Source organism: Apus apus, chromosome 2 (assembly GCF_020740795.1).
Source record: "Apus apus isolate bApuApu2 chromosome 2, bApuApu2.pri.cur, whole genome shotgun sequence".
NCBI lineage: Eukaryota > Metazoa > Chordata > Aves > Apodiformes > Apodidae > Apus > Apus apus.
The window spans coordinates 57,167,709-57,311,887 of record NC_067283.1 but is presented as its reverse complement, the minus strand read 5'-3'; the positions used below and the strand labels follow the sequence as shown (position 1 = coordinate 57,311,887).

The 144,179-nt window shown below is 39.5% G+C and overlaps 2 protein-coding genes across 9 annotated transcripts; one reads left to right on the top strand and one right to left on the bottom strand.

Moving 5' to 3' along the window:
- The first annotated feature begins 25,713 nt into the window (after nt 1-25,713).
- EZH2 (enhancer of zeste 2 polycomb repressive complex 2 subunit) lies at nt 25,714-75,911 on the top strand. 6 transcript variants are annotated; one of them, XM_051611721.1, is made up of 21 exons: nt 25,714-25,796; nt 27,396-27,461; nt 45,771-45,894; nt 46,447-46,548; nt 49,409-49,525; nt 50,908-51,028; nt 53,256-53,399; nt 53,943-54,045; nt 54,597-54,760; nt 61,087-61,178; nt 62,066-62,306; nt 62,702-62,871; nt 63,245-63,339; nt 69,256-69,296; nt 70,416-70,541; nt 70,936-71,114; nt 72,933-73,028; nt 73,649-73,730; nt 74,501-74,581; nt 74,706-74,790; nt 75,574-75,911. In XM_051611721.1, the coding sequence occupies exons 2-21, from the start codon at nt 27,424-27,426 to the stop codon at nt 75,632-75,634; spliced, it is 2,262 nt and encodes a 753-aa protein (XP_051467681.1). In that variant the 5' UTR covers nt 25,714-25,796; nt 27,396-27,423; the 3' UTR covers nt 75,635-75,911. The 6 variants fall into 6 exon arrangements, with proteins under 6 accessions (XP_051467681.1, XP_051467680.1, XP_051467678.1 ...); XM_051611720.1 differs by having other exon boundaries at nt 50,908-51,046; XM_051611718.1 differs by having other exon boundaries at nt 46,447-46,575.
- A 2,511-nt stretch (nt 75,912-78,422) lies between these two features.
- CUL1 (cullin 1) lies at nt 78,423-127,211 on the bottom strand. 3 transcript variants are annotated; one of them, XM_051610511.1, is made up of 23 exons: nt 127,113-127,153; nt 126,180-126,254; nt 113,973-114,266; nt 104,367-104,541; nt 103,014-103,181; nt 101,956-102,006; nt 100,876-100,966; nt 100,024-100,187; nt 96,909-97,071; nt 94,760-94,890; nt 91,802-91,909; nt 91,599-91,705; nt 90,413-90,461; nt 89,737-89,868; nt 89,111-89,228; nt 88,075-88,151; nt 87,304-87,435; nt 85,868-85,960; nt 83,248-83,295; nt 83,076-83,158; nt 80,855-80,960; nt 79,871-79,984; nt 78,423-78,963 (listed from the first exon to the last, which is right to left on the bottom strand). In XM_051610511.1, the coding sequence occupies exons 3-23, from the start codon at nt 114,110-114,112 to the stop codon at nt 78,883-78,885; spliced, it is 2,331 nt and encodes a 776-aa protein (XP_051466471.1). In that variant the 5' UTR covers nt 114,113-114,266; nt 126,180-126,254; nt 127,113-127,153; the 3' UTR covers nt 78,423-78,882. The 3 variants fall into 3 exon arrangements, with proteins under 3 accessions (XP_051466471.1, XP_051466472.1, XP_051466473.1); XM_051610512.1 differs by lacking the exon at nt 126,180-126,254 and having other exon boundaries at nt 127,113-127,211; XM_051610513.1 differs by lacking the exons at nt 126,180-126,254; nt 127,113-127,153 and adding an exon at nt 116,998-117,087.
- Between the last annotated feature and the right edge of the window lie 16,968 nt (nt 127,212-144,179).

Genomic DNA, 144,179 nt, shown 5'->3' with positions numbered 1-144,179 from the left:
TGTATAACATACCCATACCCTCATTACCCTCAATGTCAGGGAGAATTGCATCAAAGAGAAGATAATTTTTTTTACATGTTCATATTACCATACAAATGTTTACATACTGGTTAAAGTGGTCATCTTGGATTTCTGCAGGTACATTCTAACTTTCTGGATTCTGTTAACTTCAAGACTAGGGTTTAAATTGCTGTTCAGCTTTCAGTGATGAGAATTTTTGTATTTTCTGGGAAAAAAATATTTATTTATTTACTTAGTTAATAAAATCTGCTGTCATGTATGCCTTTTTTAGTCACCCTTGCAAAGGTAGAGAAATCAGTCTGCAGTCTTAAGAAATGCATCTTTCAAACAATCACACAGGCATGGCCTCCCCTACAAAATATCTTTCCTGAACACTAGTAAGTCATAGAATCATAGAATGGGTAAGGTTGGAAGGGACCTTAAAGATGATCAGTTTACAACCTCCCTGCTATGAGCAGGGACACCTCACACTAGACCAGGCTGCACAAGCCTCATCCAATCTGGCCTTAAACACCTCCATAAAGGGGGCATCCACAGCCTCCCTGGGCAACCCATTCCAGTGTCTTACTACCTCATGGTGAAGAATTTCTCCCTGATGTCTAACCTACATCTCCCATCTTCCAGTTTAAAACCATTACCCCTTGCCCTATCACTATCTTCTCAGATGAAAAGCCCCTCCCCAGCTTTCCTGTAGGCCCCTTTCAAGTACTGGAAGGCTGCTATAAGGTCTCCCCGGAGCCTTCTCTTCTCTAGTCTGAACAGCCCCAACTCTCTCAGCCTGTCTTCATAGCAGAGGTGCCCCAGCTCTCTGATCATCTTGGTGCCCCTTCTCTGGACCCTCTCCAACAGGTCCATACCTTTCTTGTGCTGAGGGCCCCAGAGCTGTACACAACACTCCAGGTGGGGTCTGACCAGAGCAGAGCAGAGGGGCAGAATCACCTCCCTGAGCCTGCTGGCCACACTTCTTTTGATGCAGCCCAGGATGTGTTTGGCTCTCTGGGCTCCAGCACACACTGGCGGCTCACGTCGAGCTTCTCATCTACTACCACCCCCAGGTCCTTCTCCTCAGAACTGCTCTCCAGCCATTCTCCCCCCAGCCTGTATTTGTGCCTGGGGTTGTGCCCACTCAGGTGCAGGACCTTGCATTTGGCCTTGTTGAACTTCATGAGGTTGGCATTGGCCCACCTCTCCAGCGTGTAAAAGTCCCTCTGGATGGCCTCCCTTCCCTCTGGGGTGTCATCCACACCACACAGCTTGGTATCATCAGCAGACTTGCTGTTTATAGACTCAATCCCACTGTCCATGTCTCCAACAAAGATGTTAAAGAGCACTGGTCCCAGTACTGACACCTGAGGAACACAGTCTTACTAGACAGCAGTGCTTCTGAAGGTTCTTTATACTCTACGCCCTTCCCCACATTTCACCATCACCCATCTGGGTGTAACTTGCATTTTTCTACTGCAGTATTGCCTTTCCAATTCTCCTTGGCTTCTTAAAAGTCTTAGTTTCCTTTGTTCTTTTTTATTCTCTGCAGTTTAGGTAACATTTACTGACTGCCTAAATCTTACCCAGGTGTAAGTACTATTTTTTCCTGTTTGCTTTTATCTAAAGCCATCATCAGTACCCTTCTATATTGAAGGCAGTGAAACATAAAAGTTGTGCTACAAAGCGGGTCATAAAATACCGGTGAAATAACAATTTGCCAGGAAACTGTTGATTAATATTAATAAAAAGCAAAGCTTTTTGGGGAAGGAAGGAAGGAAGGAAGGAAGGAAGGAAGGAAGGAAGGAAGGAAGGAAGGAAGGAAGGAAGGAAGGAAGGAAGGAAGGAAGGAAGGAAGGAAGGAAGGAAGGAAGGAAGGAAGGAAGGAAGGAAGGAAGGAAGGAAAGAAAGAAAGAAAGAAAGAAAGAAAGAAAGAAAGAAAGAAAGAAAGAAAGAAAGAAAGAAAGAAAGAAAGAAAGAAAGAAAGAAAGAAAGAAAGAAAGAAAGAAAGAAAGAAAGAAAGAAAGAAAGAAAGAAAGAAAGGAAGAAAGGAAGAAAGGAAGAAAGGAAGAAAGGAAGAAAGGAAGAAAGGAAGAAAGGAAGAAAGGAAGAAAGGAAGAAAGAAAGAAAGAAAGAAAGAAAGAAAGAAAGAAAGAAAGAAAGAAAGAAAGAAAGAAAGAAAGAAAGAAAGAAAGAAAGAAAGAAAGAAAGAAAGAAAAAGGAAAAGTAGTTAACTGTAACAAATGGCAGAGACTGGTAAAAAAACAAGTCTTTGCAGGGTGTCATACTATATCACCCACTCACAGAAAACACTGTCATGAATTGACTCCAGTGGGATCCATCTGTGTGCTCAAGTGAAGCATGCACTGACCTGTCAATAAGAGATGTTTTGCTTCCCTTGCCGCCAGAGTGCAGAGCTTCTGCAGTGATACCTCGCAGTGACTTAGCTGCAGAGAGCAGCACTGTACAGTCCCTTAGGAACCCTTTGGAATGTCCAGGGAAATTGTATGAATCAGACAACTAGGGTTAATCATTAGGGTATTAGTTTTTTCACATAGCCAGATTCATCATTTCTATTTTTAGATAGCCTCCTTTGTTAACTATCACAGCCCAAGTACCTAGAATAATTTTTATCAATCTTTATTATTTCTGCCAAAAAAAACCACAGAAATTTGGGAAGTCGGTGCCCCTTACACCATAGTGTTTCTTACGCCGTAAGTATTTGCTTTTGTGTTACAGGCAAATGTACCACGTAGTGAACTATCTCCCATTAAAGTTACACCCGGTGGTCAGAACCTACGGTCAGAGAACATAGAAGCTACAGGGTCGCTTGAACTACAGGCTCATAGGCGTGCCCGGCACCTCTTAGGGAAAGCAGATGCCATACATGAATTAAAAAAGACCAGTCAAGGCCAGCAGTGGGGTGGAGGATAGAAAGGTTAGTTTAACTAACAGTAATAATTTCTGTTAACCCACTGCCATCGGACCAGCCGGTGTAACTGCTGCTTTCTCTCTTATATAACTCTTTCTAAATACTGTCTCCCCCAAGTTAGGATGATTTGTTAAAGTAAATCAAGCAAAGAAGATTATTAATCTACAGAATACACTTCATATCATGAACAGTGTTCTCTCCTGTTGCTGCATTTCTTTGGCAGTTCAGATGGCAGAACTTGCTCTTGGATTGCAACAAATTTGCATGATGGGAACTCTAAGCAAATGACTGAGTTGTAAACTGCTGCTGCGCTGTGAAAGCGTTGCTGGAGTTGAGCGACTATTGAGAGAGAAGTGTGTTTAGTTACTGAATTAAAAATTATATCAGGGGCTTTGAAACTGGTGCAGAGAGACGAATTTTGTGGAGCTTGTTCTACTTTCCGACCTCTTCCGCCTAAAATTAAGGAAAAAAAAAACCTCTCGACTCCACAAGCCTGTTGATAAAATGCAGCAGATGGCAGTAACGTACAAAGGAAACATGATCCTTTTCTTATCTCAGGATTACCCTGAGCATACAGACTTCACCCTTCCTCACACTGACTGGCTGACCTAGAGCTGCTCAGTGTTTCTATTTACTGGTCTGGAGTTCGACCCATTTTATTTGTCACTAAGTGTCTTAAATCATGAGTCAGACAGGAAGATACAAAGCTGATTGCCTTGTTCAAAAGAACATCACTGAGATGCCATCAACCTAAATAAATAACCCCAAAAGATATACCTGCTGATACTAAGACACACTTACTTGGAGTGTCATCTTGACGATTTTAGCCATATGCTTAAAGCACCCATGCCAGCAATTAAAAGAGTGATTCAGGTAAATCGAATATTACAGCTTTTAAAAAGCAGTACTTCATGGATTCATGCCCATTTGAAAAAGATAGAGTAGAACAACTGTCCTGCATGCTTTGGGTTACAGAATTTCATCTGATATTTTCTGCAAAAAGTTTAAAATATTCACCTAAAATAGGGCATGCCTTGCTGAGAAACATTAAGTATTACTGACATGGTTCAAGAGATGATGGTATAATTTTTAGCAAGTCTCCAGAATATTTGACTAAAAATGAAGGGCAAAAATAATTATCTGTTTGATGCTGCTCGGGATGCTTCAGGATGGAGATCTCCCGAGTCTTTCCCACTCCTGGCCCTGCTCATTCTCTTTCTGTCTGTTTAATAACTCTGGGCTCCAGCTCACAGCCTGTGTGGTTCGGTCTGGAGCTTTATGTTACAGGCAGAATTTGGCAGAATTAGCAAAACCATGCTGCGTCTGATTCGGAGCCACTGCTGGAATATGTATCAATGCCAGGATCAGGCATGCTTCGTGTTAGTACGTGGGGCTGTGACCTGTGATCAGGGAGTTGTGGCCACCCTGGTGAGTTGGCTGTGGGTGGCAAGAGCCAGCACTGTCAGCAGTGGTGAGCTGCAAGGTGGCTCGGACATGAGTTGTCATAAATCGTGTATTACAGGGCTGATGCATACTCAAATTTCACCTCCCCCATAGCTGCCTTTCAGAGCGCACAGGATTTACCCTGCAAATCGCACACCATCGGTAAGATAATGTGCTTTCAGCTGCAGCAGTGGCTGAAATCGCCTGTAGAGACGTCCCTGTGGCCGGACCCAAGAATGCAGCCATCACCAGTCAGTCTCCAAAAAGATTGTGAGCGTGGCTTTGGGATCAGGATTTAGGAAGAGGCAGGTTAATTGTATACACTTCCCTTTTCTGGCCTTATAGGCCCCATGATTTCATGTGTGTTAAGGATGGAAACAGTTGTGTGTTGGCAAAGCCCATGCAGCAGCTAATGGAGGATACTGAAGCTCCCTTGTTTCTCCCCGATGAATTGGCCCTTGATTTTAACCGTGGGGGCAAAAAATATTCTTTAAAAGAAGAGACAGGTGAGACTCACTGTTAATCACAGCTCTTATTAAAAAATGCACATAAGGAGTTCATTTTTAGTCCCTGTCTCCAGTGGTCCTGTGGCCCAGCTGCAGCTTTTGTTTGTACTTTCCTTTCTCTCAGGAATGCCACGAGCAACCTGTGTTTGGGTAAAGCTCTGTAAAATGCAGAACTCAAGGCAGTACTGGATGCTGCCTTTCTTGAGAAGAACTTTTTTAAAGGAGCAACAATGCTTCCTTCTCCTTTATCAGTGACTAGGAAAGTAAATTAATAACTTTAATAATAACTTTTTACAGGAAAAATTTCTCTTTCTATTTTTCAAATGGCATCTGCATGACAAAATCACTGCAACAGCCAATCCCATTGCAAACAAAAATATAATTTATCATCATTGGACGATAATGGCAACACTCGTACTGAAAGCTGGTGGTGACTAGGTGGCTATGATATGCTAATAGAAACTCTATTGCAGATAAAACTGGAGAATATAGATCTCATTTTCACTAGTGGGTGAAACGCTTTTAAGATCAGATTTGATAAAGCAAAGCTGATCTAGAAAGAGTCTTGCAGAATTCATGCCACTTGACTGCAAAAGTTGTATTTCAGAGGGGAGCCAAAGTCTGGTGTGACTGTTTCAACCCAGAAACTTGAACACAGAAAAGCAAGTATCTTTCCTGCCTGTATGGCATCAGTTCAGATCACTGACAGTTCAGGTCATTGTGGACTGTGGTGCTGTTTTCATAATGAGAAGATGGTGTTTTTAAAATGATTCATACTTTTCATATATCTACACACCTGGTGTTCCCCTCAAGATAAACATATTCTGGAACAAACCTAGTCAGTGAAAAGGAAATTAATTATTTCATTACTTTAACAATAACCTGGAGGCCAGCTCCTTGGCATCCCACCTAATTACTTCATATGACACCTTTTATTCTTAGGGGTTTCTTTGCTTAAAATGTATACTGTCATGTTATTCCCACTTTTAGAGAAAGCAAAATAATTTTCTCTCAGTGTTGTGATGGATGTAAAAGAATACTTTAATCTGTAAAATAAATTGAATCAAATATCATAAAATCCTGTCTTGTTCTTAACTGCATGAATATCTAAGCATTTTTGGAAAATCACCTACAGGTTTCATAGTAACTACAAAAACAGCTCTTTAGCCTTTAAAAGGAAGATGTTACTAGAATTTCTGTATCAAGCACAGAGAAGATATGAAAATTACTATCACAACCTCAATTACAATGGATATGTCCTTAACATAAAATTTAATCCTCCCATTTTTCCCAGCCAACAAGGATATAGACTATGATCTGCTACTGCTAACTGAATGTTTATGTACCCCCATGTTAAGAAAAAAATGTTCTTCCTATATTTTGTGGATTTTGGTCTCAAGCTATGCCTGTCAGTGTCTTTTTATGGCCTGTTTTTTTATTTTTCTGAGTAGTATTACATGAGGCTTTCTCAAAACCCCAAACCAATTATATCAAGAGAGATCTGAGTCAAATTAATAATCTAAATACTCTCAATTTTTGAAAAACAATTCTAAATTTAGGTTTTCCTTTGAATATGGTTAAATAGAAACTATCTGACAGTGATTAGCCATACTTAGTAAGATTAGTAAGATGTTCAGGTCATTCTGTGTGTAAGAAATAAGGCAGTGCTCCATTTCCTCTGCAGATGAATGCAGAGATACTGGAATGGATAATTAGAAGAAATAGTGACTCAAAGAGGGAGAATATATTTTATTAAAAATAGCAAAATACCAAAAGCACAATGAAAAAACAAACAACAACCCAGAGCCTGAAATAAAAAATGTTTACAGTAAAAAAAAAAAAAAAGATCCTAGAGTTGCATATTATTGTATGTAGAAGTATCTTTTCCTGCTCTGTAGGCAGCAGGAAAAGATAATTAAAAATGGGAAACATATTGGATTACACAGGTTTGTTTTGTGGGTATAAAAGGTATGTGTCATGAGGAAATTTTATCTGCTTATTTTATTACTGTTTAAACTGCTTTAGTTTAAATCATGGCATATACTATTTATATAGGCTTAAACAGAATATTAATTAGAAGTGATGGTTAAGCCTGAATATAAATCAAGACGTTAAGTGAGTAGTCTCAGTGGACATTTATAATTAGCATTTGAATGCATAAGTAGATATTAACAACTGCAAGCTACCCAAAGAACTGAAGAAAAATCTATAGTTTTGAGCATGGAGGGGTTTGGATTTTAAATGATTGGATTTACCATGCAACAAATTTGGATAAACATGAATCCTCTCAGCTTTTAGGTCTCCTGAACCCACAGCAAGCAGATTTTCTTAATGTCTGTAAAGACAATGACTGGGTTTTTTTTCCTCAGTCAAAAAAAAAATGAAGCTAGCTAGGATTCCCTTGACCCCAGGATGCTGGATTGCTTTTTACAGATCTCCAGGGAGAGCAGCTGTGCGTGTGCCAAATGCTAGGGAAGCAACACGTTTGAACAGAGCTCTGCTGCCTGCACCCCAGGAGGACCCGAGCAGAGGGGCTGGCAGACACCGGGGCGCTCCCGCCGCCTCGCCCGCTGCCACTGCCAGCAGGGGAAAGAGAACTGAAACGCTAATTTCATTAGGGATCCGCCAGTCTCGGTCTGTGCAGCTCTGCAATGCTAACAGTAGCTGAGGGTCTGGTTTTGTTTGCAGGGCAAGCGTCTAAATTAGAGAGAGAAGAGATACAACACTTTAAAACATGTTTGGAAACAAAGACTTAAGATCCTTTACATTGTCTAAATAACAATATATCATAAATACAGGCTTCTAAAAATAATAAAGCATGAATACAAACAGTTTAACTGCAGCTTTTGTGAAAGTATTTTTCTAACTAGAAACCTGCTTCCAAATAAGTATTTTTACATTGTGCTTTTGCTGGTACTAACAGAACTCAAAACTGAAAACAACATCATTATTAATACAATCCATTGTCATACTGCATAACTTGCAGTAATTTATTGTATATGTTAAAAATACTACTTAGTCCAGAAGTAATATATTATAATACATTATTTGATTTCCCTGCATAAAGCAGTAAAAACCCCCTTACATTAAGCAGCCAATCTGAGCATTTGTATTCTGACATCTAATTAAATGTTTATAAGGAAAAGATATTAAAATTAAACAACAATAAAAAGTGGGGGTAAAATTTAAGTGCAGTGAGCTGTGAATTTTTTCTTCATTATTATTATAATAATTCTTCTTGTTGTTATTTCGTTGGGGTTTGTGAGGAATATTTAGTATTAAAATAATGTAGGAGAATTAAAATAATGTTTAGCTAATAATTATATTCTGCCATCCAAGGTTTATGAAGTGTTTTACAAAAGCTTGCATCATGAACAAATAAAGATAAAGGGGTGTGAATTGCTCCAAAGACCACAATATGGCTGGGAGAGTGAAAAACAAACTCCTCGAATCCTCCTGACTCGTATCCATCTTCTCTTTTGTGTCAGCAATGAAGCAGAGCACCAGCGGGACACAAAAAGGATATGCAGGCTTTACATTTCCAGGAGTGGATTCAAATAGGAGGTAGTGGTGAAAGAGTGCTGGTTCGTTCTTTACTTACAGTCAATAGATGAACTGCTGGTCTTCATAAAACCCATCAGCACCTTGCAGGAGATGTTTGGTATGCACAGACATACTAACAACTAAAGAAAATGAGACCAAAAGCAAAGGCAGCATATTAAATCAGTATAATGTGCCACAAAGTAATCCCCCCAGTGCTAAGATGCTATATTTGGGACAGATGTCTTAAAAGTTATTTTCTAGCTCACCAGGCCTAACACTCTGGTTATCACAAGCACTACATCCTGTAATTTCCATTACAGCCCTAGCTGGGTCCTTTCACCTATTTATGACCTACCTGACATCTGGCCTTCCCCTCCCCATTCTGTGCATTCCTCCCCCCCCGCTTTTCTCTAGTTTTCACTCATTTATACTCAAACGTTTCCATTTCCTTCTTTTCCACATTGGCTTCCCATCTGGGGAACTTGGATGAGGGAGAAATTAATCCCAGAACATTAAACCCTTTAATGTATTTGAGAAACACCAGTTACAAAAATGCTGTAACAAAAAAAAAAAAAACAAAAAAAACCAAACACAACAAAAACCTGGAAACCCCCAGCTACCTAATTAATTCTTAAATGTCTGTTTATACTAGACAAAATTCACCTCAGGTGGCCGTCTTTTTGCATTTTGTACCTGATGTCCCCATTATCTGTGGAGTAGGCTAGACTAGGAGTCTTTCACATTTACCTCAGAAAAGAGACTTCTGATTCATTAAATGCACTAATTTGCTGCTAATGTAAGTAGAATTTTATTCCATCAGTTAAAGACAGTGTTTTTTTCAAATTTATTTGCATTCATACTTTATTAGAAACTGGACTGCTAGTGTATTTAACTTAAAAAAATAAAACATACATGTGAATTTGTGCCACTGTTTTAATAATTTTACATGTAATTGACCCATTTCAGTCATCAGTTAAGCAATACATTATCACTAGCCTTGCATATGTACATAAGCACAAGTACATGTTTTAGTCTAGAGCAGTACTTATCTGTGCCTGCAGGATCTTGGGTTCAACTTAGTCATGCTTTGTCTGATTCTAGCCATTTTCATAATATGTAGTGGATGACTTTAGGTCTTAGTAGATGTCTATGGGTAAAGAAGTTTTTCAATAACTTACATGGAGATACAGACTTCTCCAGCGGGGAAGCTCTTAGCTGAGCAACTCTTGATCAGATAATTGAACCACACCAGACGGTATGTCCTGATATGAGTGGCAAAATTCCAGAACCCATGGACACATAAGAACATGCTTTCTTCTGGTTGTCATCTATGAAAATATGTTTCCCAGTTGTAAAATTTATTCTCTGTGTTTCCCTTTCCATAAAATTCTTGCTCCTAGTTATGTGACATTGATTTTGCCAAAGTTTGGGGCCATTCAGTAGGCTGAAGTTGACAACACACACATAAGGGCTAACAATAAATGTCCTTTTCTACCCACATAACTGTGAAGGAAAACGTTAGAAATAGCCTTTGCCTTAGTTTTCCATATTTTAATGAAAAAACTTGGCACTTCCAACTGAAATAAAAAGGCTTCAAACCAAATTTTCTTAGAACAATCCTACCTGCAGGTAAAGACATATGTGCTGCAGATCCCTTTTAAAGGTGTCACTTCAAGAGTTGTTTCAGGCAGCTACAATCCACAGAAAAGGGGAATGCTGTGGCAAACATGGCACCCATTTAGCAGAGCACTTGAGCCTACACTTAACAGACTATGCAGAGTAAGGACCTGTAACTTTAAGATACCATAACTTGTGCTTTCTATCTGCCACCATTGGTGTATACAGGTGTGCAAGAACGTAACTACTCCTAAAAATAATCTCTGTAACATTAAGAGCCAAGTTTTTTTACTGTCCCTTGCAAATACACATCTTTCCTCTCCTCATCAGTTTGGAACTAGCAGAGATTTACAGGAGGTCTCAGCATCTGAAGCTTGAAGTTTGGGCATGTGAATAAGCTAACAGCTGGCTTTTTTGATACGAGAGGCGAAAGCAACCAAACTTGATTCTGTAACTTAAAAAGAAAATTGAAATGGTAAATACCTCTTTCATCTTTTAACAAAATCTGACAGTCCATAATTCTTTTAATCAGATGCACAGTAAATATTGCTGTAATTTTTCTTTACAGTATATACAACTTGGTAAAATGTCAGAAATGTTGACCTGCTGTATTCTAAACATCTTCAACCCTTTCCAGTCTATTATACATTTAATCTCACATTTTGAATGTGTTTACAATATGTGGTAACAATGTAATAGGTCTTGGTTCCTTGTTGGCCGTTTCAGACCATAATGCAATCTTCAGGCATCTCATTTACTTGTTGGGCCTGACCTGCCATTCTCAAGAGCAGATTGTAAGGATGCTTAGGCAAGCCAGCAAAGGTAATGCGTGAATTCATATACGCAAAATCAGAGAGAACCCCAATTATTAGAAAGGACAATAATCCAATAAAAAACTTGGCGAAAAGCATCAACAATTCTAAAAATGTACCTATCATTAATAAACTGCAGAGTTAAGTACTCCATGAGAGCCTCAGGCAATCTGACCAAATTATAACTTTACAAGTTTTCAATCAGGCTGGTATTTGTAATTTTTGTTTCTTTTAATGATAGATGCTGTTCCTCTCTGCTCTTCCTCGGGTACAAAACTGTGTGTCATATGCACAGGCATGTTAAGCCTTTCAGGAAATGGGTCTAACAGTCCAAAAGCACTGTAAATTATTAGTATATAAAGCAAAATCGTCAAGCGGTAAATATTACTAAAATTATTTTTCTTCATAATCTGGAAGCCATTATTGTGTGCCATGCAAAAATTTTAGATGAGTTTATACTTATGAAAGAGGTGTAGGTATTAGTACAAACCACTTGGCTAATACACCCCTGAAGCACTTGGATGAAATGAAGTGTCATATTCTTAGGACATAAAAGCTCTTACAAAGTATCAAGGAAGACAAATGTTTTACCATGGGTATAGTTTGTTTGTTAGTTTCTAGATTTTGACATTTCACTTGCCTGATCTCCTTCAAAAATAAGGCATTTGGAAACAATCCAGAAAATAATTAGGATTGTTCTGTTTACACAGCACTAAGCTTTTATTGAAGCAAGGCAGATACCAAAAAGTGTGTTAAATTTTGAAAGGTGCTGAGCTAAACTGCTGCATCTATTATTGTTTTCCAGTAAAAAAGCAGGTGTACAGTCCTTTCCAGAGTTTTCCTCAGTATCTTTACTTACAACTCCACTGCTTTCTGTTTATTTAACAAAATAAGTGCTGTAATTAGAAATAAGCTGCCCCTTTATTGCTGGAAGTAATTTCCATTAACAGTAAAATACATGATATGTTTATATGCTTACAGAAAATGTTACAGATATTAAGGAAGGAAAACATGCAATATTTTTTGTTCTTTGAAGTGTTAACATTTTGGTCTAATCCATTTTAGAAGTCAGGCAGACATAATTTCCTAAATTAAGACACTGACATCTTACGAGGTATGATCCCATCTCACAGCCACATGCAGTGCTAAATGAGTCCAAAGTCAAACTGTGATTTCATTATACCATAAACTTGAGTTTAAGACTTACATTAGCACTGGATAGAAACCACAGTAGCTGTGTGATTTGAAACACTGACCCAATATAAGCTCTCCCAGCTGGTTCAAATGTGTGTACAGCCCCAGATGAAGAATTCTGCAGTGCCAGGCCTTAGTGCCAGAGTAGGTACTCTCTGACATGCTCTGACCTTGAGGCACCTTAGAGACCCTCTGTTTTACTGTGGCTGATGCAAAGCCTGCACAGGAAACACACCCGCTGAATAAGAGTGTGCTCTGACTCAGTCAACAGCAATGTGACCATTCATCCGAGTATGCACTCGTGGGGACCTCGCAGTGCCCTGAGGCAACAGCAGTGGCTGAGGTACCCTTGCTTCACCAAAAACAGTCTGCTCAACAGCTGCTTTTCTGAAGATAAAATGGCCATCTTAAGTATTTCTAAGTCTTTGTGCAGGCCCTGTGGGAAGATTTACACACCAGGGGAAAAATATATATATTCATATATACTTACTTTGCATGCAGAGGGGAAAAATCATAAGGCCAACCAAACACAATTTGTCTTGAGAGAAACTCTGCATAACAGATATCTATCTGCTCTTCCCAGCTTTCACTCATTATGACAAAGGGAACTTCAAGGTAACAGAAAATTGGAAAAAGAAAAATCTGTAAAACTGCAGACTTTTTTTTCCAGGCCTAAACTATCTTTATATTGCATATCTAATGTGGCAGTAGAGGTATTTTTTTCTTGATATTTAGTATTGTATATATTTTTTTCAATTTGTATGGTCCTGGGTCTAAGCCTGAGTAGTTTTCAGCCTCCACAGATGATGAGCTCATGCCAAAATTTCAGCTATTCAACAAATGGGACTTAATATTCTTCTGATCCCCTCTTTTATTCTATGGATGGCACACACTTAGGCTTTGTTTTTATTTTAAGTAAATGTTGTTGCAAATTCTAGATGTTTTTCCTTCAAGAAGACAAGATTTTAAGAGGGTCATATTCTTCAAATGAAACAGAATAAATGCTATGGTAGTTGGTAAGTTAGTGTATTCCATAGTCTACACACATCATAAAATAGAATTTACTCCTTTACACACACTTCATATTTTGAAACATAGAGATAATTAAAATAAAGTGCTGCTGTGCCAATTCTTACATTGCTAATCCCATGGGAAATCGTCAGGGCTTGTAATTGTTTTTACAGCTATTGGTTATGGACAATGAATATTGCATGTCCAAATAACAGCTAGTCATGGTTTCCACTTGCTTCTTCAAGTTTTGTTCCTCTTTACTCAGCATCCACGTTAGAAGTTTGAGACTAGCTGTTAATTTGAAGCGTTCCCATTTTCAAGGCAAGCTTATTTGCAAGTTAGCTTGCAAATCCAGCTCTAATATATACGGCTGTTTCTACTAAACAGGTAAAAATTCCATGTTTCTTGGCAGACTTCAACTGGAAGACATGACTGTAAGTAGGTTTTGGGGGCAGCAGTGCAGTGTTAACTCCTCTAACACAACTGAAGATTTTTTGCACATGCTATTTGTATTGGTCCTTTCAGTCAAATTTAATATCCAGTATTAAATTCAGAATAATAATAAAAAATAGTAAAGGTTCAGATGTTTCCTTCCTTAAAAAAAAAAAAAAGAACAGAAGTAGGAAAAGCCCACAAAAGATCTTTTTATGAATATACAATGGCCAAAAATAATTCAAGACAAATTCTTCATCTATTCAGCAGAGTATAAAATATTAGTCATCAATCACATCATAAAAATGCTTTAGTAAGATTGCTAACCACTTACCTCAGGTTATTTATATATTATTTATGTATTTTTGTGTATTATGTATTATTGTGTGTGAAATTTATTCTGTATCACACATTATTTAATGAGTAACATGCTAATTAATACAGACATTTCAGCAGTCCTTAGAAGAGTATACATTTCAAAGCTCCTTCAGCAGAGAGGTGCTGGGAGTCCTCTCTTGGCTAGGAACTTTTGGGCTGTGTTGTTCACTTTGGGCTACAAGTAGAAGATAATTGAAAAGAAATAATCCCACAGCATAGAAATGTTCTCTAATTCACTAATGCAGGATGTTAGCAATGACAAAATGCAAGTATTAAGCTTCTACAGCAATATTAATTTGGTTACAATGTACATCTGGTTTATTTTACAGTACACACTAACAGCAAAAGTATAGCAATCAATTTATTCAGTTAATTTTATTACAGAGTTGTATTTTATTGTTAGGTAAGGATCTAATTATATTTTTCAAAAACAAGTGTGGGCAGCATAGCTGGTTTGTTCCAGATGTTAATATCTTATTCTCAAAACATGGTGAAGCTTCTGCAGTTAGAGACAGAGGCTATAAACTTGAATAAATGTAACAAAGAAAAGAGGACAATAAAGACTGTCTCCATTCAGTGCAGCAGAGCTGACCTAAGAACATAAACTGTTGCATTTCCTGACTTCTTACATTTTAACAGAGTGAGAATTTGTGTATGAATGTAGGGTTTAATGTATTTATTTTTGCATTGAATTTCCTAAGTTTGGTGTGTTTTCAAAAAAGAGGGAGAGCAATGAAAACACAAAGCCTTCTGTTTATGCAGTCTAATGAAGCTGATTTGGTGCTTTTGATGTGGTATTCTCTGTATGGGTAAAGCACACAAGGATAAGTGTTTCTCAACTGTGCAGTTAAAACGAGCCATCTGAACTACCACTGTCCTTTAGACAAAGCTTAAATATCAGGATTAATAAAGTTTATCAGGAAAACACCGTGGATACTATAAACAGCTGAGCTACAGCTCAATTGTCTAAATGTTTTATGTCTAAAATTTACTCAAAGCATGAATCTGAAGCTGTTCGTGCTGGACATTCCTGCAGCATTGTACAAACTGGTTTAAAGATGCAGCTTTTGTAGCAGTTTTCTGGTCCCTTGAGTCTATACACAGAGGATGGCAGCAAAAGCTGGAGAAATAAATGTGGATACTTCCAGTATGTGTCAAAGAGTAGCTGTCAAATGGTAGCAGTTCTTTATTATTGATCCTCTTTCTCTTCACACTCATGGGATCTTCTCAACCGGCGAGAGACACTGTGTGAAAGAGCACTACAAATGAGCACATGATATGCAAAGCATACGCAGTTGACTTCAGTGGCCTGAAGAAGCACAAGGAGGATTCTGAAGCAGTTACATGAAGTATGGGCTAAGAAGGTTGAAAAAGTGCAGCACTTCCATAGGGTAGTCCATTATCCTTAACAAACCCATATACAAAGTATTAATGAGGTTCTACTTTCATGCAGGCACCACTAAAAGGTTGAAGATGAAATATGAAATGAAAAATTCAGATTTTGATTTAATTTTGACTGTTAATCTAGATTAAAGAACAGAGTGCAATCTGATAGCTGCGTGCAGTAGATGCTCTTCAGCTAAGATCCATTATCCATGGTAGACATCGAGCCACAGCCAGACTGTGGCCTTTTCATGATCTGCAGGAATTACATGCAGACAAGCATTTGCTCACTGTGTGGTGTAACTAACATGGCACATTGCCCTTTCTTATCTGAAAAGTCGATCCAGCTCTGGGCAAGGTTTCTCTCTCCACATATTTGGCCACCCAAAGCAAATATGATGATTTAACTCCTTATCTTCTGATACTGTATTTCTATATTGTGTTCACATCTTCCAATATAGGATGTATTTTTAATATAATTTTAGAATTTCACAAATATGAGTATCAGTGACAATTCACTATGGTAAGTTTCCACATCCTGATATGCTAAAGCCTCCTTTTCTCTAGGTATAAAAAGCACTTTGTAAGCATTCATGAATCCTATCCTCATTTTGAAAATGTGAGAATTAGGCACATGGAATTGCAGTTGCCAAACACCACAAAGAAAACCAAAGCAAGAGTAAATCATATCTGTTCCCTTAACCTGGACCATCACACCTCAAGTTCCCAGCAATTAATTCTAAAGAACTAGACTGAAACAGCCCTGAATCCTCTTTTTTGAAACACAACCCATCTCATAGGAATGTTGTTCAGCCTTCACTATTCAGTAGCACTGTTTGGAATTGATAGTCGGAGACTCAGTGTATCAGAAGGACACTGGCCAGTTTTCAGCTCTTTATAAAATGTCTGCTAATGGACATTTTTGGTAGAAACATACGTGTTTTGATTGAAGAGATTGATTATTAGATTTTTGCCATATACTGATCAGTTTAAAACACAGACTGATAAATCTGTTTTCTGTAAAACAGTTTTGCCATTTAAAACATTTTCAAGAATTTTTGCCTTTGTTTATCTCCAGGTTTGATCGTTTCTGTCAGGAGACCTGAATGGAATCTCACCCTGGTTTTACCACTGCATGGATAAGTAGAACAAATCTATGTGACTTCCATCAGAGCAGAAGCCACAAATTTTTACCTTCGGCATTGGCCTTGCACATACATCCGTGACTAATTTTGCTCATAAAGTCAAATAGTTCTTTTAGCCAGGTAGACTCACAAGAATCCCAAAATTTTAACTCTCTTTAAAGCTAGCCACATAGTTTAAGGCATCCAAATCAAGATCAAATACTCTTGGAAAAATGGCAACATATGCAAAACATCAGCATTTTGCTACATTGCAGTTTGTTCACCAAAACACGTCCTTCTCTGGAGGGCTGCCATCCAAAACCTGGAGGATGTAAAAAGCAAAAGATTTCTGCTTTTTAAAGAATGGCAAAATGTTGTCAGATCATAAGATATATGAAAAAATACTGCCAGCTGCTCAATTTACTGAAGTATTCTGAGAGACTGCGGAGCAGATGAGTGGGCAGATTTTGGCTTAGAAACAGAAAATGTCTTCTACTGGAACAATCAGCCGAAATGTGACAAAAAGCCTGAAAAACTGTAGGGTTAATTATGTAATGTGCAAGGAGGCCAGTGGGTCTTCAGGAAAAAAAATAGTAAAATAATTTAATAACTTTTAATACTGTATTTCTTTATTATTCTTTCTGTTCCTTTATATCTATGCATACCTATGATTTGATCAGATTTTAACAGCATAGTGTTGACTCCTGGTCTCCTATGTTTATGCTATTTGAAGAAATAAACTTTTAGGGTGCCAAAATTATTGCTAGCCTTATTAACTAATTTGGGAGCAAAACAGCTGACATAAGAATAACCAAATCTGTTCACATGAAAGTGCAATTAGACAGAAAATAACTTCATTGTCAAATGCTTCAGTTTATATTACACAATTAAATTTGCAATGAACTACAAACAGATTCGGTAATGTCACTTGTAAAGCTAAACCTGGTAGAAGTAATAGTGTACCTTTCAGCCTCCTGATGCCAATGGGCTGAAAGCAGACTGCTGTGGGACAGCTGATTACCCCATCCAGTCACACGAATGCAGCCAAAACCAGACCGTTGTACTTTATCGTTCATATATTTAAATTTGTCTCCAAACTACATAACAAGTTTAACTCTTAGTCTACATATATTCATATTCCAAACATTTGCCTCATTAGTCTCATCAAACAGTGGAAAGACCACACAAATGTCTGGATTGTTCAGCAACCCTGACCCCACTCATTCACACACATGTAATAGCCCTGCCATTCACTCATGCATAGAAATGATCACAAAAGCAAACAATGCTGTGCTCACTCATTCACTTAATTAGTTAGTCACTGTTTCACTCACTTGTCTGACTCAGTCCTTCGTACTTACAGCCTTAGAATCTCATCTTGCTTTCCCAGTGACTAATGCCAATTAAAATTCACCTAAGACCCACACAGATTGAGAAAATAAGAATGACTCCCTCAGTCTGACAGATACTAAACTTCATGAGACAATCCCTCAGTGTGACTTGGGAGTATTTTAAGGTCTAATGTAGGAATTTAGTGCTCCACAGGCCTTGCCTAGCCTTCTTTTTTTCTCCTTTTTACCTTGCTTGCTTTGAAAGCAAAATATGTGATTCTGCCTTTGGTATTATTTATTGAAGTAAGCATTATTGAGAGCAAAATGTGTCCTGTTGCATGTAAGGTTTTAACACTTACATAGTTGTCAGCCTTCATAAAGCATTTCTCAGTATCAGTGTCTGTGCAGACACTAATTTATTTCAACTTTTTTTTTTTTCAGCTACAGTCCAGTTCCTTCATTTATCTTAATTTCATGTTTCATACCCAGCACAAAGGCTTGCAGAGAGGAAAGTGATATGTAACTTTTTAAAATTGTTAAACGAACAACTTTTTTTATTCTATGAGTTTGATACAGATTCAAATTGGTGATTCTTTCTTTTCTGTATCTGACCAGCATATTCAGCTGACACCTAAAATGTAATGTTGTCTGCCCATCTCATCCGAGAATCACAGAATCCTAGGGGTTGGAAGGGACCTCGAAAGATCACCCAGTCCAACCCCCTGCCAGAGCAGGGTCACCCAGAGCACATCACACAGGAACGTGTCCAGGGGGTTTTTGAATGTCTCCAGCCAAGGAGACTCCACAACCTCTCTGGGCAGCCTGTTCCAGTGCTCTGTCACTCTCACAGGAAAGAAGTTTTTCCTCATGTTTACCTGGAACCTCCTGTGCTCCAGTTTGCACCCATTGCCCCTTGTCCTATCACTGGACATCACTGAGAAGAGCCTGGCTCGGTCCTCCTGACACTCACCCTTAACATATTTATAAAGATTGACGAGGTTAGGGTTAGGGGTTAGGGCTAGTGTTTAGGGTTAGGGTTTATGTTTAGGGTTAGGTTAGGGTTAGGATGACCCTCATGACTAAGTTTTGTATCACTGTGTGACAGACCTCAGTCTATTATTTGTACACACACAGAAACCACTGCAATGGTCATCCTTTCTGTCATAAAACACAAAAAACTCTTACCACCCTCTGAATTTAGAAACAGAACATTATTTTCCCAGTAATAGCTTTGTCAAACCAGCAGTAGAGTGATTTTTGTTTTTACCATTTTATCTTCAGAGAATTATGTATGATAAAGAACCACATATTTGGCAGAAGACTGCCAAAGAATTAGAAAACCTTACAGCTAGGAAGGAAACTCATTGCCACAATGTCACAGTGAATGGGTCTGCCCAATCCTTTTTTTTTAAATTTGCATTTATTTGTTTACATTTTCATTGGCTAATAATGGAAAAGAAAAAAAGCAGGGGTGCTGGAAGGACCAGCATCTCAACTTACTACAGGCACTTTGCAAAGATGCAAATAAGGAAGACAAATGAAGCAATATCTTGAGATGTATTGTCCTGAACTTGACAGAAGCTTTTTGCAACCCATGTCCAAGGGATGAAATTTGGAATAAACTATCATTTGAAAAGGCTTCTGAATCATAAGACACAACCCAGAAGCATATTCAAATAGGTTACATACTTTGTACATCTACACAAAGCTTTGTGAAGAACATTTTTTTATTACTTGCATTAGAGGGAGTTTATTTAATATGTGGATTAGCATAATTATATTTTTTTGCTTTCACTGTAAAATCTTTATAATACATTATCTTAAACTGATTTTTTTATTGACAATGTAATTTACTAGTCCTGGCAAGATTTTAGAGATTATCAAATTCACTTTCAATGTGTAGGTATTCCCAGTCTTCTCCCCTAATGGGTGGAAGACCAGGATTTTTTTTTCAGTTTAATGAAGTTTTTGTTGCTAAACAATATTTTCATTTTTACTTTTATGAATTTACTAACCTGTAGCATGTCAGATCATGTGCATATACATATAAGGTAAGAAGCATTGTTATATTTTTTTAGAAAGGTAAGTAGGTTCAGTGTAAATACCTTGAACTATTTTAGATATCAGGATTAGGTAATTCTAGGAGAGAAAAGGACCGCACCTTTACAAAGGAAAAGCTGACAGCAGCCATCCCACAAATATCAGAGAGCATGAGGAGGGACAAATGATACTAAAAATGGAGACATGTGGATGGAAGTGTGTCTACATTTGGAGGTGATACTTCTGCAAGGTGAAATGATGAACAGAAGGGAAGAGATTTCACAGCTGCATTTACTTTTGCAAACAGTCTGACTTATCACTACATGTATATTGTGCTTTACTGTCTAAAGAAGTATCTTCTACAGCTGAACAAGCAGATTTGATTCTAGTCACTGCACTCTATCCATTTGCTACGGCAATTTAGCTATTGCCACTGCATAGTTTTGGCCCCTCAGAAACAGAATATTCAAACAGAGCTCAGGCTTTTAATCTTGGATTTGGCCCAATAGGAGACCATCCATTAACGCTCATTGACTGCCCACTCAAACCATTACATTTGCAGCAAAATGGTCCCCTGTGAGTGGCAAAACCAGCAGTATCATACAGCTGTACTTCCAAATACTCCTGGAAAGGGAGACAGGGCTCTGGAATTCAAGCTCTCAAGCCCATGCTTTTGTAACAATTTTGTTCCACAAGACCATTTAGACATTTAATTCACTTGAATATAACAGTACATACAGGTCAGGTAAGGAATAAAAAGAAAAGAGAATAAATCAAGCAGACAAGGATGGGAAAGTGTTTTTCTCACATGACTTAAGCAGCTTCTGTGACCACAATGTAAACAGAAGTAGGTTCTTCAAAGTGAAACCATTACCTACAGATAGTTTTTGAAGTAAAATGAATTTCTAATAGGAGACAGAAGTCAGTTCCTCCATTTCATAAATTGAAATGGATGATTGCATGCAATAAGCTTTATCTCTGCATGCTAAAAGAAGTTAATAGAAAATCACTTACATTGCTTCTGTTGTATAAAAACAACATTGGAGTTTTCCTTTCAGCAACATTGCTCCTTAGTCAGAAAGATACAGCTCTGTATTTGACACAGAGCCATAGTTTAACTCTTTGCATCACTTTTACTTCCATCTTTATTTCTCTTGCATCTTTTTCTCTCAAAGTGAATTCTTTGGGGTAAAAAAAAACCTCCTTGAACTCAGTATCACAGCACTGAGGTAGCCCAGCATGCTCAGAGCACTAATTACTTAGCATAAAATACCTTTATCATTATACATGAGAAGAGTGAAAGGTTGGGCATCTTTTGGTTACTTGGGGGGTATGCGTGAACTTTTGCAGAGCTAAGAAGCAGCTGCACGTGCTGCTGTTCTGAGCGTCAGATGCAGGCGGCCCCTACATGGCACAGAAGTCTCTGCACTCTCCTGTAACAGCACTCGATGCCATTTTGACCACGTGCAGCAATGCACTGTACTTACTGCCGCAGTTTTCCCCATACACTCAGCCTGTTTAATTTTCATGGCGCTCTGGTGTTAGTACTTTGAGAAAGTAACTCCTGTGCACGTTTCACACGCTGACTGCACATGCCTCCCGACCTTCTGCAGTGATGTGCGTTCCCAGGTCTCGTGACAAGCGCCTCAAGTCAAACGGCAACTACGGCAACGTCTGCTTGCACGACAGGGAAAGAGTCTCCAGCAGGAGCAACTGCAGCTAGCAGGGACCCTTTGAGCATGGTGCTTCTTCTGGAGGCATGCCCTTAGCTGCTGCTCTCTGCTGCTGGCTCTTTCCAGGCCTCAGGCTCTACGCCTGTGGCATGTGAGGTGCCAGACCAGTCGAGGCCACAGCACTGCACTACAAACATGAGAGAAGCAGCAACAAGACATAAGGTTGTGTTTCTTTCAGGGAAACTGGTTTGTAAGCACCACCAGGGTACTAATGGAAAAACATTTAAAAACATAGCTGATGTCAAAACGACTAGTTGCAAAACACAGTCATTAGTGGTTTTAAGCATTTAACACAAAAGAGCTGCTTTTTTAATAATAAGGGAACAAGAGGCCAACTCTTTAAAAAGGGTATGTGCTGACTTCTGCGTAATCATTGCAGTGAGTAACCGTTTAATGTTACAGATTTACTATTTTAGGCTGTACATACATTGCCAGGTATGTAAACATTTTGTAACATCTTACCAAATTCATATGGCCTACAATGCAGAATTTAAGCCACACAACAAGCCATGGTATCAGGAAAAGGATAGGTTGGGAAATAAGTGAGGTCACAATAAACGGAGGTCACATCTGCCAAAGCAGATATGGAATGCTTCCTCCCTCCACCCCAATAAAATGAAATATTAAAAACCAAAACCAACACCAAATAAACAAAGACCATGCTCCTAAATGGCCTGCTGCATGAAATATTATTTGCAGTGCTACCGGCTTTGCCTGTAGGAATAGGCTTAAGGGTGTGCATCCTCCTGCTCTCCCCACCACCACTGAGCAACCAAGCTCAAAAGCAACCAGACTGAACTTTTCGAGGCTGTGTGACTAATAAGTGAAGTCTACCAGCCCATGCCACAGAGGAGACCCACCCAAAAGCTGCACAGAGCTTTGTTACAGCGACATTTTGAAGGACAAGGGCAAGTGACGCTGTGATTGGCAAGTCGCAGTCTTCTCTACGGGAATTGCAGCTGCTCTGTCCCTGCTCAGGGCTGCTTGTGGCAGGGAAGGCCTAAGCTGTGCTTCTCCTTAACTAAGCCAGGAAGACAAGGTGGAAAACTGGCCAACGTTTGCGGTTATTTCCAGCTAAAGCAGTTCTCTGACCGGTCTTCCTTGGTTCCCCCAGCCAGATTCAAGAAATACTTTCTGATTCTGAGTGCAAGGCAACCATTATGCAAGTAATTAATAAAGAATTATTTATGCTGTGGAAATACTACCTTATTTGGGATGTCAAAATATTGAAAAGAAGCCACCTAACTACTCATTTTGCTTTGTAGCACTGTATCTCTTTTTTTCTGTATTCAAATGCCACTTTTTTAAAGGGTGAAAAGAGGTGCATAAGTTCACCGCAATACAACCAATCATAGTTAGGAATATTCTGTTATACTGTTAAATAATTATTTTGAAGCCTAATTTATGTTAGTGATCTAGCACTGACAAATCCTTATTCTACTAGCTATGCATACATAGCCTTTTAGCCACATGCACATATGAACATAAATGTTTCATTTGCATGTTGGAAATGGGGGAAAAGCTCTTCTGCAATGCACTAGCTATAAAAAAGGCAAAAGCTTTCAACAACTGCAGAAGGGTCCAAACCAAATCTGATATGTTTTTCCTTGTAATATAACACATACACATTTTCTGAATGTTAGCTGCTTTTCCCAGAAGCACTATCACATGATGCCATCAGAATTCACTCCTTTCATGATGACTCCTCAAAACAACAGATTTCACAATTATTTCAAAAATTTTTGTACTACTTTTGCCTAAAGATCTGGTCTGATAGTCTCTGCATAAAACAGATCCCTGTTCACATAGGTGTTCTTTAATCAAGAAAATACAGCAGGAAAAGAGAACCATTTGGGTGGAATTACTCTGTGGAAAGAGAAGAGTCTGTATAGAGCTCGTTGCAACATTAAGCTGCAGTGTGCAGAAAAAAACAGCTTCTAAAATTCTCCTGGTTGTTTGAGACAGTCTTAACAACTGATCAGAAAATCGGTGCCTAATGCAGTTCCTCGCTGAGGAGTTCATTGCTGTAAGAGTCTAGAACAGAACCTCAGTAGAAAGGTTGTTTTGCTACAGTGCAAAGGAGAGAAACTCCATTCAAAACACTTTTCGTTTTCTGGTAAGCGTTAGTTTCAGGTAGAAGAGATGAATAATCTTCTGTGGAAGAGAGGGAAACAAAGTGATCTGTGCTGAGGTCTAGTTCACAGGATTCTACAATACAGATTTTTCCACCTTGTGGCTGATTGTACCGCTTATATTAAGTTACCCTTGCTTGTTTAGTGATGATTATTTGTACTTGCTGTCGAAACCTGGATCCCATAAGATGCAACTTTAAAAATCAAAATAAATTACAAATTCTCAGTTGTGAAGGGACTGGGTAGCCATTTTGGTAGTGACAGCCATCTTGGGGCAGAATAGAGTTGAATTTCCAAAAATTATTACTGGTTTGAAAATGTGATAATGTTAAGACAATCTTTCCAATTGCCAGCCACTTCACTAGAACTAGAGAAGGGCTGTGGCAATCTGTCACACTGTGTCGTATAACCAAAGAGGAAATAATTTCTGCTGTGCTTTTTTTTTTTGCTCTTAACTGACAAAACCCCGGAGATTTAAAAAGAAAAATAAGTTATAGTAGAAAACCCTTTTAAAGGCCAAAGGGCCAATCAAGAACACGCATTAGGAGGCATACCCACTCTTTGGGATCTCATTACAAGTTTAACACGCAATGCCATGTTGAGATTTTAAGGACTTACACATATAAAGACAGAGACTATAAAAGCACACAGGCACATCACCCTCGCAGAAAGGAACACCGAGCCTCCTTTGGCATGTAAGCCAACTGCGAGACTTGGGAATGAGGTTCCACTTGGGATTTATTCCCTCCCACGACTTCTATCACTTAGGACCTCATCACATGCACAACTGCTTGTTTTTGGAGCTTCAACTGCGAGGAGGTACATGTGCAAGGGAGAGGGGAGCAGTTAGTTGGTAAGGAAGGACAGTGGGAATAAACTGTGGAAGGGGGGATGCAGCTCATGTTGCAGTGAACCTCAGAAGTAGCCCTGAGAGCAGGACGTGCAGGAAAGGGGCAGGGTCACAAGGAAAGGCCGAAGTACTGCATTAGGAAACTTCTCATCAAACTTTTTCACCCCCGGAGACGAGGAGGGGCTGGAGTGCCTAAAGAGTGTGATGACAGCAGACTAAAGGAGCGTGAACTCTGGAGGTTTAAACACAATCTCAGCAACGAGATTGATGTCCGTGGCTCACAGATTTGAAAGGAGGGAAAACGATAGCAGCCTGAAGAGGCCGGAGACAGCACGTAACAAGCAAGGCGGTCCAAGCCTGAGCTGGAGGGGATAGCTTGCTGCTGCGATTTGTCACCGCTCCCACGACAAGGTAGGGCAGGGTTTTGGCAGCGGAGAAACCCCTCCGGACGCGCAGCGGTGAGGCAGCGAAAGCCGAGCGGAACGGCGGGAGGCACACACACAAAGAGCAGGCAGCTGCCGGCAGAGTCCGGGCAAGCAGAAGTCGAAAGACAACGCGGGTGCCCCACGCAGCCCTGGAAAGTGACTCAGCCAGCCGACATCCGCCGGGGCGGGGGCGGGCGGTGCGGCTCTGCCCGCGGGGCGCCCCGCAGCGCGGCGGGACCAGCGCAGCAGGCGGGGGGCGGCGGCCAAGGGGACCGCCTGCCCGGCTCCCCCGCCGCCCCCCTCCCGCTTCCCGCCTGGCTCCCCCCGCCTCCCCCCCAGCGCTGCCCCCTCCGGCGCGCGGCGGCGGGACTGTTAAAACCGTTAGGGCTCCCACTTTCGAACTGATTCAAACTCGGCCGTGCCGAGCAGCGCGGCCCCTCCCGCCTCCCGCCCTCCCGCCCTCCACGTGGGGCGGCAGCGCGGCTCCCTCCTGCCGGCCCCGCGGGACCAGGCCCCGCCGCCGCCGCTCCGGTGAGGGGGGGGGGGGGCCTGGAAGGCGGGGGGGGCCGGGACCGGCGGGGGTGGGAGGGGGAGAAGCGCGAGCCCCCAGCCCCCCGCGGGCAGCGCGAGAACAAAGAGCTGCCCCCCCTCCCTCCTTCCCCCCCGCACGTGGGGCGCCAGCGCCCGCCCCTCGCCCCGCCCCCCGGCGCCGCTGATTGGCGCGGGGCGCCGCGTCCGTCCAATCGGGGCGGCGCTCGGCGCCGGGCAATGAGCGCGGTGCCGATTGGGCCGCCGCGTTTGGCGCTCGGTCCGGGAGGGTGAATCCGGCAGCGGCTGCGGGCGGCAGCGGCACCGGCGCGGCGCGGGGCTGGCGGCGGCGGCGGCCGGAGGCCGGGGCGGGGGGCGGGTGAGTGAGTGAGCGGGCGGGCGGGCGAGCGACATCTCGCGGGCTCGAGGCGTGGGCGCCGGCTCTTCGTGACCGGCTGCCTTTGTGCTGGGGGGAGGGGAGGAGGGCGCGGGAGAAGGGGAGGGGGCGGCAGGCAGGCAGGCAGGCAGGGAGAGGGGCGATGCCCCCCCGGGAGCCGCCGCCTCCCGTCCCCTTCCTTCCCGCGGGCGCGGCGGGGGGCGGGCGCCCGGCGGCCAGACACGCGCGCTCCCGGCCGGTGACAGCTGGAGGGAGCGACATGGAGCCTGAAGTGCCCTTTGTCTAAGTTGGCTCCGTCCAGCCCGGCCGGCGGTGCCCGTTCCGACCCCCGCAGGGCGGAGCGCAGCCCCCCGGCTTGGGGGGTGGGGGTGGGGGAGCTCGTCGTCCTCCCCCTCCGGGGGTGGGGTTGGCGGGCGGGGGCCCCAGGCTGCGCGGGGAGAGGGAACGTGGAAGACCCGGCGGTTTCCTTCCCCTCCTCCCCGCTGCTGCCGGCGGCGTGCGGCGGCTCCCGGCGCGCTCGGGTGGAAGGGGAGAGGGGTGCGGGTGCGGGTGCGTGGCGTGCGCCGGGCACGGTCCCGGGGCGCCCGGCGGGGAACCCCGCGTCCCCCCCCCGGGGGGCAGAGCAGAGCAGCGCAGCGCAGCGCTGTGCCCCGCCGCGGCGGGCTCCCGGGAGGCTCGGGCAGCTCGGCGCCGGGCTCGGGTGCTCCCGGCCTCCCGGAAGCTGGCGGGGCCAGCCGGGCGGGGAGGTTGAGCGCGGCCCGGGCTGCTCGCCCGCACCTTCTTTCCCCAGAAACCCGCCCTGGTCCGCGGGATCGCCGCCCCTCGGGCTGCCCTCCTGGCCTCGGGAGGGCTTCTGGTGCAGGGAGGGGGTAAATCTGGCTAGCCGTGGCTCCGGTGAACTTCCTTATCCTTAAGGACACCCGTGCGATACCGATTTTCCAGAGCGCCGCAAGAAAGTTTATAGGGAGCTGGAAATGCCGGGGTTTGGATCTTATGTGGCCAAGCGCTGGTATCGGAGCGTTCTCTAAAACCTAGAGTGTCTCTCTGGGGAGGTGTGCAGGAGGGTACTAGGCAGGGCTGTCCCTGAGCAGCAGATGTAGGATGGGATAAAGATGAAGGAGTCGGTGTGTTGTGGCATCACGCGTATTTATTTGACATTAACAGGTATTCGTGGCGATTCAGAAACTGTATTAGCAGAGAAAAGCAGTCTGTCCATAGACGCAGCAGGAACGGGTTAACGAACTTGTACATTGCTAAAGATACTTATTTCTAACTTACAAAGCACTATCCTTATTTTATTGGAGCTAGAGAAAAGTTTTTTAACTATGGAGCTGAAAGTTCAGATTCTTCGTAAGAAAATGTATCGTTTTGAACGAGCTTGTTATATTGTTGCAGGATAGGTTTGTCTTTGTTTAAGTCTAGCAATGAGTTGGGTTCTTACTAATACAGATTTCAGTGAGGATTTACCATCATTCTTAGTGTAATCTTCATTTCTGAATTGGGATTTCCTCATAGATGGGTTAATACTTTTTTTTTTTTTTTTCATCAAAAATTTAAAGGTCATTCTTTGTTTGTCCCCAGTGTCTATATCAAATTGAGAGTCCGGGGAATGTTTATTTGTGGTAACAATAAAGCATCTTCAGAAGGGTGAGTATTACTTGTACACAGTGTGCTATAACTGCTCTCACTTCAGATTATTAAAATGTGAATATATAAGATTTACAGAGTCTTTGAGAAAGCTTGCTTCCAGTATTTTGGGAGTTATGACTCAAAAGTTTTGTGCAACATGTTGAGTGTTTTTAGCTTCAAGAGCTAGTGCTTTATCAAGTACTGGCTTTAAGATTGCTACATCAAAAATGTTACATTGCTTGTTATGGAGTTTACAAAAAAAAAAAAAAAAGGAAGATAGAGAGAGAAAGGAATATTTTTTTTTTTCCTCTGTCTACATGAGGAATGGAAGTAACGAAGTTAAACAACCTGTGGAGAGATCTATGACTGTAAAATGTTCCACAAGACGCCAACGAATATTTTCATCTGGAACTTTGGAAGAATTCAAGATCCTAATTTAGGAAAAAAATAGGGGAAATAATTAATTTTTTCAGAATTTTTTTTTTCTAAATTATGTAATTTCACCTCGAAAAGTGACAGGCATTGAAAATCTGCATTGTCAAAAGGTCACAAAATGTCTTTGCTCAGTTTAAAATAAGTTAAAGCAGTAGTAAGTAGATGTAGGCCAGAGACTTGAGATTCAGGCTATTTTTTTTTTCTTGCTGTGTGAAGATTTAGCTTCTTTAGCTGTGTATATCCTGTGTTCATTTTAATAAGTTCACAGCTATAATTTAAAAATTGAACAGCAATTTTAGATACAGTACTAAATTAACGTGATGGAACAGAGTTATTTTTAAAACTGGTTGCAAAACTGACAAGAGGCATATTTAATAAATTTTTGCTTTGCATTGAATTTGAGCAGAAGTGCAGGGGGAAACTTCAGCATTGGCTGTAATCTGAAAGTTCTGTCATTCTAGTTAGTGCTTATAGATGCAACTTAGCTGACTTCAGAGGTATCTATGAAACCTGAGGGGGATGGAAGTTTTTGCCAGCAGTGATGCTTTACACCTCTGGAAGAGGACCTGGTCTTTGCTAAGCAAGTAGGTTTACAGAGTCAAGTAGGTCATCTTTACAGGATTATCTATCCTAGCAAAATTCAGTTTACCAGTTTTTTGAAAAAGTGGAAGAAATTTACTATGTATTCTAAATGTAATTCTTAATTTGGTGAGGCGTTTGAATAATATGTAAGTTGGAAAGCAAGACCCCTGTTAACTGAAGCATAGGGCAGTAATAGGAGGTTTATTTCAATGTTACAGATGCTACCAACCTTCTGTTCATACTAGCAGTAAGGTCTGTGGAGAGCAGTGCTGGGCTCATTTAAATGGTGTCTGATTGAAGGCAGGATCTATGCTGTCTGTATCTTTAACATGTATGTGTAACTATCTATGCATTTAGCATCTATGGGTATGACTTGTACAACTGTTCTAGTATGCCTAAGTCCCTGGAAGTGTTCAAGGCCAGGTTGGATGTAGCTTTAAGCAGCCTGGTCTAGTGGGAGATGTCCCTGCTTATGCAGGGGTTTGGAACTAGGTGATCTTTAAGGTCCCTTCCAACCCAAACCATTCTAATGATTCTGTGAGTTACTCCAGTACTGACATAGTTTAAGTGAGAACTTCAGTTAAGTGGCTGTGTCTAGGAGGAAGAAAGATGAGACAAAGGAAAACCTTGTATAAAATGGATGCAAAAGAGGGAGAGGTGTTTCTAAGGGGAATGATAAAAATGTTGGTTACATATCAGCAGAGTACTTGGGTTTGCTTTTTAGCTCTGAGTCTATGTTATTTGAGTATATGTCAAATATGAGTATTGTTGAGCTAAAGATTAGAAGGAAGACAATGTAAAGAATTATTAAATAGGTATTCTATCTGTTCTTGCAGAGATCAGTTAAAGAATTTGGGACGATGCTCTGTCTGTTAATGGATGAGGTGAAACTAAAGAGGAGAGGTAGTAGGTTCTATTGAGCTCCAAGCAAGAAACAGTGAAGTTTTCTAAAACATGGTAGTGATGATGCTGCTTTCTGTAACTGATAATAGTAGGTAGTTTGATTGTTAGAGGCTTTGCCTAGTTGCACGCCTAGATTTCCACTAAAATGTGTTAGGTCATGAACTTGAGGTCTGGATCCTCAGCAAACGTGAGAAAGCTACCTTAAATGTTACAGTCAGAAGATGTATTCTGAATTAAACAAATGAAGTAACACTAGTAAACTTCGAAAGAGGCAACTCTTAAGAAAAGTGAAAAGTTTAATTTGCGTAGGATATGGACAAATTAAGCTTCTTTAAAAATATTTTTAAAGAGAAAGGAATTCTTAAATATGTAACTAACAGACTTTTAAATTGTAATTTAAAAAAAATATTGGGAGACAAGAGGATGTCTGTTGATGTCCCCGCTTTGTCTGGAAAAAAAATTGTAAACATCAGCCTACTGGATTAATGTGGGGCACACCCTTATTTTAGGAAACTTCTGGCTACCTGACTGAAGTCTGCGTATAGCTTTTTTTTCAGTAATTTTGCCTCTGCTTTGTTTGTGAAAAAGACTGTTGTCTTGCAACGACTTATAATGCAAGCTGTTCTTCCTTTCTAATGGTAAAATTCGTAGTACTTTTAAGGGGAGAAGGCCATTTTTGGAAATCCAGATAGGTACTGTGCATGTTCTGAATGCTGTGGGTAAAAATAACAATGTAATGATGTGAGTAGATCTGCACAGCAGTGTAATTTGTTTGAAAATGTGTTGTGGTACTTCCAAAGTTTGCTAATTTGGGTTTTTACAAATTCATTAACAAATGAGGTAAAACTGATCCCTTACTGTGTGCAAATAAAGGCTTCCTTCATATGCAATTGCAGAACTTCTTCTGAATTTGCTATTGGTTTTCTTTTTTAATATATGCATATGGTGCCTGCTTAAGTGATGTTGTATGTGTAATTTGCAAGCAAAGAAGTACAAATTGCGGTCCACATCCTGGGCTTTCTAACATGTAAACTGGAAAGAAATCTTTACAGGAGGGTATTATTTCTTTATACTTTTAATTTATTTTTAAATCTAGAACTAGGCCTATTTCCCTTGTCAGTTTTTGTTGTATTTGGCTTCTTCCCATTCTGACTTTTACGTGGTTGGTTCAGTTTTCCCTGCCATGCATTCCTTTTTTCACAGCCTGCATGTTTGATTTAAATCCCAAAGCCATCAGATGTAATTTAAAGAAGCAAAATATTTGAAAGGAAGGAAATTCAAACCATATGACATATAGATAATTTTTTTTTTTTTTTTTTTTTTTTTAATGTGAGCTGGTTTCCTTTCCATGTTTCTTAGTGTGGGGGGGTATGGCAAGCTTTATATCTTTGGTGTGGAGTTGTCTGATTTCAGTTTTTACTGGTAAGATAAAAAAATTCTAGAGGTAGAAATCAGTTTGCTGTTTCTGTCAGAAATCGGGTAGATGTGTTATAGATGCCTGATTTATCTGCAAAAATATACTGTAACAAATCAAGTCACTGAGTTATTATAATCTCCTTTGTAGTGATACAATTTATAACCAGGGACATAATTATGTCCTTTGTGATAACTTTTTCCCGATATGTGTCCACTAGTTTGTGCCATGTATCTAGTGAGTGCTTAGTGCAAAGTTAATTCCACCATTTAACTATTGGAAGAAGAGATTGACGTATGTTGTTTTATTCTTAAAATAGTTTAACTGTTACTGGTGTTCAACCCATCATTACTTCGAAACTGGGAGACACAGTAGGTCCCAAAACCTTATTATTTTTTGTTTTCTTCCATAGCTTAAGGGAGTGGAGATTTTTCACTGGAGGGTGGTGAAGTTATTTGGGTTTATTTGTTGTTTTGGCTTTGCTTTTTGTTTTAAGAGAAATTGTTTCTTATTAATATTCTCCATTAAATTAAGCTTCTGGATCAGTAGTCTCTTTGTTTTTTTCCCCTCTGTAAACAATATTTTATGTAATGTGCTGATGGATTAATCCCTATTTGCCTTATAGAATCAGGGTGCCATACATTAGGCCAAGATAATTTGAGAGCTTTATCGTGAGAGTTGTGTAAATAACTCTTACAGTTGTTTTCGTCTTTTGAAGCTCATTTGGGAATTTTTCGGTTACCAATTCACCTCCAAAATTTACCAGAGTGTTTTACAATAAATTCTGCATACATGGAAGTGTAATGTCTTTCAAAGTTTAGGCGGATTGCCTATGCAGGGAAAGAAATATGGAATAACTGTTATGAAATAACTCAATCCTTGTGTGGTAGGTTTTTTCCAGTATGGGATGTAGGTTGTTGGTTTTTTTTGTGTGTGTGTGTATTTAGCTGAAGAACCTGTGGCTATTTCAGCGTTTTTAGAGTAAAAAAGTAAAAAAGGTGTGTCCACAAAACAAGTTCGGGTGGAATAGTCAGTGCACTTCAAATTCACACCCTAAATTATTTTGCCTGTGGAGGCATGCCTTAAGTGTTCCCAGCAAGTGTTACTTTTTCTGCCAGATTTATCCAGGATATCAAAAAGCTAAATTTTAAGAGATGGAGGGGACAGGCAGCAGAGGTTATTTGAAATGTATGCCAGAGTCACGTTACTTGTTTAAGTGTCTGTGAATGAGTGTGAAGGGAGAAATTTGGAGGTATGCGTTTGAAGAACTCTAAGGTGAAGTTCAAGTTTAATGTGTAAAATTTTTTATGACAAATAGCCAGACTTGGTCTTATGTAAGAAATGTGGGATGGTTTTAATGATGACTTATAGTACGATCAAAATCATGCTTGAAACTTTTTGTTGCTGTTCTGCTGTTGGGAGTTTTAAAATGCTTTGGTTTTTTATTCAAATAGTCTTACTCATGCATGCACATATAGTTAAAAGTATTTATACATGCAGATATCCAAGTAAAAAGTAAATACTTGTATTACCCTGTGCAGTGTTTTGCTGCCGTTGCCCAAACTGAACTGAGATATCATTTGATTAGTTAGTGCCAATTTTGGTTTGATCTTTAATATAGAATACTTGGTTATGATCTTCCTGTTTCTTCTTTACTCCTTGCTCCACCCAAGTGGATGAGTAGTTGAACTTGTTATTTTCATTTCCAAACCAGTGTTTTCCTAAAAGTATCAAATGTTGAAAAGTTCTGGAAGAAGGGAATAATAGAGGGAATTTAGGTAATTATTCTTATTCTTACTCCTTGCATAGTATTCAATAATTATTTCACGTCTGTTTTTCTCTAACTCCTGAAGCTGTAGGGGTACAGAAAAAGGACTTAATTTCTGAATGGAAGAATTCCTTTGAAAGTTGCAGCCTTACATATACAGACTGACTGAACACTTTTAGAATTTTTCTTTTTCTTTCAAGGGTTGTCTGAAAACAATTTATACTACATCACTTCTTTGTTCAACTCCCATTGGTTTAAGGAAATTTGTTGGAAATAAAATTATTTGTATTGAAATCTTATTTTGTTACTATCAGACATAAATTTTTATTTTTCTCTGTTGAAGAGAATGAAACTCTGATAAGTACCCATACTACTGTTTCTTGATGAGTAAATATTCTAAATGAAGGACTCTCTCAAAATGAAATAATGTCAGAACAAAGGCAGTGCACTATGGGGAAAAAACAAGTCATCAAACTCATGCTCTTTTTCTTCTTTATAGGTGGTAGAAAATCTGAAATATAAACTTGTTTTCTAGGACAGTTCTGTTGATGAATCTTACTCAGGTAGGTACTTCATGTTTAACCTATAGGTAGTGCCACAACATTTTAAAATTACTCGGGTATTTAATCAAGACCAAGTGAGTTCTCTCTTATTTTTTCCCTTCTATTTTATTATTTAAATTTTTGAATCAGATTTATTAAAATTATTTTAGATACTAAGAATCACAGACAATTTCAGCTTTATTTTCTGTACTATTTCTGGAAGGTCCAAGTTATTTATAATCTCTGAGTTGCAAAGTTTTTAACATGCTAGCAGCTAGGGTAAGGGATGTTGAATACCTGGTAGTTGCTTTTCTTTGCTAGTTTTCTAACTCAGAAAATTAAAAAAATTCTAATGTAAAAACAGGAAGAATGTAAGTTAAGATTCCTCATGTTTTTCCAGGAAGGAAAAGGGAGTAGGGGAACACTTCCTTCTCAAATATCCAAGAGCTGCTTAGCTCCTCATTCTTCCCTGTCTTTGCTCCTTGTCCTTGGTAAAGAATTGGAGTTTCTAGTATCTGCCTGGTCAGTTTATAGTGGTGGTAGACACTCCTGAAAAGAATATTCAAGCAACATAGTGTTAAACTATCTATGTGAATGAACTGCCAGGGGAGAAAACAAGAAATAAAATACAGTGGGAGGCAAATGAATATTTATTTTGTTAAATCAGATGGGGAACATGATTGAAGAAAATGTGAGTTCTGTGGGCCCTGGAGTTGACTTGTTTCCCTCCTGTCTTGTGTGTCAGTAACTGAACTGCTCTGATTTACTATATGATGTGTTTCAAACAAGTAAGTGGTATGAGTTTCAGTATGCATTGAGCACATCCAGAAATAGATCTGCAGGCTTAGACATTTAGTACTCTCACAAGGAGCTGAAAATTGAGTGTCTTAAGGCTGTACTTCACAGTGCCTTTAGGTGGGGAAAGAGTGGCTAGATGCTCGCTTTTCTTCAGTCAAAAGTAGCAAGGTGTTTTCAACCAGAGGACTTATTTGCTTCTGTCAGTGTCTGGCTGCAAAAAACACTCATGCATGCTGTCAGGAGGGAAATGATAGCACAGTTACAGGAACAACTGTCAGGTAGAAGTGCTTCTTTTTGTAGCAATGCCAGCATACGGTAGGCATGATGTTTGAAAATCAAACCTTTCTGATCCTCCATAGAGTTTTTGTCTTCTGTGATTTGGACAGTAATCAGAAACTGTGTTTGAAGAGGTTAATTTAAGTGTTAAAAACAGACTAGAAACAATAACTGATGAAGGAAGGCAGATGTTGTGATCAGGGCAAGAAGTCAGGAGTGGGGAGGGAAAACAGGGACTCCTACCAAATCTGGAAATTGGACTGAAGATTAGAATTCCCAATATGTAAGATGGAAGCATTCCATAGCAACCCCTAGGGGTAAAATGCAGGACTGTAGCTGTGTATGTAAAGTAGTATGTGTAATTATTACATACTGGAACAGAGGGTAGGTGTGATGGTGACTATTCTGAATTTTGGTTAGCTGCAATGGCATTGCTTGGAAAGGGATCTGCTGCTATCTGTTGGTACATTGGTGTCTGCAGTCCTTAGTAGTGTTTCTCTCTAGTAATTGTTCTTGTTTTTCATTGCTTCTGGTTTTTTATTGTTGTTTGTTTGGGGTTTTTCTTTTTTCCTTTTTTTTTTTTTTTGTTTGTTTGTTTTTTAAATGTGAATTCACACTGCAGCTTTTCATAGTGCCAGGGCACTTGCCTTTCTTCATTAATTTGTTGCAGAAAACACACATGACATGGCTTACAGATAATCAAGTTATGTTTGATTTATGTTTGCCATTTGCATCAGAAGTTACGGTTGAGGATGTATGCAAAATGATGCATCCCCCTTGTTACAGGAAAGCTAAAAATCAGCCATTTGGAGGAAATTCTGATTACATTGATTAGCTCAGATACAAGGTATTGTCTATGTTGTAATAATTTAGTAAACACTCCAACTTGTTTTAGTTTGGGGAATAATACTACAAATAAAAAATAATCATTACAGTTCATAAGTTTGTTTGATAGTAGTACTACTACAATTAAGTAGTTTGGTTGGATTAAACATGACATGAAACTGGACTCTTAGTTCACTGTTATCCATTACTACAGCTGTAAGAGAAAAGGCCGTGTACAGTTATTTAGTTTGTGATAACCATCTTGGTCAAGGTAGCACGTGATGACCAAGTGTAAATCTGCCACAAAATGATTTTTTAAATTATTTAAAAAAATTTTTTTTTACTATTGGCTTAAGGAGCTGCTGGGATAGGAGTGGGAAGGAGTGTATGAACTAACTAGCTGGTGGAGTTGTTAAAGGTGACTGTAACACAAATGTTTCTACCGATTAGAACCATCAGTGGTTACACATCAAACTAAAGAGTTCAGTCTGATTAAGCTCAAGCATTTTAATTCACAGTTTATTGTTCCTTTAATAGGAGTGGTTTTTTTCTGTAGCTGATTGAAAAACCAATAATTTTAGAATGCAATGGTGATTGTTGTCATTATCTGAAATATTAAACTAGAATTTAAAAGACAAGCAAACGCCATAGTGTCAGCTTTAAAAATAGTGTGGTCCTTGGTTTTGAGATGGTGGGCCCAGATCAGAGCTGTATTGACTCACAGAATAGTTTAGGTTGACGGATCTAGAGGTTGTCTAATGCAGTCTCCCACTTTGGCAGGACCAACCTTGAAATTGTCCTTTCCAGACCACTTTGAAAATGTTTTTAGTAATGGAAAATCTAGCACCTAGGGTTCTAGTCTAAGGCAAGTGGATGACATGCTCTCACAGTTGCTGACATTGACAGAGAAGGTCTTTGTGTCTCTTCCATGATCCTTGTTGCATGGTTCCTCTTCTTTGCCAGTTCAGGAGCTTATCAGACCAACATGAGCAACTTTGGCTTCTTGGTCCAATTGGGAAACTGCTTCCCAATTCCTGAGCGCATAAAAGATCTGATTTGATGTAACTGATCACCTTAATCAAATTTATCATAATTGCCATGTAAGTTCTATCTGCAATGCTGAAGTAGTGTTGTTAGACAATGAAGAGAGGAAACATGCCATTTTAAGATCCCACTTCCTTTCCCAGTCCTATTCGAGAAGTACATTAGCATGTATTGGTCATTTGCACCCAAAAGCAAATAGGTAAGTGAATGCCATGCTTAGTTTAAGTTTTGGTTAAGCTGAAATTTTGTTCTTCAAAGTTAAATTCTGTTAGGTAACCATTAATACTCAGTAGCTATTGATTAAGTCAAGGAGAAGGGAGTGCACTGGCCTTGAATTGGACAACTCTGTTCCAATGGAGGCAAATTTTTAAGTTGTTGGTACATAAAAAATTCCCACAATACTGTAGTGACAAATTGCTACTTTTGAAGGGATTCTGCTAGCTGAAACGTATTTTAGTGTTGCAAATGGTAATTGCAAGTAACTAACTGTGTCACAATAATAGGAGCTTAATTGTGATGAGAGTGCTTATGATAAATGCATGCCTATTTATAGCAGCAGACCTTCTGCTTTTGGCACTGCCATATTACCTGGAAAGCCTGCAGCCATCATCAGTTTGTATTGGTTCAAGGGCTGAAGGCAAAATTTTTTTTGTGGTTGTTACCCACACTGCAATTGAATCACAGGCTTTTAATTCTTACGTGCAAGCCAAGGTTTTGCTGTTAACTTGAGGAGGAGGAAGAGGAAGTATTCTGAGACTTTGACATTTGCTTTCACACACATTTTTTCAAAACTCTTTGGTTTGGGGTTATAACATGGGTACATCTGAGGCTGTTGATGGTTCTCCTTATATCAAGCTTGTTAAAATTAGTAGTTTTGTCTTTGGCAATAGCGTGTTATAACAGTTTCCATCTCTTGAGGAATGAAGAACATCCTTGCAGACCATTAGAGTTGATCAGGAGTGTTTCACTAACCTACATTATCCACAACCACTGAAGCCTGTCAAAGTGAGGAAAGACAGATGAGGTGTTTGGAGTTACCTGCTTAGATCAGTTAATGAATCAGTTTTATTTAGATAGTGCCAAATAGAGCTAAATAGATGTTGAGCCTTTGTAGACCAATAGAAGCATCTTGGCAGTTGTTTGCCTGAAGAGCGGCACAGCTGGCATGTCTGACTTAGTAATATGTTTCCTATTTCTGGTCATTAAGAATAATTTTTCTGTACTGGTAAAGCTGAGTGGCAAAGAGACTTGATAAACACTTCTGTTGAAACCTAAACTGCTGCCCTCTCCAATTTCAGTTCTTTGCCTCTTGTGCTGCCGCAGTGTTACCTCCCCTTCTTTTGTATTGATTCGAGAATTCATGTGGCTGCTGAACAAACCAGCCTACGGAGCTGATTTTGTTGAAGAATTGTATTTAAAAACTACATGTGTTTATTTTCTAGACTGTTCAGACAGATATTTTTTTCCCCTGACCTAGTTTGATTAACAGAATCATAAGCACTTAAGCTCTCGCAGTAGAGAAGGCTGAATAAAGTTGGAAATGAGTGACCAGGGGCCACTGATACAGCAGACAGATGATATCTTTTCCAGGTAAAACTGACACCAAATAGCATTTGAGGGAGGTAGTTGAACTGATGGTAGCATTTGATGTAAGTTCTTTCTAAATTTGAACATCCTTTAATGGTTCAAAACTTCAGCATACGGAATAAAAATATGATGTAAATTGTAAAGCATATGTAAGTATTTATAGGTATTTCTTGATTAAAAATAGGTTGACCTGCACTGTAAATTTGAAATAGCACATTTTATAATACAGAGTGGTAGAAAACACAATACAACTATCTCCCATCAATTTCTCTGTGACTAATTCTGTAAAAGAGTAAATGTACTGTAGTTGTTTTTGTAGTGTATTATTAATGAACTATGTTTATCTTACCTAAGTTGTATGTCAGAGCTAGAGATTTTTGTTAGGCAGTCTGGTTTGGTATTTGAAATACCCAAGCTGACAATGGCCTTGGGAATATTTTTCTTCCCATGGAATTGAGGATGTCCTATTTTACATAGATAAGTTTGAAAGAAAAAACATGCTCTATTTTGCTTCCAGAAATCCATGAAGTAGAGTAGCAGACAACTACAGAACTTCTAGGCTTTTGTTGCTATTGTTGTTTTTTGCATATGATGTTGCACAGGTAAAGAGCCCTTTGAGGTGCTGGGAGTGTCGTTCTTCAACCTGCCCCTGCAGCTTGCGTAACTTAATTTGGAAATAGTTAGCAGCTCTGAAATCACAGCAGTGAACAATTTTTCTTACTTAGCCTGAGAGAGTAATATTGTTTCTTAAGCTTTTTTTTTTTTTTAATTAATCTCCTTGTGCTGTTAACAAAAGTTTGGTATAAGTGAAGGAGACAGAGCTGGCAGAATATGCATTAATTTATAATTAGCTTTCAAGTAAGTTTTTTTGAAGTCTGGGAATATATATGTGTTTAATTGATAGTTTATTTTCAGGTGTTTGATTATTGTAATGAGTCTTCTGGAAAATGCTTACTCTGGAAAAGCTTAGGATAGGTTCATAGATAGTATTGTCCTGTTTTGCATTTAGGGTGCAAGTAAAATACTAAAAGTAAATTTTCAAGAGTTTCTGAATAATATAGTTTAATGTAGCTGAAAAATACTCAACTGCAGTTAACAACCATTTCATTGTACTGTGCTGTGTAAAATCCCGTAAGATAAAAGATAATTTGAGGGTTATTATGAGGTGATTTTGGAGAGTTGCAACTTTAGGTCTAAGCTTTCAATACATTGATTTTTAATACTTGAAATGTACTATCTTTTTTTTGTTTTCTAGCAAGTATTGCATTTTTGGAAGGCTTATGGAAAAATTTTGTTAATACTTGCAGTTGTTAAAATTCTACTTTTTGAGTTGAATATGAAAGTTGTCCTAAATTCTCCTCCTTGAACAAAAATTTTTTTTAGTTTGAGGAAAAGCATAGAAGGGTGTGGTGAGGTGTTTTGTTTTCTTCTTGTTTTGTTTGTTTGTTTTTTTTTAACTAAACCCCAAGTTTTGTGGATGCTTCAGGAAGTTAAAGGATTACTTCAGATTGAGTTCAATATATCATAATTTCTCCATCAGTCATCTTGCAGGTGCTCAGGCTGAGAGATTTTTATGCTGTCTGGATCAGATAACAGTTTATAATAAAATCGGGGCCTGTTTGTGGTGTAATTGCTTGCACTAGTTTTTCCTCACTGTTGGCATGAGTTTCTAACAATTCCTTCCTGCTTTATAGTTGTGAACAAGAAGCCAGAGTTGTCAAAGGGATCATCAAACTGATCTGTTTCCAAAAACAATCACAAAACTGAGCTTTTATTTATTGTTGGTCAGTTTAATCCCGTTTACCATGCATGCCTTGAAAAAGTGGCTGTAGTCTAGTGCACTGGCAGTGTTGGGGTGAAAATAAAGTTAGAAAGGATGCCCTGACTGTAAGATGCTTTCACTGCTGAAGAAATTAGTTGGGCGACTACCTTCGTTGTGTAGTATTGAATCTAAGTAAGTTCACGGTACGTGAAGTGACAGCTCGTGAAGCCAACTCAGATGTGAGCTTTGAGCTTACCTGTGCATCCGGTCCGGAGACCTGAGTGGAAGTGCATCTCTGTTCACAGCGCAGTGGGTGTGCTAATGGTGAGGTAGCAGAGGGCTAGAAGCAGCATGGTGTAGGTCATTGAGGAGTGCTGTGCAGTTTAATACCTTCTCTTAGAACTTGTAGTTCTCAGAACCAAACATGAAAGCATTCACATCTGTCTTCATGGAAGCAGTACTTCTTCCGCCTACCTGTTCCTGCCTGTCATGGTTTGGGCCTGACACAACAAAGAACCAGCCATGTGGCCGCTCACTCCAGACCCCCCCCCCAGACTGTGGGATGGGGAGGACAAAGGCCAACTAGAAGCTTATGGGTCCAGACGAAGGACAAAGAGAGTTCCTCACCAATTAAGGTCCTGGACAAAAGAGACTCAACTTGGGGAAAAATAAGTTCACACTAATAAAAAGCCCACAGGACACAGACAACACACAGAGCAGGGCTTGCATATGTTACCCACCCATCCCTTCTTCCCAGGCCCAAATCCCTTTGTTCCCGGTTTCTCTCCCTCCTTCCCCCCAGCGGCACAGGGGGACAGGGGATGGGGTTTAGAGTCAGTTCACAGGCTGGTGGTTCCTGCTGCTCTTTCCTCGTCAGGAAGAAGGATTCCTTACAGTCCTGCCCTGCTTCCCCATGGGGTCCCTCTCATGGGAGAGAATCCTCCACCAACCTCTCCTTCATGAGTCCTTCCCACGAGGTCCGGAGCTGCTCCAGCCTGGGCTTCCCACAGAGTCAGGGGCTGCTTCGGGAACAGCCACCTCCCCTGGCCCCGGGGTCTTCCAAAGCTGCATAATTGGAGTCCACAGGCATCAAATCCTCTGGCCACAAAATCCAAGTCCACTGGCCAAGTTCACCCCTCCTGGTGCCTTCAGGGAATGTTCCACCACGTTCCTCCATGAATGCAGGGGGACAGCTGCCATCTCACCATGGGTTGCAGGGACACTTCTGCTTGGGCACCTTCTTCCTCATAAACCCCTGAAATCTTCACCTCAGCACTGCCTTTCACCTCTCCAGCTCTGCTTTTCTTTCCAACTCCTTGCTCTGCTTGGGTCTCATCTCAGTTCCATTGTATGTTAATGACAGAGGTGCATCTATTTTCCCTCTAATGGCTCCTTGGCTGGGTTTGGAGCAGGGGGAGCTTCTCAGCTTCTGACTGGATCCACCCCTGGGGCCCTTCCCCCACTACCAAAAATCCTGCCAAACCAAAGTAACACACTGCCCTATGGATTACTTTATTCCTTTCTTACTCTTTCATTACTCTAAGCAACAAATATAATATATTTTATTGTTCAGTTTGAGCATTTGCAGTGTTTCTCTTGGGCTTTGCATTCTTCCCCATCCTCACCCTTCTCTCCCACAGCATTGAAACTTTTGGTTAAGAGTGCTTTGAAGTGCAGAATTGTATCAGATAAATCAGATATTTAAATATGTTTAAATTATATTAAGAACCTTTTAAGTGTAGATTAATTCACAAAATAAAACTGAGAAATTATACTGTACACAATATGTTTTAATTAGTATCTCCAAACAGAAACCCTGAGTAAGTGGAATATAACATTGTTACAGTTTAAAATATTATGTAATATTAAGCACAATTACAAACTAATAAACTTCTTTTCAAAGGGCAGACCCTCTCATTTGTTCTCCCATGCTTTTCAGTTTGAAAATTTGCATAAATTTTTTCCCCCTGAAATTTGGCAGGGTAGCCAGAAGAGCTTAAATATAGTCTTTGGACAGCAGTATGACTGCTTGAATAGGTTGCCTAATTTAGAGAATTATCTGTGTGCTTGTCTGTCACTGATGGATATTGCCAAAATGATTGAAGGAAAATAGGACTTTGTCTTTAATTAAGGCTATTTCTATGTTCTGTAGGCAAAACAGGAGCAATTTGAGCTGAATTTTTTCTGCACTTCTGTGCCTCTTATTTGAATCTAGATGTATTGTACACACTTTGGCTGCTGCAAGTATTGCCTGATTTAGACTTATAGGCATGAAATTTCTTTAAAACTTATTGTAAAGAATGTGGATCTTGTATTTAGCTTCATTATGAAATACTTTGGAGGGTTTATTTAAAATGCAGATGTACATGCTAGCATTTTTTTGTTTTTCATTTGTAGCTATGCAAGCATGAGTAGAAAACAAAAATAATATCTCTGCTTGTTTTTGTTTTCTTGATTTTTTTTTTTATTATGTATTTTTTAAATCCATCTTTAGGGGGGTTCAGTATATATCTCATTCCTAATACCATAGTTTAAACTCCTTATTGGTAGAAAACAGGTGTTAGGTTTTTTTTTCACTTTTCTTGTATTTGCTGGTGGTCTGTTTATAATTGCATTGATCTTCTCATTCGTATAGCTATGTAATGTCTAGTTCTGCCCATGCATTTAGATATGCTGTGAAATCTCTATAGCTCAGGGAATTGGGAAGCTGTAGTATTACAAGTGATGTAAAAACTCCGGATGCTGTCGAGTGGGGTGTAGCAATGTTCAGCTGTCTGGGTGGAACAGGCAGCATGGGGTGGGTCACTTCAGCTCTGCAGTACTGTGTTCCGGGAGGGCTGGCTGGGTTAAGTTCAGCTTTGGATCCAAGGTATTAAGCCTTGTATTTAAGTGTGGCACATGCAGCTCTTTGCTTACGGTGGCATCTGGACAATTGTCTGGGCAAGAGTGAGACAGTCCGTCTGCCTTTGGCTGTACCAGGTTGATGCTAGAATCACTTAGGATGTCTCACAGCATTTCCCAGCATTCCTTCTTCTGCAAAGAGGGTGCAGGGAATTATGGCAAGGTTTCTCCCCTGGTGCGATGTCAGGTAAGGTCTGGCAAGGGTGGGTCAGGTTCAGCATGGAAGTAATCGCGCCCTTTGAGAGGTGAGCTTTCTCTAGAAACAGTATAGCTGCTTTAGAGTCCTACTTGCTTTTTGTATCCATTTTGGAGATGAGATAATCTGCCAAGAGAAGAGTTGACTGCTACATAGTTTCTTTCTTTTGGATAAAAGTTCTCAAGGCTGGGTTCTTCAGCCCTTAGATGGTTTCTGTCAAAAAGGGAAAGAGAAATATTTTAAAACAATAGAAGCAGCTAGCAGGATTCAGAAGTCGAAATGGGGACAGAAAAGAGGGATGTAGCCTGGAGGCTCTCTGAATGAGACCATTACACTAAGACAATCAAGAATCATGTTTTTATTTATTAAATGAAAACTGTTTAACATTATGCTGCCTTCTTAAGATGAGCTTAACTGTTATTATATGGGATTTAGCTTGTGTCATTTGTGCTACAGTAGGGAATATTCTGAAACTCCTTCCAATACTTGAAGGGGGCCTACAGTGTGTATTGATAGGATGAGGGGTAATGGTTTTAAGATGAAAGAAGGGAGATTTAGGTTTGACATTAAAATAAATTCTTTAGTGTGAGGGTGGTGAGATGCTGGAACGGGTTGCCCAGAGGAGTTGTGGATGTCACCTCCCTGGAAGTGTTCAAGGCCATGTTGGATGGGGCTCTGAGCCACCTGGTCTGGTAGGAGGTGTCCCTGCCCATCCAACACTAGCCCTTCTATGATTCTATGAAACTTTATCTAAAAAGTTGACTAATTCTGACAAAGTGGTCTTAAAATTCATTAGCTTTTCTGTTCTAGGATCCTGGCTGCAGATTCCATACCACATACTTTAATGAAAGCATAGAGTCTTTTTTTCTTGTTTAGCAAAGTGAAAGCTGTGTAGTTTGTTGCAGCTCAGAGTACTTCTGAATGTGAACAGCAGAAGTGGTGGAAGAAAGTGATTTGGGAAAGGCTTTTCTTACACATAGGTACTAGTGCAAGTGGACCAATAGTAGGCTTGTGACTATCTTCTGTGAGCTGTATTTCAGTTGCATGAAATATGGGAATTCTGTTGGGTTTTTGTTGTTTTTAATCTCATTCTTTATGATTTCCGTATAGATCTGTTTTTAATGAGCAGGTCTTATCTGGCAATGTAATTTTAGTTCAGAAAGCTTTTTTTAGATGTGATTAATTTGTTATTCTCCAGGAAACTAGAATAGGAAGGGCTGTGGTTGATGCAGTATTAGAATAAGTAAAAATTATCTGTGTTTTGTTTTTATGGGATATACTGCTTCACTATTGTCAGATGAGCTTTCATTTAACTTTTGAATTCATTGGTACTTTTTCAGTGTCTTTTGGCTGAACCTTAACTGCGGTAATTTTTATCTTCTGTACTACTTACCAACTGAGGTTCTGTCTTTCTGTTATTTAATGATACTATGTCTAATTTATTTCCAGTTAATACAGTCTTTTTCCATACTTTTGCTTTGCTTAGTTTAGCATGTAATACAGTGCATTTTCTGGATTTCATAATGCTTTTATGCTGTGCTCTAATCAGTATTGTAGTGCACTTGGAATCATTGATTCATTACCATGTTCTAACATGAATGGCCCAAGGTAAATGTAAAAAAAAAAATGTATTTGTAATGTCTTTCTCTTGTAGCCACTGGTGTTGTGGCAAATGCAGGTGGATTCTACTTGCTGCTTTGAGTCATGGAAGCAAAGCATTTTGTGTTTGACACTTTGTTCAATATTTACCTCCCCTGCTGGTTCTGTCGTCCTCTGTCTAGTCAGCTGCTTCCAGCATTATGTGAAACTTCTTATATGCTTTATGTTTTTTCTTCAAAGGATACTTCCTATAATTTGGGTCAGAAATTCTGCCATTTGTTGATTAATTTTCATTCTAAATCTAAAAACTCAACAATTATTTTAATTTTTTTCTTACACAATACAATTTAATGTCTTGCATAAGAGTGGTTGTCAGGCTCTCATAGATTCTTATCTTTTGTTCAGTGTAAATGAAGGCAAAATAGGTTCTGTATTGATTCCTCCTTCCAATCATAATAAATTCTGAAAGAACTCAAATCTGACCTGTACAAAACTCCTGAAAATAGGGCTGAGCCTGCAGTAGCAAAGAGCTTTCAATAACTTGAATAAAGCTGCACTCATGGCTGTAAGGGGAGCTGTGGTGCATGGCTGGGGAGATAGCACTGTGCATTTGAAGACACCTCTATTCATGTTTAACTACCTTGTTAATTAGAAGAGCTGAAATTGTTTTTGTTCAAACTGGTTATGCTTGTTTGAGAATGTATTAACCTTGGGCAATTGGACATTTCAGCATTTCAGTCCATATTGGCTATTGCGAATGCTATTTTGAGCCATTCAGGGAAATACTGTAGATTGTTACAGCACAACTCTTGAGAGGAAGCCAGTCTTCAGTGTAGTGATTTTGTTTCAGAATGCTATCAAAGTTGTCATTGCCAGCCTGGTTGCATCAGACAATCCTTGATTTTGAAAAATGTCAAGCAGATTGGCGTATTCTATCAATGCATTTAGATTATAATGTAAAAATAGAACTTAATTGCCAACAACTTCATTGCCAGTTGTAACATAAAAATTAAGCACTTGGAACTAGGATGGTGATCAGTAAAAGTGGAATCAGAGTCCTGTTTGCAGTCAGCTGGATAGTTTGGATTTTTCTAGAATACTTGAAAAAACTGCAAGGTCTCTTATTGTGGTGTTTTCAAAACTTCTTGTGTTGGAATTTCTAGAACTTTTTGATACTTGAGTTGGCTGGGTAGGAGAACTCTTCTTGGGTTATCTCTTTGCACTTGAAATCAACTCCAGAAGTCTATTCTAGGAGTTGGTATCTTACAAAAGAGGACCACTCCTGCGAGAAGGGAGAGGTTTGTCTGCCATGAATATAGCTGTCCAGAATTTAATTTACTAGACTGCTTGCAAGGATTTCAGTGTGTACCTTGGTAGTGGGAACCTTCATTTGTTCCACTTCACCCCTTTAAATCCATTAGATACCTTTCTGTTTAGAGGCATTAGAAGTGCCTAAAGCAAATGTGAATGGTCCCACTGATTTGTAATTAAAATTACTGTTTTCTGGTGTCTATCACTTAAGTATGTTTTCATTTATTTGTTGTTGGATTGGGATGGTATTGCAAGCATCTGATTGAAAAGAATGAAAGGAATTAGATATGAAAACTATTAAAGGAATGTCTCTATCATACTTAGATTCCTCTGTAAGCAGCGGTGTCAGATTTAGTAATATTAACATGACATTGTCTCTTACAGGATAATCATGGGACAAACCGGAAAAAAATCTGAGAAGGGACCAGTTTGTTGGCGAAAACGTGTGAAATCGGAGTATATGAGATTGAGGCAGCTCAAGAGGTTCCGACGTGCAGATGAAGTAAAGGTATGTCCTCTTTTGGTTCTGTTGCTTGAAAATGATGCAAAAATTGATTTTTTTTTTTTAAGTAAGAGATTTTTTTGCAGTTAACACCTGCAGTAAGAATTTCATTAAATACATAACATACAAAAAACTTGTCTTAACTATGATTTTATAAACAGGTATGATACATTTATATGTGATTGAATCAGGCATTAGTCCTATGTGGGGGGAGAAGATGGGCCATTCTCTACACTAAGTATCAGAAGAGACTGGAGAGCAAGTATGGCAAATTCTTTAGACACATACTCTTTCTAATTCCATTTAGAATTTAATTCCATGCTAAACATCTGAGTCTGTAAACATGAGAGCATGGTTTGAATCAAAGGAAGGAGTAATGAACTATATTGAACCTCACTGACACAAAAACAAGATTTAGGCAGTTGAGTTTTCAGCATTTTTTTTTATCCTGTCTGTTTAATTCTTGTTTAGTAAATGTTATAATGCCTTAAGATGCTAGCAGGTGAATTTGAAGCCTTTAATTTGTTTGTAATCCTTACAATTGTGATTGATTTTTAGAGTATGTTTAATTCCAATCGTCAGAAGATACTGGAAAGAACTGAAATCTTAAATCAAGAATGGAAACAACGTAGGATACAGCCTGTTCACATCATGACTTCTGTGAGCTCATTGCGCGGGACCAGGGAGGTTGGTTAACATGCGTTGTGGTAATTCCACTTACAAGGTTGTTAGCATGTTGTTTTTTTATTACTGGAAGTTTGGCTGTTTTGGTTTTTTTCCCAGCATGACATGACTTGGCAGCTAAATATTTTTTGTATGAGGCTCTTAAAGAATTATTTGATATTTACTTCAATTCTAGGACTTCTGGAAAGCAATAAATATGTAGCAGGCTTCCTAGCTTTGAATAACATGCAAAAGTGAAACTTCTTTATGAAATTACTTGGATCAGCATTTTTAAATCAAACTGTTGTCTCATTGATATTGGGAGTTTTAATATTGCTCCTGTTGGAGTTGACCTTCAGTGGTGCAAATAAGTAGTTACTTTGGTTCTTACTGAGTTAAAGCACATGAAAGCTGTGAACATATCCACTTTAAAAGGTCTTTTTTATATTAATATTTTATATTAATTAAAGTAATTTAACCAGAGAGTTTCTTAAAGGAGTTGGTTGAGTTGATGCACTGTTGTGTTGCACAAGCAGACCAGACACTAAATTTGTGAAAAACACTTCTATGATTGTGATGCAATTTGAACATCTAAACTGGCTTTCATCTTGGTAGCTTGAACAGTGTTTAGGCCTGTTCCAACTTTCTGTGTTCAGTCCAGGTTAATTTATCTTCCTGCTCAGTTGCTCTTTAGGCACTTCTCCAAACTAAGCCAATTTGAAGATGTTATATGTGTAATATTCTGAAAAGCTAACAGTTTTCAGTAGGATGAGAATGAAAAGACTTAACTGTGGATAGGTTAAAAAACCCCAGCAGTTTATCTTAAAGGAACTTGTCAGATTTTCTATCCTTAAAATTTTAGTGTGTGCCAGAGGTGCATTTCTGTGCATGCATGTTCAAATGCAAACATGCAAGGACCTTTGCCTGAGTGTTTTCTTTTACGCATGTTTGAATATGCAATTACTCATGTATACCTTAACACCTATTATATGGCACTGTAGGATCAGAACTTCTGATAATAATTAACAACAGGTACACATCCAATATTCACTTTATTTGTTAGTAAATGGTCATTCCTCTTCCTTCTCCTTTTTTCTCTCTCTCTCTCTTTTTTTTTTTTTTTTTAATTAGCTTGATTCACTATTTTTTTATGCTGATTTTCTGCCTGGATTGATTTCCTGCCTGAATTGATAGAGCACACTAATTACTGCATTCAAATCTGGTCTCAGTCTCACAAATCAGAACTCTCATGCTTGATTTAAGATTGCCATAATTTATAGTGAGAGAAATGAGACAAAGAAATGGTAGGGGTTTTGAAAGATTACACTAAACTATTTTTTTCTTATTATGCTGAATTTCTTCAGAGTTGCATAAGACACTGGCTAGAAGTCTCATGATCTGATTGAAGGGTTTTGTGAGAGCCTTCATGTGTTAGGTGAAGATGACAGGGTATTGCTGATGACATGTTATCTTCAATGGCTAGTCCCGTCAGCATCAACCAGCACCCATAATGTGTCTTATGCTACACTAATAAACATTAAGCTGAGTTCTGTACCAGAAGAGCAGGGCAACATATCTGAGACTTAGTACCAAACACTTAGTCATTTTGACATAGCTCATTTGTCACCCTGAGACTTCTAGTTCCAAAGATAAAATATATTTTTAATTTCTTATTTTTCTTTTAAAATACATTAAAAATATGCTAGATGGCTGCTAGCTAGAAAATTAAACATTAACCTGAAATGGGAATAAAGCCCTAGCATAGGATAGTGTATTGAGTATTGATACACACAGCAGAAGTCTAATTTCTGTTCCTGCAGATTAAAAAGAAAATAAATAAGTCTGACTTGTGTCATGCTACCGGGGTACTGTCTCTGTATACTGTTTGTTACATTACTTTGTGTATTTCTTTAGAAATGTGAAGCTCTGTTCATCTTTCCCTTCTGGAAAGGAGAAAGATCTTTTGTCTCCACTTCCTTTTTTCCTTTCAGGTAGCTATGACAGCTGTTCTAAACTTTGTTTTACCTACCTTCCCTAGCTTTGTATGTTCCTGTCTACTTCTGTTTGTTATTTTTTCAGAGTTCTTCATTCTGCTGTCCAGATATTTGAGAAAAGTTCATTTGTGTCTGTTAACTGTTAAATAGATGCAGGAACAATCTATAAATTGTTGGTATTTCTATGGCATGTTTATCTTTTGGAGGCTACATAAACCCTTGAATCTAAGAAAAAAAAAAAGGCGCCTGTAGCTGAAAAACTCATTGATGTGTCCAGAGCTGCATATTAAGAGTTAATTTTCACTTTTCTGTTGTAAGGCTTGAAGATAGAATAAAGATAAACATACAGTAATGGGGAAACAGGAATTAGCAAGACACATGGAGGATTTATTTCAATAAGATGCCTTGCTGGCATTAAGTAAATTTTAATTTTTTTTTTTAACATGAATAATGGTCGATTTCTACAGTGTATTGATCTGAAGCCAGTGGAATTCAGTTGCTTCTCTGATGGTTTGAGTAGATGCTCTAACATTAGCATAGCAGCAACAGGTACTAAATCTGTTTTGAGATACCAAACATAATTTGTATTGGAGGTTGAATAGTGTGAGTAAAATACAATCACAGCCACTTATTAAGTGGAAAAAACTATCATGATCTACTAGCAAAGGTATTGACATAGAAATAATTCTTCCATCTTTTTTTCCTACTAAACCTGTTCTTGCTTACTATGTCGTTAAAATCTGATCTGATATGGCTAATTTTGACCAACACTTTGAATTTTGTATAGAGTGTTCTGTGATTTATTTTTTTTCTTTTTGTTTGTGATGTAGCTTTGTAAGTGTAACTTCAACCTCTTATTTCAGTGCTCTGTTACCAGTGACATAGATTTTCCAAAACAAGTCATCCCGCTGAAGACTCTCAATGCTGTTGCTTCTGTGCCTATAATGTATTCTTGGTCTCCCCTTCAACAGAATTTTATGGTAAGTTTTAAAAAGTGCTGGGAGAATAAATGCATGGAGAAAAGGGAGGGGTTAATTTTAGAAATCAGCCAGCAAAAATCTGTTGCCCATTACCCTTCCTGTCTTTTTGGTATTGGTAATAAGGCAGTAATAATCAGAAATAGGGCCCCCCAAATAAAATTAAAGAGAGTAACTTTGATTGCAAACTTAAACCTTTGTCCCCAATGAACCTAGGTATCGTAAAACCTTGCTGTAAAGAGACCCTAGGTTTATTTAATTCAGGTGATCAATTGTTCTGTATGGCATTTAACAAATGTAGATTTATTTGAAAGCATATAATCAGTGTAATGACAAATGTTTTCTGAGGGATGTGACAGTTGACCAGTGTTCCTGTAGCAGAACAGTAATTCTCACAGAACAAAGAGAACTTAATCCTGAAATAGTCTCCCTGTGTAATGGTCATTCTTATATAGGAATTGAGTAGAACCTTTTCTTCTGTTTAACTTCACTGTATGGCGAAGCCATAATGTCAGATTTCTGATGTAGGTAATTGACTTATTTGAAAAGCTTGGCTTGTTGGAAGTCTTTGTCATGTCATTTTCTATATGATAACCTTTGATGGCTGGTTATTATGATGATAATTATAGCAAAGTAATTTAAATAACCAGTTTTATCAGCATATATACAGAGTTATTTCACACATTTTTTACTTGCTTTCAATTCACCAGTGTTTGGATACTTTCCACTGCTGCAGAATCATGATCAGCATGAGATTTTACGTTTATTTTCTTAACAATAGAATATTCTTGTAGTATTGGAAGATACAGCTGAGTTTCAAGGTTCATAAATTCTACGAAGAAAACATTTTTGCATTTAATCTATATGCAGACACAAAAAAAGACAGTGGAGTTCAGATTAAGTTGTGAGGCCTGTTTCTGTGCTTACTGTTTGGACAACTTGCATTTAAAGACTTTTTGTATCATATTCTCTTATCTCTGTCAAAGCAATGAAGGGGTGGTTTCTATTGCACACTACTGTGGAAGAGAACCAAGAAAGGGAGAATGGACTTACCAATTGCAAGCTGTTCAATAGCTGTCTTGTGTTTCAATAGTAGTAGTAGTATAGTATTAAAACTGTGTTTCAATAGTAGAAGCTTTGTTGAAACTCCCTGCAGACATTAGTGTTAGGAGCTAGTGTCAGTATTTTGAGCCAGTGGCCACTAGTGCAAAAAATTGTTGAGCAAAGATGAGGGTTTTGTAGTATTTTTCTAGTTAATTGTAAATATGCTAAAGCGGTGAAGTCAGTTAACTGTGATAGACACTTGTAGATTGTGAAAATAACAATGCAAAATAGTCAATTGCAAACACAATTTAAAATTGTTTGGTTGTAACTGTTGTTATTAGGTAGAGGATGAAACTGTTTTACATAACATTCCTTATATGGGAGATGAAGTGCTTGACCAGGATGGTACCTTTATTGAAGAACTGATCAAGAACTATGATGGGAAAGTGCATGGAGACAGAGGTGAGCCCAAACACTCAGGTATACTAATCACTTCTTCCTACATAAATAATTGTTGTCAGTATTGCTTGTTAAGGCCTGATGCTTGATTGTTACAGTAGTATCTCTAGAATCCCTACAGTGTGTAAACATTGGGTATGACAGACCTCCTTATTTGAATATGCTTTGCATTATCATAAGGCTGCAAAGTGTTGAAGTAGTAGTAGGGAGAAACTAAATACATTAACTTTTTCCCTGTACCATACAGTGGTTCATCGTAATGCCTCAGTGCAACCTGGAGAAGTTCTTGGTCTTCAATTTTATGCTCAGAGCTTTGGAATGTAATAGTGTGATGTCCCTTGTGTCCCAGCTAGTAGAAAGTGGCAGAAGAAATATACAAAACTCTGATAATTACAACATTTGCAAATGTGACTTGATAGAATAACCTTTTGTGGGTTTGGGTTTTTTTTTCCTTATTAGCTATTTAAAAATCTCCTTTCTATAAGTCAGCTTATAGAACAAAGTTGTATCCTTCTGTTGGTACGCTATATATACACAAATGTTCTTAGGTGTATTTCACCTCTTACTCTGTGTGGGAGTTGGGCTACATGCAATGACACCTCTCTTGGTTTGCTAAAGTCTCAGTGAAGTAGTAACCTTTCACTTACTGTGTGTGCCCACTCAGAACTGGCTTATGCAAGCCTGAACTTTGCAGTTCTAAAGGTTTCTCTGACTACTGTGCTTATGGCTTCACAGAAATATTACCCAACCCCCTGCCCCCAAATGAGGAATAATTTCTTAAAATTGGTTATATTCCTCTTAGTGCTGGAGTGACTGAGAAAGAGGACTACATTTTGAGTACATTGTGTGCCACTCATGAATGTTAAGCCTGTGACTCAATAATGAATGTTATTCAGTCCTACACTCGTCTTGTTAATATTAGTTCTCAGGATACCTGGTGCCTTTATATTTCATGAGGAACATGAAATGTTTCATGAAGTTTTGACTTTATATATTTTTACAGATTTACTGATTGCTGACATTCTTGTTTGAGAACTGGTAATGTCCAAATAGTGACATTACTAGTAAATGTCTTCTATTATTGATTTAATTTATTACTAGATGAGTCTAGCTTTAAAATTAATAGTTTCATTTTTTTGAGTCCGAAGCTTATGGTAGCAATTACTGTAATTATGGGTCCTTCAAAACCCTATATCAAAAGTAGAAAGACAGCTCTGTAGTCTTCCAATAACTAGTATTCTTGTGTGACTGAAATTAAATGTAAATGCTTTGGAAAACTGTAATCCAGAGGCATTCCCATGTAGGAGTCAGAATTGTAAACTTGCTCTGTAATTGTACCTTTGGGAGAGAAATTCATACTAACCCGTGTGTGTTAAGAGTTCTGTTTAAAATACCCAAATGAAGTACCTGTGTGTTTTCGTTGTCTACATAGGAATAAAACTAATAGCTTCCTTCAAATTATAGTTTGACATCCAACTCCAGTCCAGGTTCAAAAGGATGGTGATAAGCACTATGGTTGCCACACAGTTCATGGTTATTTTTTGAAAAATAACAGCAGTATCTGTCAACACTTAACTATGATTTTCCTCTCCACAGAAATGCCTTATTGTCTGTCTGTGCTGCTCTCTGAATTTCACAGCAGAATATAAGCTAATAAGCAGATATTTGCAACATCCTTCAGTTTTCTCTTGATATATTTTTTTGTATATCACTGTGTTCTTTTTTTTTATCACCTAGCCAGTGGGGTCTATAGTGGGGAAGTGGATGCTATGGAACTACCAACCAAAAATCTTTCTGGAGATTCCCTAGCTGTGCCGGGATAGATTTATAGACTATTTGCATGCATTTCCAGGCTGGCTTAACCCAACCATGTTGGAACTGGGATTTTGGCATAAAATCTCTTAAATAGTTTAGCCAGTAAGTAGAGGTTTTTTGATATTCCAAGATAGAGAGATTTATTTAAGTCTAGTGGTATGAAGCACAGGGAGTCAGGAAAATAAAAATTTCAACCCATTTCTTTCTCCCCTTCCCACTTGTCAGTCTAAGGAATAAATACTGAGTATTTTTAACTCTTCTCAGTTCATACATTGAATTAAAGAGGGAGAAATACAAAACTGTTTTTAATAAATTACAGAATTTGCCATAATTAATTTCGTGTGTAGGAAGGATTACAAATAGTTCATATACACCTTGTGCTATTCTGATCACTCCCAATTTTGCTGAATTTCAGAATGTGGATTTATCAATGATGAAATATTTGTTGAACTGGTCAATGCACTTGGTCAATATAGTGATGATGAAGATGATGATGATGGAGATGACAATCCTGATGAAAGAGATGACAAGCAAAAAGATCGGGAAGGTAACAGGATAGGTATGTCAGTCTGCAGACTTAAAAAATGAAAGCAAAAAACCCCTTTTTGTTAATCACGTGTTACATTTGTTCAAACCCTTCTATGGGATAGTTTTCAGGTCTAAAGTAGCATAATTTTCTTCATAATTGCCATTTAGCAAGAGTTGTCCAGAGAATCCTGTGAAAGCTGCTTTTGCCAATTTTTGTTTATCTGCACAGTGAGACAGTGAAATGCACCAAAAATCAGTCAGATATCTGTCTATTAAATGCTTGGGTACTCCTCAGAAAATGAAATATTATTCTAAGGTAGGCAGAGTTCTGAATTGCCATCTCCATCTGCTGGTGAAATAATGGTTTCTCCAAATTTTACTAGTAGAGTTCTCTCAGCAGGAAAGATCACTTAATGCAGTTTAAGTTGTCTGTGAATTAGAAATAAAAACCTTTGTTTTTTTAATTAGGATTTTTGTGAAGTTCCTCTTTCTCTGAACATCTCCTTAAAGTAGCAAAGGAGCAGAAATAACTTTTTTTTTTCTTGTTTTCTGAATTTTTTTATTTCTTTGTCAGAGAAAGAAAGCCACCCACCTCGGAGATTTCCTTCTGACAAGATATTTGAAGCCATTTCCTCAATGTTTCCAGACAAGGGTACAGCAGAAGAATTGAAAGAGAAGTAAGAAAGTGTTTCTTAGGTTATATTGCTGTGTTGTTTTACGAAACAAAGAATCCTTGACCCTTGCAGCTGGGTTCTGTGACAGTTGTGTAGCTTCCGCAAGTGATACTTAAAGGGGAATTGGCTGTTCCCACCAAGTCAAACAAAACGGAAGTGTTTATTAGCGTGCCTTTCAAACTGTTGGTTTAACAATCCATGTTATCTTTTGGAAGTGGCAAAATACAAGCTTCTGTTAAAAAAAAATAAAATAATAAAAACGTTTCCTTTTTGGAGTTAGTAATAGTGACTAATATATGTGGGGAGATGATGGTCCAGAAAATAAATGCAAACTTTCCTAGCCAATTTTGTATTTGTGTTAATGAGTATGGAATTAATAACATGTCACGTCACAGACAGATTGACCTTTCCAGTTGGCACATATTTCTTTAAATATATATATATTTTTTGTTTGGCACTGGAAATGCAGGGTGGTGCTGGAATAAAAAAATGCTGGTTTGGGGGGTTTTAAAAAAAATGTATTATGCTGAATAAATAACTTATATTTCTTTAAGATATAAAGAACTCACTGAGCAACAGCTTCCTGGAGCTCTTCCTCCTGAGTGCACACCAAACATAGATGGACCAAATGCTAAGTCTGTTCAGAGGGAGCAAAGCCTGCATTCTTTTCACACACTCTTCTGTAGACGCTGTTTTAAATATGATTGCTTCTTACATCGTAAGTACAATTATAATGCACTTGCATACCTCTTACTTTTTGCAAGTCAGGAAACCAAGAAAAGAAGTGTCGTAAGTTACAATGCAGAAGGAAGGAAAGAGAAGAAAAACCAAAAGCAGTAATATCGCTAAAGATTACAAAGAAAAACTTGTCCGTGTTGACATCATTTTGCAGTGACAATTGTAGCTAAAAAACCTGAATGCACCTGTTTGGGGTAGTTTGTTATCCTTTTTGCATTTAGGAGTTCATACAGAATTCCTGGCTTGGACCAACCTGTAACTGTACTTCTCTTTTTATAGACTTAAAGAAAACAACATTGTTTTCTACTGCTGTTTCTGTGTTACAATTTCTCAGTTTGTGCATAGAGAACTGAATATATTTCTCCATAAAAATACCTGGTTATTCATTAGATTTGATTCATTTTCCAGCAGGGAGAATGAATATCCGTGAACAGTTTTATCTTTTATTCTCTTGGGTTACTTACCAGCCACTTAGACCTGGTGATTTGAAGAACTGTTTCAGACAGCTGAATTTTAGAGATTATGGTATTCTTTTCACTAAGCTGCTTCCATGTTGTCCCATTCTTTTGAGGGAAGGATTTAACAAGAGCGTTAGCAACAATGTTAGTTTCCATCTGCAAAGTGTGAATAAGAGATTCTTAAGTGCTACTTGAGACAAGTCTTTCTCTGAGAACACAGTCAAATGTAAAGGGAACCTAACAGTCAAATATGAAGTGGTTTCGACTTGTTGTTGAATACTATGATGCTATCTCTTTCAAATTAAGTTTCTCTTTTAACTGTTCATTTGCATGTTCCACTGTGAGTGTACATGCATGTTCATTTGGAAGTCTTTGTGCTTTGTCAGCAGCTCCTCCTCCACGACACATGCAATCTGACTGTATTTGTACTTCACACTGAAGGCTTTGCACAGTGCTGTTTGGTGTCCTTAGTTGCCTTTCAGTTTGAGGAGGAACTGGAGTTGTTCTCAGATGGGAGCAGGGGGGGAAGCTTTTCCTGTTCCTAGTTTTTGTAGTATTTGTGGCTTTTGGAGATAGGTTTCACTTCATCCTTGTGTTCCGTTGGCAGGCCTTGCTTGAAAATACAAAGAAAGAAGCAAGCAGCTCTTGCTTCTGAATGTTTAAGAGCAATAAGTTTCTTTAGATTTAGCTGCTACCTTGTCAGTCAGCTTCAATACAGTGTGTTCTGTGAAGCTGTAGGTTTTGTTTAGAAGTATCTTAGTTGCCTGTATGACTCATTCCAAAAAGTCCTGTGTGCAGCCTCAGTCTGTAGGACAGGGAAGAATGAAGTTGTATCCTGCCTCTAGGCAAAACTGTTCATCTGCCAGTGGTTTTAGGAGTTCTTTATAGTCTCAATAGTCTAGCAGGCTGTTTTGAGTGTATTTTTGCTTCAAAAAGATTTTGGTTTTTAAGTCAACAAGAAAGCGTTGTCCAGACATCATGAAAATTAACTTTTTCTAGTAGCAACCCAGAAGATTTTAGGTATTTTGCAGCAGTGGTTTTAGCCTGTTTTTCTCACAAATTTTATAAACTTGTAGGAGTTTTCCAGTTAAGATTTAGTTCCTCTAAAATGCACATGTATTTGATTACTTACAGTTTATATAGATTTACCTTTTGTAGTAATTTTTGCAGATTGTTAGAAGTAGAACCAAAAGGATTCACAGACCACATTTAGATAATGACTAATCTGGGGAGCCTGGTATAAACAGTCCACAGTTTTGAGGCACCACCTCTGTGAGTCTTCTTTTCTTCTAGTGCTGTGAAGGATGGGTTCATAGTGGTGTTCATTTTGACATGTTCTTAAGTGCCAGGTTCAGCCAATGACAATAACCTTCAGATGAGAGACAAAATGTTTATGCTAAAAGTTTGGCTAAGGTCTCATTGCTGGTGATTTTTGCTGAGTTCCTTAAACAAGTCAGTATTCTTTCCAAAGTGATGTGTGTTCAAGGCTTCATTTTAAACCATGCCTCATACTTTAAAAGGCCCAAACTATAAGTCGTCTCTTCAGGTTTTCAAGGCCATAGCAGAAAGAAGGAAGAATAACACTTCCACTGTGGAGGCAATCAGGAGGTACCTTTGTGTCAAGATGGGGTGTGAAATTACTGGTTATGAAAATGCTTTTCATGGCAACTTAAAGCAGCACATGCATTGTCACTGATACAAATATATTGGGTACTTGATCGTTGCAAGGAGATCTCCTGAAGCTTGATTTACCGATTCACTCTGTTGCCTCCAGACTGGACACTACTACATTCGTAGTAAACCAATGCTTTGGTCAGCATTCCCTGAAGACACACCCAAATCCCACCTCTATGATGACTGGTCTCTGCTTTGAAAGCATTGCTTTCTTCTGCTTTTGTCTGTAGGAACACCAAGCATGAAGATTGTTTCCTCCCTGTGTCTGTGTGTGTGTCTGGGTAGAGCTAGGAATTTATCTGTTAAAAACTGGGAGTCAGTTGTATGATCTCTTGGCTTTCTGTGAAATTTTAACTCAAAATCCACCAGATGCATTGCAGGCAATAGGTAGCTCATAAAAAAACCCAACAATACCACTCTGGTTACTGGAAGGCTTCACCGGCAATTTTCAGTGTCTCTGCAACAATTTAACAATTTAACTTCAAAAACATTGGATAACGTTTCTACTAGCACCCTAATCAGTTGCCCCTATTGTTCTACCTCATACAGTTGCCAGGCGCTACAGGATTAGGCCTTGGCTTCTGCAGTTGACAATTTTGATAAATGACTTGTAACATGGTGGGTTGCAGTGATCAGATTTGTACTTGGAAAGGCATGAATCTCTGGAGAAGGAATAGAAATGGAAAAAAAATACGGGAATTCTACTAAGTCCATTTTTTATTTTTGTGATTCCCCCTCTTAGATTCCATTTTTGTTAAGATTAGCCTTATTTTATGGACTATCAGATCTTTGTTCTAGAAAATTTGAGTTAAATATTGGACAAGTTATCATTAGATTTTTAACGTGTCAAGTCCCCTTGACGACCTGGCAATCCCTTTATGTGCAGGTGATGACATAACTGAAAAAACTTGTGTACCGACTTCATTTGCTGACAGCAAGGAATTATGCCTAAATGTCTGGACTAACAAAGAGGAAAAATATCAGGTAGGGAGAATTTCCCAAATAGCTTTACTGTGAAGAAAATGTACATTTCAGGCTAAACTGTTGCCTGTGTACTCTCAAAATAAGGAAGCCATGAGAATTAAGCCCACGGGGAATGAGACAGGTAATAAATCTCAAAGACAGAAAACATGTTCAGTGGATCAGTTTTAGAATTACTTTCTTAAGGAAATTAAGGAAGAAATACAGAGTTTAGTTTTTCAGGAAATTCTGCAAAGTCGTCTTTCTTTTTTTTTTTTTTTTTTTTAAATCACTGTTGATATTGGCAAGATTCATAATAGGGCTATACTAACAGTTTTATTCTTGTCTTGGGTCATTTCTTTCTAACAAGCCTCCCCAAAAAAGACCTCACAGCAGTGGTGCTAGATTCTGACTATAGTTGTCAGTACTGCACTATGTTGGGTGTTTTTGAAATAGTGGAATGCAAGATAGGATTTTAATATTAAGTATCATATATAGTGTATTTTTGAGGTCTTGCTCTTTTAAAAAGTCTAACTTTGATTTGTTTCACTTCATTACAAACTAAATCTTCATTATCTGAAGTATTTTTTTTTAAATAAACACTCGTTTTAGGACCTTGCACAAATGAACTTGTGACAGAAATGTTTGCATCTACAAGTGACGTGTATAAAGAATAGTTCTGATTTCTGCACATGGCAGCAATCCGATATGGATCATAGCTTGCAAATGTTTTACTGTTCCTTTGCATTTTTTAAAAATTATTTTCCTTGTGGTATGAAGAGAGCATAAAACTTATGTGGAAAAAAACCACCAAACCTGAATGGATGACTAGTACACTGTGCAAATGTAAAGGTGTCTAGCCCCCCAGTACCGGCTTGTGACAAGGTGCAATGTTGAAAAATATGGGGTTTTTTTCCCCTCTTTTGGGTGTGGAACTCCTGCAATCTCATGTTTCTTAAAAGCTGGAAAAAGATGGAATAACTTGGCATTAAATTGTAAGGTTTCTTTGTTATTATGTCTTTTACATACAGAATGTATGAACACTTCAAGGATATGTGAAACATGAGAAGTGTCATACCACATAAAGGCTTTTAACTGGAATATAGGGGATGATAGAATGCTAATAGCAATAATATGCATAAATTACATTCTTATACCTGCTTGTAAATGTACCTATCTTTATGTCCATATGTGGAACACTGAAGCTTTTTTCTGTTTCCAGATTTATAAAATTTAATATATTTTTCCGGAGAAAGTTATGCAATACTAAGTGATATTTCAATATTGTTTACACCTTTTTAAGAAAGCCTTAGAAGAATACATTGCTCCCCTGAGTTTCCTATGTGCTGCTATCATTAATACAGGCATGACATTATAGAATTTATTATTTGGTTTCCAGTATACCTTCTCTCCTGAAAGGGGAGCATGAAGTGATGGATTCAAGATGGAGTGGTTTCATCAGAGAAGCTCTCTTAAGTGCTTACGACTTGCTGGTCACTCTCCCCACTGGTGCCAAACGGGTGCTTCTGGAGCTATGCTGCAAACCAGATCACTGAAATGAGATTTGCTTTTAAAAGCTTTGTCTGTGAAGATGTATGTGAGCTCTGCCCACATTCTTTAAAAGGGAAGAAGCTACATTTAAAAAGCTCAACCTTGAAAGCACAGTGGACTATTATAGAGAGAAGCCTTGTGCACAGTCTAGAGATAAGTAGGAAAGCCTATGGTGCTGGCTTATTGAAGGAGAAGGATGTGTGTAGTCTTGGTACAGAGCAGCCCTTATGGTTTAATATGGGCAAAAGGGAGGGATTTCTTCTTTCAGCTTGAACATTTGCACTTTTTAATTACTGAATGTTGAAAAACTTAAGTGTAAGTTACAGTTGCCTAACTGCAACTGTGATAAAACTGCAGGGTAAGTGCTTTTGCAGTTTCTGGGACTCATGCCTTTTCAGATGGGCATCTTTTGTAGGGCTTCATGGAGAATTAGGAAACAGCACTGAATAGTGTGTGTGGTTTGGGTTTGTTTTTTTCTTGGCTTTTTTTTTTAAAAAAGAACAACTTGATTGCATTCTCTATTTTTGTTCATTGCACTTGTGCAATGTTAGCACATTTAGGGGGAAAATATATTTATTGGTATCCATTTATCTATATAAAAAACAACAAAAAATGTTCCTTGAGCATGGAGGACTTTTTTTTTTTTAAAGAGAATTGAAAAACTGTTTCAGAAGGCTCCTAACAAAGTGTGGAAACATGAGTGTGAGTTATGGTGAAAGTCTAGCTGTAGGTTTTCCAGGCTTCAATTAAAATAAGGGATATGGAAGGGTTCCCAAGACTTCTAGCAAAAACCAGGAAAGTCAGTCTCTCTGAAAATGTTTTGCTGAGAGGCCGGGATTCCATTGGGAGAGAGTTGGTAGAGATCAGCTCTGGCAAAGGGAATGGGTAGGAAACTGCCATCCTGTTATAACAGTGCTGATGTTGCACCTGCAGCGTACCCAGCTCTGCTCCATTCTGAGTTACTGTTCTGCAACTTACACAGAGTCTGTCAGGCACATGAGCAGACACTTCTGCAAGTTGCAGGCTTAACTGTGGTTGTTCTGATCCATAGTGACTGTGCTATACTAACTTATTTTGACCCTGCAGCTGGGATATAGGAACTGAACTCCTACCACCTGTCAGCTTAGCTGGAGTGCTGATTAATACAGTAGAAATACATGTCCTCACCAATAAAAAATAAATAGATTCATTACCTCTCCAAAGTGTGTGTGTGGGGTTAGATATTTTTTTACAAGATCAGAGTTGCACACCTTAAGCTTATGAATTGAGAGATTATCATGTATTAGTAGAAATCCTGAATAATTCTGTTAAACTTGATAATGGAAGTAAGATCTGTTCTGTTTCTTGGGAAGGGAGATATTGCAAGTCTTCCTCGATACAGGAAACAGATATGATTGTCTTCCCTGATGTAAACGGGCATATACAAACCTTAGCCTCGTACCATTTTTGTGTATTTAAGTGGTAAGTCAATGTTGCTGGATGTGGCTTATTTTATTGTTTTTTGTTTTGTTTTTTCTCTTCCCGTCCCCCCCCCATTTGTTATCATTTTTACTCTAGTTTTAGTAAAGTCTTGGTAAACCTTGTGCTTTGGATACTGTTTGAGGTTAGATACTTAATGTATTTTTATGTTGAAGCTTACAAATGTGATGTTTTGATTCAACAGCATTCCACGCAACTCCTAATACTTATAAACGGAAGAATACAGAAACAGCATTAGATAATAAGCCTTGTGGACCCCACTGTTATCAACATCTGGTAAGATCATGTCATATGTTAGAATTCACTACGTGATAGTACATGTACTTGTGGGCCACTTGCACTGAAGTATGTTATTTGTGCCAAAGAAAAGAGTTAATTTCCAACCATCAAATGGAAGTCTTAAGCAGAAATAACTTTTAGCTCTACTAGGTGTAGCCTGAGATATTTGTAGGTAAGAAATATTACCTTCTAGTAATGTGTTGCTTCTATTGTTCCCATCTAGTCAAAAACCAGAGTCTTAAAGATTTAGCTCTCTCATAAGTTGTATCACAACTAAAATTTATAAAGGTTTTTTTGGTTTGTGAAAGGTGGATTCCATCTAGTATTTGTGCTCTTAAGAAACAACAGGATAGAAATTTAAAAAGTGAAATACTTACTAGTAAAATTTCAAATCTATCTCGTATTTGCCCTACATTTTTCAGTATGAGATGGAATTGGCATACACCTTTCCACTGGAAGAAAATTACAAGTGATTGCATTTTAAAATGCAGAATGCATATTATTTAAGTGCCATGTGCAAGAAGAATTCTTGTATTTTGAAGGGTGGTTTCTGTGGGAATTTTTTTTTTTTTTTTTTTCCCCTGTCATCTAGGAGAACTGAAATTTACTACTGAACTATTTTTCACTTGGCAGCTAAAATGAAGCTGGAAATAAAATACTAACGTAAGCACTTTACAAATGTAGATTTTTTAAATGATAGAATCAAAAGGATTTACATTCACGGTTAGAGTGCCTTTAACTGAAATTTGTGTGTACATGAATAGTTTACAGAACAATGCAAAGTTACACAGTATCTTAAGTAGAACGTGTTCTTCCCCGACCCCTGCCCACAGATGAAAACACTTTTAACTCTTTTACTGAAAATGTTAAAATTTTGTGTTTAGGAAGGTGCAAAGGAGTTTGCAGCTGCCTTGACTGCTGAGCGTATAAAGACACCCCCCAAGCGCCCAGGTGGCCGACGAAGAGGAAGACTTCCCAACAACACCAGCAGACCTAGCACGCCCACAATAAATGTGTTGGAATCAAAAGACACAGATAGTGATAGAGAAGCTGGAACTGAAACTGGAGGAGAAAACAACGATAAAGAAGAAGAAGAAAAGAAAGATGAAACATCTAGTTCCTCTGGTAAGGGTAGACAATGCTTCCTTATTTAATTAGCTGCAGTGCTTGAGAGGATTTAGAAGAAACAAATTGAGCCACAAGATTCTAGAAACCTATGTATTTGGAGTGCATGGAACTGAGTGAAAAGACAGAGTAATAATGAGTGTAATCAAATAGTTCTAAATAAGAAAATGTCCAGATTGTCTCGAGTTATGTATAGAGGTGAAATTTGTGTAATTTCAGTAGCTATTGTTACTTCTTAAGAAATACCTGGTTTATTGTAGCATTTGAATTAAGAAACAACAACAAAAACCTGAGGTATTTTTAATTGCAGTTAATATTTTGACATTTTCAAGGGCTGTGTAAAATTTTTGAAAGATAGCCTTACACTGACCTGTACTCTCAATTATTTATTACAGAAGCAAATTCTAGGTGTCAAACACCAATAAAGATGAAGCCAAATATTGAGCCTCCAGAGAATGTGGAATGGAGTGGTGCAGAAGCCTCAATGTTTAGAGTTCTTATTGGCACCTACTACGACAACTTCTGTGCAATTGCCAGATTGATTGGGACCAAAACATGCAGGCAGGTAAGAAAGGATGCTACTTACTAAGGATGATAGTGTTTTACTTTTAAAACTGAAGTATAGAAATACTAGTATTGATTACTAAAAGAGAAAATTAATTAATTTTCTTGGTTTTCCCAAGAATCCTATGATCCAGAATTCATGCCACAAATATATAAAAGTTAGTTTTAAAGCTGTAATTAAATTTACAGGAGGTTTAAATTAGACTCCCTGTTCCTAAAAGACAAAAAATAATCATCTTTAAATGTATTGAAAAGAGGCTATGACTGGATATAATCTGAGTTGTTGGTTGGAGGAAATCATACTAACTTAGAAAATGAGCAACTTTCTACTAGTGAGAGATTTATCGTGGATGTATTATGGTATCTCTTGTTAGGTGTATGAGTTTAGAGTAAAGGAATCTAGTATTATTGCTCCAGTCCCCGCTGAAGATGTTGATACTCCTCCCAGAAAGAAGAAAAGGAAACACAGGTAAATCTGTTACTAAATAACCTTAGCATAACAATAAATTGGAGATACAGGGGATCAGAACAGAAAGTATTTTGGAGGAAAAGTCATGCATCTCTTTTTCTTTTGCTTCCAAATACAAAATTTGCAGCAATAAAACAACATGGTGTTTTGGTTTCAGACAAAAGTCTTACTGTGCTGGCAAGTGTAACCTTCCACTTCTCTTCCCCTTTCCCTTGTTTTCAGCCTCTTTCACAGACAGACTCTTGTTAGCAGATTCTTGTAAGTGTATTGCTGCAAGTACTCAAAGTAAGTTTAGATTAGTAATACTTAACACAGCGTGTTAGAACATGCAAGATAGTGTGGTCGGGCAATTAATATTACATCTACAGGCATTACAATGGGATTCAATAATGATCATACGATATTTTGTAAATTACAACTCATGGAGCTTTTATGGTGTATTCCATTAAGATTGAGGTGATCAGTAAGCAAAAATGTACAAACTAGTTGGATTGCCTTTTTTTTTTCTTTGAGAGACTGTTCCTTTGTAGCACCCTGGTTTAATTACCAACTAGAACTTCAACTAAAGAGCCAGGTTAACAAGTTATTTGAAGTGAAGCTGCAATGAAGAACAAAATCAAGCTTCTTGCTGGAGCTACAAAGACTATCTGAAACAATTTCTGTTGAAGTAGTAGACTTGGTGACTACTGTCTGTCAGTGAAATGCATTTTTCTTTGAGAATCCTGATCTTTGAAAAATGTGATTCTGCATTGATTATTTTTATTCCCAGGGCTAAGAACATAAAAAGCTGACTGGAAATTAGCAAGCAATAAGTACACTTTTTTCCATAATGTTTGCCATTTCTCCCTTTAACTTACTTTCTCCCAAGTTTGTTCTTCCAGTTCTTCTCCCATAAATTCTTCCTGCTTCTGTGTTAGCTTGCCTAAGTATATTTATTATTTCCACGCTTAGTGAAATTCCTGGTACAGGCTCAATTATACTGTTGATGTGGAGCAGAATGTTTCTGCTTTGTAGCATAGATTTAGCCAATGTGAGCTAGAGAAAGATGCAGTGATCCTCTGGAAGAGATTCTATTCTCAGCAAAGCTATTGATTTCAGGCTTTTGGCACGTTTTTTGGGCATTTGGTGGGTTTGGCTGCTTAGATCTGGAGTTATTAGCCATAGTGCAAGTTTGGAATATGAAGCTGGGAATTAGCTCACTTTCAGATGAATGCAAATTGCTATAAAAATTGTGCCCCTACATCTGTTTGGGAAGAGCAACTGAAAGGCTCAAATGTATTTTGAAACTGAAATGGATTGTTTGGTTACCAGGTTGACACTGTTTTCGAGGAGTTTTGAGACTTCTTTTGGGTTTGAGGTTTTTTTCCAACTAAATAACAGCATATACTGTTACATGGGGTTTCTTGGTGTTTGTTCTTATTAGCTGGCAAAATAAAAACTTTTATGCTAGCCATTTAGTTTTGAAATGTCTTTTAATTCTTTTAACACTCATTGAAAGGAGATACATTTTTATTTGATTTCACAGAATATGTGGCAATCAAGCTGTCTCCATTCTTCTATGTGCAGTAGACTTTTAAAAAGGAAAATAAATCATAGAATGCCAGGTTGGAAGGGACCTCGGGGATCATCCAGTCCAACCTTTAGTCTCCCTACATGCTACTGTAATCTGAACAGTCTCTAAAGATGCCACACAACGAACAATTGGGAAAACCATCTGAAAGTCTTCCTCTGTTTCTTTGACTCACTCCTGAAGTAAATCCAGTCCTAGAGGCAGGAAGGCCCTTCTGTCCTGTTAGCACTCTTCTACCGCAAGGGACTTACTAGTCTGCAGGTTTTCCAGGTGTATGTGTGGTAAACAGCCTATGAGCAAAACCAGCATTCACAAAAGAGAAAAGCAGCAGCTGAAGGCTGATTTTAGTGGCCTCTTGTTACTGGTTCGATAACAGATTTACCTACAGGACTTTGCCTATTTCCATGCAATCTCGGTGCTCTTTAGGCACACTGAGCAACTGACTAGCTGGCAAAAATACTCCTCCCTTGGATAGTAAGAGAGATTCTCTCCCTCCTTCCAGTTTCATTTTTGTTAGATGAGCATAATAAGACTGATCAATGAGAAGACAACACTCTCCTTTATATAGTTGCTTTTTGGAGAGCTAATGTCAGCTTGTATCAGAGATTAACTTGGCAATTTGTGAAAAGTGCTTTGCTGGAGAAGTAACTACTTTGTATAGAAGCTGACAAAAATCTGAATCAAGAATGAATTCAGAAAAGCATGATCATATGCTGGCGGCCACATACTTCAGAACTTCTTACATATATGTTTTTCTTGCATTGCTGGGAGCTGATGCTTTAACTACTCAGCATTCCTTCCTCTGGATTCATAAGGATCTGTTATTGATTGTAGGGCCATGTAATGCTGCTTCTTGATTATTTTTGTTTTCCTTCCCTCCCTCATCCCCTGTTTGGATGTGAGTTTACCTAGTAAACTTTTTTGAAAGTATTTTATTTTTTATAATTTTCTCATTTTCCTCATCCTGTCCCTACCTTTCACTGGAGTGCTGTTCACTGCATATGTTTGAGTAGCTTACAAGGCTCTGCCTGGAGTTCATGGTACCTTTTTATAGGCATTTAAAGTCTCACTGTTGTCAGGCAAAAGGTGCAACTGAGGTGTTGGCACAGATATTCTTCCTGGCTGGAAGGCTGAGACTTACAGTGAGGGGAAGGCAGTAGTTAAGATATGATTAAGGAGACTGAGAAGAAACATTTGAGTGATGCTGGAAAATCGAACACTGCAAAGACTTAACAACACTTTGAGATAATTGGCATGTATTTTGAATTTTCAGTGCTATTTCTGGTAGCAGAGTATCCCTGTGCAGAGAAAGAAATACTAGTGTAGCTTCCAAAGAATGTGTTTGTGCTGTCTGATTAGCCAATACCAGTACCCCCTAAACCACTGGCAACATCTAGTAGGTTGTTAGCAGAGAAGAACGGTATTTTTGACAGCTTCTGTCATAGTCCTCTGGAAACACTTGTTTTCTAAGCTGGCTGCCCTGCAGATATCAGCAACAAATCTACCTGCCTCCTTGGAAATCTGCCACTGAACTTGCAATTTGCTGTTTTTAAATGAATCTTTGAGTCTCAAGCGCTGTCTTGACTTTTTTTCTTTTCCTTGCCTTTGCTTGGGACCAGATCTTGCCTTTTGTTTCTTCTGGAGATAGCACATTATAGGGTAAATAGATAAATTAGTCCACCTTTAGAATGATAATCGTTCAGGCTTCAGCTTTTTGCCATAAGCAGGGCAGCTTGCAGTGCTTCCTCACAATTTTTGAAAGTTACAAGCCAACAAGTATACTATTTGATCGTGCTAATGAAAACATCCTGTCAAATTGGTCAGTGTAGGCAGTTTACTTCATGTTGTCTTCTGTCATTCCCCACAACTCATGCTCATGCTGTATGTCACCAGATCCTTGCTTGCTAGTCTCTCTTCCTCCCGTGACACCAGTCTCTGTTACAAGAGTGGCTACGATGATGCTATTGCCATCGTGACTGCCATATTTAATTTTCTATCCATTTTGAGTTGTTAGTAAAAATGCATTGTTTATAGTGGCAATCTTGCCACTCAGGTGAACTTGTCTATACAGTCTATACGTTCCCAGAGAAACCAGAAACTCTCAGATGGCAACTAGTCAGCAAGTGGCATTTTACTTTTAAAGTATTAGGGTAGTGCTTATCTAAAGAAGTTAACAAACAAACCCATGAAATTATGGTTTAAGAATTCTGTCTGCAGAAAGCTTTTAAGGGTTTGGTATGCTAGTAGGTTCTTATTATCTTGGGCTGAGAGACAAGCTTCTTTGAAAAAAATATTTAAAAAAAAAGGTATATGTTACATTTGCCAAATACCAGCCAGACAAAAAGTAGAGTAGTTTGATGTGCATTAGAGTAATTCAAGCCAAAATTGCACTCTTTCTTTCAGTTATACAGGAACTGTCTTCTTACAAAGAGTCAACATCTCATAATTCAGAAATATATGTTGCTAGCCTTTTTATGTGAGAGTAAGTCACTCGATAGGAATGTCATCTGTTTATTCCAGTGCTCTGTAATGCTGATAGTCTGGGTTTGTTCCCTCCCTTCAACCTCAGTTACTTGGACAAGTCTGCCTCTGTGGGTTTCTAGCTTGTCTGGGTTCTTTCAAATGCTTGTAAGAGAGTTGGCTGTTGAGCACTTTACTGTTAACTCTATTGGTAAAGCTTTGAAAGGGCAATTACATAGAAAATTTTGTTTGCCTAAAGCTGTTGTGTGTCGGGTTGGGGCCAGCACACCATTCAGTTAAAGTGGAAACTTATATTGTGCTTTTATGAAAGAAGTAGCAGCTAAAAATCCTATTTAAGCAGTTACAGCAGGATAATGTTATTCAGAGTGCAAACTGTTGCATTCACTGAAACACAGAACAGCTTTCTAAGTGTTTTGTGCTGTGGATTTTTGAGTACCTGAGTTCATAAATATTTTGAACTGCTAAGTAAATCTGCACAGAAAGTGAGATTGCTGTGTGCAGCTAGCAGTGTCTTGCTTGGCCAAGGACTGCAGCTTCTCTGATGTTCTCTTAACTTTTTATGACCTACTAAGAAAGTCCAAGAAGAACTCTGAAAATCCTTAATCTGAGTTTTTTTTATTACGTTTGTTCACTGAAATGCAAGGGCTAAATTAAACCCATAGAATTGAAAAAAAACCCCTTAAAAAAAAATAATCCATATAATACTGATTTATTCTTTAATTTTAAGACTATTGAAATATAAATCAGGTGTTCCTTTTGGTATCTAAGGTCCAGACAGGTATTTTTGCTTGTATGTGTCCAACAGAGCTATTAATGGAATAGCAGACATTTCCTGCCCCAAGAACTTGCAGTTGTAACTTGCAAAAACTTTTAAAGTGCAGTGATAACCAGAAGCATTCTTAAAAAAAAAAGCACAATACAAAACAACAAAACCAACAGACAAACCATCACACAACAAAACCAGGACTTCTTGCAAATGCAGTGGTTAGCCAGGCTGACGGAGACAGACAAGACTGAAAGAGAACTGTGAAGATATAAGAGAGAGGCATGTAGAGTTTGAAGCAGAAGGGAAGAGGCTTAGCACGGTGCCACCAGTCAGAACAAACTGGGGGAATGTCTGCCTAGCCAGAAGAAATACTGAGGCTGCATCAGTGTGGCTGGAGTAGCAGATCACAGAATCACCAAGGCTGGAAAAGACCTTTAAGATCATCAAGTCCAGCCTATGACCTAACACCACCACAGTGGCTAGACCATGGCACTAAGTGCCACATCCAGCCTTTCCTTGAACACATCCAGGGACAGTGCCTCCACCACTTCCCTGAGTAGTCCATTCCAGATGAAGGGTTACTACCTAGCTGTGATCTGCAGGAGACTACCAGTGAGGAGCTGGGGCCAAGTCCAGTGAAGTAAACAGCTGACCAACCTTTACTCTCTTATATGGACATGTTCCTCCATATCTGCAATTCCGTATCCTTCCTTCTGCTGTTGTTTCTGCCTGCTAGAAGCAGCTCCAGCAGCCTCCCTCTGCTTTGCAGGTGTTCCTTCAAGGCCATTCACATTTAAGCATCTCTATAGCCTGGGCTGGGTGGGAGCTGCTCATCAGGACAACGCTGGGACTAGAGGAATGGTGTGGGGAGGGGGAGGGAGCAACCTGCAGAGTGTTAATCTTGTCAGCTCCAAAAGACTGGGCCAGGGTGGTTCTGCTGCAACCATTTCTGCCTTGTGCTCGGATAGCAGATGTTCATGTTACCAGAAACTTTGACTTTTCAAGTCAAGTGTGGGTGCAAGATGCAGCTACCTTTCACACAGCCCACTGCAGGAGGAGTTCCCGTCAACCTTCTTGTGTTTGTTTTGTGTTTTTGCAGGTTGTGGGCTGCTCATTGCAGAAAGATACAGCTGAAAAAGGGTTAGCATCTTTCCATTCAATTTATGTCCTGAAGTTTTAAGATCCTACTATTGCTTTTTTGGTTTTGTTTTTTTTTGTGTGTTTTGGGGTTTTTTATAATGTTAGGCCATTATATACATTCCATGGGGAGCTAGAGATTATAGGGGAAATAAAAAGAAAAAAAAAAAGTCCTCATTACAGGTATTGTAGGGACAAAAGTTGTACTATTTGGTTTAGGTAACTGGAAGAGCTCTATATAATTCAATAAAAAGGGAAGGAGGCTGAATTTACCATCTTTTCAGTAAGTCGTCATTGAAATACAGATAAAAATGGTACTACTGATAGGAGCTGCAGTAAAAAGCAGTATTGGGTGTTTGTTTTTTTTAAAAAATTATTTTAGAAAATAGCTATCCTAAAATTTGCTGAGAGTGACAGGGACTTCTAGCAACATAAAACACTGATCAGTTTGTGCCTCTCTTCTTTGGTTGCTGATTGCCAACTTGAGCATTTTTATGCGTATGTGCAAACCCAACACAGGCTCAGGAGTATGAACAGCAGATGTAATTTAAATAGTACCAAATTCTCCTAGCTGCTCTATAGGTAATGCTGTAGCCCTGTACCCAATAGTCCCTCCTTGCCTGTAAGATGTTAGTGTTGTCTGTATTGGAAAATTGACTTGGGAAAGCACAGTGGTATAATGACCAGGTATTATATTGCCAGTGTGTCTGTATCAAAGTTGATTGTTGCTCCAGAGTAAAAATTACTTTGGGTATTTAAGCACACGTACTTTGCTGTATAATATCAGCGTTACTCTAGAACATGTTCACACAGGAAATTATACCATTGTAGTTTCGTTTTTCAGTTTTCCACAGTAAACAGGTTTCAGTTCTGAGTACTTGAAGCAGCTGAGTAATGGGAAGAATGAAGTGCACTAGGGAGCAGGCAGCTAACAGTGACCAACACCTAACTACCCTTAACAGTTCTGGTTTGCTGTCTTTTTTGGTTGGGGTTTTTGTTTGGGTTTTTTGGGTTTTCTTAGTTAAATGACTATAAGAGAATTTCTGCTTGTAAGAGTGACTGGAACTTCATATTACTACTTTGCATCTATCAACTTTACATAATGTTGCTATTTTTGTTCAGATGGATCATCGAATCATGTTTACAACTATCAGCCATGTGATCATCCACGCCAGCCTTGTGATAGCTCATGCCCATGTGTAATTGCTCAAAATTTCTGTGAGAAGTTTTGTCAGTGCAGCTCAGAATGTAAGTAAAACATTTAACAGCTATCTATAGTTTTTTTTACTGTTCCAACATTAACTCTGTACTAGCAGTCTGTACTGCAGACAGTGTTTGCAGGTGCAGCAAGTTGTGTCAAATGGTGAGAGAAGGGAGCACATGTTCAGTTTAATTTCACCTTCTTAATTGGCCATAGAATTAAGTCAGAAACAGTCTCCAGACTTAAAATTGAGAAATGCTAAAGTAAAATGAGGCAAGGAAAATTTTCAGTACTTCTAAATGTCCTACACATATTATCAATCAATGGCTTTGATTTTATTTTTTTTTATATATTTTGATATGCTATAATCTGCACTGTCTTAATTTGTCACTGTACTTTTTTCATACCTGCCCTTTTTGTTTTCCATGTATTCCTTTGTAGGCCAAAACAGGTTTCCTGGATGTCGCTGTAAAGCTCAATGCAACACTAAGCAGTGTCCATGTTACCTGGCTGTACGTGAATGTGATCCTGACCTCTGCTTAACGTGTGGAGCAGCTGACCACTGGGATAGCAAAAATGTTTCTTGCAAGAACTGCAGCATTCAGAGAGGATCCAAAAAAGTATGTAGATACCTGTACAGCTACCTGCCTATTGCCTGGGTTTTGAGGAGTTTTTATATTTTCATGCTAAAGAATGGAATGTCTTTGCCTTCGTTGTGTCAAACAGTAAACCAAAACAAAACCCCACAACCAAAAAAGGAGTTATCTTGCTTATGTGCTGCTGTTAAACTCTGTAGGTTTCATGGACTCATAAAATGCTTTGGGTTGGAAGAGACCTTAAAGATCATCTAGTTCCAACCCCCACTACATGGGCAGGGACACTTCCCACTAGACCAGGTTGCTCAAAGCCCCATCCAGCCTGGCCTTGAACACTTCCAGGGAGGGGGCATTCAGAACTTCTCTGGGTAACCTGTGCCAGTGTCTCACCATCCTCACACTAAAGAATTTCTTACTCATGTCTAACCTGTATCTCCCCTCTTCCAGTTTAAAGCCATTATCCCTCATCCTCTCACTATACACCCTGGTAAAAAGTCCCTCCCAGCTTTCCTGTAGCCCCTTCAGGTACTGGCAGGCTGCTGTGAGGTCTCCCTGGAGCCTTCTCTTTTCTAGACTGAACAATCCCAAATCTCTCAGCCTGTCTTCATACAAGAGGTGCTCCAGCCCTCTGATCATCTTTGTGGCCCTCCTCCAGACTCACTCCAACAGCTCTATGTCCTTCTTTTGCTGGGGGATCCAGAACTGGACACAGTACTCCAGGCAGGGTCTCACCAGAGCAGAGGGACAGAATCACCTCCCTTGACCTGCTGGCCACACTTCCTTGGATGCAGCCCAGGACATGCTTGGCTTTCTGGGCTGCCAACACATTGCTGGTTCATGTTGAGCTTCTCATTCAAACAACACCCCCAAGCCCTCTTCCTCAGGGCTGTTCTCAATCCATTCTCCACCCAACCTGTAATTGTTCTTGAGATTGCCACAACCCAGGTGCAGGACCTTGCACTTGGCCTTCTTGAACTTCATGAAGTTGGCATGGGCCCACCTTGCAAGCCTGTCATGGTCCCTCTGGATGGCCTCCCTTCCCTCCAGTGTGTCCACCTCACTACACAGCTTGGTGTCATCAGCAAATTTGCTCAATTCCACTGTCCACGTTGCTGACAAAGATATTAAACATCACCAGTTCCTCTACCAACCCTTGAGGAATGTCATGCATCACTCCTCTCCGTTTGGACACACTGGGTACATTTCAGCATGTACCAAGCCGTGTTTTCTCTGTCAAAGGCAGCAGGGGGTCTCCTTTTCCCCATTCAGGCTTTGCTTGCAATTTGCAAGTAGGCTGCTGTGTTAAAGCGGTGCCTCATCAGTCTTTCCCTAGATCAGCATAAGGAAGTTTGGCTCATAGATACTGGCTATTTTTTCCTTAACTTCTTGACCCTAGTCCACAAACTTGTGTACAGTCCCCCAAAGTTGTATCTAAAGCCCATTCTGCTCTGTTAAATAAATAAATCAATAAATCAAGGTTTATATCTGCTCTGGAACATCTTGTCACAAACTGGTTCAGTTGAATCTGAGCCAGTACTGAGCTCCTGTCTGCGTACCTTTCTAGTTTGAAGTCCTTAGTGTATATATCTTTATCTAACACTCTTGTTTCAAAGTTAAACTAAAATTTTTATTGGTTTTTCAAATACTTCATGTATTGGGATTTTTTTTCTCACATACACAATCTGTAATTTTACTGTGCATTTGATAACTGGAAGTATCCATGTTTGTCTTTTCTCCTGGAGTCCCAGCATACATTTCATTAACAGAATCCCCAAACCAAAAAACAAATCCAAGTCAGGCATGTCTAAACTTTTTTTTTTTTTTCTTCCCCCTCTCCCATAGCACCTGCTATTGGCACCTTCGGATGTGGCAGGCTGGGGAATTTTCATCAAAGATCCTGTTCAGAAGAATGAATTCATCTCTGAATACTGCGGTGAAGTAAGGATGGAGAGCACTTGTTATGTATGAGCTTAATTGGTGAAGTTGTGTGATGGCTGGGGACCAGGAGATTGTCTCTTACATGGTATCATGTTTAGACAGAGGGCTGTGATTGACTGATTTTACAGCTACTGCTGTCAGAGCCTCCAAACCTAGGAGGGACCAGACTGTTGAGATGTCATAAAAATTTTGACATAGGTTCTTGTGACAATGAGAGGCAGGAATGTTATTTTTATCATAGACATACTTTTGATTAAGGTGTGCATGGAATTCTGTGCAAAATCGTTTAGTGTATTACTAACATTCAGTAGGTGCTTTCACTAAATTATATTCTATAGTAATAAACCCTGCATCAGGTATGCAATCTTGATTTTGAGATGAAAAGCAATTCTTTCTACTTTCCTTCTGCTCTGAAAGCTTATTTATTCTAAAAGCAAACCATGGTTGGTTGGTAAATGCAGAATGCTTGCAGAAAAAAAGTACTTAACATTTGGGAATGTTTTCAGTCCCAGAGAACAAAACCCCACCTTTCTTTCAGAATGTCTGGGTTTTTGGACCTTAAACTGCTATGGTTACAAAAGGGAGGAGGTGCTCTGTCTTACAAGTACTATTTCTTTCAGATTATTTCTCAGGATGAGGCAGACAGAAGAGGAAAAGTATATGACAAATACATGTGCAGCTTTCTGTTTAACTTGAATAATGGTATGTATGTACCAGGCACAGTCCTTGCAGCATAAATAAAACGTGTGCTTACCATTTTGTTCAGCCCTGTTTTTCTGCAGGCAGCAGGTAACCTTAAGAAATTTTTCCTTCTGCCCTTCTTTTCCTAGCAATGTTTGGATTCCTAATATTGATAGGTATTGCTTTCTTTTTTTTTAATATATGCTAGTCAACAGAGCCTGTTCCACAAACCAGCAATACAATGAGCTGAGTAGAAGTAGAACTTCATGGAGTAAAATTATGTGCAAGCATTATGTAAAGTACCCTAAAGAATTTAAAAGGCTTGCTAGGAATTGTGTGAAAAAAATTTTACTGTGACTTAAATTAGCAGTAAGTTATGATGGTAATTTTGTGCCAATGGGAGACAAAGCCACACATAGATGCAAGAAAAATACAGACTGCACTGTGTCAAGTATTAAATACCAGAATATATTTGAAAGGAGGAAAAAAAGCTGCTTTATGTCAATGTTTACTTAGCATATTTATGAATCTTGTCCTTGTGGAAAAAGATAGAGAAGCTTCAAATGAGAAACTAAGGTAGTGCTCCTGTGGCAGGAGATAAACAGCACAGTGTGGGGCAGCAGGAGTATTTTGAGTCTTGCAGAACAATAAAGCCATGGCAGAATGATGTGCCAGCTTTTCCATGTGGGAAGCTGAGCAGTTATCTTTTCCAGCTAAAATCCAAGCACAGTAGGTATTAAATGCAGAAATTTGTTGTCATTTGTGTGTTTTGTTTTCTCCCCTCTGCCTAGATTTTGTGGTTGATGCAACACGCAAGGGCAACAAAATTAGATTTGCAAACCATTCAGTAAATCCCAACTGCTATGCAAAAGGTAAGTTTTAAGTTTACTTGCTTTTATGTATGAAATGTTGACATACTTACTTAGAACACACAGTTTATCAGTATTTGTGTTAACATTAGTGCTAACATTAAGTTTTAAAATTTCTTTTAAACAGTTATGATGGTTAATGGTGATCACAGAATAGGAATATTTGCTAAAAGAGCCATTCAGACTGGTGAAGAACTGTTCTTCGATTACAGGTTGGTAGATGGATTTTTAATTTCTTCCTATCATGCTGTGGATGAGCTTTACAGTATTTCTGCCTAGCTCATCATTAATTACTGTGCCTACCTCCTTACCACCTCAGGTCTCAGCAGCTGAGCAGTTCCCTTGCATTTAATTTTTTTTTTAAACCAGATGCCATAACCAGCTGCTTTGCTCAAGTCAGTCTTACTAAGAGCCTTGAAAACCTGGAGTAGCAGTTTGTACAGAGAAAAAAGTTTAATGACAAATGGGGACAGACCTGCACAATTTTTGCAGGCAGACATGCATCTTAAAATTCATGTGACACATTTCCCTAGGCACCAGGGTGGGTTGTCTCTCCCATCATTCAGAAAGGGGCAGGAAGTATTCTTGTGTTATTCCAGAGAAGTGCTTGCTAAGATTGTGTTTGTACTTTCATCTAAACTCATCTCACTTGAAGAAAACTAAGCTGTCTTGTGAGGATACTACATCTACCTTGAGAAATGCAGTTGGCTTCCACCAGCTAAAGTGAACATTAGCATTGTGAGATTCAAGGTGAAAAGTGTGGAATGTTAGTTTCCTTTTGTCTTGGTCAAGCTCCTCTAAAAGGCGGTTCCTGAGTGGTCAGGATTAGTCTGCAGCTGCACATTCACACAAGGAATAATGGCCCCAGCTGAGGAGGAAACTCTGGGAAATCCGAGAGTATTTGAGGCTGTGGGGCTGTGCTGATCTGTCAGAACAATGAAGCTGAAACATTCAGTGTTGCTGTTTTTATTGTTGGTTTTATTTTTTAATTTCAGATATAGCCAAGCTGATGCCCTTAAGTATGTGGGCATCGAAAGAGAAATGGAAATCCCTTGACACCAGCTACCTCTTCTTTTAAACAAACAGCTGCCTTATCTTCAGGAATTTCTAGTACTGTGGGCAATTTTACAAAAAAAAAAAAGATGATGCAATTTGAAATTCTGTATTTGCAAAGTACTGTAACAGTAATTTATAGTAACAAATTAAAAAAAAAAACACCCAACTTTTTATTGCCTTCTCACCAGCTGCAAAGTGTTTTGTACCTATGAACTTTTGCAATAATGTGGTGTGGTACATTTTTCAACCTTGAATAAAGGATACTTGAACTTCTTCATTTTTATTGGCAATGAGTTGGAATTTTGTGTCAGCCAGTTGCAGAAGCAACATGCATTTTGCTTCCAGCTCCATATGTGTCTGCTTCTGTTACTTCTGTTAAGATTGTCTTCACCTGTCTCCATGCTGGAGACACCAGTCAGGCTGACTGTTGAGGTTGAGCATATACCAGCACCTAAGTGAAGCAGTAATGGCCTTGCAGTTTCCATGCACCCTTGGCATGAAGCTACATTCACATACGCTGAAGCGATGGTTGCAGTTTATAGAGACTCCTTTAGCTAACTGCTTATCACAGTATCAGCTGTGCTTCTGGGGTTTTTTTAAGTCTTTCTCTGCTTTTGCTAGGTCTCATCAGTCCTTAGTCCTAACACAGGGTCTAGCCAGTAGCAGGAGAGACACTGAATGGGAGGGGGAAAAGGGTCCTCTCCCCAAAAAAAACAAACCACACACTCAAACCAGAAGAGCTGTTATCTCTGTGACAAACCCTACTTTCAAGACAAATGTGTGGTACAAGGGTTGCTTCTATCTGCCTGTTAGCTTAATGACAACCCAGCAGGTGCCATGAATCTGTTCACTCAGTGTGGCAATGAAGACACATTTGTATCATTTGGTAAGGGAACCTGCAGTGGTTCCAATCAACTGCAGTCCTCAACTGTGGCTTCTCTGAAGCAACACACTGAGGCATGAATACAACAGTAATCACACATTTATATTCTGTATCATCATTTTATCTGTAAGCAACCACTATTTTGCCTACTGGGGCAGTTACTCTCTCTTAAAACATATATATTTTTGTCTAAAAACACACACACACACATATATATATATGTTTTTAGCCAAAATTGTTTCAATTGCAGCTACTTTGTGTTTGGGTCTTGTATGTTTGCTTATAGCTCTGTTCTATGCCAGCTAGACAGAACACCTGCTCCAGTCAAAACAGCTTTGGGGGTGGCGGGAGGGCAGTCCCAGGGACCCAGCATTGCAAAACTGATTTCCAGAAGTCCTGTCAGCAATGCCCCACATGCCCTTCTGCACTGAGGTGGCTCTAACTCACTGGCCCTGTGGAGCAAAGGCCCAAGCTGCACCGCTTGCTTCTAAACACTCAAGTTCAGCAGACAACTGCCACCTTGCTCTGTGGGGGCCTCAGTAAGAACTAAGCATTTATACTCTTCACCTTACTCAAGAAAAAAAAAGTTCAAAAAGTCAAAACTGATTTTCTCCCTGCTTGGGCAAAGACTGGCTTGTCTCTGAAGCTGGATCAACAGCAGATGGGTTTTAAAAATAGAGCTCTGCAAGACAGCACACAAGGCAGCCAAAGCAATCCTGCCTTCAGCAGCACTGGGTTAAGGCTGCCCTGAGAGGCAGCTCAGGGGAGGTTACTTCTGGCTGTCTGCATCTAACAGTAACTCGGCCTGCTTCTCTGTCACTGCACCACTCACATCCTGCTACAACAATCTACTACTACCCACCCAAGAAGGGTTCACAAAAACAAAACAGCATCTTAAAAAAAATAAAACACAAACCGAAACAACAGTACTATTCTTCTAAATTTCAAAAAGCAATTTGGAAATTGAAGAGCAAGATGCTATTACCCATGCTGGCAGTCTTTGGTTCAATTAAGGTTCTTGCAGAATAGGAACAGCAAGCATGCAAAATCTCAAGTGGGGATGAGACTTTTCCCCCAGTTTCCAAACCAGTTTGGATCACATCTAATACTGCTCCATAATTATTTTTTTTTAAACACAAACATTTTTTGTAGGTCAGAGCTCAATTGTAAACATAAAAAATTAGTTTCCCTCAGAGAAAAACAGTATCAACACAAAACCTGGCTCCCTTTTCTTCCTGCCAGAAAAAAAACAACACCTAAACAAATGACAAGTTCTAAGGGAAAAAAAGGGCTTGGCTGCAGAAGTTAGGTTCTTTTCACCATCAAGAACAGAAAATATAAAACATCAAAGCTGAGACCTGTGAGGATTTTACTTGCAGTATGTAGAAAATTAATACTCATTTCACATGTATATGAAGAACACAAATGCAGCCTGGTCAATCAATACATGTGTAGCAACACTCAAGTATTTTAATTCCCATCACAGGTTGCATTTAATGGGAATTAATCTTGAGGAACACATTCAATTTTCTGTTCCAGTCAAAGAAAGGGGCAGCAAGTGTGATGCATTTTATAGCACACTGAACAATATTAAAACCAGCTATGATTTCAATGACCAAGTATTGCCACATACATTCTAAGTATTTTCTACTCTGCATAACTTGTGAAATCATCACAACTTCTTTTCATAGCACAGTCTTTCTTAAAAAAGAAATATGCAGATTTGATGACAGATGACAATTTTTTCATAGAACAAATGTGCTTAAATCACCAGAAATCAAGGAAGAGGAGGAAAAGCAAAACAAATTTCTATTGTCTTTCATAACCATTATACCTTTTATTTACATTTAGAAAGATAAGTCATGAAACTTAAAACAATAAAACCAAATGCAACTTGTACAGAAATCTTTTAAATTTTTTTTTATTTATCACACATTAAAAAATGAAACACACTATACAAATGGTTTTTCATAGCAGATTACACATGGGTCCATTCAGACTTGCTCTCAAAGTGCTGCCAACATTTATAAGTGCTGCCTGTGATGGCAGCTGTTTATCATCTAGCCAATGTATTGATTTAAATGCAGTAGCATGCAACCCTTAAAGGAGAAGGGTTTGATTCCTTTCTGTTCTTAAATTAGGTTAAATGGCATTGGTGTCCATATTTACATACTTGAAATGTATCAATCCTGAGCAGTTCTGATGTAAGTCTGAGACTGGCTGATGGGAGTCCTGGTCTCAGTTATTAAAAAGGGAGGTCCAAATGGCAGCAGGGTGGCTGCTATGAAGTTCTGTCGCTTTCATTCTTTCCATCACATACCTATTTGCTGAGTGTCACACAGTCAAGTAATTGCTAATAAAAATGCTAAGCCAAGTAACTGTAGGTGTCCTTCTCACCATCTACACGTTCCAAGTACTCCTTCTCAATCAGAATGTCAATGCATTTCTGTGGGAGAAACAAACAGAAGCAGTGGGACACTAGCAGAAAAGCCCTCTTTGTGGTCACTACAAACTTCAAATGATTTTGGCCACTGGGTTTCATGCCAAGTAAGAGGATGGCAAGGAGCAAAGGGAACAAACCGTGGCAATTCACTCTCCCCCATTTGTGACCATGTCCAGGTAGAGGGCTTCACTAATGTACCCAACTGAATTACACCCATTTGATGCCATTCCATGGGAGAGACAATCAGTATGCAGCTCAACTTCATGGAAAGACAGCAAGTGCAGAGTCAAAGCAAGATGCAGTGCCTCCTGGAATGTCACTGAAGACAGTGGTTGCAGTAACCAGCTGCAGGCTTCGTGGCCTGACAGGGTGCTTCTCTCTGGTGCCAGTTTATGTAACTGCTCTCCCCTGCCTAGACTTTTTTGCCTCACCTATCCCCTTAGTCATGGATGTAAAAACCATTGGTGGGACCACTAAACAAACTGATGAGGAAATCATGATTAAATACAATGCCCACCTTCCAAACATTTTTATTCTAGTAGAGAATAACTGTTCTATTCAAACTGTTCCACTGAGCTGGTGCACAGGCAGTGATAGTCCCCCCACCAGGAGAGCAGGACCAAGAGGTAAGCCTGAAGCAGAGGCTCCTGCAAGCTGGCACTGATGTGAAAAGATGGAATCAATCAAGTTACTAGTTTACCATTGCCAACATTCGGAACATTCATGTTACTGTAAAAGAAACACAGTACTTCTGTTTAAAATATTTCCCACTTACTTACAACTCCAGAAATCTGTCCTCCCTCATCTCGCCTTCTTAGCTTCCCTTTTTAAGTCAGAAGCATATATTTTTGTCTCTATATATCCTCCTCAACTCCTGGAGTACAAGTTCAGAAATGTGGTTCTCACATACCTTAATTACTGGAACTCGTGGCTTGAACCTTGAGGACAGCTGTGTTAGCACTTCTCCAAGCAGTTGCTGGTGTTTTAGAACCTTCCTCATTTTCATGATCCTCACAATAGCAGCCTGCACAGCAAAATGGGAAAGGTGTGCTTAGGAGTGAGTGGCTTGTCCTTCTGGATAAAGCCTAGCCCACCATCTCTGCTAGTGCAGAAGCACCATCACAGCAAACCTGAGTGCCAGACGGGGAGAAACATGCCTACCAATGGCAGCTACTCACACGGAGTTTAGGAACTTAGATTCTATTCAGCTAGCATGAGAAGTGGTTTTGACACAGGAGTTTTAAGAACTGCTCTGCTTACGGTCAGTCATAACAACAGTACCAACTGGTACAAAGAGCAACATGAAAATACTCAAATAACAGAAAGCCTTCTTTATATATTTAAGTTTAGTATGACATTTTCTTTAAAATTGCATTTGTATTTCCTTCCCCTTTGCTTCTCAAGTGGATTCCAAATGAGCTGATAGAAAAACAATTTTAAGTTTAATACACTGGAACAGGTTGCTTAGAGAAGCTGTGGATGCCCCTCCTTGGAAGTGTTCAAGGCCAGGCTGGGTGGGGTTTTGAGCAACCTGGTCTAGTGGGAGGTCTCCCTGCCCATGCAGGGAAGCTGGAACTAGTTGATCTTTAAGGTCCCTTCCAACCCAAACCATTCTATGAAGCTCATACTACCTCCGTATTGCTAGTCTTCACCAAAAAGAGAGGTCTGGTCAGTGTGTGCATCCAAGAAACCCACACACTCATCAAAATGACCTCAGAGTACATGTGCACAACAGAGTCTTATCGTGCCTTTCTACATCTTGTACGACACACTCCGATCGCCTTTCAGATTACTGTAAATACATCTGTAGCTCCAACATAGTGCACTGCAACAGCAGGCTGTCTTTTAAAGAAAATTAAAGGATTGCAAAGCTGTAATCTGCAATATCAGTCACCTGAATCAGTAGTTTCCTATCTTCCTCTATATTTTTGTGTGTAGTTTCTTGCTCCTGCTTCTGTTCAGTCTTCATTGGCACATTGATGTTTACCCTTAACTTTTTGCTGTAAGGGAAAGAAGTTAAATCAATTAGCCTATATAAAAAACGATTAAACAAAAAAACAACCCCAAACCCAACTCCCCAGGTAAAAGCCACACCACCACAATTTCTTTACCAAAAAAGGGGACTTTGTCTAAAATTTTCAGCAGTGCCAATCTAATTCAACATAAAATAAATAAATAAATAAACCTGCAACCAAAAGCTAAAATACCTTTTTGGTAGTTGTGTATTTTTTGACTCACTGAATACAACCTAGGATTAGGTCAAATTAGTGCTATACAATTACACTATATTTGAAACATTTCTATGTTAAGTGAGAAGCTTCCAGTCAACAAATGGAAGAAAGTCAGTGGAAATATCATCACCTTTTGAATTTACAGACTGGATTCCGACCACAATGTGGAGAAATCTGTTCTGTAAAACAGAATTCTGCCTTTCCCATACTCCCCAGTGCTCACAGCTGTGCTGGGGTGAGAGCCCACATGTGACCTCTAGGGCAGGGCAGTTTAATATTCATAGAATCATAAAATGTTAAGGGTTGGAAGGGACCTCTGGAGATCATCACATTCAACCCCCCTGCCAGAGCAGGACCAAGTGGGGCAGGTCACACAGAAATGCATCCAGATGGGTCTTGAAAGTCTCCAGAGGAGACTCCACAACCTCTCTGGGCAGCCTGTTCCAATGCTGTGTCACCCTTAAAGTAAAGAAGTTTTTTCTCATGCTGAGGTGGAACTTCCTGGGTTTCAGTTTGTGTCCATTGCCCCTTCTCTTATCACACAGCAACACTGAAAAGAGATTGGCCCCTCCTTCTTGACACTCACCCTTCAGATATTTATATACGTTAGTAAGATCCCCTCTCAGTCTTCTCCAGACTAAGCAGCCCCAGGTCTCTCAGCCTTTCCTCATAAGACAGCTGTTCCAGTCCCTTAATCATCCTCGTAGCCTCCGTCGGACTCTCTCAAGTAAATCCCTGTCCCTCTTCAACTGAGAAGCCCAGAACTGGACACAGTACTCCAGGTAGGGCAGAGCAGAGGGGGAGGAGAACCTCCCTCAACCTGCTGGACACACTCTTCTTAATGCACCCCAGGATACCATCAGTCTTCTTGGCCACAGGGGCACATTGCTGCCCTGTGGATAATTTCTTGTCCACCAGGACTCCAAGGTCCTTTTCCACAGAGCTGCTTTCTAGCACGTCAGCTCCTAACCTGTACTGGTGAATTACGTTATTCCTCCGCACGTGCAGGACTCTACACTTATTCTTGTTGAACCTCATTAGGTTCCTCTTTGCCCAGCTCTCCAGTCTGTCCAAATCTCACTGAATGGCTGCACAGCCCTCTGGTGAATCAGCCAATCCTCCCAGTTTTGCATCATCAGCAAACTTGCTGAGGATACACTATGTCCGATCATCCAGGTCGCTGATAAAGATGTTGAACAGAACTGGACCCAACATTGATTCCTGGTGGACTAGTTACAGGGCTCCAGCTGGACTCTGCACCACTGATTACGACCCTCCAGGCTCTATTATTAAGCCAGTTCTCAGTCCATCTCACTGTCTACTCTTCTACCCCACACTTCGTGAGCTTGCTTACAGTGTCAAGCCTTGCTAAGGTCAAGGTAGACTACATCCACTGTTCTCCCTGCATCTACCCATTCAGTCACACCATCACAGAAGGCTATCAGATTAGTCAAACATGATCTCCCCTTGGTGAATCCATGCTGGCTACTCCTGATAACCGTTCTTTCTTCCATGTGCTTCTGACACACCTTCTTGCTAAGGGAACACAAGACATGCACCTCGGTAAAAAACAGCACAATTTCTTACCAGCAATAAATCAGACAAGAATCAAGGAAAAAAAAACAACAAAAGGATATAGGTAAGGTTTCAGCTACCTGAATTAGACATTGTTATAAAGTCTGTCTAGGCCTGAATGTATTTTCCTATCTTCCCTAGTAGCAAACCCTCCCCTTTCAAGCTGGTACATCTTGGATCTCTATTTGAATTGGCATTTCGACCCTGGAGCTCAATCCCAGTGTATTAAGTTTTACTGAAATTTTGAAAGCCGAGGAGGATACTACCCATTATGCACAAGTGATATATTCTGCTGAGGTTTTAACTTACTTTTTATAACCAAGATACAGTTTTATTAAGGTATCTGGTTTTAACTCCACTTCATCAACATTAGCGTTTTCATCTTCCAAAACCTACAAGAAGAAAATGAAACAAACAAATAAATAGTCATTACATAATTTGCTAAATGTTAGGCAGGTCATAAAAAAGCAAGAATACTCACAAGCAATTTTGATTTCAACAGTATCTGTAGAACTTGTGCCAAGATATCCTGAAAAATGACAGAAAATATGAGCAGAGACAGCACTCAATTAACTGAAAACACTTCAAAAAGAATACACATATTCAGACAAAGAATTAGTGAAAATGTAGCTCACATAAATAAAATGTATTAAGGCCCTTTCTGTGTGTTAGAACAAATAATAAAATTGTTTAGAAAGACTAACTCTGAACAATAGATCTTTCCAATTGCTGTTTTAGGAGCTATTCTGCAAGCAGATTTTAAGTGTAAGAACTTGTTTTTCCCTCAAACCATGCATATATAGATACCATGGCAAACTTAATCTTCAGAAAGCAAGGATCTTCTGCTTTACGATTAACATTTTTCTTTCTGGCTTACATCAGGGATCAGGTCTGGTTACTGTCACTGATCAGTCACTCAGATGGCTATGCCACTGACAGTGTTCTGTGCAGGCTTGCAAAGCTGCTATTTGATGACAGTGGAAATATTCTGGGTTTCATGCAGTTCTTTTTCAGCTGTATAAAGAGTTTTGTTCTGGTCCAACCATAATTTGAGCCAAATACTTATTTTACATAAATGTGTGTATATATATCTGCAAATAAGCATCTGTAATAAATGGCAACTCCATATTTAAGAATGGATGGAAGGATGACCCAGGAAGTTACAGGCCTCTCTGTTTGACTTTGGTGCTGGGAAAGCTGATGGAGCAGATCATTCTATTATATAGCACACGCAGGATAACCAGGTGATCAGGCCCAGTCAGCATGGATTTAGGAAAGGCAGGTCCTGTCTGATAAACCTGATCTCCTTTTATGACAGGGTAACCCGCATACTGGGTGTTGAAAAGGCTGTGGATAATACCTTGACTTTAGCAAGGCCTTTGACAAGGTTTCCCACAGCACTCTCCTAGAGAAGCTGGCTGCTTGTGGCAAAGCACACGCTCTGCTGGGTTAAAAACTGGCTGGATGGCCAGGCCTAAAGAGTTGTGTTCAGTGGAGTTAAATCCAGCTGGTGACCAGTCACAAGTGGTGTTCCCCTCGGCTCAGTGCTGGAGCCACTCCTGTTCAACATCTCCATCAATGATCTAGATGAAGGGGTCAAGTGCACCCTTAGTAAATTTGCAGATGGCACTACGCTGGATGGAAGTGTTGATATGCCTGAGGGTAGGGAGGCTCTAACAGAGGGATCTGGACAGGCTGGATTGATGGGCCAAGGCCAATTGTATGAGTTTCAACAAGACCAAATGTCAGGTCCTGCACTTCAGCCACAACAACCCCCTGCAGCGCTACAGACTTGGGGAGGAGTGGCTGGAGAGCTGCCCAGCAGAGAGGGACCTGGGGGTGTTGATTGACAGCCAGTTGAACATGAGCCAGCAGTGTGCCCAGGTGGCCAAGAAGGCCAGCACTATCCTGGCCTGCATCAGGAATAGTGTGGCCAGCAGGACCAGGGAGGTGATCTTACCCCTGCACTCTGGTACTCTGGCACTGGTGAGGCTGCACCTTGAATACTGTGTTCAGTTTTAGGCCCCTCATTACAAAAAGGACATTGAGCAAATAAAGCATGTCCAATGAACGGCAACAAAGCTGATGAAGGCCTTGGAGCATGTCTTGTGAGGAGAGGCTGAAGCACCTGAGGTTGTTTAGCCTAGAGAAAAGGAGGCTGAGGGGAGACTAACATTCTCTACAAGTGCCTGAAGGGAGGCTGTAAAGAAGTGGGGATTGGTCTGTTCAATGAAGTTGCAAGTGACTGGTCAAGAGGTAATGTCCTCAAGTTGTGCCAGGAGAGGTTTAGATTGCATTTTAGGAAGAATTTCTTCACCAAAGGGGTGAAGAACATAGCAACAGGCTGCCCAGGACAGTGGTGAAGTCACCATCCAGGGAGGTATTTAAGAGTCTTACAGATGTAGTACTTAGGGATATGGTTTAGTTAAGGGCTTGTCAGTGTTAGATTAAAGGTTGGACTCGATCTTCAAGGTCTTATCCAACTAAGGTAATTCTGCGATTCTGTAAAAACCCAGCAAACTTCTGGGTTTGCTGTAAACTATCAGCAGAAGTAACTTTCTAGATATGCACTGCTAAAAGTAAAGACCGCACTGACTAGGAATTGCGTAGGAAGTCCCAGCAGCCTTGCTACTGGTACAGGACACACACAACAAATAAACTGTAGGCCATTAAGTCTACTTGGAAAGAAAATAAGGGAACCTTTTCCACAAAGGAGAAAGCACCAATTAAACTGCAAATTTTACTATGTTCATGTATATAAACCTTGAGATGTTAATAATGGATGTGCAGATCATTTAGGGAAAATGCTGTTTTTCCTAAAATGTTGTCTTTTAAAAATGTATATAGTGAAACACTGAAAAATCAGCAGGAAGCTAAACATGAACACACAGATCCATCAGAAAACCAAGCAGCTATGACTACAGGAAAGTAAACCAGGAAAATACTTTGACTAAGAATAAAAAAACCACCTGTCTCCTTCAGGAGAGAGACCAACCCTGGCTTCAAGCATGTCTAACCCCAATTTCTTATAACAACAGGAAGAACCCTGAAGAGCAGAAGATTTGTTCACAAGAGTGTGGTAAAATGTGCAAAGTCTCTACCATTTTTATTTGAGTACTGTCTGTCAGCTGCTGCACGGTATAGGCATCTTCTGTGTTGTATTGCAGTAAAATTGCCATCTGGAATGTGGATGCCTAGCAGATTAAGAAAAAAAAAAAAGTGAACAGGGGAGGGGGGAAAAGTCACAAAATGAGAATGAAAAAACATACTTTGAGTCGGAACAGCCTGAAATTTACCAGTTAAACACATATACTGGAATATTTGGACAACAGAGAATAGCCAACTAGTGCTAATCATTACACAATACAGAAAAATCTGATGTTACTTGTACAACCACAACTCTTACCTTCCAGCATTATCTAAACATAAACCTTAAGATTATGACCATTTAACAAGCTGCAGACACTTTATCAAGTCTTCTATTAGGGTGTCAAAGCCTTTTCTTTTTACTTGCTAATATAATTCTAAATTATTTTCATCTGTCACTCCCTGATTCTTACACATTTAATCTTCATTTAAACCTACACAGACCACCAAATTCATCCTCATAACTGTCCTAACTCCAGCAGAATAATTAAACCAAATTCATAAACAAGGCAGCTATCAGTGGCTCATTCATGTCTATCACCACAGGGCTAACATATGTTGATGACAAGTTCAAAGTCTGCCATCATGTTGTTTCTCCTCACTCTTGTGAACTCTCCTCCTGTCTACTTATTGAAAGCAGGCAAGAAAGTATAAGAAGCATGAGATCTTATGCAAAGCATCTGCAGTTGTCTCACACAGTTCAACACCTGTTTAAACCATGTATATTCAAAGTAAATTTTCTTTTAAGCATAGATCTTAAGTATCAGTACAGTAAATAAATCAAACATATAATAAAGGCTCTATTAATCGTAACATCAACCACCATCTGAGCAGGGCTAACATTTATATTCACTTCAGTAAAACACAGATCTGTAGCCATTAGGTCTGGCATCTGTGCTTTGCTTTACTTAAAGACAGCAGAATTATTCACAGGAATAAAGCTAATGAATGCATGTGAGCATCATTAATAGTAGCTAAATGTGTGTGTGTACACATATGAACATACACACCCCCCCTCAATTAAAGAACTGAATGAGTTAATACATGTAATTGTGATACATCATTACATACTCTTAATTAGTATTTTGACATACAAATAAAATACAGCTCAACTGACTGTGTTATCTATTAAAATTAGTTTGTGTGGGCACAGGTATTCACATGAATTCCACTACTTCAACACCTTAAACCCATTTATCTGCACAATAGTCCTTTAAAGTAAGGAAAAGCAATTGTCTCCAAATGAGGAGTAATGAGCCTGAGCAGCTCATCCAGACAACGTAAGAGCAGTGGAACAGAGAACGAACACGTCTTTTAAGTGATCAGCTACACAGAGTTTTCTGAATGCAAACATCACCAAGTGTTGCTATTGGCACAGTGTGCCCCTTACCTGTAACGTGTATCTATTTTTGAAACAGTTGGTAACCAACTCCCCTTTGGACAGTTGATACAACCATGTTAATTTTCTTCCGCTGTGCCGACTGGCATAAAATGCAGTAAATCTCTGATAGCTCCGTTCTAACTGTATAAAAACAACAACATATAAGTAATATGTAAGTAAAGAATATTATTTACCTTCATCTACCATTACTAGAACGTGCTCTGGCACCAACAAAGGAGACTCAAATCGGATCACCCTCGACTGCCATGTTGTCTTAATAAGAGAGAAGTATTCAAATTCTTCAGATTGGATGAAAATTTCCTTTTGTTACAAACTTCCCCTTTAAAGTGTAATTAACAATACAAACCTAACCAGGCATTTAAGCTCCCTCTTCATTTTATGACACATAAAACAAGGCCAGAAAGGTAATCTCCCTTAACTATCGTCATCTTCCAGGTAACAGCTGTTAAACTTATTTCTTAAGTATTCATGTATTGCCTATTCTGGATAAACACTCAAAAGCTAAGAAAAATTACCAAAAACTAACTAAAACCAAAACCTAACAGCTAGAAAACTAACTATTATATCACCTAAAAATCTGACTGTACAGAGTCAAAGCAAGGGCAAGAAAAATATCCTCCAGCCAAAGAGCCAAACACAAGAGACACTTCTTCTGGTCACCTCTGACACACAACAGAAGAGCAGGAGACACTGGACTTGTAAAACAAATTCCTCACATGATCATTCCACATTCAGATGAACCAAGTGCAAGTGTCTCACCTCAGATGGCAGAGCAAATGTGCAGGACTGCTGGAATGGCCACGATCCAGAACTCAGCACTTGGATGCTGAAATCCACTGGAAGAGAGGTGAAGAGGCTGAGTTGCATTATGCCCCTTGCTCCTGCTCCCTCTTCAAACACACAGTCCCAGTTCTAACACAAACAAGAAATGGTTCTGCCTCTTGCTCAAACTAACAAGATGAAAAATCATTAAGAAATACATGTAATTTTTTATTCCAATCATAAACCAAAGGAAATCATGTAAGATGTCACTGTACTTGGAGAGCTTCAGATTTAGTGTGACAGTCAATTTTCTCTTATTTGTAGTATTACCCTGCTTCTATCCCCACAATAAGTATCTCTTTTAATGTGCAAGTCATAAATGTGAATTTTTATGTATAAGTAAAACTCAGCACTCCACAGTACACAACTGCAAGAATAAACACTTCTGTTGATATTTGCAAGGCAATTTAGGCAAGTCAGTAAGAATACTATAAAAACTAAGTAAAATTTAAGCCTGACAATACACAATTCTAGATGTAATGGAACAAATAATTATCAATTCTTTTAAGTAATTTCTTCCAACATGCTTCAATGAAAAAATATTTTTTTATAAAAGAGAGATAGGACTGTCTAACAAACTAAACTAAAACACCCTGTTTTCCTTAATATTTTTACACAAGTATGAACTTAAGCCATGTTGGGCTCAAGATCAGAACTGTTGAAAGAAAAACACCTTTCCAATAAAAAAACCCAAAATAAACTAGGGTTTTCCTTAATGTAATTAATATCTAAACACAAGCTGCAAAATCAGTAGGAGCTTACCCGTAGCAGAATATATAAAGTGCTATTAGAAGACAAAGTAAAGATCTAAAAGACTAACTTAATAATCCCACCTGTCTTGGTCAAAACAATATTAACTCTAACTGCTGGGGGTATAATAACTAAATCAAACATTGCCCTCCTATCATTAGATCTGTAGAAATAAGAGGAAGCTAAATTACTCCAAAGTAACTTAGGTAAATGTATTACTTACAATCTAATGGTTCTGAATTGGTCAGGTGCTTTTTGAATTGCTCATTCAAGTCCTTGCTTACACCAATATCTTGGAACATCCGCTGCAGCTTGGAGGTGTACTCAAAACCACAAGCTTGCTGTATTTTAAAAGCACAGATGTCAGCAAGACACATTTTTGACATAGGAAAACTAGAAGAACAAAGTATCAGAGCTTATTTTCTCAGATGAGGTACCAAGTTCAGTATTTCCCTTACTCAACATACTGATCCCAACTAGAAATGCTCTTTAAGAGTCATCAAAAACTGAAGAAAATTTTGTTTAAAAATGAAGCAACACACACAATGAAACAGACTACTGAGAGTGTATCAGATCATATTTTGCTTGACCCTGAATGAACAAGGGTTAATGAAATTAAGCAACATCTCCGCAGTCATTCCCTTTGATAATTATATCCATGTCATTCATTCAGGATAAGAATAATTAAGCTTAATGCCATCTCAACTCCACCAGACAGACATGCACTACAAGCTCCTAGGAAATAAGATAAAAACCCTAGGTTGTGTATTTTTAAAATGTACATAAAACAATTAAATGAAAGAACATATATCAATATGTTAGAACATGAGACACCCAAAGAATACTTACTTTTAATTTAGAGATCATGCTTGCCTCAGCATCATCACTAGCACTGTTCTGATGTACAAGTCTTTTTGCCAGCATTTTAGCATAAAATTTTTGAAATACATCTTTATCCTCAATGTACTTGAAGACAACCATCTGGAAAAGCCAAGAGAATTTTTAAAGAAAAAAATATTAAAGCATTTGTCTTGAAAAAGTGGTAGCAATACCTACTTCATTTGCACTTACATTTTTAAGAGTGGAAGCTTTTTGTTTCTGGGGAAGGAAGTGGGGGGGGGGGGATAAGGAGTGGTGGTTTTATTTGTTTTAAACAAGGATACTATTTTAAGCACATTAACTGTATATTCCACAACTACAGAGTTACATACAAATAAATATGCAGTGCTTATATGTAATTATATAAAAATATATTGCAACAGTTATATATATATGAAATAAAAGCATACCTTTAATTTAGCCACTCCTAAATCTGCTGTAAGGGGATTTTTTTACAAAATTTTAATTTAAGAAAATGCAGCCAACAAGCCACACAGAAATGAAGTTTATTAATGAAAAGCTGAAATATTAAGTAATAAATAAAACATACAAAATAAAAGCTTCTCTCTCATCTGACCTGTGTGACAATCAAATATTACTAAACCATCAAAGCTTACACAAAGAGAACTATTTATATACATCTTACCACTTGATTGAGTGTATCTTCCAATTCTGCTTCTTCTGGATTCTTTGAGCTGCAATTAAAGAAGTGTACTTTTAATGACTCCCAAAACTGATTAAATTAAATCAGCATATGGGAATTTCATAAAGAAAGGAACACAGATTGTGTAGTTCTGGGATCAAAGACTCTTCAGAGAGGAAACAGAAGAATGAAATTAACTCTTCAATATTCCATATGTAAGCAATTTTGTGATTTTTAAATAGGTTGAAGTCCTGGACCGTTACTTGCCTGGGACTTCCTGATAGTCTGATATTTCTCAGGATTTACTCCCTTCAACATGTATCTTTCTCTTCCTGTCTTTTTTCTGCTGCTAAATCCTAATTTCTTATCTTAGTGCAGTGAATAGAAACAGCTCAAAGAGCTGGGTCTTCACTAGGTGAGAGCTCAGGTGGCACCACATTGTTTCCTCCACATCATACTTGGCCATCAGGCACATCCCAAATCTACCCTGAAGAAAGCTAGTGTTTGTAAAGGGGAAAATAGATCCTTTGTGGGAGGCAGAAGGGTATAGGGAAGGGAAAAGTGAACAAGTTCTTCTGGTTTTGGGTTGTGCAGTGGTGTCTTTTTTTATCCTTCCCCAAAACAGCTATAAAAGTTGCCAGTGACAAAACTGACAAAAATCCAAGTATGAACTGAACTGATACCAACTCAATGTACGAGCTGCTAAATCATTTGAAGTCAAATAACTTAATTAAATTACAAACCATGGGAAGTTAGGAAGCAGTTTTTTACCTTCTCAATTTCTGCCCAGAAAGAAGATATAGAGAAAACAACACGAGGAAAGCAAGTTTTAATGGAAAAAAGGGAATGTGCATCTCTTCTTTACAACACACAATTGGGGGAGTGGGGGGCAAACCCAAACCTAAACAACCCCTTCTATTTTATTAATAAAAATAGTTCAGAACTCAGTTTCCTATAATGAAAGAGAGCTCTCAGATTTATTTCCCTCCTCTTCTTTAAAAGAGAAAAGTAAACTCCATATGATCTTTAGGAATAGTCCTATAGGAATTTTTGTATTCAAAATTTTGTATAATTATTTTTTCTTAAAATGTTAAGTTCTGTTTCTGAAGATATAAAATAAAACTTCACATGCTAAAACCTTTTAAAACAAAAGCCAACCCAAAATAATCATCTGTCTTTGAAGACGTACCTTTTCTTTAGTAAAGAGTCACAGTATCGTGCCAGTAGCTCTGGGGATTTACTAGATGATTGAGCCATTTTTGTCACTGCATTGTTATTTATAAATCGACCACAAGCCTATAAATCACAAAAGACAGTGAAATTTTGTGAGACAAAACACGGAATAGGAAAAAAAGAACACAACAGGCACTGCATGCCACTACATATACTTACTTTGTCTAGTGCAGCCACAAAGCCAGCATCATTGTTGAATGCAGACATGACTAAAGCATTGTATTTCTTATGGACATCCAACACTGTCTGTACATACATTTTTGGATCCTGCAATAAACAGATTATTTTTGCAACCTGTTACTTTTCTGCTTTCTACTTCCCTCCTAAATGCAACTACTCATTGCCCAAGCAAATTTTTAAGGGGAAAGTCTACAAAGTAATACTTCAAAAGCAAAACAGTATCCAGACTAGTTTAAGTCCTATGTCCAGAACTGACTTCACATTAGCACAAGCTTTCATTTACAAATAGAGTGCAAAGTATGCTATGTTATATAGTGCAAAACAAGACAAAACCACTTTCTCAATCATTGCAAATATATTAATTAAGAACATATTCAAGGACATAAGCTTAATCCAAATCAGACTTGAGAGAGCTGGACAAATATAAAATGGCACTTGCTATAGAAGAAACCCTTGAAATAGATCTCTGTAGTAAAAATACATGTATCCCCAATAGGTATAACTTAGAGAGACCTCAGTTATTTTTGACAGTTCTTAAAAGTCAGCCACTCAACACTCAGTGACAGCCAATAAACACTCACAGACTAGACCTATGTGCAACTACTGAGATCTGCATCTCAATAAAGATGGAGTAGAATCAGAGTAGGAATCACAAAGGGCAACTACAACACCACTCAGACAGGGCAGCTACTATAAAACAGACTAAAAAGTCTAAAAGTCTTCAATTCACAGATCGGAAGTTTGAAATTTGATCAAGGTTTACATCATCAGTAGAATGACTGAAAAGATGAGTGATCACCAAAAGCTACATGTTATAACTATGGGGCATTTGCTCAAAGTGGTAAGAAACAAATGTAAGACAGATAAATAAATTTACATATATGCTAGCGATTTTCTGGAACAGGCTGCCACAGGAGGTTGTTGGAAGCACATAATACGAGCAGGCTCAAGAATGGATTAGACCAATTCATGGACAACAGGTCTATAAAAAAAAAAACCCTAAAAAGACTGGGCACAGAGGTACTTCTGCAACATTCTTATCATAAGAGTTCTGGATGCTGGCAACAAATGGCAAAAGACAGGCAGGGTTGTATAAGGATCCTCAAAAATGTTTCCTGTTTCCTCTGAAGACAGACATAGTGGACCACTGATCTAATGCCATGCTTGAGATAAAGAACTGGAATCACTGAGAACCTCCCAGACAAGAAATTCAAGTAGACTTGAAGGACATTCAGAAAGGTGTCTACTGATCACATAGACAAAAAAATGCAAAACAAAGACACAAAAAGCAGTCATCTTCTGACTGAAGAGCATTTTCATTAACAGAGTTAATGAAACCTAGAGCTTAACTCATTCTGCAGTAAAAATCTAAAATAGGTTGGATGAGTCAAGCTGGTATGACTATTTCTCTCCACTGACTAGATAGTAACTGAGAAGCATTTGCTTAGCTCATGATCTGTTTAGACACAGTACAAGTAAGTTTGGCAGAGTAAACTATATTTGTGTGATAGAGGGCTAATCAAAGCAAAGATGAATAGCAATACAGTGGTGTGAAGGATATTGGAAGAAGGGGCAAGATGGTTTCCAAGGGAGACAGCCAGAGGGACTACCATGAAAATGGAGAACAAAGGTGAGAAAATCAAGAAAAGAGAAAGATGAAGAAGCACAAACAAGTGTTATGATCAGGAAGAGTTCTGTAAACAGCTGGGAGTCAAAAGAATACATACAAATCTCAGGCTTCCACTCTCTCAAAGATGAACTAATTTCTCGAGAAAGAGCTTTCCTTTTTCTGAGAAAGTCTTCAAGGCCTAAGTAAAAAGAAACTCAAGAGTGATGACCAGGGGGATATGTCCTCATGGAACACATCGAATTTCAAAATTTAGGGTGACATCTACAAATGAAGCTGATGATTCCTGAACTTACTTTATCATTCACTGAAGTCCAACACCACTAAAAAGGTATGCACTTCAACTATAGAAGCAAACACTAGACACTAGATGCAGGTAAAACATTTTAATCTGTGCTATAAAGTAGGATTGTTACTGTTCTCCATGTGGTCATTACATATTACTGCTTTAATGAGTAATAGTATGAAACTATTTCATGAATATCTGAGGCAAATAGCAGGTTATAATGAACTCTGTCAAAAATCAAAGTTAAAGCTCATTTTAAATAAAATTTACCAGAATCTATATTCTATTTTAACTTTGCTTTGTGCAAGGTCTCATTCTCTATTTTTTTTTTTGCTAGGAAATGTCATATTATCTATAGTAAAAAAGCTTAGCAAAGGGTTTAAACAACTTCCTGTTGCTGAGATTCAGCCCTCATCAATACAAAATTAAGTCTGAAATTACAATTATGGAATAACAATCAAAAAAGCCAATTATACGGCTAAACTACAACAGTGCTGCAGATCTGACCTGCTCCTTATATTGTGACTTCTCCAGACATTTCAGTTATCTCTTCCTCTTATTTTTCCATGCTTTTCCAAACAGAACAAAGCCATTCACCAAAAACTAAAACCAACAGAAACTTTCTCCACACAGTCCCATCTAAGTCAGAAGTCTGAAAGATGATGAAATAAAACACAGTCCACTGGAGATAATGCTTCTTGAAACTGGAATTTCAGATGTATTTTTAAGTGTCAGATGTTGTATTTGCACAGCCAGCTTTCCAAGCAGCATGACACCCTCTCAAAAACTGAACAAAATAAGTCCCAAAACAAAACCAAAAAACTTCAAAGCTCAAAGATTAGTTACACAGTCACTACCTGTTTTAAATAGACTACCAACACTTGAGAATTGCCTAGTCCTCAAAATTTAAATCAGTGAGAAGGAAAACATAAGCAAATTGGAAATTAGATCAGGAAGCATTCACCATCCTCTAACATCAAACTGGAAGGAACCACACACAGACTTATTTTGACAGGATACTTGCATTTAGAGCAGCTTCTCCACATTTCTCAATTGCAGCTAGACCCTGATTATGAATGTGGGTTTCCAAAAGCTTTTTCAACTCTCCAAGGCCATCCTGGATTCGAGATACAAGGTTATACATGCGTCCCAAATCTGAAAAAAACAAAACAAAACAACAACAACAACAAGCCAACATCTCCCATTTGTACAAGTTGCAACTCCAATTTCTCATTCACAAGTTGCCAATAGGAGTTAAACATTCATCAAAAACGTATGTGCAACTGGTACTGTAAAAAGCCAGAAAAAAAACCCCAACACACAGCAAAAAACTACACATTATAGCAAATCTTTGCACTAACCTGGAAAGGTTAGAAAGGAAAAAAAACACAACAGTTAAATACTAAGACTTGTTTTACTTTCAGAATGCTACATAAATCAAGAAGAAAAAACCTAATTATAAATATTTACTTCTAATTTCTAGTTTTCAGAACTTAAGAGGTCCGATGATTTAAAAATTAAAGCCCTCATATTTTGATGAAGTTTTGAAGTGTTACCATTAATTCAGATTGTCATTACTGTTACTGCTAGCCAAGCTAAGAGTACATTCTTCAGCTGACCACTGCCCTTTAAATCTTATTTTGAACAGGACAGATCTCAGAGATGTTAATATACAAAAGGCTACAGGTGGTGTTACAATTCTGCTTGGGGCAACATCAGCAGTAATAGCTGGAAATTTAAGGCAAAAATGTTACGTATTGGTATGACCTTAGCAGATAAACCAAAATATTATAAACCAAATTTTCTCCAATAGAGCACTGTCCATACAGCCGTATCTTAAAAAAAACACATTTAAGTCATTGATTAGCAGTAGAAATAATTGTATCTCAAGGAAAGAAAAGATTCTGATAAGCATTACCACAGAACAAAACTAACAAAGGCAAAAATAAACTGGACATCATCACATATGTTAAAGCTTCACATTAAAATCTCACCAGTTTCCAGCCAAGACCTTCCAAAATCAATTAGCAATTTTGGAAAGTTTAATACTGAAGAGGGTTTTGCTTTTATTATTTCTTTTCAATAGAGCCTTCAGGAGGATCTGCTCCATGATCACAAAGGTGAGACAAACTGGCTTGTAGTTCCCCAGGTCTTCCTTTTCGAAAATGGGGGTTATGTTTCCCCTTTTCCAGTCAGTGGGAACTTCACCAGACTGCCATGATTTCTCAAATATGATAGAAAGCAGCTTTACAAGTTCATCTGCCATGTCCCTCAGGTGCTGTGTATGAATCTCATCCAGTCCCATGGTGCTGAGGTGCTCTCAGACCTGCTCTTCTCCCACAACAGGCAGATCTTCCGGCAGTCCAGAGAATGAGCTTGCTGTGCACCAACCCTGTTGCCCTAAGGGTCTTGAATTCCCTCGTGTCCTGGTCAATGCAGCCAAGGCTGCCTTTAAGCCTCACGTTGTCCACCAGCCCATCCTTGTTGGTGAGAACAAGGTCCAGCATAGCACCTTTTCTCGTAGCTTCCTCTACCACTTGAGAAGGAAATCGTAGTCAATGCATTCCAGGACCTTCCTGAATTGCTGGTGCTTTGCTGTGTTGTCCCTCCACTTAAAACTCATTTCACAGCTAAAATTATCTCATCAGTTACTAATTTCCACTCTTTCCTTATGCTCTATATGCAGTTTAATCTATTTATATACTATATTTTAGAAGCTCCTTATTTTATTCTATTTCTCTTAACATTTACGATACATACTTCTAGACAACTTGGATTTTAAAATTCTTGCTGCCAACTCAGAAAGATGCATGGATTAAACTGTTAGGTGATAAGACTACTGATCTGTTTTTTTTTGTCTCGCAACTCCCTCATCCAAGCTTCAGCTCCTGCTGGAAGGATGGTTCAAGTGCTCTCGAAGTTCTTCCAGACATGTTAAGAGAAATCAAAATTAGTGTTTTGCCTTAATATTTGGAATCAGAATAGGCTTCTTGAAGCAGTATCCTCAGCCATCCCAATTTGATCACAAGCTGCTTGTCAATGAGCTTAATGTCTAGTTTCTCTCTTAATCTAATTCTTGCACAAATTCCATTTAGCTATCACCAGAATTTACATTATTCACAAACCATCATGGAGGAAGTCTAAGTCTTAAACCAGTGTTTGACTCTCCTTACCTTCATTTTTGTCAGCATCCAACAAATTCTGGAACTCTGTATGAAATATCTCCAGGTGTTTTTCAATAAGTACTTGCTCACATTTTCGTGCTAACTCATCTTGTGTGCTCTCATGGAGATATACCTGAACTCTACGCTGTTCCTCAAGAAGGCGAGCTTCAGCCTACAGAACAAAGAAATAAACAAGAAACAAGTCTGGAAGGCAGAAAAGAAATCTAACTGCAGAAAACAGATTACTATCTAGTAAATTCTTCTAGAAAACAACTACAAAAAAATCAAAGCCCTCACTAATGCAGTGTCGTGGTCCCCCTACTCATGCAGTTATTTTTCTGGGAATCTCAATATACATACAGAATCTATGTTCATGATGATGATAACATTATATACTGTTTAAATGGGTAGAGAATCACAGCAAGACTGCTTTCCCATTGCTTAAGAATACATAGTTTACAGATGGAAATCTGCTGTCAGAAAGAAAGAAAGCTGCAAACATGAGATGCTGATAGTTCTAGCATCAGCAAGTTCTCCAGCTACAGAGGTAGTTTTCTTTAAGATAAACGGGCATTTCACGCCTCCACAAAACTCCAGAAAACAACAATTTAACAGTATACCCATAATAAATTTATTAGAGGGTTCTTGCCTTACACAGAAATACTTCACAATAATCTACAACCATTTAAATTACACTAGCATTCAATTTGCATATGAAATGTTACATATGCGTATCTTCACAGCAAACCAATATTCTAAATGTCAGTTGAAAACTACTTATGCCAAAAGGTAAAATGAAATTGTTTATACAACAGTTACCTCTAATTCGTTTGCAAAAGTGTTAAACATTCGCTTTACAAGCCACCTGTAATTGCAGTAGATTACTAGGGGAATATCCCTATCAGTCCAACTTAAATAAGTTGGTAACACCACCAAGAGAAGGAAATTAAACGGATGCATTTTCCTAGTACTTTAGAATATCGACCAAGCATGGAAGATTACACTATGGATGACAACAAAAAAAATGACTTCAGGTTCACTACATCATACACAGATGGCTTTTTATCATCTCAGCCACTGTTAGCTTCTGTAACAATTTTTCATTTGGCTGTTACAAAATAATCCTGGATTACTGTCTTCTAGAGCTAAACCAGTACAAGTCAAAATACAGGTACTTGTCAGTTTCTTACCAGTAAAGTGTAAAAATAATCTTCCTTAATGACCGCAAATAGCAGCAAATCTTTCTGATTAACACCAAAAACTGGAATCAGACTAGTAGGACTACTTATGTTTAACCAGTTCAGTATTTCTGTATTTCAGGAAACTCTGCCACTTCTACTGCTGCTTCTTAAAATACCTGTAGACCTTCACTTTTAATGCTAACAGTCAATTCAATTTGAGCTCCTTTATGAAAATAAACATTCATTCTGACCTCAAATTTACTTATACTCTCTCACTTTTTATGTTCCTATAATTCCATTTCCCTTTTAAAGTCATATTTCAGAAACAAGGGAAAAATAATTAAATCACGTGACAGTATCTTTGGGTCTTAACTATAAAGATCCAAAGTTCAGCTTGAGACACTATTTCAAAGTACAGGGTTAAGAAATACTAACCTTTTTTCCCTACAGCACATAAGGCCATGACAATTTAACCATGAGTTCTCGCCTGAGAAAAAAAATTCAGGATCCTTCTAAACTCAATAAGTCTGCCTGTATAACTCTGTGCACATATCCCAATTCTAATTAAGATTTAATTGAGTATTCAATACAGAAACTACTATATCATGGTAACACTGATGATGGGCTCATGTGAACTAAGCTGCACCAACACATTGGTTGTTTTTACATTTTGCAATGCTATTTATCCCCAATGTGCCAATGTACAGTGCCTCAGCATGGAAGTCATAGAAGTGTACTAATAGCAGATCACTTTGTTTGTAGTTCATACTTCCAAGAGGTGATTTTTACAACCTTCTTACTGCTAGTATGCTGTGTGGCTGCTGGACAACTTGCAGCCTTTCATACTACTCTAATTTAAGGTGTTCCGTAACAGAAAAGAATCCTAATTCTAGCAATATGTGAGTAATAACTATGGGGACCACTACTCCGTGCTCCAGGCACTTAAGTGGAATGCAAGATTACAATACCCGAACTTCAAAAAAATAATTAAGTTCACAAAACTGCCTTGTCATGTTTAAGTAAAAAAATGTTAAGAACTCCTTATACATAATGAAAGCAACACAAAACTGAAGTCTATCTGAATTTTAAATTAATAGTTCAGAAAACTTGCATGACCTCTCTTGAACTCTCCAGCAGAGTATGCAGTCCAGAGACCAGACAATTTGTTCCAATGAAGTAGCTTTTAGCATCAAGTTTCCACTTTCTGATAGGTCACATCCCTTAGTTTGCATCATTTCGCAAACTTTGATCATATTAACTGCAGAGTCTAAGCTTTTTCAGCTTCATCAGTTAAATCCCAAGAAAGGAGTAATGAAAACAGTTTCTTGTTCAGTTTGACTTCAGTGTATGCACATTATCTGTGAAGAAATGTCAAGACATCCCAAATATCTTCCATACATTTCTAGTATATGAATTTGAGCATAAACTTAACGGTATGCACTTTCCTGCTGAATACTTCTCCTGCCTTCCACTAGCTTTGTGTGTGTTTCCAGCTTCCATCTATCTAATCTAATCTACGCACTTAAACACTGGCCTCTGCTGATCAGAAATACTGTGTTGGGTTCATTACATTAAAATATTCTGGGAGAATTACAGGTAATTAATTAATTACTTCTTTTGCCTTGTTGCTCAGGAAGAGATTTCAATCAATAAACATGTCAACACACAGTTCCTTGTGTACAAACAGTAAACTTGTAGGCATAAAGCAGAGTGACTATTTTGGTGTCTTTTGTTCTGCCCATGAAGAACGTTTCAGACCTTCATTGTGCTTACAGAAACACACTAAGGAGACAAATTTCAGACCAGATAAACACAGGGAAAAACAGCTGATTCTGTAAAATACTCAGTATTTTAAGAAACTGAAAACAAAAGCCAAGAATTTGCATTACCTCTAAAAATATCTGTATCCAGAAAATAATCACAAAGCTTATTAAATAACTTACCTTCTTCATGTACTCTGTGACTGGGTTCTGTTGCAAGAATTCAGTACTTTCTCGTGTATAAAATCTCTCTGTGTCAGCAAGAAACTGAGATTCAAATGATTCTTTATAGACAGTTAGTGTAGGTCCTTTTGCAAATGCATCATCCTCATTCAGCCCAAGCTCCACTATAAAAAATAAAGGACAAAATTGTCTTTTGTGAAGTGGTCTCTTGCAAATAAACACATATCCTTGCTTGAACTTATATGAAGATGACTTATATGAAATTGTGACACTATCAGAACCACTTTTTTAAGCTTCTAAAGTATACATTTGTTTTGTATTTAAAAAATAAGTAGCACAAGACAGTACTCATGTAAACTACATTTTTGATATATTACTAAATGGATGATTGTGAAGTTTTCCAAATCCTATCTCAAAAGCTAGTTCAAATTCCCCACCCATTTTTTCCTTGTAGAGTTCCAGATTATATGCATATATGGTTTTTATTAATGAAGCTGGTCATCAATCTGCATGGCAAAACTCGCAGTTTCATGCAAATGTGAAAAAAACAAATCTCACTGCACTTTAAGAACTACTATGCTTTACCCCTTCTAGATTTAGCTCCTAAATAACTGATTCATAAACAATGAACACCCTTGTTTATTGGTTGCACTTTCAACCTTTACAAATACAGTATAATTGACTGTAATTGTACCAAGTGTCTCTACTAACATGAAGTTAAACAATATATAACTCCATTTATTTTACTGTAAAAATCTTCCCTGGACATCCAAGGAGGTGGGATTCTCCTTCTGGGCTCTGATAGTGGGTATATATTTAAGAGTAACAAAACCTTAAAGAAATCTTATTTACCATAAGATTGTACAACTCCACTGATCAGCCTTGTATTGATCGTTTCACCATTTCTTTCCTTTTCAATCAATTTCAACACAGCATTTGTTACCTTAGAAAACAGAGATTAAAATTAAGTCAAGCACAGTATTCAATAGCAAGTATAATTCCTATACTCAAGACAAGTCAAACCCCTTGAAAACAAAATTTAAGGACACCTGGACATACAGAATTCCTACAGAGTATGTTACATCTTTAAGTTCTCCAAGCAAATTACAGTCCTACTAGCGGTAACCTATAAAAGGGAACGAAAGTGCTTTTTGGCATTTTGTTGTTTTGATTTTTTTAAAATCAATTTTAGATTTCAGAAAGCACTTTCTAAATCAAACTTGTTTGTTTTATACCTCAAACAGAAGAAAATTTTGCTGTAAGAGCTGAACTAATCACTTGGACTTTACACATAGAAAGCTATCAGCAACTACTGTTCCTCTAAACTGAAATCTGGCTAATTTTCATAATATAATACAGTATTTTGATCATCAAGTACTAGCAAATAAGAGTGAAATCAACATACAGATGTACTACTTTGTTGTGCTAGAATGTCTTGTTTTATATTACACTGATCCACTAATTAAAAATATTTGGTTGACCTGAATCTCCCAGGCATCCGTGTAAATGTAAAGATTCACAGTAACATTAGAAGAGACCAAAAACCCAGGCCTGTTCTCACAGTCTTGACTCTCAACCTTAAGACATGAACATCAGCCTGTATTCCTGACTGAGAAACAGCTGAAGTTGTTACTTTGTTTAAGACAAACCCCCTTAGCCTTTTGTTTTGTTTTTTTAAAAGCCAAGGGTACACTCAGAACAGTCTTGGTATCAAGGTTCAACTACACACACAAAGGCCCATTCCTCGTAAGTATTTATCTTTTTAACATCCCAAGGAGAAGCAGGAGACTCCCTTTAATCTTCTGGGTCCATGTCCCCAAACCCCATCTTCTGAATTCTTCCTGGAACAGTTACTAACAATATAGAAAATTACCCCCATAAAAATAACACTGTAACTACAACACACGGGCACGCAGGTGCACACACACCCACCTGCTTATTTAATGGCCTGAACAAGCAGTCTCTCCAGGTCACCAAGGCTAGCTAGAAGCAAAGGAAGGGAGATGAAATATGAAATAAAGAGAATATTTTTATATATACACATATACATGCAGGATAATTCCTTAAGTAAAGGCGATCTAGTATGCTACATAATCAGAACTTTTTAAAGTTACCATTTGCTTTTTTACTAACTCTTTCCAAGATGTCCCCTTTTCCGACAGTGTTCCAACTCTGCCAACTCTGAAAACCAATTAATTCCTGCAAGTTGCTTTGACAACATACAGCTTTTTTTGATGGTGATTTTCAGGCTGACAGAGTCCCCTAGTATTAGGCGAGTGAAGTTAAGAAGGGGGGAAGTAAGGACACCAACTGTTTTTCTACCATACACAAAGTTATTTTAGTGATGTGGTAAAATAACACATCACTTTCCTAATGCTTCACCAGCAAGGACAATAGTTATCCTTTACATAAAAACCTATGTAATTTTAGTTATCTGAGATACAGAACTTCAGCTACGTGCTCCCCTTGTTTAAATTACTTCACAAAAAAAGATCAATATCACATATCAATCTTTGAGAACTCTACCAAAAAACTTAACGCTACAAAATAAATGTTCACTGAATCTTAGCAGCCTGGATGCTAAAAAAATTGTAGAGATGTACTGAAGTCAACAGAAAAAACCTCATAATTTACTTCTCCATTCTGTATTTGAAACAATTCACTGAATTCTAAGTGGAATGTCAAGGCCACAGTGATGCATACAGATAGAAGTATAAGCAGTAAATATTCAGAAACAGATAACCCTCAACAGTCTAATATTGGTAGTTCTAATACAGCAAAGACAGATGGAACATCTCACAGGTTTAGACTCCTGGAATTTTTACAAATATACTGGGGTGGGAGTACGGAGAAGGGCAAGATTTCCACTTTTCCCACTTCTTCAAAACTTCTGTAAACTTCCTACAAGTTTCAGGGAGCAATCTGCAGGATGACAATGCAAATGTGACAGATGGAATGGATCAACTGCTTACTTCAAAAAAGCTACTTACCGAATAGATTTCATATATTCCTTTACGACCTTCATCACACTCACGACGAACCCAGTGTCGATTGAGGTAGGCACATATCCCATTCAATACTTTGCTTGAAAACCTATAATCTTCCCACTGTTGAGTGTAAAACTTCAGCACACTCTCATCCATCAAATCTTCACCATCCTGAAACAACAACAGTTTGCCAGTACTGTTAGGTAATTTTAAGGTACAATCAAGATACGCAGGGGTGCATAAACTGACTGTGTAATAAATCTACACCATACACTGTATTTATAAGAAACATACTGCTCATACATTTATTTTCATGTGAACAAAAGACAAGGCCAGCATGAGAGGTAGAAATTTAAAAAGCTGGTAAAAAACCAAACATGGACAGCATAGACAAAGCTCCAGAAGACACTCTTGTCCCTCCTGTAGGAGAGAGAAAGAGGGCACCACATTAGAACCAGAGAGGGATACTGAGCAGTGGGCTACATAAAACATGCCAATGTAACTAATGCATTCAACATGGCAATCTCCATAAAATATACCACCCATTCCCACTGCTGCTACTTGGGGAGCTGAATCAAGTTGAGTGGGGATGGTATCTTCTCTAGGACCCTGTCAAGTAGTAAATGGAACCCTGCATTCTTGGAAATTCTTCATATTTATTCTTGTTACAGAAAAAAAAAAAAAAAAGAAGATAAAATTGCAACACATGGAAGCTCAAGTATCTTTCCTAGCTGGACCACTACAGCTTATATGGACAAGGGAATAAAACCAGGAGTGCATTCTGGGTAAGATCTCAAGCACCTTTATCAGCTTTATAAATTAATTACACTGTAGACTTCATAGTACACCAAGAATTATTTTTATTATTGCTCAAAACTAAAACCATAGAACTTAAAGGCATGGTTCCTTTCCAAAACTAGGAAGCATTCCTTATAAAGCAGCCCAACAGGCAGCTCTATTGGTAGTTTAGTTATGAAGTTAAATGGCTACCATCAGACATTTTCAACATTACAGGCAACCATTTTTTCAGCATTACTAATATGCTGGTTAATTGGTTAGAAAGTCTAGCTAATCTTGCTCCAGACAGGCAAAGATGGCATGTAACTTTACTTCTCTAAAACGCAGAAACACTGTTTTGGCTAGAAGAGGAAAAGCAGTTCACAGGCACAGCTAGGGACTGATCTATGCCCTAGGGAAAGCCTAGAAAACATTCTAATGGCTACTGGAGACAAAAGCAAATATCAAGATAATTCTGTTTAATGGCTGCATACACCTCTGGCTTTGTTGATACAAACTTTTCCCAACCCAGCCCATATTGCAACTACAAATGCAGATTGATCTAATGTCCCATCTTACCTTCAGCAGATTTGTCAAGTAGTTCTTCAGAAACTCTTTTAGCCGTTTGTACAATTCCAAGCCAACAAACTGAGCACCTCCAGGTGTCTGGCCCTTTTTTGATTTAGAAGGAGGCACTCCAGCCCCCCGTGCTTGATTAGACTGGTGTACACTAGTACAGTAGTTATAAACATGACTGACAGGAAAGTTAAGGAATAAGTATGTGCCAGCATGAGACAATAAAAATACAATGAAACCAAGTATTTTAATTTCTGTAAGCTATTTTTATATGACTGTACATGACTTAAACAATTAAGACACTACAAGACATGATAAGCTGAAAGTGCTGCATGTCGATGCCAACATTAACTTCACCTACCACTTAACAAGACCACCAAGAAAATGAAACTTTGGAATTGACTGATAAGATTATTTTCAAGGTTTAGATAGAATTTATTTGATGTATTGTATTGGCCTTATACAAACATAAAAGTTTTCATTTGAACAGGAAGTAATTTCAACACTAGCCTCAAGCAATATTCAAGTAGTTAAAAGTACAGAGGATAGTATTTTTACATTCTCTCAAACACAACCCTTTATAAAAGATTCAGCCATTTAATACTGGCAGACAGACAACAAACTTAGAAAGCAGTACTGGTGAGAGACACACTAAAAGTCACTGCATAAAATTAGATTCACTGAAACACAATTTTAGGCTACAATACCCACATTTAAGTATGTGGTAGCAATAATTTTTTGTCTCATACTAATACAGCCTGGAAAACTTCCTGTATCTGTTAACATAACATTTCAAGAAAACATTGTTTTCTGATCTAAAATATTCAAATATTCAGAATTTTTCCAAAGCAACGAGAGGAAGTCACATTGCTCCAAACACTTCAAATAACAAAGCATCCTAAAAGAAACTGCACTCCACAAAAAAAAAAAAAACAACAACACAATAAAAAACACCAACATAAACAAAGAAAACAAAGACTAGCTAAAATTTAACTTCATGAGGACTCAGCTCTGACAACAAAAATTGCCCTAATGACTCACCTAGCAAACAATTAGCTACTAGGCACTAAGTTACTAAGCACCCATGCTTCTACAGTCTGAGAGCAGGCTTTTGAGTCAACATCCCTTGTTACAGAACACCACATTAAGCAATCCAGAAAGTTTAATTTTGTTTTAACTTGTGTTCTAACTAATGGGCCAAGCTTTAACCACTAGACAGGCTCCCTCTGCAGCATGCTGCGGATTAGGCAATTAATGCATTGTTGAGATTTGCCTTTTACTCTTCTCTTTAGAAAGGCCGGCACAATATAACAGAAGACATCGGCACAATTAAATACCAAGGGAATTATAAACTGCAAATATATGATACATTACAGTCATTATGAACAGACTTTTAGTTTCAACAGTAGAGCTCAAGCAGAAAAATATCTTTAAAAAATCCAGTTAACTCCCTTGCAACTTCTTTCAGAAAAAGCTTCACAGACAAGTAATATCCTTAAACTGGGTTAAAGGATTGAAGTATCCTGCATGCCACCATGAAGAAGGCTCATGATCTTTGTGTCAAACTGAAAGGAAAGCCTGCTCAGAGTCTATACTTGTGCTCTTGTTCAGAAAGTCACTGCAAAAGAGTAAGGCTTCTAGGCTCTTTGCCCAAGAGTAACCCTTTTTAAAACATCAACTTGTGTTTATTTCTTACCCATTACCTCATCAGGTGCCAAGTAATTAGATATCCCATGATATCAACACATAACATAACACCTTAGTTTATGCTTAGCAACTTAACTTTTTATCAGCCTCTTATCTCCACCAGCCATTTACTTCCTGCACTTCTTCCAGCTTCTAGTTACTTGTTCGACTTTCCTGGCACTGTTGCTACTTTTACCACCTACACCTCAATTTCAGAACTCCGTGTTCAAGTGAGGAATGCCACATAGCCCAGCAATTTATCCCTAGATACAAAACTTCCTTTCTTTTCACAGAGAAGAAAAGCAGGGCTTATCTTTAAAGTTTAACTTTAAATAGTTAATAAAAGGTCCTCCAAATTAAGTATAGGAAGTCTCTCCATCGAGATATAAGGAATTTAGGGCTGATTCATAAATATCTAGTTGGCAGTCTTGCTTCCTCCTTCCCACAACTCTCCTAACCCGAGTGGCTTTAAGCATCTAAAAATACAAGGATTATGCCTATGATGGGCAATTCTTGCCGTTTTTGTGGCTACTGCCGGATGAAAATATTCTTTCTGTTCTTCTCCAAGAATAATCACCACAGCCTTCAGAAAAATATAAGACCTAGGTTAGAAGACATAAGCCCTTTTCTAACCCCATACATCTTAGTATTAAAACCAGGACTCCTTGTAAACTAAGCATTGAAAGAGATTTGAGAGCTTTCATCCATGCCTCGCAGTAATCAACTCAGAGTTGGAGTAAAAATAAAGCAGTAATGCTTTGTTACCTCTGCCTTCAGTCTTCCTAGCCACGATGTCCAAGACAACACTTTTGAAACACTCTAGTTAATTGTTCTGTGTAAGTCAAATTGAAGTTAGTTTATCTGTGCAGAAGGCAGTTGGTAGGTGTAACTAACTCTCTGACATATTATACATAAAAGAATGCTCTCTCACACTTTGTTTACAAAGTGTGTCTCCATCTGCTAAAGCCAACCACTGACAGAAAGACTGACACATCCAAAGCAAAATTAGACTGGCACTGCTTACAATGAAGTATATGACAGCCCATCTGAGAATCACAAGGGGAACACTACAAAAGAATAATTGGTTGCAGAGGGCAAACTAATCCCCACAACTGCTTTGTACACTGAAAGCCATATACAGGTATTAGGAAACATTTCTGCAGGTGTTTGCACAATTCTGCATAGCAATTCCCATACTACAATCAGCAGAGAAATTAATTAATCAATAAATAGTTTACACTGCAGTGAAGCTTCTGGCTGCTGAAATTCAGATTTGGCCCAGCAAACAAACAAACCAACTACAGGAGGAACAAATCAAGCTCAATCTCCTCTAACTTCTACACCTTCCTTACAGTGAAAAGGACATACCATTTGCTTTCCTAAACTAAAATTAGAGGTAGAAGACTGCAAGGAAGTTATAAACTGGCTGAAGTTTGTGCTCTTTAAGATGAAAAAAAAAAATCTTTTTCAGAATTTTTTCTTGTCTGAAACTCTTCAAAAAGTGATCCAAGATGCAGCTAAATACATTAATTTTACCACCTTTGATTTCCACATAATTCACAATGCTTTTGACAACCTTGACTCAGCTTCTCAAGCTTGGCAGTGCAATAGAAAAAAATTCCCACACTGCCACTTCATAATGAATTTACGGCTTTGTAGGAGATCATTTCTACTGAAGGAAATGATCCTAACAAGGCACCCAGAGGGTCTACTTGTCTGCTTTTCCAATAGCACAGGAGTTCATGCAGGCAACCAGTGATTTTGACTGGGGAAGTGACTGCCACTACAACTAACCATTGTCTCTGTTCCCAGATCCTTCACTCAGTGGATCTGAACTTCTGTCTCTGCCCAAGAGAAGTGAAACAGACCGTTTCAGTTACAGTGCACATACTTTTTGAGCAAGAACACCATCAAAACACAAGGTCGAGTGCGCCACAATCACCTCTAATCTACCCTCTGCCTCAAAAAAGTACCAAAATAGTCCATACATCATTTTTTTCTCCAGCCCATGTACAAACAGAAATTACATGAGACAAGTATAAATTTTGTAATTGAACACACAACAGAAAAACACTCATATTTTACACAAACAGGTGCAAATTACTCAGTTTTGCATGAGTCCCTAATCTTAATTTGTTAAAAAAGAAAACAGTTCTGTTGAGGTAATAACTGATTCTCCTTTCAGTAGCACAGCCAGGTCTCCACAGTTTTTCCATTTTGCTATGAAGATCGACCTAACTGGAAAAACTACTTGAGGAACAGATAAGTAAAATTAAAAGGAACTGAAAGGGAAGTAGAATTCATAGTGTAGCACAAAACTACAGGACAGAGAGAAACAACAAGGAGGCTTTTCAAAAGGAGGAAGTATGCAACAAACCAGAAACTGAACAACTCTAACCAGAATCTGGCTCACCACTTCTAGTCTCTTAATTATAAATATTAACTTTAGGCATAAATTCACTATTTCACAGATACAAAGTGGTAACTATGTCGAGCACTGTCACCTCAACAGCTCGTCTAGAGGTACAAGTTAAGATTAGTTTGACTTTTGTAAAAAAACTGGTATTTTCCTAGATTACATCAAAGGCATAAAAGTGCAATGTATAGAAAGTTAGTAAAATTACTGATAGGAAAATGGCTAGGCAAGATTATGGATGTTTTGTATTCTTATAAAACCACTTCTAATACAAGCAATACTGCTTGCTGTATTACTGGAGAACAACGTTACATATTTCTTCAAAATTATTACAGCCATTTCAACTCCTTTGTGTACAGAAGATTAGGCTGTGCAGACATCCCAGAACCATCCTACACATAAGTACAGCTGCTAAGAGAAGCAGACATGCCTTTGAGAGTTTAATGTTTCATAAGTCAGGCAGATGAAGGAATTTTGTACAAGTTTTTGAAATTATGAGGTTGCCAAAAATCGATTGCTTTTTGCTTTAAACACCTACTTTAGCTTTGTGAGGAGCAGCAGTAAAACAAAAATACCCAGAAACCTTAATTCTTTTCAGGGAGGTATCAGCAAAAGCCTATTTTCAGTACATTCAGTTTGTCATCCAGTAAGGAAGGCTTACAGATACCCCACAAAGCCATTTAAAGAAAGCAAACGCAATCATCCAGACCCTGCCCCCACACATTCTCCATTTGTATTTCAATACACTTTATCCTAAAATAAACCAATAAAGACAATAAGACAATAAGGTCTTCAGATCACATACCACTTTGCTGTTAAACCACCCTCACTTCAGTCAGGGAAGGACTAATGCAGAGACTGAATGAGCTATTTACAGTATCAGCCATGCAGCTGCTATGAAAATCCAGGCATAACCCAGCTCAGACAAGTTTCTGCAAGTCTGAGATCTCAGAAACTTCTAGCAAAAGCCATCTGAAGACTAACAGCAAAGTTCTTGTTTCTTGACTTTATGGCTTTAACTCAAAATAATCACAGAGAAGCACTGAGCACAAGGAAAAGGCAAATTTTCAAAACCAAATGCATACACAAAGTGTACAGTATACACCATGAAGTGTAAGCACCACTTACGTTGCTTTTAAGTTTAATGTTCCTTGCATTGACAGTTGGGTTTGTAAAGAATATTCTTGGTTACTATAAAAAGCAAGAACAAGAAATTATTGTGGAGAACAACATAAGAAAGGAACTGATCACACTAATACACACTCTCTATTTCTTTCAAACCAAAGCAGCAGCTTTTGTTAAAAAAACAGCCAGCAAAACCATTAAGCCATACCCACCTTTCCACACAAGGAAAAGGGTATTATTATGTGCCCTTTAAACACCATTTAATTTACTTCTACCTTCACATTCCACAAAACCACTAACTAGTACATGAGAAATGCTACGAAATATCATCTTGAACATAAATAGGATTAGTATTAGCAGACAGTGGAGGCTGTTTTGATGTATCCAGATTGACCTTAAACAATCTGACATTAGAGTGAAAGGATAGCTTCAAGTGACAGACTCTCAAGAGAAACTGGAACAGTTTCTGAAGTTTAAAAAGTGCATACCCTAACACCCCAACCTCTTTTCTGGACAGAAAAAGTATAATAATCTGTTCAGGACAAAAAAAAAAACACAACAACCAAACAAACACAAAAACAAACAACACACCATGCTGCCTGGTAACAACAGATTCATGGGATCAGAAAAAAAAAATAAAATTCTCACAGTTTTAATACAAAGATGCTGATCTGAAGTCCTGCTAAAATACAGGAATTCCAGTGAAAGCCATCAGAATGAAGATTGCAATAGAAGCCACTACAAAAGATCTTAGTAAGAGGGCTTCATGGTTTGTTTGGGCAACATGTACTACCAGTGCTGAATCTATCCACAGGCAAAAGTGTTAAATATATTTATACATACTATTTTACGAACAGACAGAGTATCCTGAATCATCTGGTATTTTTAAAATGTAAGCACACTACACTTAACACAATCTTTTCCTTTACCACTTGCTAACATCCAAGAAAAAAAAACAAACAACCCAGCTTATAAAACAGATTATAGTGAACTTTTGGGATGTATAATTACTTACATTCACCCCAATGGATAATTGGTAACTACCAGTGTAAACAAGTAATAATTTAATAAAATTCAATCCCAATAAGCAAATTCAGAAACAAGGAAAATATCTTTTTCATTGAATAATTAAATGTGACAGAACAACCTAACCTCTACCTAACCTTACTATGAAATACTTAAATGCAATTATGTTTGAAAAGAAATACTGCGGCTAGTAATGGAACAATAATAAAATAAACATTTGTAAAATCCAAGTTATAGATGTAAGACTCAGGCAAATTTTAAGTCTTAGTAAACTGAGCCATTTTGCTTCCAACTTTCAAGTAACAGCTACATGATAATTATGCCAAACAGAACTACTCAAATGTATTATAGGGACCACTGAAATCAAACAGTATGATTTTTATGTATACAGCGTTAGACATATTTTTTAAGCCAATTTGGACATTGCAGATGCACTTTTTACTAAAACAACCACACTTTCCCTAGTACTGTATACTCTTATCAATGAAAAATTATAAGGTATCTTGTTGTAGATAAAATCCTTATTTGTTACAAAGTAACAGTACTTGGAAATCTTAAACAGTCTTATTTTAACCAACTGAGCTTTTGTTGGTTTGTTTAAGTTAAAACTGGTCTAAAAGGTTCCTCTATTCCCTATGCGCATAAATTAACTACACTGTCTAAAAATATTCCTTAGAGATGCTTTTCAGTGTTTTGTAAATCAAGACAGTGAAAGCATGAGCTTATGCCCAAAAAAAGTCATTTTACTATTTAAAAAAAAAGTACACACATATGAAATAAAAGCCCAACACTAAGCTTTCCATTCACCAATGATATCTGGAAATTAAGAAGTTGATATGTGCTTGGCAGAAGAAAATAAGAATCTCAGAAAGTTACCCAGCTTTTTATGTAAGCCACTATGAAAAAATTATGCTAGTTTAATATACAGCAGGAAAGGTTTCTGATAACTTAATACTTCATCTGAGAATCTGCTTAAGATACATAAACAGAGTTGAAGAAGAGCCGGCCATAAATACAAGTGACTTACAGCTATATAAGCTGTGCATGAATAACTCTAGTAAACAAAGTAATAGGTCTTCCACCAACAATTCAGAACAGAAACTCCCAACTTGCTACACACAAGCACAGGTCTCGGTTCTCACAGAAAGCGATTTTGCATATGCTGATATTAGTTTTCACTACTCCTCAACTACTTGCAGAATAGCATATTGAACTTTTTTTACCTTTACATGAAGTAGAAAGTTACTTCTGAGTAAAACACTCTCTTGGGTGCAGTGTACCAAAAACTTGCCATTGTCCTCCTGAGTGACTATCACTCCTCCAACACTGACTTTTACAATCTAGTCCTGTTGCTAACCACCTCCAAACTAATTGCCACTATAGAAAAAAATACGGCAATAAGGCCCTTCCCTCACAATATTATAATTGCTGTTAGGCTTACCATTCCTAGAACTCTAGTTAATCCCACTGACTATTTATCTTCTCTGCATGAAGTCAATGCTTAGCATGCAATTCTACACTAGCTTGCAATACAGCTTGTCACAAGATGTTAGTTACTATTGCAGGAGCTACTAGATTCTTCAGTATTAGAAATAACTTGGAGACAGAAAAGTATCCAGATCAAGCATTTCATTTTCAAAAATCTCTCACACATGGGAAAAACCAAAACCCAAAACAAATCACACAACAAAAAACCCACAGTCTCATCTTCCACAGCAAGCACCATTCTAAAGGAATTTTGTTTCTATAAGGAAGTTTTAAATTCTCAGTAGGAAACAAAATTAACATACCTCAGAAAGTAATTAGAGTACATTAATCTTCATAATCACATAAGGAGTGGCAAATAAAAATATCACAACTTCTACATAGGACCGCTCTTTTGTTTAGGTGAATTGGTATAGCTAGCAGGGCAAAAGGAATCACAAAACTATATGCAGTATCAAAAAAGCATTTTGTGATCATCTGATCTGACAAAGAATATAACCAGCAATCAGGAGGACAAATGAATCTAAATTAGAAAGAGTAAGGATCATTCAGAAACAAGATTTCTTGGTTAATCTCTTCAATCACCTCAGAATTAAAGAAAAAAATCACCGAAGGACAAGATCTGGCCTGTACTCAAGAGACTGAAACCAGTGTCTAACAAGGGAGACAGTAAAAAAAAATAGGTGGAGGGAGGATGGAGGTCCAAACTGTCTGAACTGCACAATTCTTTCAATTCTTTCCCAGGTGAACTTGAACAAGGCACAACGAAAACTACCACATCTCAATTAAGTTTGGACTGAAAATTTGATACCAGATATAAGTAAAGGCAGTTTTGCTTGTATGCATGGTTCTCCTTCTCGTGTAAGTTACACAGATGAAATGGAACAGACTTCAGGAGCAATACCCTAAGGAAAAAACATAAAATAAAATAAAGCAAGCCAGAAGAAAAGGAAGCCAGGAGAAAAGGAAGCAATAATTTCTTCTATCATATGTCTACACACTTCGCTGTAGCACCATCTTCTTATCCAGTGCTCACTTTACTGAGCAATACAAAGTTAAAACAGTAAACACAGAGCAAGAGATGCAAACACTCAAAAATCATTTACATACCACTTTATAGGTAGAACATAAAAGAAGGATTTCTCACTTTCCAAATTAAGTCTTGAAGTCAAACACTGTAGCTAGAATACAACAAGAGGCACATTTCTCCTTCAAATTAGTTATAAAAGAGCCTTATGCACTACCTGACAGAAACAAGTTTGCTACAATCTTCCAAATAGGACCACAGTACACACCCACAGGGATGAACACAACCCTCTTTAGCATCTTAAAACAATTCCCTGTATGGGGAGATACTGGAAAATTTCAATAGCTCTCCGATGCAAGGTAGGAATTAAAGAGAAATCCACTGGGCAAATTCTCACTTCAGCTGGAAAATAAAACAAGCTCAAGAGTAAAGTACTATGATGTTGGCAAGACAAAAAATTTCCAGGTAACAGGACATTATTACTATCAAGAACTCCACCATAATACCAGAGACTAACATATAAAGGAAAAAAATTCTGTTTCCTTTTGGTGTATTGTGGACCCAAAAATTAGACCTATTAATAAAATAATTTTAAACTTCTGCTCTGCCAAGGATAATAGTATTCAAACCTGAAATTCGGAAGTAGCCATAATTATGACGACAGTTTTCCAAACAACAGAATGTTCCTGCTTACTTACCAGTAAGTAAAAGGCTAACCTTTAAAATAAAAATATATTCTTAAAAGCTACTCAGTCAAATGAACCATTTTTGAGTTTAGAAAAGTAAAAAGCTGTGTCTTATATACTAACAGCAAAAGTACTAAGTGGTTTAGGCATTAGGATACGTGTAGAGTTCCATGTATCTGGATTTTGCCATACTTTGTCTGGTGTAAACCTGTTGAATCCCAGCTCTTAGGTCATCCCATATCTGGTCAAGACCAATCTGTTTAAGTCCATGTGGGTTCTGACTCCTATTAGATGACATTTTGTAATTCCTGTAAAGTCTTCCAGTGCAGTAAGTCTGAGAACTAGTTATTCCTCCATCAGAATCACAAGTCAAGTAACATTCTAAACTCAGTCACAGCAATTCAGCGAGATATTCTTTATACACACAGAGTGATGATTCCCAGGAAGGTAATCTGTAAAAGGAAAAGAAAATATACACGTTATATGACAGTTCAAAACTAATTCACAGTAGAGAAAAATATACAAAATTAATTCTTTCGTCAAAGCATTTTCATTTATACAGATGGGAAATCCATTATGAGATCTGAAATACCGGAACCAAGAAATACAATTTTGCAATTCAGCAATTCACTACAAAATGTGACTGTTTGTGCTCAGGTCCATCCAAAGCTTCTTATGTCAGTGATGCTGACAACAAAGCCTTAATGCTAGTAAGAAAATGTAACAGTAAAAATGTTTCTAAGCAGCAGACACTATCCTTCTAAGAAGTTTTTCCTCCCTATCCAACAGTAAAACTCCAGTTTTGACCTTTGAACAGTGGAAAATAAAGATATTACAGGATCTAAAGTATGTCATAAGTGCCTTGTTGCAGTCACATCTAGGCTACAGCATGTTCCACTCCCAGTTTCATGCTGTTTTAAAGTATTCTGTTATACCCTCCCTGACCACCACCAAATTATTTGTAGGACTTCTCTTTTGCCTTTTCTCCTTGACCCAAAGGAGACCAGCTAAGACTGAGACATTTCTTCAGGTTTTTGAGTCAATTACTCTAAATGCAGTAACACAGAAGTTACCACTCCTCATAGTCCTTTACTATCCATCACCTGTCAGCATTTAAATCTCAAGTTCTAAGTAAAAAACACTGAGTATTTTCATTGTGTCAATCTGAGCAACAAGTACTATCTCATTTAAATCAGACAAACTGTTTCTGTAGTTAATTCTTCTTTTTATATGAGCAACAGCTACTTAGAAGGTTAGGTGGAAAAACAAGTTTTCAATCAACATATACCTTCCACAACATACACCTAAAATTTAACCTTGCCATTCTGTTTTTATAATTACAGCAAACTGGTTACGAAAGAGACACAGGAATAATGCATCCATCATGCTGAAGTGTAAAAGAGATCACATACCTTGCTTGTATTTAACTTCTTAACTTATGGAAATGGAACCTGCTGCAGTAGTGATAATGACAGACTTCCACAACTGAGCAATGGAAGCCAGAAAGAACAAAGGTCCAAGAGTAGCCATTTGCCTCTACTGCGGGAAATGCTCTCCTCAAGTTACACACCCATGATCTTGGACTATGATCCTAAGTCAGCATTGCAATACCAAGCAAGAAAATTATTTTGATGTCTACAATACAGGAGAGAAGAAACTTTTTATTCCTTAAATCTGGTACTATGCGAACACAATCAACATAAGACATTGTCAAGAACCTACAACTTTACTTTGACTGCAGCATGTGCAAAAACTGACTGTTACTGTCTTAATAACCTGCAAAAAGCATCCAGCCTAGAATTAGAGTGCACTTCAGTAAAAATATTTTAGCATAACTGATTAAAAAAATACGCCAGTACTGTATAGAAGTTCATAACTGCTAGCTAGCAGAATGCATCATAACCATTCCAATAGTTCACGACTGGGCCAAGGTCCCTCCCAGGCAGCCCACAAAAGGAACCACAGCCAGCTCTTATTCAGACATCTCTCCAGATATCAGGAAGTGGCAGTCACCCTTCCATTGCAAGCCTGTGGTCACCAGCTGCCCAGCACATCTAGAGTCTCCCCCTCAGTGACGACAGAAAAAACTTACCTTTCTTCTCTAAGCGTCTCCCTAGTTTTTATGTACCTTGGTACATCTATGAATGCTACCTTTTCCCACAGTATTTTAAACTCAAGGTGTTCCTCACTCACATCGTGCTAATTTTCCCTCCAATCCCCCTAAACTAACCCTCTATATTTAAGTCAGGATGTAGCCATTAAAAACAATACCACAAGAAAGAACTTTGTTTTCATTTTTATTTTCTCTTACATTCCACTACATAGAAATATATTCTCTTTACAAGCAGTAAATTACACTGCATTTGACAACATTACCTCACTATCCCTTCCTTGGCTGGCTTCCAATTTGAATTCCACAATTAGACATGAATACAGAATTATAGCATCATGCCACCAACTTCCTAGACTCAAATAATTTGCTTCTTCCAGTTAGTTACTAGTTAACACAGTTGGGAAATAAAGCATTGGATGAATAATACCATAAGCAGCTACTAATTCTTTTAAGATATATCAATAATTACCTTTCTATTTATCTTCACATGAATACAATACCTTAACAGGAGAAAAATTTCACTATGTAAGAATACTTTAACTACAAAAGCATACTTATGAAAGCAACCATTGGTACTTACTGGTTAATCTAAGCTATGGTGTCACATGTATTGAGAGAGGAGGGGCAAACCAAGGATTTGTTACTCAGCAGAGTTGGTGCACATGAACAGCCTTTGAAAATAAGAAGTTCTGTTTCATGTGAAAAGGATCAGTGTCCTCAAAATTATTTTTGTGGTTTGTGCACAGGAAACGTCTGTTCTGTAAGGTCAAATCTGGTCCACAGTAGTTACATGGCACCTCTTTTCCCTGACTGTTAAGCTAATACAGAGGAAGAAAAGAGTTCTGAAGTCTATCATTTCATGGTGTCTGGGCTGTACACAACTACCAAGAGCAAAGTGCCGTCCTAAGAACCATGAATTACTGCAGGTGAAGTATAACTTCAACATTAAGTCATAACCTTTACATCAGTGAAACCTCTCACTTTCTGAAGTGCTGCTGGCAGGACTATGCATACACGAGTCTTGAACTGACAAGTCACTGTGGTTTCTTGCCCAAAGAGATGAAACTTACTGGTGACCTGCATCCTGGACAGGACCACCTTGCCTCAGTTGCCACATTCACTCTGTAGCTCAGGACCAGAGAACTCAGACTTCATTATACCTTCAGGACCAGCTATATTTACCTGAAAAAAAAAAATTACCCCTGCAGTTTCCAGCTGATAAATAGACAATTTCATGCAGCAGTATGGCAGTGTTCAAAGCCATTCTATCTTTCAACCCTGCACTCAAGCACTGTAATTAAAACACTGTCAAACAAAACTACCATTTCTGCCTATGCCAACTATCAGAAGCAGGCAACATTTCTGCCAAAACTTTCAAAAAGTCTTGAAGGATGGAGGGAAATGCTATTCCCTCCTTTTCATTACTGTGGGGACACACAACATGACACATCTCATATGCAAGGAAACATATCACATTGAAAAAAATTATTTTGTTTTTACTGATAGTCTAATAAGAAATTGTATTTCTTTTAGAGATCCCACCTGAGGAAAATTATGTGTATGCTGAATGAGGCCTATAAGAAAGTCTGAAAGTTAACACTACTTTTTATTTAAAGCAAATAAACACATGGGATTTGTAGCATTGCAAGCCATTGGCTAGAGCAACTACCTAATTTTTATGTCCTAATACAATGTAAGTTTCAGCTTCACAGCTCCAAGGCCTATGCATCACCTGTTGCTCTCCCCAAACCACTTATTTCCAAACTACACATTTCAAGATAGCTTACTTCAATAATTACAGATAGAATCTGAAGCTGTCAGCTTCTTGGCTCAGTAAGAACTTACAGGTCCAAAGCAAGGTCTTCCAAGTGACCCAAGAGCCCCAACAGCATTTTTTAAAAGACATTTTGCAAGTATTTTATCCCTCATTTAAGTTCAAACACGAGAACACTGTGTCACACCTAAGAGTGTTCCTTTAATGTTACAAGGTTTCCAAATTTTATAAGTGTTTATTAGAAGTCAGAATTCCACCTCTGTACATTGCCTCAAATCAATTTTCTGAAAGTGAATGCAAGTTTTCTGGTAACAAAAATATGGTCCAAGTTCATTTGGACACAGGCTGCAGGTTTGACGTCTTTCGTAAAAATCAGTGCAGTGACCACATTCTCTTTAAACAGCCACTAAAAGCAAAACATCACCCTTCTTTGCTGGAAGAATAAAGCATAATAAACGTTTAGTCTTCAGCTTCAAAAGACAAGAAACAGAGTAGGTTTAATACAGCCACACACTTAAAAACACAAAATTAAATTCCTCTTGCCAAACTCTCTCCTCTTTATTTTTCCAGCTTGACTCCTCTCACATACCTTATCCTGACCTTCTGTTGCTTTATTTCAGCAAATCTGATGCAGAAATTCAACAGATGCTTTTGTACTCAGCAAACAGCAACACTGAAAAAGGTTTCCCAAGCAGTTCTACTCTCAAAGTCTCTGCTACCTCCACACTGAGCCAATGAAACTATTAAGCTTACCCAAGAGATGCAGTACTGATTGAAACGATGCCATATGACACAAGCGCACAAAAAGTATTCTCAAAATACTAAAACAGGAGCACACTAAAAACTACCTTTTTGTTCTCACACAAGCTGTTTGCTTGTTCTGATACTATCATAAAAACAACTTAAGATATTAGATGCCGTTTTACACTCTAGCTTACATAAATTTCAAAATTACTATAGCTGAAGTTACCCTAAAGTATTAATATAACTTACCAAAATATTTTTTAAGTTACAGTAAGCATCCATAGACTTATTTTCAATGTTAGACTTGATACAAAACACCAAAAAATAAACCAAACACCTCTGGTAACCAAAGAAGTCAATTTATTATTAATATATCCTGTCTTACCAAACCTGGACAGTTTTACAGACACTGCAAATTACCTATGCTACAAATCAGGCTTAAGATTCCTCTTGAAGTCACGCAAACATACACCTTTTGAAAAGGCACGTAAATGCAAAGTACACAGCTGAGAACTATATACCTCCCTCCAATACTAGTCAGGCCTCTGTAAGATATAATCTGCATGATTAATCAGATAAAAGCACTGGGGTAGGATTGGAAGACACTTAAAATTCTCTTTCACCTTTTATTTCTTTGCCCTTACAATTTCTAAGCTATTTCTTGGGGGAAAAAAAAAAATCCAGGTTAAAGCTCTCTCTTGATTCCTGAAGGACACAACTTCCATTCCAGAACACATGTATGTTTGGTGGAGTGGAAAGAGTCAAGATAAATAATTGGTTTGTCCCTAGGATCACTTGCACTCAGAATTTATTACTTAAAAGACAGTTTTTACATATACCAACCTGCAAATTAGTTTTTTGTGTTTACCTGACTTAAGCTAATGTTACCATTATGAGCCCAAATCTATGATATAACATAGCTCAGTTAAGTCATGGTCCTGCACACAGCACTTTTTAGCACTGACATTTCTGTCTTGAAGTTATCTTAGGTCACTAAATATACAGACTATAAACTAGGTAGACAGTTTATACATATAAAGTAACACAATCCTTTAAGGCAGGACTACAAGCAAGCTAACATCCATAGCACTCTTCATGCTACAAATGTGCAATTAAGAAAAATCTGGAGAATCTGTCCATTGCAGACATTACCACCATGCCCCAGCAAAATAAAACCACAACTACCGTAAAAAATGTGTATTCCAGATATCAGCTTTACCCTTGTCTTCCTTCAGCAAACAGTTCCTGCAACTTCTCAGTTATCTCACTAGAGTAATGCAATAGTTTATACAAAACAAACCCATATACATGCTGCCTAATATACAGAGGGTTGGTCTAGACTAGAAAAGGTTTGCTGATGCATCTACAGAAGTCACCTCTCCCTTCTGCACTTGCAACTGAAGTTAACTTTTATCAGTATTAACAGTTCTGCCAACAACAAATGTTTCATGGTAGTCTTCTGCATCAACATCAACTTCACAAATACTGTAAGGGACCCTTACCATTAACACTACTATACGGGTAAAATTTTTCAGGTTTTGTTTGGCCACCTGTAAGGCATTTCACTTTTTTGCTGTTCCAAGTAATCCTTGTGTAGAGAGTTTTTAGACTACTCCTAAACTGAAAATGTCCTTCCTAACCTGAGGTCTCAGGTTTTCCTGTACTATAAATTGGATGTAAATCCTACAGTGTTTTTTAACTGAGATTGCAGTGATAAGCTTCATAGCTTCTTAAAACACTGATAATGCTCAGCTCTCACATCTTGGAAAATGACTGCAGAGTAGGAAAAGAGTAACACTAGAGTAACACTGTGTGCAAAGAGAATAAAGTCAAGACACAAGCATGGTAAAGAGAAGAAAGATTTACATAAGACAAAGGGCCCCAAGTAGTCCCTGCTTTCTCTGGCTTTAAATCATATCTTGATACAACCTTCATTAAAAAGCAAATGAACAAACAAAAAACAACCCAACAGTAACAAAATCCAACAACAAAAACCATATACACATAAGCCTTGAAGGACAAAACACATGAGGATGGATTTCTTGAATGGGCCTGAAAGATGCAGGACAAAGATAGTAGCAAGGAGTCACAGAATGATGTAGGTTAGAAAGGACCTTAAAAATCATCAAGTTCCAACATGCCTGCCATGGGCAGGGACATCTTCCACTATATCAGTACACCAGGTTGCTCAAAGGGCCATCCAACCTGGCCTTGAACAGTCCAGGCATTCACAAGTTCTCTGGGCAACCTGATGCAATGTCTCACTACCCTCACAGTAAAGAATTCCATCCTACAATCTGTATCAGTTTCAGTCCCTCCCCAGCTTAGGGGGCCCCCTTAAGTACTGAAAGGGCCCCTGGGGCCTTCTCCAGGCTGAAGAACTCCAACTCTCTCAGTCTGGCTTCAAAGCAGAGGTGCTCCAGCCCTATGATCAACTTCACCGCCCTCCTCTGGACTTGCTCCAAGAGCTCCATGTCCTTCTTAGGCTGGGGGCTCCAGAACTGGACACAGTACTCCAGGTGAGGTTTCATGAGAGCAGAGTAGAGGGGAAGAATCACATCAAAGAAGAATCATATCAAATTCAATTTAACAAGAACAAACAAAATAATCTGGGAACTCCAAAATACCTTAGGTAAGTTTAGAGACCCTAATGATCCTGTGAGGACAATTCTTACACATAACTGCTATCTTTAAAGCTCTTACTAGCCAACAAAACTTCAACTAAAGCCAACTTAATAAGCTAAAACATCATGTAATCTCCACTAAGAAAAGTATCTATGTGTGGTCATACAGTCCACTTCAGACACTGCATGGTCTCCACCAGAACTCGCAGGGCAAGTCTCCATTATAACAGCACTTAATGTAACACAGTGTACACTCTCCCATCTGTTAGACACAAACAGTAATTTTCACCCATACTAGCGTTTCCACAGAGTTTTCCCATGCTCCTGGAAGGTGGCAATTCATACCAGTACATTTAAAAAGTACTAACATTAACAAACATAAAGCAATTCTGGCTGGAATCTCTTCCCAAACACTTGCTAATTTTACAGCATCTTTCATCTTGTTACTTTTTCAAAAGCTCGACTGATCAAGTCAATGCAGTTTGCCACTTCAATTTATCAATAAAGATTATGGCCGCACCGATTCACCTGGCAAACAGTCTGACATTTTCAAACCACAAGAGTATGGCTTAAATACTGAAGCTTCCCCTATTTTTGCCTTCATTCTAATGTTTCATTCAGAAGTGATGAGGATTGCAAATATCACATAAAAACAGTCTACAAATCAAGTACTCTTGCAGTTACTTGCATTAATTTCCTGCATGTGATAAAATCACTACTCTTTGAAAATTATCCCTTCTTTTTATTATTTTTATTAAAATTGGGTTTACATTAACTGCACAGATAGATCTGCTAGTGATCTAGATTCCTATTATGTATAATGCTCCAAACACTGCTAGCAATGAACCACATAACTCCTACATATTTCATTCCAGATGCCTAAAGAATGACAAGGCACACTTACTTCCACAGCAAGCAAGAATGAGAACTTTCTCTAATTAAAAGTCTAGAAAGGGATACGCAATTTTTCTTCTTCAACTATGAAATCTGAACTGTAACAGACCTATCTCATAGCAACGAATTTATACCTCACAAAAAGTTAATTCCTCATAAACTCAATATAATTTTCAGCAAATGTTTAATCCGTTTTGACTCTAATTACTGCAACAGGCATGCCTGGTACAGAAGAGAAACAGTTTAGCTTAATTTTGTAAAACGTTAAAATTGACACACATTGTCCAACCTTAAACACACAGAGCAACAAAAATCAAGTCACATCAGATGTAAATTAAAAATACAAACAAGAAGTTTCTAAGTTCAGCTATGGCTGAAATTGCATTCTTAATAACCAAAGTTCTTTTACCTCCCTGCTTTACATTTAAAAAAATTAACTTTTATCTACCTGATCTATTAATTAATCGAATACATCTGGGTTCCAGCAGCAAAATCACCAGTATCTCCACAGAAACGGGAGAAGAGAAGCATGTGTGCATCTTCAAAAGAACAGTAAATTACATTAGAGCAGTGAGAAGCTGCCCACACTACAAAAAATTTTCACCATCATGATCCTCAACATCCTATGTGAGTAAAAAGTTTCCTTTTCTCCTTCACAGTAAACCAAGTTTGAGACATACAGCAATATAAACTAGAACAAAAATAATTAAGTCCAAAGACTTTTGTATCACCTTTACATACTTCTGAAGAACAGAAGCCAACAGTATTGAACTGGTATTTGAATCTAGTGCATAACTACAAAGACCTTAAAGAAAATGTATTTGATCCTCTATTCTTAGCACTGATGTCAAGCAATGCCTTGTACCTGCTAGAACAAGCTACAGTGGTGAAACTCCTGATTCCAAAACAAGAACAATAAAAAGGGAATGAGATTATAGTATTTTTTCCTGAGTTTTTGGAAGAACATCACATCAAAGTTATAGTTACATAAAGAATCATGAAGTGGTTCAAGGCCAGGTTGGATGGGGCTTTGAACACTTCCAGGGAGGGGACATCCACAACTTCCCTAGGCAACCTGTGCCAGTGTCTTACCACCCTCATGCTAAATAATGTCTTCCTTGTGTTCAATCTAAATCTACCCTCTTCCAGTTTAAAACTGTTGCCTCTTGTCCTGTCACCATATGCCTTCATAAAAAGTCTCTCACCATTTCTTATAAGACCCCTTCAAGAACTGAAAGGCCTCAAAGTCCCCTGGAGACTCCTCTTCTCCAGGCTGAACAACTCCAACTCTCTCAGCCTTTCTTCCAGCCCTATGATCATTTTTGTGGCCCTGCTCTGGACCCGTTCTAACAGGTCAATGTCTGTCTTGTGCAGGAATCCCCAGAACTGGACACATTACTTCAGGTGGGGTCTCACCAGAGCAGAGTAGAGGGGCAGAATCACCTTCCTTGACCTGCTGGCCACATTTCTTCTCATGGCAGCCCAGGATATAGTTGGCTTTGTGGGCTGCAAGTGCACATTGCCGGCTCATGTTCAGCTTTTCAGAAACACCTCACTCACCCTGCTGGTTATGGTTCTTCTTACAAGTCCAGGATACTACTGGCAAAGAGGTCCAAGCTATCTTAAGTACCTTTTATAAGAAGAGGCAAGAGAACACGAAGCAGTTCACTGTTGTGGCATCTGAAGTTCTGTAGGCAAAAAGAACATTACCCACTGGGGCACACATTATTTCCTAAACCAGTGCTTTTCTCTGCAGCTGTACTACAACTGCTCCCTGATTTAACCTCATATAACTACCCATGCTGGATAATGCAACAAGTGTTTAAATTTGACAGTGTTCAACTTCTGTAGTTAGGTTCAAAGCTACCAGTTACACCACTACAAAAGGGTACATCAGCTCAGGACAATTTTATTACCAAGTCATTTAGTCACATCTGTAACAGGTCTAAACTGCAGCTTTGGAGAAACATCAGTAGTCTATATGCAGTAGTTCTTCCACTGAAAAATCTACAACTCCTATAATAAAACAGCAAGTTACTTATGTAGACAAGCTTACCAGCTCTCTGTAATTTTTTCAACCACTGCATTTTCTTGCCTTTTCCTCACTGAAAATTCTCCTTTAACAAATAAGGGAAACTCAATGGTCTCTATAACCAAAAAAAGTAGTTTAAGGTGGCACTCCATATAGGTTACAACATTTACTTAGGTCTCTAAATATTGGTTCCAGCAACCACTTATTTACATGAAGATTATACTGAAAAATACAGTATTTTAAAAGCTTTTATTAGCTTATTCTTGCAAAAAAAACCAACACCCCAATGTTAGCACCTAAGTAGTATGTTTAAAGCAAGTTCCTGCATTCCTAAAACACATGCAGAACTTCCAAAAACAAATTTTCCACACTCTTCTTTATTCCAGCTCTGTGCAGCAACAAGACTGTACCGATTTGTAGGCCGCTGGGATTGCCTGTGCACGTCCTCCAGTCATGCCCATCCAAGTGGGCCACATACCCTGTTTTCCTTCTGATGCGTGCAGACAGACCCTACTGGACAGCACGGGAAGTACAACAGCATAGCCATGCGGTCGCACAGCAGCACTGATCCAGCCACTTGCCACTTTAATCTGATTCTGCTCTTGGCAAATTAGAAAATCCTGGTTGAAAAGTGCAGTACACATGACACTGTGCTATCCAACTGTAACACACCAACTACCTCTTACCCAGACAACTCTTCACACTGATGATACAAATTCTTCACCTTGAGGAAGAATTGTTATAAGTGCAAGTGGGACATCTGTAAACCTGTGTCATCCACTAGGAATCTTATTTAAAAAAAAGAAAGAAAAAAACCCAACCAAAAACAAAACAGCAAACCAAAATCAACAATCAAACTTCAATGTCAAAAAGACCCCAGGTATACCAAACTCACGCAACCACTGACACCCAGGATATGACTCATCATTTAGCTGGACCCAGCTTAATAAAACCGAAATATTTGTGACTACACAGAAGTAGGAACTACTTGAGAAACACAACAGATAAAAAGCAGTATTCAGAAGATCTTAGCATGTAACTTGTAAGAAAGCACTTCTTAAGCTGAGATAACTTTCTCAAAGGACTCAGTATTGTTTTCATAACAATACAGTTGAATGTTAAGACTAATAATACAAAAAAGCCACCCTCAAATCAGTATCCAAGTTACATCCAGTGTTTTAATTGCACCTCAAATGTAACCAATCTTAAGAACCAAAGCAACTAGGAAAGACAAAGTAAGAAGATGGGCAACAAATACTGAGAAACAAGAGACATCAACAAGAAGGAAAGGACTTGTTTTTAGTAGTCCCCCGCAGAGACAGAAAGTGTCAACGCAATACAGGCACCTAAACAAAAATACACAACATTACAGCAGTTCACTGTGAGCACCTCTGGAGTAAAAACTATACACCATGGTACCTGTGAAGTATCTTACTACTTCCCCAAAGACGACACGTCCCAAACACACTCCATGTCAACTAAGTACGAATTCACAATATGGTATTACAAACAATATTTTGCCTAATTTAAGTTACATGGCCACTAGGTTCCTCTGCCCCCATGGATCATTCCTCCTAGTCCAGTCAAAAGGATTTCCAAGACAGACTTTTTTATCCCAGGCTAGCATTAATGTATTGGGGCAGGGGAGATATACAATTATATATGAACATATACACGGGGAAAGGTTGTTGAGGAAGTCAGTAACAAAATAAATTAAAGCAAAGTGAAACCAGCAAGTGTCCTCTCAGTGCTGACTGACAAGTATACCTAGGGTTAAATTCCTTTCTCCTCAAAGGCACAGCTGGAGGATTTAAACAAAGTGGGGGAGACAGCATGTGAGTCTACAAAGGAAAGGAAAGAGTGTAAGGTGAGATCATAAGAAAGGTTTTAATGACAAGAAAATAAGATCAGAAGGGAAAAAAAATGGTGAAGGTAACAGTTACTGGGAAAGAAACTGAAAGTGGAAAGGTAATAGCAGAATAATGATCGTGATGAAATACAACTTGAAGAGGAAATAGTAAGAATGGGAAAAGGATCCCAGTAAGGGCACAGCTTTCAGTGGCCAAGTGACTGGGAAACAAATGCGGTGATTATTTTCAATGACAAAAAGCTGCAGGACTAGTAATCTGGATGGAGGCAATAAACGCACTAACAATCACTCAGACAAAAGGTTACAGAGGGCACCTTCTCTGGTAAGGCCACAACAGTAGGCGGCAACAAGAGGAAGTCTGGTGCGCAGTCCTTGACGGTGAGAAAAACCTGGAGAAGATGACAAGGAGGAGGTGTGGGAAATATCCCCAGAGCAGCCACAATGGTACAGGGGGCATGAGGGAATTTCTCTAGGTACAATCAAGCAGCTCCTAGACAAACTCGTGTCACTAGGGTTCTAGGGATGGCTGGGATAACGAGAGGGTGAAAGGAGGCGGCACAGAGAAGGACAGGGAGGAAAAAAGGCAAGTGAACACCCGAAAACAGTGCCCAGCAATGTTACGGACAAAACCCTACGGGGAGAAGAGAACTGGGCCCGGGACGGCTAGGGTGGGCAGTCCCGAGGCCGACAGGCATAAGCCAGGGCGCGGGAAGATGGACCTGAGGTCTGTGAGCCCGCAGGGCGGAAGAGAAAGGCAGGGGCAGCCACCGCGGCAGCCCCGGCCATGCGGGGCCCGTGGTCGTGGGGGAGGGCAGGGAGGCGGGAGGGAAGCCCGGGCCGACACGGGCAGGCCGGCCTGCGGGTAAACCCGGCGGGGCCAGGGCAGCCGGCGAGGAGGGCTCCCGGCGCCCCGACGCGGGGGATGCATTCTGAGTGCGCAATTAGCTGCTTCCCCGCTCCCACCCCACCCGCAGCTCCTAGGGCCGGACCTGCGAGCGGGCCAGGCACCAGCTCCCGCCGCCTCCCTCGCTCCGGAGCTAGATACGCACCCGGGAGAAGAAAGGCGGGCGGGCGGGCAGGCCAGGCCCGGCCTCCCCTCTCCCCGCCCCCGCTGCCCGCGGGGCGACTCGGTGCCAGGCCCCGCTCCCCCGTGCCCGCGCGGCCTCGGCCCGCCGGGGCCGCCTGCCCCCGGGCCGCTGCCGGCCCGGCCTGGCTGCGACACAACGCCGCGGCCTCCCCGCACTCACCAGCATCGCGCGTCCCGCAGAGTCAGGCCGCGTCCGCCCGCCCCTTCCGCCTCCGTCAGCCCGGATCTGCCGCCACCGCCGCCTCCCTCCGGCGCGGCCGGGAAAGCCCGGGGACGCCGCCCCTCGCCCCCCGCCCCGCCCCGCCCCGCCTCGCCTCGCCTCTGGGCGGCGGGCACAGCCGGGCCGGCCGCTGCCTTCCTCGGGCGGCGGGCGCGGGGCTCTGCGGAGCGAGGGGCAGGGCCGCAGCGCCGCGGGGCCTCGCGTCGCCGGCCGGGCCGGGCCGGGCGAGCTCGGGTGGCCTGGGCCCGGCCGCCTCCTCGGCCTCGGCGGAGAGGGGCTGGGGCGGGCAGCGGCTGGCGCAGCTGCCGGCCGCCCTGGCGCTACCGGGGAGCCGGGGCGGCTCGGCCCCGTCCCCATCCCGGCGGCGGGAGGGCGGTGGCGCCGGGATGGCCGGCTGCCATCTCCTCGGCCCAGGCCCTGGTCCTGCCCGAGGGTCATCGCTCCCACACTCCGTCCTCCTCCCCTGCGAGTTAGTCCAGGGCCAGAAGAGCTGCAGGGTGTTTAGGGATGACCCTATGAGACGGGATAAGACTTTCCTCCATCCATAACTAAGAAGCTGCTATCGTATTTATGAGAAACAAGGCTTTTTTGGGTCTCTTGGACGTGCTGAGCTGCACCATATCCCGGTTCGGAGCCTGAGTGGATGGTTACAGCTGTGTCGAGCAAGTGTTAAGCTAAGCTGTGAGGCTCTCCTTTTAATTTTTCACGTCACCTCGAGGTAAACATTGTATTAGAAGCTTCCATGGTGATTAACGTGCAGCGGTCCTAAGAACATAGAAATCTTTCTGTAATTGCGAATTTCAAATTAATAAGAAAACAACTTGGAAAGAGACATTGCAGAGAGAAGAGCGGGGTAGAAATTGAAAGAAAGGTAGTTACATTGTTCAGCTGTGAGCTACTTGAAGATACGTAAAGGTATTTGGTCTTGAGTCATTTAGGGATAAGTATTTACAGGAACCTGTTTGCAACCTATTAACTCAGATTGATCTGGATTATACCAGAAGGCACTTAAAGCAACTCAAATGCAGTCATAAAAAGTTCTTATCCTTTATGTTGGTATAAAGAGTTAAACCCAGCAAATGCAGTAGCTTCATAAGAAAGAGAAACAGGGAAGCAACAGGAAGAAACAGAAGATTGCTTTGCTTTGCAAAATGTTTTGCTTGTGTCCTGGTTCCATCAGCTGCACACCATTTTTGAAAACTGGGCTTCTCAAAGCTAATGGCCGTTAGTCACCTAAGTGCTTGAAAAATTATTTCTCTGTATAATAAAGCCTTACTATGACACAGCCTACTGAAATGGACACAAGCAAAGTCATTGACACAGCTCTTCTAATTAAGCAGTGCTGGCTAAGCACCCGAGCAGCACTGTCTGAAGAACTGGTTTAATGTGTAGCAGGGCCACTGCCTCAGTCGGCTGGGTGGTATCGCAGTGCTTATATTAATTTTGTCCATGTAGACATACTTTGCAAATACCATTCCTAGGCATGACTAAATTTCTGGCTTGCTGACGTATGTGAGTTGTACTAGAGGAGGGTTTGTGTTAGTCATGCTGAATGCTACATCAGCATGGCCAGTTCTGCATGGTGTGTTAAAGACTGGGGAGAGTGAGGGCAAGCAACATAATCTGAGAGGCAGGAACCAAATCCAAGGGAGGGTGGACTGATCATAAAAAAATAGGACTTTTTTTTCCATCTTGGAAAGTAACTTTTAATGCCATATTTTACAGCATGTTGTATTTACACAGAGGTAAAGCCATAGTTGTTTTAAAATCCTAAACCAAGGGGACAACAGAGCCATGGATAAGCGAGGAAAGTGGAAGAGAAATGACAGGGAAGAAACCAGAGCGAGAAGGAAGGTCTGAATTAGCGCCATCCTGCACTGGGCTGGGTTTCTTTTCTTTTGTGATTAATGGCAGTTTAAGCTTGAGATCTGACAGTTTAGAGTGTTGAAGGGTTGTTTCAGTATTTTCCCTAGGGCTGCCTTATGATTTGTGTGCACTTTAAAGAGGCAAGGCACAGTGCTCTGATTTTATTCATGATGGTTGTAGCTTGGTTGGCACTCTGAAAAGTTAGGCCATGAAAAAATCCTCACTAGATGATTTAGACATGATGCGTAACATGGCTCATTCATTAATTCCCGTATCAGGATACAGATGGTCACAGAGAGAAAAGGGAATTAAATGCCAAAATAAATATTACTACATTACTTATAGCAGAATGGCAATTTAAATTGTCCAATTGAATTGTACTTTGCATAAAAGGAGAGAAGCTTCCCCTCTGTTTTTCCTGAAGTGAGATTGCTGTGCTGCTGGCAGGGGCCTGGTTTGAAAATAACTTGCAGGTTTTGCACTTGTTGCTTCAGCAATGAATCAGCACACATCAAGCAAGAAAATGATTATAACAATGTTTGCTGTAGATGTGAGTAGGAAGCTCCACTGGCAAAGAGGAAAAACCTGAGTCATTCCAAGACACAGAGGTGCAGTGGGTGCTAGTTTATTTGTACTGTCAAGAGGAGGCTGGCTGGATGGGGAGGGATACTTTCCCTGCTAGTCTTATCTACAGTGATTGTCTGCAAAGACTCATTGCATCACCCCCTCAGTAAAGCCAGAAGGATAGGCTAAGGGTAGATGATGTACCTGGAGTACTGTGTCCAGTTCTGGAGCCCTCAACACAGGAAGGACATGGAGGTCTTGGAGAGAGTCCAGAGGAGGGCCACAAAGATGATCTGAGAGCTGGAGCACCTCTCCTGTGAAGACAGGCTGAGAGAGTTGGGATTGTTCAGCCTGGAGAAGGCTTCAGGGAGACCTATGGCAGTCTTCCAGTAGCTGAAGGGGCTCAAGGAAAGCTGGGGAGGGACTTTTTACCAGGTTGTGTAGTGATAGGATGAGGGGCAATGGGAGAGGGTAGATTTAGGTTAGACACGAGGAAGAAATTCTTTAGTGTAAGGATGGTGAGACACTGGAACAGGTTGCTCAGAGAAATTGTGGATGCCCCCTTCCTGGAAGTGTTCAAGACCAGGCTGGATGGGGCTTTGAGCAACCTGGTCTAGTGGGATGTGTCCCTGCCTATGCAGGCAGGTTGGAACTAGGCAATCTCTAAGGTTCCTTCCAACCCTAGCCATTCTATGACTATGATTCTAAGATAGCCAGATTTTTCCCATGTTCTTACAAAATATGAGTTCCATTGTGCTGCCAGTGCACCAGTGATTCAGGCTGGCAAAATAAGAATTAAAAAACAGAGAAGCAATATTGCAAAAGTGTTTAGCCAAACAATGTGACAAAGCTTCTGGAATTGGAATTTACTGACTCTCTAAATTATGCAGAAGTAGAGACTGTGGTCCAGCACACCACATGATGACGTCTTACGTAAACTACAGCCAGCTTGAATATAAACAAATATTAGTTTGATTATGATACTGACACAAAAGAAAAAGGAAACAAAAACAACAGAACACCACTACAGCTTGTCAATAGTAGTTTTGAAGAACTAGATAAAGAAAATTCCTACATAGCAGTAGCTAGCCTGGATGCAAAGTTCTCCAAGGCACTGAGATTGTTACTACTGTTCATACAAAATATATGATGAGAAGACAGATAACAACAGAGAGGTCACTGCTTGACTTGTATCTGTCCTAAAAGTTAGTGTAAAGTTCAGAGATTTTCCAGAGTTGCCTCAGTGTATTCATACCTTTTAGTCAGTGGGAAGGTACTTAGAATTTTGAAATCCTTCAGTTATCCTCAAAATGAAAAAGACTTCTGGAAGTCTCACTTGAAGACCTCTTCCAAAACTATCCTAGGTAACAAAATTTTGCACTACAATTTACACTGGTCAATGTGCTTCTCAATAACCAATACATTTATTTGATGAATTATAGCAGGGTTTTTAAGTTATATTATGACATGTAATTTTCAGGAAAATTTTCATCTTTTCAGGAAAAGCTGAAAGAACTAGGAAAATGCAACTGATCAATGTATGGCTTAGAGGCTGGTGCCATCGGATGAACTTTGGGTTTTTTGATCATGCAGATGTTTACAGGGCACCAGGTATGCTAGCAAACAATGGCATAGAGCTGTCAACAAGGGGGAAAAGGATTCTTGGCCAGGAGTTGGTGGGGCTCATTGAGAAAGCTTTAAACTAGGCTTGAAGGGGGTAGGGGACAAAACTCCTGGATGGTTTCATTTCCAGGACACCGGGCCTGCTGGCATTGGATGGGAAGACCCTGTCCTGCAGGGGACAAAGGCTCCTAGGGCAGGAGTTAGCAGGGCTCATTCACAAAGCTTTAAACTAGATTCGAAGTGGGAGGGGGTTGTAGCTGAGCTTGAACTAGTGGGGCATTGTTCTAGTATTAATGAAGACCAGAAGGCCTCCTGCCTCCCAAGGGTGCCACCAGTGTCCTCAGCTGGCTCCCTGAAATATCTGTACACCAATGCCGGCAGCATGGGGAATAAACAGGAGGAGTTAGAGGTCTGTGTGTGCTCTAAGGGTTATGATCTGGTGGCAATTACAGAGACATGGTGGGACAGCTCACATGACTGGAATGTGGTCATGGGTGGCTGTGTCATTTTTAGGAAAGACAGGTCAGTGAAGTGAGGTGGTGGAACTGCTCTGTATGTGAGAGAGCAACTAGAATGTATTGAGCTCCGTCCAGGGGCTGATGAGGAGCAAGTGGAAAGTCTGTGGGTACGAATTACGGGGCAGGCTGGCATGGGTGATACAGTTGTGGGGATCTATTACAGACCTCCTGATCAGGATGAGGGAGTTGATGAGGCTTTCTACAGGCAGCTGAAAGCAGCCTCACAATTACAGGCCTTGGTCCTCATGGGGGATTTTAACTACCCAGGTATTTGCTGGAAGGCCTACACAGCCAGCCATTCACAGTCTAGGAGGTTCCTCCAATGCATTGATGATAACTTCTTGATACAAATGGTGGACAAGCCAACTAGGAGAGGAGTGCTGCTGGATCTTGTACTCACCAACAAAGAAGGTCTGGTTGAAGTGGTGACGGTCAATGGCAGCCTTGGCTGCAGTGATCATGAGGTGGTGGAGTTCAGGATCCTGTGTGGGAGGAACAGAATACCTAGCAGGACCAGAACCCTGGACTTCTGCAGGGCCAACCTTGGCCTCTTCAATCAATTATTAAGAGAAGTCCTATGGGACAGGGTACTAGGTGATAAAGGGTCTCAAGATAGTTGGTCAGCATTCAAGGACCACTTCTCGCAAGCTCAGGATCAGAGCATCCCAATGGGTAGGAAATCAAGTGAGGGAGCCAGGAGACCCGCATGGTTAAACAAGGAACTGCTGGGAAAACTCAAGCAGAAAAAGAATCTATACATCATGGAAGGAGGGGCTGGCTACTTGGGAGGAAAATAGGACTGTTGTCAGAGGATGTAGGGAGGCAGTTAGGAAAGCTAAGGCCTCCTTGGAACTACACCTTGCTAGTGAGGTCAAAGACAATAGAAAGGGCTTCTTCAAATACGTTGCAGATAGAGCTAACACTAGAGGCAATATAGGCCCACTGCTGAACGAGGTGGGTGCCCTGGTGACAGGGGATATAAAGAAGGCAGAGGTGCTGATGCCTTCTTTGCCTCTGTCTTTCCTGCTGCAGACTCCCCAGGAGCCTCAGATCCCTAAAGCTCCAGAAGAAGCCAGGATAAAGGAGGAGTTTGCTTTGGTAGATGAGGATTGGGTTAGGGATGAGTTAAGCAACCTGGACATCCATAAATCAATGGGTCTGGATGGAAAACACCCACGGGTGCTGAGGGAGCTGGGGAGGTCATTGCTCTTCATCACTCTTCATCATCTTTGGTAAGTTGTGGGCAACAGCAGAGGTGCCTGAGGACTGGAGGATAGCAAATGTCACTCCAGTCTACAAGAAGGGCAAGAAGGAGGACCCGAGTAACTATAGACTGGTCAGCCTCACCTCCATCCCTGGAAAGATGATGGAACAACTTGTTCTTGGCACTATCTCTAGGCATATCAAGGATGAGTGGGTCATTAAGAGCAGTCAACATAGTTTTACCAAGGGGAAGTCATGTTTGACCAACCTTATAGCCTTCTATGAGGAAGTAACTGGGTGGATAGATGATGGTAGGGCGGTAGATGTGGTTTGTCTTGATTGCAGTAAAGCATTTGACACTGTCTCCCACAGCATCCTTGTAGACAAACTGAGGAAGTGTGGTCTTGATGGTAGTGAGGTGGATCATGAACTGGCTGAAAGGAAGAAGTCAGAGAGTTGTAGTCAATGGGGCAGAATCTAGTTGGAGGTCTGTGACTAGTGGAGTCCCTCAGGGGTCGGTACTGGGACCAGTACTATTCAATATTTTCATCAACGACCTGGATGAGGGAACAGAGTGTGCCCTCAGCAAGTTTGCTGATGACACTAAACTGGGAGGAGAGGCTGACACACCGAAAGGCTGTGCTGCCATTCAGGGAGACCTGGACAGGCTGGAGAGTTGGGCGGAGAGAAACTTGATGAAATTCAGCAAGGGCAAGTGCAGAGTCTTGCATCTGGGGAAGAACAACCCCATGTACCAGTACAGGTTGGGGGCTGACCTGCTGGAGAGCAGTGTAGGAGAGAGGGACCTGGGGGTCCTGGTGGACAGGAGGATGACCATGAGCCAGCAATGTGTCCTTGTGGCCAAGAAGGCCAATGGCATCGTGGGGTGTATTAGAAAGGGCGTGGTTAGTAGGTCAAGGGAGGTTCTCCTCCCCCTCTATTCTGCCTTGGAGAGGCGGCATCTGGAATATTGTGTCCAGTTCTGGGCCCCACCATTCAAGAAGCACAGGGAACTGCTTGAAAGAGTCCAGTGCAGAGCCACAAAGGTGATGAAGGGAGTGGAACATCTCCCTTATGAGGAAAGGCTGAGAGAGCTGGGTCTCTTTAGCTTGGAGGAGACTGAGGGGCAACCTCATCAATGTTTACAAATACGTTAAGGGCAAGTGTCAGGAGGATGGAGCCAGGCTTTTTACAGTGATGTCCAGTGACAGGACAAGGGGCAATGGATGCAAACTGGAACATAGGAGGTTCCACGTAAATGTCAGAAAAAACTTCTTTACTGTGAGAGTGACAGAGCACTGGAACAGGCTGCCCAGAGAGGTTGTGGAGTCTCCTTTGCTGGAGACATTCAAAACCTGCCTCGACACGTTCCTGTGTGATGTGCTCTAGGTGATCCTGCTCTGGCAGGGGGGTTGGACTAGATGATCTGTCGAGGTCCCTTCCAACCTCTAAGATTCTGTAACTAAATGGAACAACCAAATGTTTTCAGTCTTCAATGTGTTTAAAAAATTTATATATGAAGTGTATTTTTAAGCTTTCTTTTGTATCTGGTGTTATCAAACTGGAAGCCAATGAAGGCTATTCTCTCTTCCTTTGAAATGGGACAAAGTTTTGCCCATTGCCTAACCAAACTGCTTTCTCAGAAGTCTTATTCTCTCTAGACCCTCCAAGGGTTTTGTACTTGAGTCTGGCATTAACCAGTTCAAGACAGAGTGCTTTGAATTACCACTTTTTGAGTAAATTTTTACAAAAGGTTTTCTTTTCCAAGAAAAGTTCTGTGTGGATTAAAATTTTCAGAAATTGTTACAGATCGTAGTAGATGCAATTTTCACTTTTTTTTTTCGTCTGAAAGAACTCTATATACCCTACTTTTCTTCTCTTTTCTGTCCCCCTTTACCTCCTAAATCTTCAGTTTGTTTAACACAGAGCATTTAATTTTACCTGAAAGTCTGTGTATGGGTACTAGAAACTGAGTTCTGTTTTCTTTGTTGAAGTGAGAGCTTTGTCTTAATTTTTTTTCTTTCTCTGACAGGACTTATAAATTTTCCTCATTTATGTGCTTCCCATGTAGCACTAAGCTATGGTTGTATTAGCATGAATCTTATTGTGCTTCGCAAAAGTGAACAAGAGTGGGGAGCTGTTATGCCATTCGGCTGGGAGGTGGGATTTACTGTCCCTAGGGTCAGATTTGCTAATAGTCTAAGATTACTAAACTACAGCTGGGGGTTTTTTTGGTGGTTTGTTTGGGTTTTTTTTTGTGTTTGTTTTTAATGTGGGTTTTTTTCAGCTAATATGTTTGCCAAAACCAGCAAAGGTTGTTATGAGTGCTGAGAGAAAGCAGTGTTATGAAGTTTTTAACTTGTTAGAGCTCAATCTTTGTAGGAGTTTTTACAGACAGCAAGACAACCTTGGTTATGCTTCTCTTTATTTTTATTTTAATTTTGCTGGTCAGCTAACCAACTCCTAATGAAGCAGAACTATGAGCTTCATTCATGCTTAGTAAAAGATGTATTCCTTTTTTGTTTGGTTGGTTTTGTTTTCTGCAGTGGTTTGATATTTTGTGATGATGTATATAAAGGCAGCTGTTCACAGACACAACATATACTGAAGCAAATTGTTGTTCTGTGTGAGCATTTTTTCTAATAGAACACTGCTTTTTGGGCTTAACTTGTGCAATTATTTCTCACAAGTTCTCTTCCTGAAGGGAGGAGAACAAGAGCAAGAAGTCTTACAAGAGCACACTCCTCCTCCAAGTCACAGCTCAGCTCTTCACATTCAGCAGATTCAAAACAAGAGTTTTTACTTTCTGCATGCTTACTCAGGCTGAAGCTTCAGACCCTCCAAGACCTTGCTTTCCTTTGTTTGATCCCTTTTAGATTCTTCACAGGACACATTCTCTTGTAGGGGAATTAAGTTTCTCTCTGTCACGATCCACTCCTTGGTGGATGCACGATGGTTCATTTCAGCTGTGATCCAGAATGGCAACAAGCCGAGAGAGTTAAGTTACCAGCACACAATGACTTTATTGGTCTTGCCCGTAAAGCAGCATGCAATAGAAAGGAAGAAAAATAGGAAAGATTAAGTAAAAAGAGGGGGAGAAAGGATAATAGCTACCACCACGGGTCCAAAGGTGTCCCTGTGTTCCCAAATCTAGAAGGCGTTCCGCTGCTTCTTCTTTGATTGTCGGGATCTCTCGGTGGGGAAGATCTTCTAAGTTTGGTTACTAAGGAACCATCTTTTATCCTGGGTAGCACACCTCGCTCCTCCTTGGACCCACCCCCACTCCACTTCTGTCCCGTGGAAATGTGCCAATCTCCACCTGTCTGGAGTGAGGCTTCCACGCATGCCCAGAGAGGAGTGTCAGGCATGGCCAGCTTTGGAGGCGGGTGGCTTCTTGCCAGGAGGTGTGTTTTTGTATTATAATAACATTATAATGGGGAAAGTTCAATTGAGGCTTCCTCGGTGTTGGCACAGCAAGCGCGATCCATCCTTCTTGACAGCAGTTCTTTGCTTTGCTGCTCCAGTAGAATAGACCCGTACCAGGTACCGGTACTGTCCGTACCTCTGTCCATTCTCCATGGTTTCTGCATCTGCAAGCCAGTTCCTCAAGCCCCTGCAAACTCTTGTCAAGATGTTAGTCCAGATTTTGGGGTCTAGTCACTGGCAACAATGTTGAGACAATACTGATCTTCTGATCAACTCTTACACTCTCTAATCAGTATCAAGTTTAGCCACCATACCCAGAATTCCTCCAAGCAGGAAGGTCTATTAAGGAACATCATGAGATGACATAATATATTTAAATACTGAGAAGCTGCTTGTCATTTTCCTTCAGTGCCATGATACTTCAGAGTTTATATGCTTACAGCTTATGGTTTAGGTCCTGCTGGAGAGCTTTTCGTGAAAGACTAGAGGTGGAGGAAATATTTGTATCCCAACTTCTCACCAGCTTGACAGGTAAACCCAATTAATTATAACAATCACAAAGGGGATGATCTGCAGTAATGTCATGCATTATCTGCATATATCAGTGCATGGTGTCAGTGTAACACAGATTTGGCAGGAATGGTAGGAAGAGAGTTTGGTTGTGTGGTCAGGAAAACAGATGATACTCAAAAACCTCTCTGAAATGTAGCCTATGCTGTGAAAACCTCTGCAGGTCCCTGCTTTTGGTAATTGTGGTGTGACTCCATGGGTGACAGTGACTGGAGCTGTAGCAGCTCCTGGGTTGTTAGAGGCTGTGAAGACTTCTCTGTCTGTAAAGAGAGCATTGGTATGGGGCTCACATTGGGGCCCATGAGTGGACATGCCAGCCAGTGCTAAATTACACTACTAGTCCTTCACCCAGCAGAGCACAGTTTGTCAGTAGTGCCCTTTATCAGGCACTCAAGGTGTCTCTCTAAGACAGAGAAGAGATTTTAATCCATCATTTGGCTCTTCTCTTGGCTAGGAAGGTCACTACTGCTATTTTACTTCTAGAGCCCACCCTTCCCTTTTGGTACCAACACAGGACATTGTGTGAACTGGCAATGAGTTGTCCCTTCATGGTTTCTCCTGCTTTCCACCTTTGCTTAAGAACAGCTCTTGCAAGAGCATTGCTGCTACAGTTCCCTCCATCTGGTCTCCCTTTGCCCTGCCTGCAGCTGCTGCTGTTTCTAACTGGTGTCCTCAGCACATGCCCTCCATTGGATTTACCAGTACTGCTGTGATGTGAAGATTTGTTTACACTAATGCATGAGATCATAGAATCATAGAATACGCTGAGTTGCAAGGGACCCATCAGGATCATCAAGTCCAACTCCTGTCCCTATGTAGGGCACCCCAAGAATCACACCATGTGTCTGAGGGCATCATCCAAACACTTCTTGAAGTCCACCCTTACAGTAAAGAATTTCTTCTTCATGTCTCACCTAAATCTACCCTCCTCCAGTTTAAAGCCATTACCTTTGTCCTATCACTACACACCCTGGTAAAAAGACTGGTAAAAAGTCCCTCCCCTGCTTTCCTGTAGGCCCTCTTCAGATATTGGAAGGCCACTATACGGTCTCCCTGGAGCCTTCTCTTCTCCATGCTGAACCGCCTGTCTTAATAGGAGAGGTGCTCCAGCCCTTGGATCATCTTTGTGGCCCTCTGGACTTGCTCCAAGAGCTCTATGTGATTCCTGTGTTGAGGGCTCCAGAACTGGACACAGTATTCCAGGCAGGGTCTCACAAGTGCGGAGTAGAGAGGCAGGATCACCTCCGTCGACCTGCTGACCACATTTCTTTTGATCCAGCCCAGGACATGGTTGGATTTCTGGGCTGCGAGAGCACATTGCCAGCTCATGTTGAGCTTTTAATCTACCAACACCCCCAGGTTCTTCTCCTCAAGGCTGTTTTCAATCCATTCTCTGCCCAGCCTCTATTTGTGCCTGGGGTTGCCCCAGCCCAGGTGCAGGACCTTGCACTTGGCCTTGTTGAACTTCATGAGGTTGGCATGGGCCCACCTCTCAAGCCTGTCAGTGTCCCTCTGGATGGCCTCCCTTCCCCTCCAGCATGTCAACCCAACCGCACAGCTTGGTGTTGTCATCAAGCTTGCTGAGGGTGCACTCAGTTCCACTGTCCATATCACTGACAACGATATTAAACATCACCGGTCCCAGTAGTGACCACTCAGGAACACTACCTGTCACTGGGCTCCATCTGGACATCAAGCTGTTGATCACTACTCTCTGGGTGTGACCATCCAGCCAATTCCATATCCACTGAGTGGTCCATCCATCAAATCCATATCCTTCCAGTTTTGAGACCAGGATGTCCTGTGGGCCAGTGTTGAAAACTTTGCACAAGTCCAGGTAGATGACATCAGTTGCTCTTCCTTGGTCCACTGATGCTGTGACCCCACTGTAAAAGGCCACCAAATTTGTTGGGCATGATTTGCACTTGGTGAAGCCATGTTGGTTGCCTCCAACTACCTCCATGTTTTCCATGTGCCTTAGCAGAGCCTTCAGGAGGATCTGCTCCATGATCTTCCTGGGCACAGAGGTGAGACTGACTGGCCTGTAGTTCCCTGGGTCTTCTTTCCTTCCCTTTTTAAAAATGGGGGTTATGCTTCCCCTTTTCCAGTCAGTAAGAACTTCACCATGACTTTTCAAATATGATGGAGAGCGGCATTGTAGCTTCATCTGCTAGCTCCCTTAGGAGCTGTGGATGGATCTTGTCAGGTCCCATGGACTTTTGCACTTTCAGGTTCTTCAGATGGTCTTGAACCTGCTCTTCTACAGTGGGCAGATCTTCCTTTTCCCAATCTCTGTCTTCTGTGACCTGGATGGTATGTTCAGAGCCCTTACCAGTGAAGACTGAGGTGTAAAAGTTTAGTACCTCAGCCTTCTCCATATCCTGTGTGATAAGGTCTCCTGTTTCCTTCTACAGAGGGCCCATATTTTCCCTGTTCTGCCTCTTATCACTGATGTACCTGTAGAAGCACTTTTTATTACCCTTGATGTCCCTGGCCAGGTTTAATTCTATCTGGTCTTTAGCTTTCCTGACCTGATCCCTGGCTTCTTGACAGCTTCTTTGTGTTTCTCCCAGGCTACCTGTCCTTGCTTCCCCCCTCTGTAGTTTCTTTTTTTGTCTAAGAGTGTCCAGGAGCTCCCTGTTCATCCATGCAGGTCTCCTGGCATCTTTGCCTGCCTTTCTCTTTCTTGGGATGCATTGCTCCTGGGCTTGGAGGAGGTAATCTTTGAATGTCAACCAACTTTCTTGGGCTCCTCTCCCATCCAGGATTTTATGCCATGATATCGTACCAAGCAGATCCCTGAAGAGGTCAAAGTCTACTCTCCTGAAGTCCAGGGTAGCAAGCTTGCTGCAGACCCTCTTTGTTGACCTACAAATCCTGAATTCCACCATTTCATGGTCACTGCAGCCAAGGCTGCCCTTAAGCTTCATGCTGTCCACCAGGCCATCCTTTTTGGTGAGAACAAGGTCCAGCATAGCACCTTTTCTTGTTGGTTCCTCTACCATTTGGAGGAGGAAATTGTCATCAATGCATTCCAGGAACTTCCTAGATTGCTTGATGCCTTTTTGTGTTGTCATGGCCTGTGAATGGGAAGCTGCACCTATCAGGCTGTAGAGGGCCTTATCTGCTCCATCATCCTGGTCAGGTGGCCTGTAGCAGACTCCCACTGTTGTATCACCAGCCCCACTCTTCCCATTAACCCTGACCCATAAGCTCTCTGTCAGCTCCTCATCTATCCCCAGGTGGAGCTCCAGGGACTCCAGCTGGTCTTTGATGTAGAGGGCAACACTCCCTCCTCTTCTCCCTTTCCTGTCCTTCCTAAAGAGCTTATACCCTCCATTCCCACACTCCTGCCAAAGGAGTCATCCCACCCCATCTCAGTGATGCCAATAACATCACAACCCTGCAGGCATGCACAATTCTCTACTTCTCTTGTTTGTTCCCCAAGCTACCTGCATTTGCATAGAGGCATTTAAGTTGGGCCCCCACTGAATCTGCCTCACTGCCTGGGATGCCATTATCCTTTATTACAGGTATTCTCCTGCTGGCCTGTGATCCTTCTCCAGGCCCAGGGCATCTATTAGTGGCATTGGCCTCAAAGTGGTGGCAGTGGGATGCATTGAGGATCCCCTCCTCTAGCAACTCTAGTTTAAAGCCCTCCTTACCAGACTGGCAAGCCTATTGCCAAAGATACTCACCCCTTTCCTTGAAAGATGAATCACATCAGCCCCCAGCAGACCAGGTTTCTCAAAGCGAGTCCCATGGTCTAGGAAACCAAAGCCCTGGCTGTGGCACCACTCCTGTAACTGTTTCTTGATTTTCCCAATGTGATTTACCCTTTCAAGCCCGTTCTCTGGGAGGATAGATGAAAATAGTATCTGTGCTCTCGAGTCCTGCGCTGCTGCTCTCAGGGCTCTGTAATCCTTCTTCATAGTCTTCAGAGTGCTCCTGTTTGTATCATTGGAACCCACATGAAACAGCAGGAGTGAGTAATAGTCAGTGAGATGTACAAGTTTAGGTAGTCTTTCAGTGATGTCCCCTATGTGAGCCCTTGGCAAGCAACAGACCTCTCTAGAGAGCTGGTCTGGTTGGCAGATCAGTGTCTCTGTGCCTCTCAGATGATCATCTCCTGTCACTATCACCCATTGCTTCCTCTTGTTTGCACTTGTCAATATATGCTGAGATAGTTGGACTGTCTTGTTTGGCTCCAGCAACTTGCCTGATGCCACCTGGCTTTCTTCCTGTCCAGTCTGGAGATCCGTGTAGCAGTTTTGCAGGGGCACCTTGGATTTTGTGTGAAGCCCTTCTTCCTGCTGTTTTTATCTTTGGAATCTTCCATTCTTCTTCTTTCTTGGCCTCCCTCCTTTCTCTGCGTGCTGGTGGGGCCTTTATTGGCTGTGTGACCACGGGCTGTGGTTTCAGTGCAGCCTGGGCTGGATCCTGCTATCTCTGTCCTTTTCTAGCTCCCTGATGATACCCAGCCTTTTCACAGTTTCCCTCAGCTCGGCCACCTGCTGCAGGAGGTCCTCTACCTGGGCACACCCTATGCATGACTGTTTCCCACTTAGTCCTGCCCCATGCAAGAGGTGCAGGCACTTCCCACAGCCTGCAGTCTGTACAGTCTGTACAGCCACCTCTCCCCTCAGCAGCTCTGTACGAGTCAAGGCATCAGTTGCCACCAGAGTGGATGGTGTAGAACCCCCAGCCGGAGCTGCGGCCTTTGCTCTCTGCCGAGTGCTCACCATTTTGCCTTGGTAGTTAAGATGAGCACCCTTGACCCGTGCAGACTACCTTGGAGCTGAGCCCTTTGAAGGAAGAGCCCTCCCAGCACGACCTGCCTGAGCAAACTGCAAGGTCATGCTCTTTTGACAAGCCACACCCTGTTCCCTCCACTCCTGGTCGCTCGCACTCCCTGGGGCAGCTGACAGGCCTCCTCTGCAGAGAGAAGTGGAGAAGAAACAGACCTCCAACCATCGTTGGTCTTGCCAAAAGTTAAAGCCTATTATTAGAGGCATTGTCCAAATGCCTCTTAACCACCAACAGGCTTGGGAAAGACATTTCTAGGGGAAGCGGCTCACAGCTTCTCTATGCCATTGCTTCATTTGCTGACTGTTGCAGAGACTGGCAAAGCAGTACTTTAGTGATGGTCTGAACTGTGTATGAACGATATAGTATCAAGAATGCTGCTTTGGTATCAACAGAACCCAGGATGTTACATTTGAAAAGTGTTATAGCTGGAACCCAGTACTTTAAATTATGAAACTTGGTCTCTAGGTTCTTAACATCTAGTACAGCCAAAACCTTGAGTGAATTCACTATTTTGAGGTAGTGTAAAGAATAGTCATTATATGTCTATAGTTTGTGTGATTTCTGTCTAGATCAGACAGGTTTTAGTAATGCATAATGAGAGAGCTGCCAGAATGCCTTCATGGTCCTATCCCAGAAGTCGGAGAAAACCTAATGAGTTTTTATAACTAGGAGACCTATTCTGTTGGCTAATAACAACTAACTTCATACCATTGTGAGGAAAAAGTGATAGGCATACACTCAGTAGAGTAAATAGTCAGTTTCTCCATAATTCTCTGTTATTTTTTCATAGCCAAGTACTAAACCCAGATAGTAACAGATGATGTATGTTTATTTCTTGAAGAAGGACGCTACTTACAATGCTATTAAAATTGCTGTTGCTAAAATAAACCAAGTACATAGTGTATTTGTGACTGATGCTTTTAGTTATTTATTATTATGGTTTGCTTTTTTTTGTTCAGCAATTTAAAATGGGCCTTTCACATGTTATTGCAATTAGTCCTCTTTGCTGGATAACAAATACTTTTGTCTCTTCACTAAAAAAAAAAAAGACTGCATAAAATGAATAACAGTAATATTAGCATGTGAAAAACTTAGGTCTCCGAAAAGCCATTTCAAGTACACTGAAACAATAATTATAGAAAAAAATGCCTCCACTCCTGAAATTTGTCATAGAAATTGTGATAGCACTAAACTTGATTAAAATCTGAAACAGTTTAGAATGCCATATACTTAAAGACACTACCAACACATGCCTGCCATCTTTAGAATATACATGCAAAAATTCCCCCAAAGCTGAAGATTTGTTCATTTTCCTGTGTTTGCATATATTGAGTTCTGGAAACAAGGTATTTCCATTTAATTGTTGTTATTATTAGTGCACCTGTGTGCGTGAACCACCTGGACTCCAGTTACATACATTATGGCAAGACAACAAAATTAAATTATTTGCAAGAGCCACAGGTGGTGCTCAAGCCCAGGTGCCATATGCAGGTTAAATGCTATACCACTGTATGCACTGTTGGCACCATGAAGATTAGGTTTTAGTTCCTGCTAGCTTTATTTTTTCTGCTGAAGACACAAAATAACATAAACTTTGATCCTTTGGCAGAGGCTTGGCTGTATGCTTGGGAAGGATTACTTATGTTTAATATCACAGCAATTCTGTTTAATCAGAATATCAGACTGATGGTCAAAAAGCACACTACCCCCAGCTCTGCACCATTTAAGGCTATCTGTCGTGATCATCCCTATGCCTGTAGGGAAAATAATGTTAAATAATACAAGCCATTCCCAAGGCAACTAATCCCTAATGAGCAACATATGAAAATATTTGAAAATAATTCTAATAGCAATACATCACACAGATGCATTGTACGCCTTCACAGCACACACTGTGAATGGTTAATTCCCAATCTGTAAAGTTTTAGGCTGAGAACAGACCAGGTACTAGACCAGAGACATCTTATTTTTCATCTGTTCTTACCACTAAATATGATGCTGATCCTTTTGTTTCCATGCTGTGTAAGATGACATGATAAATCTGGGACTGATGATTGCCAAGATGGTTTAGACTAGAAGGGCTTGCTGCTCAGGCTTTTTTTTTGGCCTTGCCATGTTCAAGAAAGCACTTTAAATAAAGCAGATAAAAACCTGTGTCCACTGGACTGGCCAAACTGGAAGGTTTATCACATTTTAGAACATGTAAGTGAATAAAATATCAAGTGCCACTTACTTTTCCACATGGACAGTCTTGTTTTTTCCTAGTATTTAACATCAACCTCATTGGTTGATGTCTGACAATAACTGATGCATGACTATAGCCCAGCTCCACCACAAAAGAGGTTCTACATATACAAGCTGGTTAGCTGGTGCAAACATGCTTGCTCGAGATGCCAAATACTGCGGCTTATTTGGCATAAACATGAAA

What these genes read in the sequence shown, in the direction of transcription:
- EZH2 (XM_051611717.1), top strand. Translation starts at nt 27,424, where the DNA reads ATGTTTATTTGTGGTAACAATAAAGCATCTTCAGAAGG. An exon ending in GGACCAAAACATGCAGGCAG is followed by an intron (nt 62,872 to 63,244) that starts GTAAGAAAGGAT and finishes ATCTCTTGTTAG; the next exon opens with GTGTATGAGTTTAGAGTAAA. An exon ending in TCTGTTTAACTTGAATAATG is followed by an intron (nt 73,731 to 74,500) that starts GTATGTATGTAC and finishes CCCTCTGCCTAG; the next exon opens with ATTTTGTGGTTGATGCAACA.
- CUL1 (XM_051610512.1), bottom strand. Translation starts at nt 114,112, where the DNA reads ATGTCATCTAATAGGAGTCAGAACCCACATGGACTTAAACAGATTGGT. An exon ending in TCAGGCCATTAAATAAGCAG is followed by an intron (nt 100,967 to 101,955) that starts GTGGGTGTGTGT and finishes CTGTTTTCTAAG; the next exon opens with GTAACAAATGCTGTGTTGAA. An exon ending in AAGATACACTCAATCAAGTG is followed by an intron (nt 89,869 to 90,412) that starts GTAAGATGTATA and finishes TGGCTTTTCCAG; the next exon opens with ATGGTTGTCTTCAAGTACAT.